At 41.4% G+C, this 133,180-nt stretch overlaps 3 protein-coding genes across 5 annotated transcripts; 2 read left to right on the top strand and 1 right to left on the bottom strand.

The window, feature by feature from the left end:
* Window positions 1-70,210: 70,210 nt before the first annotated feature.
* Window positions 70,211-97,851, bottom strand: URB2 (URB2 ribosome biogenesis homolog). 2 transcript variants are annotated; one of them, XM_026504210.4, is made up of 10 exons: window positions 97,755-97,851; window positions 94,593-94,731; window positions 92,968-93,144; window positions 87,935-91,256; window positions 84,535-84,695; window positions 82,543-82,653; window positions 80,488-80,730; window positions 77,916-78,003; window positions 75,158-75,297; window positions 70,211-71,601 (listed from the first exon to the last, which is right to left on the bottom strand). In XM_026504210.4, exons 2-10 carry the CDS (start codon window positions 94,716-94,718, stop codon window positions 71,404-71,406), a joined length of 4,566 nt encoding a protein of 1,521 aa, XP_026359995.2. In that variant the 5' UTR covers window positions 94,719-94,731; window positions 97,755-97,851; the 3' UTR covers window positions 70,211-71,403. The 2 variants fall into 2 exon arrangements, with proteins under 2 accessions (XP_026359995.2, XP_026359996.2); XM_026504211.4 differs by having other exon boundaries at window positions 97,688-97,847.
* Window positions 97,852-98,401: 550 nt separating this feature from the next.
* Window positions 98,402-123,318, top strand: LOC113259051 (TAF5-like RNA polymerase II p300/CBP-associated factor-associated factor 65 kDa subunit 5L). 2 transcript variants are annotated; one of them, XM_057308334.1, is made up of 5 exons: window positions 98,402-98,552; window positions 108,399-108,543; window positions 111,462-111,566; window positions 118,949-119,673; window positions 122,958-123,318. In XM_057308334.1, the coding sequence occupies exons 2-5, from the start codon at window positions 108,402-108,404 to the stop codon at window positions 123,108-123,110; spliced, it is 1,125 nt and encodes a 374-aa protein (XP_057164317.1). In that variant the 5' UTR covers window positions 98,402-98,552; window positions 108,399-108,401; the 3' UTR covers window positions 123,111-123,318. The 2 variants fall into 2 exon arrangements, with proteins under 2 accessions (XP_057164317.1, XP_026360000.2); XM_026504215.4 differs by having other exon boundaries at window positions 98,404-98,552; window positions 118,949-123,318.
* Window positions 123,319-125,848: 2,530 nt separating this feature from the next.
* Window positions 125,849-127,871, top strand: LOC130541844 (TAF5-like RNA polymerase II p300/CBP-associated factor-associated factor 65 kDa subunit 5L). Its single transcript, XM_057308336.1, has one exon. It carries the CDS (start codon window positions 125,879-125,881, stop codon window positions 126,644-126,646), a length of 768 nt encoding a protein of 255 aa, XP_057164319.1. The 5' UTR covers window positions 125,849-125,878; the 3' UTR covers window positions 126,647-127,871.
* The last annotated feature ends 5,309 nt before the right edge of the window (window positions 127,872-133,180 follow it).

Below are 133,180 nucleotides of genomic sequence, written 5' to 3'. Positions count from 1 at the left end.
TTGTTAAGCATCTGCCTTCAACTCAGGGCGTGATCCCGGAATTCTGGGATCGAGCTCCATATTAGGCTCCTCTTCTGGAAGCCTGCTTCTTCCTCTCCCACTCCCCCTGCTTATGTTCCCTCTCTCGCTGGCTGTCTCTCTCTCTCTGTCAAAAAAAAAAAAAAATCTTTTAAATAAATAAATAAATAAATAAATAAATATGCATATTTTATACCTGAGCCACAATTAAAAATAAAACAGAGACATAATCTAACAAGCAATAGTGGAATAAAATGGAATCCTAGAAATATAACCAATTAATCTAAAGAAAGCAGGAAAAGTGGGAAAAGAACAATATGGGATAAAAAGAAAACAAATAGGAACATAGTATACTTAATTCCAACGATATAAATAATTACATTACATAACCTAAACACCACTATCAACGGGCAGTTACTGCCAGACTAGGTTTTTTAAAATCATAATTTAATTATATGCAGTCTATAAGATACTCATATTAAAATATGAAGACACAAGTAGGTCAGAAGTAAAAGAATGGGAAAATATAAACCATAAAACAATCCCCCCCAAAAAAGCTGGTGAGCTCTAGTAGCTATATTAATATCAGAAAAGTAGATCTCAAAACAATAAATACACCAGGAAGTGGTGTCTGGGCAGCACAATTAAAGCGTCCGACTCTTGATTTCAGCTCAGGTCATGATCTCAGGGTCCTGAGATTGAGCCCACGTTGGGCTTCATGCTCAGCAGGGAGTCTGCTTGTCCCTCTCCCTCTGCTCCTCTCTCTCTCTCTCTTTCTCACTCTCAAAGTTATAAATAAAATCTTTAAATAATACATACATACATATGTACATACACCAGGAATGAAGACGAACATTTTATATTGATAGAGGGGATCAATTCATCAGGGAGAGATAACAATTCACATACATAAGCACCTAAAAACAAAGCTTCAAAAAACAAAAAGCAAAACAGATAGAATTTAAATGAGAAATAGACGAACCCACAATTACAATTGGAGATTCCTTCACTCCTCTCTCAGTAATCGATAGAACAAGTAAACAGAAAATTAGCAGAGATATACGAAATTTGGACAATATATAAAATAGGATGTTCACTTGGACGGTTGCTTTGGAATTGGCACTAGGGTCTATACCTGAAAACAATGGGCTCCAAGTATCTCATGTTCTAAAGAAATCTGCAAAAATTGGAGCTAGTATTGCCTTATTAAAAGACAACCAGATTAGCCCTCCTCCTCCCTACCGTTATTCTAACTACCATCCACATACCTCAACACCAGCCCATATGAGAAAACAGCTGTCAAGGGGGAAAATGAGAGTTGTATGTCTCTGGCTTTGGGAAGAGTCTGAGGTTCACATTTAAGAGACTTCCCATAGAACAAAGCCCAGCTTTTGGAGGGGGCCCCAAGAAAATCGCTTGTAGAGCCTGAAAAAGAAAGACTACCATCTCTCCCCTACCTGGATCCTTGCTGAGCTATAAACCAGCAGGCCTACAAGGATGCAGCCACCAGAATGGAGAATAATGAGAGAATTATTGAGAGAGCCTGATCTGTGGCCCTGGGAGTTGTGTGGTACTTGTGAGTTTGATAAAGGCACTTTCTTCCCTGGAAATTTCTGGAGGCACAAAGCTTTAAGTAGTAGGTAAAGGCAGAGGGAGAAGAAAAATCTTTTGACAGTGGTCAAGACGGGGTTTCTTAGCATCCTGAGGCAACTGAGAGTCAGAAGAGAGAAACCCAGGCAAGGAGCCCAGAGGATAGAGGAGACAAGGATATGGATGCCAAGACGATGTCCATGTGCCAAGAAAGGCCACTCTCAAGTCAGGATCATGAGATCTCTGCCTCTCTTTCTCTTCCTGTCCCAATACCACAGGAACTGGGAATTGAGAACAGGTGGGAGTTGAGAGACTAATGATTCTAAAATCAGACCTCCAAATAAACCTCTCTTCTAAGATGGGGCAGTGAGGACACTGAAGATTCAGCTCACATTCTCACCCTCTTAAGTGAGGCCTCTGGGCTTTGCTGGGGCTGGGGGAAAAAAGAGATTTCAATTTCAGATTGAAATCAGATCTAAGCCTGGAGTTTCAATAACTGAAAGTCACTGGAAACCTATGGGATGGGCCAAAAGTGTTGCTAATGTAAAAAAGCGGGGGGGGGGGGGGACTTGACAGAGCACAGTGATTGGAAAAACATTAAACTATTTCACGTTACTATCCCACTGAGTTCCTAGTGCTGAACAAAACCAGATTGAGTATTACTGTGTATCCAAATAGTGCACATATTTGTCAATTTTAATGGCTTTTCATCATATTGGTATGTATTACATTATATTTATAGGCAATGATGTGCTTAATAATGTACCTATTATTGAACATTTGGATTATTTCCATTTTTTTTCCTTTTAGGAAAATGATTGCTATAAACATCTTGATATAAATTGCTCTAGTTTTCTTCTTAGCTATTTCCTTAGGTATATGCCCCAGGACTCTCTTCCTACGCAATTCCCAGACTCACTTCTTTCCCTGTTACTCTATTGTGACATCCCATCAGTACATCAGATTGTATGAGTTGACTTTCCTTCTGCTGTAGGTGACAGCTTGCAGTTCAGACTGGCTTGTACACAAAAGAGAACTTACTGGCTTACACAACTCAAAATCCAAGGATAGAGCTGGCAACAACAGGCCCTTCAATCCAAAGGCTCAGAGGACAGCCATCCAGCCATTTCTCTAACTGCTTTGCTCTGCCTTTCTCTAGGAGTTGATTTCATTCTCCAGCCGACATGCCCCAGGAAATTGTGATGGTGGCAGCAGCTCTCAACCTCATACCTTCACAATACTGCAGAAGGAATCATATCTTTCTCAGAAGCCCCAGCAAACATCTTTCTTCATCTCATTGGCTCCACATGAGTTATGTGCCATCTCTGAACCAATCACAGTGGGCAGGCAGGCAAAATACAATGATGCGCTTAAAGTAGGTATGGCTGGGTGAGTGGTCAATTCATTCACGTGATAGAAATGAAGAAAAGATGTTTCCTAATGAATATTTGCACTATTGTTATCGGAAGTATGGATTCTGGGTACCAAACAATATATGTCCCCTACACCTATGAATGTGTTTCTTTCTCCCTCTAGAACTGTAAACGCTGAGGGTAGCAATTATATATGGACCTCACCATTATATTCACCACACCCAGAACTGGGTCATTTATCAGAGAAGGTAAATGTTTAGTGATCATTCATTGAGTAAACAAATTCCCCAAAGTAGAATAGCCAAGTTGGAGGAAATAAACTTTTTTTAAAAGATTCTATTTATTTATTTGACAGAGAGAGAGAACACGCGCACAAGCAGGGAGAGTGACAGGCAGAGGGAGAGGGAGAAGCAGGCTCCCCTCTGAGCAGAGAGCCCAACATGGGGCTCGATCCCAGACTCTGGGATCATGACCCGAGCTGAAGGCAGACACTTAATCAACTGAGCCACCGAGGCACCTCAGAAATAAACTTTTTAAAAGATCTTATTACATGTTGCCAGATTTTCTCCAGAAGAAAAAAAGTATCAATGTATAATAAAATCATAATAAAAGAATAGTATAATGGTCATGTACATTAGGATAGCTATTTCCCCCAAATATTGCCAACATTGGGTTTTGTCATTTTGATTCATTCCTGGTAATACAATAAGTTTTCAGCAGTCTAAAGCATTTTTAAGCTGCTTTATTTTAGATGAATTTAGTTGTTAACAAAGTTGATCATTTGCACAGCACTAAAAATAAATCAATTTGGCCTATACGTTTTTAAAGGACATTCAGTAAGATTTTATTTTATTTTTTTAAGATTAATTTATTTAGTTGAGAGAGAGAGAGAGCATGCATGAGTGGAGGGAGGGGAAGACGGAGAGGGAAAGAATCGTCAAACAGACTCCCCGCTGATCATGGAGCCCAACATGGGGCTTGATCCTAGGACCCTGAGATCATGACTTGAGCAAGGATCAAGAGTCAGACATTTAACTGACTGAGCTTCCCAGGAGCCCCTCAGTAAGTTTTTATAAATCCCTTTTCCCATGTTATATCTTCCAGTATATTTTTACAGTGATTGGTCTATGAGAATTTTTTAAATTGTAGTAAAATACATATAATATACAATTTACCATCTTAACTATTTTCAAGTGTAAGTTCAGTAGTGTTAAGTACATTCACATTGTTATGAAGACAATCTCCAGAACTCTTTTCAACTTGCAAAACTAAAATTTTATACCCATGAAACCACTCTCTATTCCTCCTTTCTCCCAGCATCGAGCAACCACTATTCAATTTTCTATCCCTATGAACTTGACTACCCAAAGTACCTCAGATCAGTGGAATCATACTGTATTTGTCTTTTGTGACTGGCTTATTTCACTCTGCATAATGTCCTCAAGGTTCATTCATGTTGTAGCCTGCTTCAGGCTTTCCTTCCCTTTTTAGGCTGAATAATATCCACCGTATGTGTATATCACATTTTGTTTATTTATTCATCTATCAAGGGACACCTGGGTCATTTTCACCTTTTGGCTATTGCAAATGATGCTACTATGAACATGGGTGTACAAATATCTAGTCAAGACCTTGTTTGCCATAGTGGCTACATCATTTCACATTCCCACCAACAGTGCATAAGGGTCCTGATTTGCCATAGTGGCTACATCATTTCACATTCCCACCAACAGTGCATAAGGGTCCTGATTTCTCCATATCCTTGCCTACACTTGTTGTTTTCTGGGTTTGTTTTTACTGTCATCATCCTAATGGGTATGATCTGAGTATTTGATATCCCAAAAGAAGATGTGGAGCACAAGGTGGGTAGCAATGTATTAAAGGTGTTAAGAGGGAATTTCTGCCAAGAAAGCAGACAATGACAGTCTCTCCTTGGCGGCCAATTTGTTCCCTCTCCTACATCTACATGTGAATTTTGAAAAAAGAAATGTTCCAGTTCTTGTTCTCAAGAACTAAAAAATTCTGGAGAAGTATGGATTTGTAATTATATTCCTGGTGTCATTGCCAGGAAGCCAGGCATCTTCTGGAGAGAAGAAAGAATACTACCTCTTAACATATGTGAGAGTAGCAAAGAGAGAATAATGGGAAAAAGAAAATAAACAAGAGGACAAATGATAGGAAATATCATACATTTCAAGGGATTCATTCAGCTTGTAGGAGAAAGGAAGACTAAAAGTAAAGAAACCAAGCTTCCTGTGAACAGCTGACTGCAAGTCCTTTGCAGGCCACGAGCAATAAGGACAACAGAAATATCTTGAGAAAAGAAAACAGAGAATAATGGATTTATTCACTTATTTATTGAGCTTGCCTTAGATGTCAGGCATTGTTCAAGACACTGAAGACTCACCATTGAACAGGAGAGAAACTGATAATTAAGTAAACATACAGCATTACAGATGGTGAGCTCTATGGAGAATGATACAGGGCAAGGATAAAAGGGAGTATGTCATCAGGGGGTGGCGCACATTCCTATTTTATACAGAGATATGAAGAAAGGATCCTCTATTACAGTGACGTTTGAACATAGATCTGAAGGAAGAGAGAGAATAAGAGGAAGTGAGCCATGCAGATATCTGGGGAAGAAATCCAAGCAGAAGAAAGAGAATGTGCAAAAGCCCTGGGGCAGAAACAAGCTTAGGCATGTTGGAGGGATAGTAAGGAGACCAGTGTGGCTTAAAGGGACGGATGAAGGGAAAGTGTTAGGAAGTGGTGTCAGTGAGTAGGAGGGTGCCAAATTGTGTTAGGGACTTGGGCTCTTATTCTGACGGAGCTGGCAAGACATTAGGGAGTTGGAATGGAGAAGAGGTGTGACCTGATTTAGGTTTTTAAAATATCATCTAGTCAGAGTATTTGGGCAAGAAGAGAAGACTGTCTGCAGCTGAATTAGAAGCAGAAAAACCAATTAGGAGGTGACTCCCATAATCCAGGACAGATGGTAGTAGCTGGGACAAGGGTGCAAGTGATGGCAGTGGAAGGAAGCTGTCCGAGCTCAGATATGTTTTGAAGGTCGAACCGTCAACACTGGGTGATGGTTTGGATGCACAATGTGAGAGAAAGAGAGGGTTCAAGGATGAGTCTGGACTTCTGCCTGAGCAACTGTGGGACTGGATTACCATTTACTGAGAAGATGAGCAGAGGAACCGATGTGGTGAGAGAGACCAGGAGCTTGCTAGAGGTGCAGCAGTTGAACAGGCCGCTCAGGGGGAAGGTCAGGGCTAGAAAGGCAGCCAAAGACACAGCCCCAGCCATCTCTGACCTCTGACTGTGAACTGTTGCCAGCAACCTGCATAAGAAAGACTGGAAACATCCCTCACGTTTATATGCTATAAGATATTGCTAACATAGGCTTACATAGGTTCAAAACTCAGACTCGGTAACAATTATATGTATGTTTATATACAATGTAACAACATATTTTCAATATCTTCCTGTAAAGACTAGATCTTCTGTGTGATCCACATCTTGCCTACCTCTCCATCCTCTTCTCCTTGCTCTCCATTCATATTGTCTTCCTGTTGGCTCCTCAAATCTCCCATGCTTCCTCTCACCACAGGGCCTTTGCATATACTTTACCCTTCACTCAGAGCCTCATGCCTTTATTCACTCCCCAGGAAACTCCTCCAGCACATCTTTCAGATCTCAGTTCCTACCTCTTTCCTTGGGAAACCTTACCCACAGCCTCAGCATAAGCCAGGTCCCTGTACTCTAGGCCATCCCAGAAGTGCCAATCCCTCTTTCCAGTGATAGTTTTATATTTATTCTAATAATTACTTGATTAATATCCCTCTCACTCATTAGAATATAAACATAATAGAGTATTTTATTCAGAATAGCTTCTCCAGGAAATTGCCTGTATCTGGCACAGATACTTAATTATTGTTGAATCAATGAATAAATAAGAAGAAATTCAGACATAAGATTTTCCCTTAATTGTTTGAGAAATACAAAGGACAAATGTAGTTGCTAAGGTCTAAGTCCTTTACTTTAACACTAATAATCCCTGAAAAACTATGCTAAGGTAAAAAATACAAAAACTTTTTAATGCATTTATGTGTCATAAGAGGATTATATTTCCAAAGGGATAAAAAATTGTAAAATTGCTCCTTATGCCGGGCCTTTTTGACTTGATATTTGATGACATTTTCAGCATTCTGTACATATTTTTAAATTTTGTCCTTTTTCTTTCACAGTTGAATACATTCTCAGCTAGCCTGACTCTAAAGAACATCCAACTGACTTTTTTCCACCATCGGCATACCTAATGATTTGCGTCGTTGTTTCAAGCAAATTAAGTTTATTAGATCTATACTCCTCTTTGTATTTAAGAGTCTGTTTGAACAAACTGGTGGTTGCTAAAGAGGACGTGGATGAGGGGACGGGCAATATAGACGAAGGGAATTAAGAGGTACAAACTTCCACTTATAAAATAAGTAAGTCCCGGAGATGAAAAGTACAGCATATGGAATACAGTCAGCAATACTGTAATAATGTTGTATGGCGCCAGACAATGACTACGCTTACAGTGAGCACGATATTAAATCACCTGAAGCTAATATAATGTGTGTCAGCTATACTTCAGTAATACATTTTTTTAAAAAGACCTATCCTCTTTATCACTATTATTGAATTTCATTTTCTTTTCATTTTTATAAAATAATAAGGGCAAATGCAATAAAATATTTAAATACCTACACTATACACAAATGTTAATGGTGACAGTGCCCAGGCCTTGCTTTTGGCTTCCAGGCCAGGTCTCACCAAGCTGCAGGTCAAAATGCCCACCTATCATGGAGCATCAATGCAAGAGGAAAAGATAAAACTTACTGTTTTTTTTTTTTTAAAGATTGTACCCTCTAAGGATTGAAAATATTTTCATTATATAGCAGTTCCATAATTTATGTGACTATTTACCTAAAAAAATTTTTTTACTATAGTTGACACACAATATTACATTAATTTCAGGTGTACAATATAGTGATTCAACATCTCTATACACTATGCTGTGCTCACCACAGGTGTAGCTACCATCTGTCACCATACAACGTTATTATAATACCATTAAATATATTCCTTATGCTGTGACTTTTATTCCCATGATTTATTCATTCCATAACTGGAAGTCTGTACCTCCCACTCCCCTTCACCCATTTTTCTCAGCAACCCTCTCCCCTCCGGGAACCATCAGTTTGTTCTCTGTATTTATAGGTCTGACTCCGATTAAAAAACAAATAAACAAACACTAATTGTTAAGAGCAAGAGAATTAAATACATGTAAGTTGGATAAATTTTCATAAGTAATAAAAAAGATACTTATGAATAATCTGGTGGTAGAGAAAGAAGTATAAATTTAAAACAAAGACCACAATAAAGTACTATGGTATGGGACCCCGATAGTGATTTGGGGAAGTGATTCTAAGCTATTGATCATAAAAAACTACTTGGATTATGTGGAATTTAAACAAGGTCATGGAAAAAAGTGGACAAGCAATAGCAGAAAGAGATCAACCCAGGAGCGACATCTTGGAAGAAAAGAAGAATAGGTAACTCCAGAAATCCATCTTTCCACCTATACAACTATTAAACTGGCTGGAACTGTCCGAAATAACTACTCTGGAACTCTGTATCCAGTCAAACACTTGCAGCACTCAGGGAAGACCTTGATGAAGAGGCCAGTGAATTTCAGTGAATTCAGCCTCTTTGCATGGTAGAGATTACCAGCTACTATGGCAAGCCTCTGTGCAGATGGCTGGCCTGCCTTTCTTGGGTGGCTTGTTGGAACTAGGGTGAGTAATAGCACCTTGTCTTCCAAATATCAAGGCTGTGTGTTCTGACTGCTGATTGCTGCCTTTGAGAACTCAGGGGCTGGCAACCATTGTTTTAATCCTCATGGGCTGGAGTGGCTTCCAGGGAACTTAAAGACACTCCTCAATTGATACAGAAAAAGCATTTGACAAACTTCAACACACTTTCATGATAAAATAACACTCAACAAACCAGTAAAAGAAGGAAACTTCCTCAGCATAATAAAGGCCACATATGAAAAACTCTCACCTAACATCATATTCGATTAATTCACATTCTGTCAAAGACTGAAAGCTTCTCCCCTAAGATCAGGAATAAGAGAAGGATGCCCACTTCGCAACTAATATTCAGTGTATTACTGAAAGTTCTAGCCAGAGCAAATAGGCAAGAAAAAGAAATTAAAAGCATCTAAATTGGAAAGGAAGATGTAAAATTATCTTTGTTCACAGAGGACATGATCTCACATGTAGAAAGCCCTAAAGACTCCACACCAAAAAAGAAAGAAAGAAAGAAAGAAAGAAAGAAAGAAAGAAAGAAAGAAAGAAAGAAAGAAAGAAAGAAAGATTATTAGACCCAATAAATGACGCAGCAAATTTTCAGTATGCAAAATCAACACTCAAAAATTACTTGCATTTCTATAACTAGAAATGAACAACACAAAAAGGGAACCAAGAAATAATTCCATTTACAATATCATCAAAAAGAATTAAATACTTAGGAATAAATTTAAGCAAGAAGGCACACTGAAAACCTCCAAACATTGCCAAAAGGAATTTTTAAAGACTTAAACAAATGGAAAGGTGTCCCATGGTCATGTATCAGAAGACTTAATACTGTTAATACAACAATACTAGTGACCTACAGATTCAATACAATCCCCATCAAAATTCCAATGGTGTTTTTGGCAAAATTGAAAAACCCATGCCAAAAGTCATATGTAATCTCAAACAACACTGAATAGCCAAATCAATCTTTAAAAAAAAAGAGCAAAATTAGAGAACTTTAACTTCTCGATTTCAAAACTTAGTACAAAACAACACTAATCAAAACAGAATGGTACCAGTATAAGGGTAGACATATAGACCAACTGACTAGAATAGAGAGCCCAGAAATAAACTCTCACATATATGGTCAATTGATTACCAACAAGATTACCAAGACCACTACTGGGTATTTAACTCAAAGATAATGAAAACACAACTTGAAAAGATATATGCCCCCTATATTTATTGTAGCATTATTTACAAAAGCCAAAATATGGAGGCAACCTAAGTGTCCAGCAATAGACAAATGGATAAAGAAGATGTGGTATATATCTACACAAAGGAATGTTACTTAGCCATAAAAAGGAATGAGATCTTGCCATCTGCAACAACATGGATGGACCTAGGAGGTATTATGCTAAATGAAATAAGTCAGAGAAAGACAAATACCACATAACTTCACTTATATGTGGAATCTAAAAGCCAAAAGAAACAAACAAACAAAGCAGAAACAGACCCCCAAATACAGAGAACAAACTGGTGGTTGCCAGAGGAGAGGGGGGTAGAGGGATGGGCAAAAGGAGTGAAGGGGAGTGGGAGGTACAGGCTTCCAGTTATGGAATGGATAAGTCATGGGGATGAAAGATAAAGCACAGAGAATATAGTCAATGGTGTTGTAATAGTGTCGTATGGTGACAGATGGTAGTTATATTTGTGGTGAGCACAGAGTACATACAGAGTTGTCAAATCACTGTGCTGTACCCCTGAAACTAATGTAACACTGTGTATAAACTATACTTCAATTTGAAAAAAATAGTAAAAATTTTCAATAAAATTTTTTTTTAAAAGATTGCCAAGACCATTCAATGGGGAAAAGATAGTCTTTTCAAAAAATGGAACTGGGAAAACAGGATACCCACATGCAAAACAATGTAGTTGGACTCACACCTCATACTATACAAAAATTAACTCAAAATGAATAAAAGACCTAAATTTAAAAGCTAAATCTATAAAACTCTTAGAAGAACACATGGAATAAAAGCTTCACGACTAGATTTGGTAATGGTTTCTTGGATATGACACCAAAAGTACAGGCAACAAAAGAAAAAATTGATAAATTAGACTTCATCAAAATTTTAAAACTTTGTGAATCAACAGAGTGACAGGACAAAGCACACCATGGAAGAAAATATCTCAAATCATGTATCTAATAAGTGATTAATATGTAGAATATATAAAGATCTCCTAAAACTCAACTACAATAACAACAAACCCAATTCAAAATGGGCAAAGGGATTTGGAAAAACATTTCTCAAAAAAAGTCATACAGACAGCCAATAAGCACATAAAAAGATGTCAACATCCAGGCGCCCAGGTGGCTCAGTCAGTTAAGCATCTGCCTTTGGCACAAGTCATGATCTCAGGGTCCAGGGATTGAGCCCCACATCGGGCTGTCTGCTCAGTGGGGAGTCTGCTTCTCCCTCTTCCTCTCCCTCTGTGCTCTCCTCCTCTTTATCTCTCTCAAATAAATAAATAAAATCTTAAAAAGAAAAAGATGTCAACATCCTTAGTCCTGAGAGAAATGCAAATCCAAACCACAGTAAGATACCATTTCACATCTATTAGGATGGCTATTAAGGAAAATCAGAAAAGAACAAGTGTTGGTGAGGATGTGACAGAGCCAGAACTCTTGTGTCCTGCCGCTGGAAACGTGAAATGCTGCATCTGCTGTGGAACACAGTGTGGAGGTTCCTCAAAAAGTTAAACATAGAAGTACCATGTGATCCAGCAATTCCACTCCTAGGTAGATGCCCAAAAGAACTGAACGCAGGCACTCAAACAGATACTTGTACACCAACATTTATAATAGCATTATTTACAATATCCAAAAGGTGGAAATAATCCAAACGTCCATGAACAGTTGAATGGATAAAGAAAATGTGGCATAGCCATACAATGGAATTATCTAACCATAAAAAGAAATAAAATTCTGATACATGCTACAAATGGATAAACCTTGAAAACGTTATGCTAGACAAAATTAGCCAGACATAAAAGGATAAATACAGTAGGACTCCATTTATATGAGGTACACAGAATAGGAAAATAAACTAAGATGGAAGTAACCCAGGGTTGCCAGGAATGGAAATGGAGAGTTATTGTTTAATGGATACAGAGTTTCTATTTGGGATGATGAAGATTTCTGGAAATGGCTTATGGTGATGGTTACAAAAACATTGTGAGTGTTCTTAATACCATTGCATTGTTCAATTAAAATGGTTAAATGGTAAACATTACACTTTGTATTTCAACGCCATACATAATAACATAACATAATATGACAAAACATGACATAAGGGGATCAACCCAAGCAGGACGATGCTTCTTGCCAGCACTGTGAACAGCATGTAAGTTTGGATGTCACCCCTGAGTGCCAGGAGCAGTGCCCTGCTTGGCAGAGGGAGAGGAGCTGCTGGGGCCTGTGGAGGTAGCCTGCTGGCTGGACCTACAGTCAGGAAGAGGTATCTGAACCTGCCTAGAGCATCGGGATGAGGACAGGGCATCAGGCACATCACCAAAATGTAGGCTCTAGGATGGCAGACACTCTCTCCGCATTCATCATTTGATCACTAGCTTCTGACACAAAATGGACACTCAATAGGTATTTGTTGAATGAATCAATGAATGAATGAATCAATCAATAGTGAAATCGCTCTCAAACAATATCATAATGCATCCACAAGTATCAGAATCCCTTGAGGGCTTGTCAAAACACAGGTTGCTGGGCCCAGAGCTCCTGATTCAATAGACGGGGTATGGGGCCTGAGAATTTGCATTTCTTACAAGTTCCCAGGTTATGTTGACGTTGCTGGTCTGGGACCACACACTGAGAACACTGATTTAGAAGAAACAATTTCCGTAATTAGAAGACCAGCTCCTTGCTCAAATTTCTGTATAAATATGTTAACCCCTAGGTTATTGTAAAAAAAAAAAAAAAAAAAAAAGCCCAGGCTGAGGAGCCCAAAACATGATTGAGTTTGAATTTCTTGCTATCCTGAGTGGGGGATGTTGAAAGCCAAACTTAATTAGACTAAGAAAAAGAAATATGGCTTTTCTTGTGTGTGATTGTTGAAATTTTACTCAATAAAACAGGTGAAGAAACCAATTCATGAAGAAAGGGATCCTCAGTGAGATCCCATATAGGCAAAAAGAGAGGGGGATTGAAATTCTGAGCGTTCTGCTCACTAGCTGTGTGACTTTGGTGAAATATCCAACCTTTCTGGATTTCAAATACTGTACCTATAAAACAGAGATGATGGTAGCAAACTCATGGGGCTTATCATAAAGATTAGGTGAGACAGAGTAAGTAAAATATAGGAGAAACTCCCCTACCCAATTTCTACTTAAACAACTTGCTGGTTTAACCATCTCTCTTCCTATTGGCCAAGGCAGCAGCAGGCTCACAGTCCACATGCCTTTCCCTGTCCTTCCAGTCCTTCTCCGTCCTTCTGCTCCCACCACCAGAGTGAAAGACATTCCACAATCAGGTGCATCTACTATCAAACCTGTTTGCTAGTTGCATTTCATAGTGTAACTACGTAATTTAACTAAATATTACTTACATCTATGAAATATGAGTGCAAAAAGAAAGAACATTATTGTTTCTGTGAAAAATAACTTGAGTGCTTTGGGAAGTCTCCATAAAGGCAAGAGAAAGCCCTCATACCATGCAAATAACGTACAAGGTGCTGCTAAAATAAATTTACTATCAGAGTATATGCACATGAGCCATCTTGTAGAAGAGCAGGTGGGAAGAGTAAAAATCTAGAAAGATTCTTTCAGTGTTTGCTCCACTTTAAAGAATCCTAACCTGGAAACCTTAGATAATGGATCACAGGTGTGGTTTATGCAAGAATAAGGATCTGGAATGCAGTCAAGCATCATCCTCAAAGAAGGGATCTCAGCCACAAATCAATAGTTTGGCAAAGAAATGTACAGATTTATGCTTCAAGTTAAAATAGAAGTTTAAGGTCTAAGTACATCACTTTGCGTGATTCCCTGCTTCCACTGACCTTTTAACAGACCAAAATACCAGTGCTAGTCACATCCGAGAAGAAGTGCTCAAAGTGCTTGGCACTCACGAAATGTTCCCTCTCCCACTACCACCCGCTACCACCTTCAAAGGTCGATCTGGTTTCACACCCAAATGCCATTCCTGTTCTTTAACATTTCATCGGTAAATACCCTACTGAAGTGTCTTCACGTTGCACCAAACCAGTGCTATTTGCAGAGAACATTTGAGGCCCAGGACATTTCAGTTTGACACATTCCAGAAGCCTTATCCCCATCACTCAGCAGAATCCAGGAAGGCCTGGGGAAGGTGCCAGTGCAGAGACCAACTGTGAATAGTCATACAACTTTTAATAAAAATAAAACACCTAGCCTTTACACAGCACTCTAATAAGGATGAGCCCTTTGAAGATGTAGGTTAATCTCCTGGCACCTCTCCGAGCTGGGTCAGTGTTTCTTTCCCACTAGCCGGTTAGGAAGTAGAACGCAGGAAGGTTAATTGACTTGCTGAAGTCAGCACTACAAGTTAATAGCGGAGATGGAGTGAGACTTCAGGCGGCCCAGGTTGTCAGCTGTCCTCCCTGGTCTCGGGTTTTTTGGTTTGCTTCCTTTCCCAAAAGCTTATGTGTGTTTTCTGACCTCGGTAACACATTTATGTAAAATATGTGTCTGTGCACGTGTGCGTAAGCATCTATGTATATGTGTCTTTCCTCCTTCACGAGAAAGCTGGAGAGGAAACAGCGTAGGTGATGTTTCCTCAAGCTTCATTTTCCGCAGTCCCTCAGCTGACGGGAAGGAGCTCAGCCCTCCCCCAGCCTTTCCTCAGTCACTGATAACTTCTCAGAGGAAGAAGCAGATGCCAGGCCCGCGGTAAGCACCTTCCCAGCCCACCCGCAGCAACGAGAAAAGCCTGGAGAAACAGCCCAGTCTGGGAGAAGCATGGTCGCCTAGAGACAAACTCCCCAGAAGGCCTGGCTAGCTTGCCCCTGGCAATTCCCAGAACTTGGGACAGTCAGGCCTACCTATATTTAAAACATCCTATTGTGTGAAAATAGGATTGCCGTGTCTGTGAACATCCTTACCCACAGCTCTGGCTCTCGGAGAGGCCGGTTAAACCGTGACAGCACCTTGTACGTTATCTGCATGGTATGAGGGCTTTCTCTGGAGGAGGTTATGCAAACATCAGCTCAGCCTGAGGAGCAACAACAGGTTGGCCTTCGACAGTATAATCAGCGAAGACTGATAAGATCCTACTGTCTCTTCCAGGGCCAACCCTATGAGCCTCTGGGAACAACATTCATTCACCCACAACCGTCTATCAAGCAACGAGCACCAATGTGGCCTCCGGCACTCGGGAGAAAACCCCACTAACCAGGAGAAATAGGAAGAGGGGGGCAGGAATAGACTGGTAAAATGAAGAAGAGGAGATTGGAGGTGACACACGGACTTGGCACAGTTTCTGTGGCCGCCAGCACTGACTGGCAGTCGCTCAGGCCGGCAAGGCCCTGCGTGCCGTCCCAGGACTCTACCCACGGCCCAGCGCCGCTTCCTCCCAGTCCTGCGTCTCCTGCTCCCAAACTTGAGAGGTCCTCCGAGGGTGACGGCCTTGCCCCACAAGGATGGCAGGGCCCTGTGTCATACAGAGCCAGCAGGAACTTAACAAAATCCCTCACTGTGCTCTTGGTAAAGCAGGAAATTGGGAAGGAACTTCAACTACCTTGTTTCTCAATTAACTCGGATTTCCTAGGCCACATGTGGGATCACCCACACGTCAGATGATCTTCTCTACTCGTAGCCTCAGTTGGATTTCAAGTACGCTACATCACTCTTGGCAAAAAGCAAGAGGAAAGAGACTCCTTGTGCACTGTCGGTAGGGATACAAACGGGTGCAGCCACTGTGGAGGTTCCTCAAAAAATTAAAAATACAACTACCGCATGATCCAGGAATTGGCATTTGTCCAAAGGAAATGATACCTTGAAGAGATACTTTTACCCCCATGCACTGCAGCATTATTCATTACAGGTAAGACATGGAGACGACCCCAATGGATAAAGAAAACAGGATTTTAAAGATTTTATTCATTTATTTATTTGAGAGAGAGAGAGAGAGCTTGTGTGTAGGCAGGGGGAGAGGGGCAGAGGGAGAGGAAACGGGACAAGCAGACTCGGTGCTGAGCGTGGAGCCCCATGCAGGGCTCGATCCCAGGACCCTGAGATCATGATCTGAGCCAAAATCAAGAGTCAGATGCTTAACCAACTGAGCCACCCAGGTGCCCCAAGAAAATATGATTATATATATATGTGTGTGTGTGTATATATATATACATATATATCAATACATATATATGTATATATGTGCACTTTTTATAAAAATATGATTTTATATGTGTGTATGTGTATATATACATACACATAACACATGCATATATGTGTGCACACACAGAGCCATAATAAAGAATGCAATTCCGCCATTTGCAACAGTATGGATAAACCTTGAGGGCATTATGTTAAGTGAAATAAATCAGGCCGAGAAAGGCAAATACTGTCTGATCTCACTCGTATGTGGAATCATAGAAGCAGGGAGTAGATTGGTGGTTGCCAGGGGCTAAGGGCTGAGGAAGTGGGGAGATGCTGGCCGAAGGGTACAAACTTCCAGGTCTAAGATGAATAAGCTCTGGAGACCTAACATATGGCATGCTGACTATCGTTAACAATGCTGTGTTGTATACTTGAAAAGTTGCTAAGAGAGTAGTTCTTAAATGTTCTCCCCCCACATGCACACACAAAAGGTAGTCATGTGAGATGACTAACATTGTGGAAATAATTTCACAATATATACATCTGTCAAATCATCACATTTTACACCTTAAACTTACACAATGTTATATGTCAATTATATCTCAATAAAGCTAGAAAAACAAGTATGCCATACATATCACAGGAATACTAACATTTACAAATGTGTCCTCCCTTAACTCTTTAAAAATACCATATTTTGAAGGCAGCATTGTGAAGTTGAAGAAACACTGACAGCTCTTAGTTTTAAGGAGACCTGGAATCCCAGCTTTGCTCACAAATCAGTTCAGGGCCAGTCGCTTCATGACACATACAGGCCTCAGTTTATTCGTTTTACCCCTGTACTTCAGGTGTGCATTTCCAAAGGTATGTTGAACCCATGGGTTTCTGGGTCCCTGCTTCTCAGGAAAACTAAGAGTAGATCCTTCATTTCCTACCTCTATAGAAACAATAAGCATTAGAATCTCTCTATTTGCTTTAGTATGTTGCCAGACCCGTTTTCTACACTCTGCTCCGGACAGAGTGCTAGCAGTTGGTAAGGTGGCAGATAAACACTCCCATTCATCCTGTCTCATTCATTTAAAAGAGGCAACAGCCCTGTGATGGAAGCCGTGGGGCCCCCCAGGCTCCCCTGCAGCCCCAAGACTTCAGGAGGTCGGCTGTGAGCCTCAGCTGAGCTACTCTTTGAGAACTGCCCTTGCTTGAAGGAACTGCCAAGGCACCCAGGCTACACATCCCCCTTGAGGACAGCCTCATCAGGTCGGAGTACAATGGCCCAGTCCCCTGGCCTCATTTAAGGACAATTCAGAGGACCATCCAAGTTGCAGAGTCTCTGTGAGATGTACCAAAGCCTTTGGTAAAACTGCATCACAGTCCAGCTCCCCCTTCTGCTCCTCTCATCCCCTCGCAGCTGCTGTTCCCCCAGAGCACTCCCCCAGTTGACCCCCTGCACGTCGTGGTCTCCATCTCATTCTGTCTCTCTGCAAAGAACCTAAGACAGCTACCCACCCACACCCACACACAGGCCTGCCTTAAGCAAGGCTTGGTTCAAACGTTTCTGAGTGACAGACAACAGGCACACTTCCACCCACACCTTTCAATGAAAAGGATGACTAACTACTTTCTATGCTCACGTTGGGGTGTGTGTGCGTGTGTGTGTTTTAATCCATTCCGGAAGAACGGCGAACAAACTGGGTGATGTCCTATATGTAACTGACAATGAGATTAGGTCAGGTTGGCTAATTAAGACTCACTCACTGCCATCTCCTGAGATGGAAGCTACTCTGGGGCTGGCAGAGAAAACAATTAGCCCTACTTGAGTTCAAACAGCTTATGTGAGCTGAGAGAGCCCATTTCCCCTTCTGGAGCCATTAATTAATGAGTCTACTGCTTTCCCCCATCCCTCATTCCTGTCATAACTTCTTTCACTGGTGGCATCAATTGTCATTCTGTGCAATTCCCCAACTGACAGCACAAATGCAAACTTGGAGAGAATATCACAGGAAGAGGGCACACTGTGCCCGGGGATGTTAACATCTGTTTCTGTGGAGATGCTCCTTTTGCTTGGAAGCATATCACAGCCTAGCTAATGCGAGGAGCCGTGGTCTCGAAAGATGCCAGCAAGAAACCCAGAGGCACTGAAAATCCTCACTAATATAAATGAGTGTGGCTCACATTTGGCAGGGGCAGGGAAACTGTGTGTTTTTAAATGAGAAGACCTGAAGCATTGTACGTGAAATGAGAGGCCTCCCTTCACAGGTATGCACGTGTACCACTCAGATCCTGGCGATGAATGCTAGGGGCTTGTAATTACCCACATCAACAGCTCTTTTGAATTGACCTGGTTATTTGCAAACAAGGTTACTGACTGTCACTTTCATTTGCACTATTGCCAAAAGAGATGCACTGCTTTCTCCTAATGCCTTTTTTCTTTATGCCCACGGTTGTGATGTTGGGTTTCTCCAAAGCTGTAATACAGAACAAAGAGAGAAGTTGGAAGGCAGTTCAGCTGGAGATTTCTAGAGATTCTGCAGATATCAGATCAGTTGGGGGAATGAAGTTACACCAGCCAAGGCCATGGGGAGACTGAGTTGTAAAGGAGAGCACTGGTGTACAGCTAGGGACTGAGACAGTGAGGTGGGAGGAGGGAGATAAACATTTGTATAGACAAAAGCATTCAGAGGAAGCATGACACTTCCTCACTAAGCAAGTTATCTTAAATAGTAATTGGAAGATTAAGCAGAGAATCAGAGCGAAGGGAATTTTGCAGGTTATTTTATCCAGTCTAGGGAAGACCATGAAGAATGAGCTCAATGCTCCCCTAGAGTTTACTTTGTCGTAACTATATAATCTCTTCTAACTTTAGAGTCCCTTTCTCTCCCCATTAGACAGTGCTAAAAACAAATGCTTTGCTTCCAAACTTTTCTTTTCCTATGCTCCATATAAACTACCACCCCAGAGTTGGCATTTACCATAAAAATGTTGCAATTACTAAAATTACTATTTATCATATACAGTTGACCTTTCAACAACATGGATTTGAACTGTGTAGGTCCACTTATACATGGATTTTTTTTAAATAAATACAGTACAGTACTGTAAATGTATTTTCTCTTCCTTATGATTTTCTTAATAACATTTTCTTTTCTCTACCTTACTTTATAATAAGAATATAGTATATAAAATATATGACATACAAAATACAAGTTAATCAACTCTTCATGTTATCATTAAGTCCTCCAGTCAACAGTAGGCTATCTGCAGTTAAGTTTTTGGGAAGTCAAAAGTTATACATGGATTCGCAACCGCACAGAGGTTGATGCCTCTAACCCCTGCATTGTTCAAGGATCAACTAATACACTGACTTTGAATGGTGACAATATCTGTCCTTTTTCTTCAGTTATAAGGGTTCACCTGTGTGATGTCTCCCCATGTACCAAATATTCCCAAATTCTTTTTCTAAACTGTAACATTGGGACACTTTTGGTAGTCTTTAGAATTAGAAGGTAATATTAGAACTATTAGAACATAGAAAGGGACAGCATAGTTAACAATAAGAAGGGATGGTGGAGGAAGGAAGAATGGACAAATCAGTGGATATATTGTTGAGAAGAAGAGCCAGGATTTACACTTACATATGAAAGGAATTTGGAAGACAGAATGAAGAGTGAAGAAATCCTTGGTACAGGCCAAAGGTTGCCAACCTGGCAGTTGTAATTATTAAGCCCATGGCCCCTAGCCCAGAATGCCACCTATTACCACAGTAGATTCCCAAAAGTTTCTTAGAATACAGTTTAGACCCATGCACATTTTAGCCCCAAATCCCTATCTTACTTCCTATACTAGAAAACTGGACTGTGAAAACTCCTGTAGCCTCTCCAGATTAAGAGTCCATTACTGGCTCCACATTTCCTTTCTCCAGGAAAGAGTCTCCACATGGCTTTCTAAGATGATGAGAATAGAGGAAGCACTTCTGGAGTGGCACAGTAAAGACTTCCAAAATTCTGCCCCTTTATAAAACAACTAGAGCACTAGCAAAAACAAAACAAAACACAAAAATAAAACAGATCAATGCTTTAGAACTCTGAAAAATAATTAAAAACATGAAAAAATCTAGTGAATATTTATTCAAGAAAAACACCTGAATATCAGTAAGAAGAATAAGTTTTGCAGCACTTTAACTTATCCTAATTCCACTACCATCTTCCCAGCTCCACAACAGCCTTGAACACCAACAGCCTAACAATACTGTAGCTGTGGAAAATCAGCAGCCCAACATGCACTTGAGAGGGCAGAATGGGTTTGGTGCACCCTCAAAGGCCTATCCCCAGAGAATTATCACTATGTAAACAGTCTGACAGCTCAAAAGCCCCATTCTCAGGACTTATCTTTATTTGGCCTGACTCAGAGCTCACTCGGTGCAGGCAGTCCAATCCCCAGGGTATTTGTCAGAAACAATCAGCAGCAATTGCTTACTATCTCAGCTGCCTGAGTCGGCATTACCAGTGGAAATGACAAGAGGCTGACCAAAAAACTTGAAAGGAAAAACTGGAGAATGAAATGTTTGTAGGGGGCATTGAAAATTTCTAATATAATACTGGGACTCTAGAAGGCCACACACATGGAAGGGCTAAATGCATGCCCAGGAAGTACTGAGAATGCCCTAATTTCTTCCCTCTGGTTAATTTCAGGCTTAGCACAAGCAAGAAATAAAGACTAAGAAAGAGTTGTAAACTGCCCGCTAGTATCATTGATGGCATACCTCAACACACACACACACACTCACACACACACACACAGAGTCATTGCCAAAGCCTGGGAGTCATACTAGTTTAAAGCATTTAAAGAAATCTGCCAATCATTAGCTGACCACTAAGTTAACCAAACACAAATTTCAATGGCTTCACATAACAAAGAATACAGATTTTATAGATTTAGTCCAGGAAAGTCTCCAAATAAACAGCAATAACTAAAAACAGAAACAAACCCTGGGGAATAGGAGGAATCTTATTTCCAGAGTTACCACATTTTACTATTTAATGTCAAGTTTCAAAGAAAAAAATTACAAGACATGTAGAGAAACAGGAGAGTATGGCCCGTATATGGTTAAAATAAGCAGTCTCTATAAATAGTCACTGAGGAAGCCCAAATATTGGACTTACTAGAAAAAGATCTTAAATGAGATATTATAAATATGTTCAAAGAACAAAAGGAAACCACATCTAAATTTTTTTTAACTCATGAGAATGATGTCTCACCAAATAGAGTTTCTCTATAAATAGATAGAAATTATTTTTTTTAAGGACCAAACAAATTATTGAGTTGGAAAGTACAAAAGTTGACATGAAAATTCACTAGAGAGGTTCAACAGAAGAAGAACTGGCAGAATGAAGAATCAGTGAACTTGAAGTCAGGACAATTGAGATCAGCTAGTGTGTGGAAGAGAAAGATAAAAGAATGAAGAAAAATGAATACAGCCTGTGAGACATCATCAGGCATACTAGCATACACATGAAAGAGAAGAGAGAAAAAGAAGAGAAAGCATTTGAAGAAATGGCCAAATACTCAAATTTGATTAAAACAATCTGTATATCTAAAAAACTCAATAAACTCCAAGTAGGATATATCAAAGAGATTCACACTGAGATACACCATAGTCAAACTGTCAAAAGACAAGATAAAAAGAGAATCTTAAAAGCAGCAAGAGAAACAACTCATCACATACAAGGGATCTCCAGTAAGATTAACATCTGAATTCTCATCAGGAAGCATGGGGGCCACAAGCTAGTAGGATGACATATTCAAAGTGCTGAAATAAAAAGACAATCAAGAATTTCACATCCAGAAAAACTATTTTTTGAAAAACAAAGAAGGAATTAAGATATTTCTAGAAAAACAAAAACAGAGAATTCATCACTAACAGACTGGCCCTATAAGAAATACTAAAGGGAATCCTTTAGGATGAAATGAAAGGACAGTAGAAAATAACCTGAATTCACATGAAAAAATGAAAAGTACCAATAATTATAACTACACAGGTAAATATGACAATATGAATGTATTTTGTTAGTCTTCTATCTAATTTAAAAGGCAGCTGCATAAAGCAAAAATTATAAAACCATGTTGATAGGCTAATAATGTATAAGGATATAATTTGTATTATAATAACAGTACAAAGGAGTGGGGGACACAGACCTATATTGGAACAGTTTTTGTATATTATGAAATTGAGCTAGTTTTAATCTGAACATATCGTTTTAAATTAAAATGTTAATTGTAATCCTCAGGGCCACCACTAAAAAATAATTTAAAAAATAGTAAAAGAAACAACAGGGAAGTAAGAGTAATATATTAGAAAATTTCTAATTAAAAAGAAGGCAGTAATGAAGAAATAGAAGAACAAAAAATACATAAGACATACCAAAAACAAATGACAAAATGGCAGATGTCAATCTACCTCATCAGTAATAACATTAAATGTATATGGACTGAACACTCCAATCAAAAACAGCGATGACTGGCAGCATGGTTTAATAAAAAAACAAAACTATGGTCCAACTATATATGCTGTGTACAAGAGCCACACTTTAGATTCAAGACACTTTAGATTCTAGTTGAAACTAGACAAATGGGAAAAGATATACCATACAAAGAGTACCCAAAAGATAGCTGGAATGACTACACAAACAAAATAGTCTAAGACAAAAGTTGTTACTAGAACTACACTACTACATTTTATAACCATAAGAGGAATAATCCAGCAGGAAAACATAACAATTATAAACCTATAAGCACCCAACAAGGGAGCCCAAAATACATAAAGGAAAACTGACAGAATTGAAAGGAAAACAGAAAATTCAACAATAATAGTTGAAGACTTTAACACATTACATTCAGTAATGGATAGAAGAACAATTTCTAGCAAAAGGTCAATAAAGAAATAGAGGATTACAGCTATTTCTTCCCTAGCTGGAAGACATTCTGAGTATACCTTATCATCCATGTCCCATGAGAGGGAAGATAAAAGAGTGGTCCAAAGCAAAAAGGGGCTCTAGAGCACCAAAAAGGAAATATTCCTAAAAGAGTGCTTCTCTTTGAAGGAACAAAAGCCTTTAATCTTTTTGTTTCTCTTGGAAAAGTCTTCCTCCCCCCAGCAATTTACCAGATGCTGTTCCTTGATCCATATCAACACTTCTCATTACGGGGAAGAGAAAGCTGGGTTAGAAGTGGAGACCTTGACTTTTCCTTAAAAAAGCAGAGAGTACCCTGTCCTCATCTTTCTACATAAGACTGACTACTTATTATTTAGAGAGATCAAGGCACTAGAGAATGACATCAGCCTCCCAGAATGCCTGAAAATGTTATGGCAAAATCATTTACAGACAGTCAGGGAATACCTGGAAGTGATCGTAAGGCTACCACCTTCAATTTAGAATCCGGGTATGATATATATATATTGGGAAAATATATGAATAAAGGAGAGTATGCAAAATTTAATCAGACACCAATAGAAGAAAAAATAATTCATTTAAATTATAATAAATAATTTATTTTTGTTAATTAATACAAATTAAAGAATTTTTCCCTCATTTGAAGGGGCCTATATTTTTTCTACCCATAAATACCTGAACAAAGCTGCTGGTTTTTCTCCCTTCAAAGATTACAAACATTTTGCTATGTCACTGGGCAAGCAATGATGGATTGATAGAAGTTCAACACTCCACTGGGGAAAGCATTGCTGCATAAATTAGAGCTAAGCTTCTCTTACCTTGTAATTTATTTATTTTTTTTTTAAGATTTTATTTATTTATTCGACAGAGATAGAGACAGCCAGCGAGAGAGGGAACACAAGCAGGGGGAGTGGGAGAGGAAGAAGCAGGCTCATAGCAGAAGAGCCTGATGTGGGGCTCGATCCCAGAACGCTGGGATCACGCCCTGAGCCGAAGGCAGATGCTTAACCGCTGTGCCACCCAGGCGCCCCTTACCTTGTAATTTATTGACTATTTCCTTCAATCAAGTCCATTTAAAGGCTTTAATTGGTTTCCAATGTAGTGTAATGACTTTCTGTGCTGCCCTCCTAGAATAGTACTTTTTAGCATTCTTTAAACACCTTTATAATCTTCAATTAACTAATTGTTAATTGTCAATTAACTAATTATTAATCTTCACAACACCCAACGAGGTTATATGGGAATTATTCCATTTTTACAGAAGATTCAATGGAGTGCTTCTTGTACAACAGTGCACATCAAAATCATCAAGATTACTTGTTAAAAGAGAAGATTCATGGCTTCCATCTCCCAAAAAAACTTTGATTCAATAGGTCTGAGACTTACTACCCTTTATTTTAAAAAACCAGTCCTGATGAGTATAGCAGAGAACCACATTTTGAAAAACACTATCTTTATCCACAAATGTCTAGATTGTTTTAAAAAATATAGCAGACTACCTTGACTCCTACCCTACAAGATTACTTTCGTGTTACATTGTAAAGTATCTTCAGTGCTGGATAATACATAAGACAACTTTTAAACACCATAAACCTGGGGAGAAATTAAGGAATGACTAAATGACAACACCTCAGGAAAGTAAGAACTGAAGAAGGAGGTGAGGAATTGAAGCCAGCTCTCACCTTGAAAGCATTTGCTAGATCAGTGAATTTTAGTGTCAGTTTTTATACCCTCAAAAGACCACAAGACACAGAGAAAAAGACGAGGGCCTGCCCAAGGTGGTAAATTTATTAGGAGACATCCCTATTATGCTAGGATCCCAAAAAGCTATAATCTCAATGCAAGGGTGAATCAGAAGTAAATCTGTCCTCATCCACGGCAGGCCATAAGCAAAACTGCTGACTCACATTGGCCCTTGATGGACAAGGGGGAAAAAGCTACCCTAAGATTTATGCCCTCATGATACTTCTCACATAGATGCAGCCTAAATTCATACCACCTGTACAGTTTGAAAAACCTCACACTAAACCTTTTTAAAAACCAGGTCCTGGGGTCAATCCAACAAGAGGATATAACACTTCTAAGTATTTATGCAACCAATATACAAAGCAAGTATTAACAGACCTAAAGAAAGAAATAGACAGTAATACAATAATAGTAGGGGACTTTAATACTTCACTTCCAACAATGGATAAATCTGACAGAAAATCAATAAGAAAACATAGGCCTTAACACATTTGACTTAACATATGACTTAACAGACATATACAGAACATTCGATCCAAGATCAACAGAATATACATTTTTCTTAAGCACACATGGAACATTCTCTAGGACAGATCATATGTTAGGCCACAAAATATGTCTTAATAAATTTAAGAAGATTTAAATCATATCAAGTCTCTTTTCAAATTACAATGGTATGACATTAGAAATCAACTACAAGAAAAAAACTGGAAAATTTGCAAACATGTGGATATTAGACAACATGCTACTAAACAAACAATGGATCAAAGAAAAAATCAAAAGAGAGATCAAAAATACCCTGAGACAAGTGAAAATGGAAACATAACAACTAAAACTTATCAGATACAAGTCCAGGACAAGATGAATTCACAGGGGAATTCTACCAAACATTTAAAGAGTTAATATCTATTCTTCTCAAACTATTCCGAAAAATAGAAGAGAAAGGAAAGCTTCCAAATACATTCTATGAGGCCAGTATTACCCTGATACCAAAACCAAGGACACCACAAAACAAGAAAACTATAGGCCAGAATCCCCAATGAGCACAGATGCAAATATCCTCAACAAATAATAGCAAACCACATTCAACAATACATTAAAAGGATCATTCACTCAATCAAGAGGATTTATTCTGGATCCCTCAATATTCACCAATTAATCAAGGAATAACACCACATTAACAAAACAAAGGATAAAAATCATATGATTATCTCAGTAAATGCAGAAAAATCATTTGACAAAATTCAACATCTGTTCATGATAAAAACATTCAGTGAAGTGGGTTTAGAGGGAATATACCTCAACATAATAAAGGCCACATATAAAAAAAACCCAAGCTAATACCATACTCAATGGTAAAAAAAAAAAAAAAACTGAAAGCTTTTCCTCCAAGATCAGGAACAAGACAAGGATGTCCACTCTCACCGCTTTTATTCAACATAGTACTAGAAGTCCTAGCCACAGCACTCAGTCAAAGAAAGAAAGAAAGAAAGAAAGAAAGAAAGAAAGAAAGAAGAAAGAAAGAACATCTAAATTGGTAAGGAAGAAGTTAAACTTTCACTATTTGCAGACGACATGATATTCTATACAGAAAACCCTAAAGATTCCACCAAAAAACTATTAGAACTGATCAATAAATTCAGTAAAGTTGCAGGATACAAAATTAATATACAGAAATCAATTGCATTTCTATACATTGATAATGAAGTAGCAGAAAAAGAAATTCAAAAAACAATTCCATTCACAATTGTACTAAAAAGAATACAATACCTAGGAATAAACTTAACCAGGGAGGTGAAAGCCCTGTACTCTGAAAACTATAAAACATTGATAGAAATTGAAGACAACACAAACAAATTAAAAGCCATTCCATGCTCATGGACTGGAAAAACCAATACTGTTAAAATGCCCATATTACTCAAAGCAATCTACAGATTCATTGCAACCCTTATCAAAATGCCAACAGCATTTTCACACTACTAGAACAAATAATCCTAAAATTTGTATGGAACCACAAAAGACCCCAAACAGCCAAAGTAATCTTAAGAAAGAAGAACTAAGCTGGATGTATCATAATTCCAGATTTCAAGACATACTACAAAGCCAAAATAACCAAAACACTATAGTACTACCACAAAAACAGACACACAGATCAATGGAACAGAATAGAGAGCCCAGAAATAAATCCACACTTATATGATCAGTTAATCTATGACAAAGCAGGCAAGAATATACAATGGGGAAAAGGTAGGGTATTCAATAAATGGTGCTAAGAAAACTGAACTGCTACACGCAAAAAAAAAGAAGAAGAAGAAGAAAAAAAAGAAACTAGACCACTTCTTATACCATACACAAAAATAAACTCAAATGAATTAAACATTTAAATGTGAGACCTGAAGCCATAAAACTCCTAGAAGAAAATATAGACAGTAATTTCTTTGATATCAACCATAGAAATATTTTTCTAGATATGTCTCCTCTAGCAAAGGAAATGAAAGCAAAATTAAACTATTGGGACAATCCTAAAATAAAAAGCTTTTACACAGTGAAGGAAACCATCAACAAAACGAAAAGGCAACCTACTGAATGGATGAAGATATTTATAAATGATATGCCAATAAGGGGTTAATATCAAAAATATATAAAGAACTTATACAACTTAACCCCAAAAAACACAAATAATCTCATTAAAAATGGGCAAAGGATCTGAACAGACGTTTTTACAAAGAAGACATACAGATGGCAAATGCACAAAGATGCTCAACATCACTCCTCATCAGGGAAACGCAAATTAAAACCACCATGAAGGATCACTTTCCACTTACCAGAATAGCTAGACTCAAAAAGACTAGAAATAACAAATGTTGGTGACGATATGGAAAAAGGGAACCCTTGTACACTTCTGGTAAGAATGTAAATTGAGGCAGCCACCACAGAACATAGTATGGAGTTTCCTCAAAAAAATTAAAAATAGAAATACCATATGACGGTACTATAGATGGAATTACTATTCCACTACTGGGGTATTTACCCAAAGAAAACAAAAGCTAACTCAAAAAGATAATATGCAGCCCTATGTTTATCGCAGCATTCTTTACAATAGCCAAGACATGGACGCAACCCAAGTGTCCAGACGAATGGATAAAGATGTGGTATGATATGCAATGGAGTATTACTCACCCATCAAAAGGATGAGATATTATCATCTGCAACAACATGGATGAACCTAAAGTGTATTATGCTAAGTGAAATAAGTCAGAGAAAGACAAATACCATAGGATTTCACTTATATGTGGAATCCACAAAACCAAAATAAGTAAATAAACAAATAAACAAAAAGTAGAAGCAGACCCACAAAAAGGAGAATAAACTGATGGTGGCCAGAGAGTAGGGGGATTGGCAAAATGGGTAAAGGGGAGCGGGAGATATAGGCTTCCAGTTATGGGATGAGTTAATCATGCAAATAAAAGGTACAGCATAGGGAATATAGTCAATGGTATTGTAATAGCTTGGATAGTGACAGACAGTAGATACACTTGTGAACACAGCATAATATAGTTTTTAAATCACTATGTTGTACACCTGAAACTAATGTAACTTTGTATATCAACTATACTTCAATTAAAAAAACACTTATGGGAGACAGCAAAAGCAGTTTTAAGGGGAAAATTCAAGGCGCCAGGGTGGCTCAATTAGTTAAGCATCCAACTTTTAATTTTGACTCAAGTCACGATCTCAGGGTTGTGAGATCAAGCCCTACACCCACGGCGGAGCCTGTTTAAGATTCTCTCTCTCCCTCCCTCTCCGCCTCTCCTCCCTCTTCCTCTCAAAAAAGGAGGAGGGAAGTTCATAGAAATAAATGCCTACACCAAGAACAATCTCAAATAAAGAACCTAACTTTACACCTCAAAAAACTAGGAAAATAAGCCCAACGTTAGCAGAAGGAAGGAAATAACAATGATCCAAGTAAAAATAAATAAAGACTTAAAGACAATAGAAAAGATCAATGAAACTAGGAGCTGGTTTTTTTAAAAGATAGACAAAACTGACAACTTTTAGCTTGACTCACCAAGAGAAAAAAGAGAGAGGACTCAAATAAATAAAATAAAAAATGAAAGAGGAGATATTATAACTGATGCCACAGAAATACAACACTACTATGAAAAAGTGTACACCCACAAATTGGACAACCTAAAAGAAGTGGATAGATTTCTGAAACACACAACCAACCAAGACTGAATCATGAAGAATCTGAACAGACCAATTACTTAATAAAGAGACTGAATCAATAATCAAAAACCTCCCAACAAAAAAGGTCCAGGATCAAAAGGCTTCCCTCATGAATTCTACCAAACATTTAAAGAATTAATACCAATCCTTCTCAAACTCTTCCAAAAAATAAAACAAGAAGGAATACCTCCAAAGTCTTATATGAGGCCACAGTTACCATGATACCAAAACCAGACAAGGATGCCACAAAAAAAGAAAATTACAGGGCAATATCCTTGATAAACACAGATGCAAAAACTTCAACAAAGGCAAAGTATATTCAACAATACACTGAAAGGACCATACACTTTGATTAACTGGGATTTATTCCAGGGATGCAAGAATGGTTCAACACCCACAAATCAATTAATATGATACACCACATTAACAAAAGAAAGGATAAAATCATATGGTTATATCAACAGACAGATAAAGCATTTGACAAAATTCAACATCCATTTATGGTTGGAAAAAAAAAAACCTCTCAACAAAACAACAGCCAATATCATATTCAGTGGTGAAAAGCTGAAAGCTTTACCTCTAAGATCAGGAACAAAACAATGATGCCCATTCTCACCGCTTTTATTCAGCACAGTGTTAGAAATCCTAGCCAGAGCGATTAGGCAAAAGAAAAGAAAAGAGAAGGGAAGGGAAAGAAAGAAGGAAGGAAAGAAGGAAAGAAAAAAGAAAAGAAAAGAAAGAATGGACCAAATCAGGAAGAAAGAAGTAAAATTGTGTCTATTTGCAGATGATGTGATTTTATATAACAACTTCACCAAAAAAGCTATTAGACCTCATCAGCAAGTTCAGTAAAGTTACAGGACAAAAAAACCAATACACAAAATCTGTTTCATTTCTATGTACTAATAACAAATTACTAGAAAGAGAAATTAAGAAAATAATTCCATTTAAAATTGCATCCAGGGGCGCCTGGGTGGCTCAGTCGTTAAGCGTCTGCCTTCGGCTCAGGGCGTGATCCCGGCGTTCCGGGATCGAGCCCCACGTCAGGCTTCTCCACTGGGAGCCTGCTTCTTCCTCTCCCACTTCCCCTGCTTGTGTTCCCTCTCTCGCTGGCTGTCTCTCTCTGTCTAATAAATAAATAAATAAATAAATAAATAAATAAATAAATCTTCAAAAAAAATAATAAATAAATAAAAATAAAATATAATTGCATCCAAAAAAATAAATTACCCAGGAATAAATTTAACCAAGGAGGTGAAAGACCTGTACACTTAAAACTATCAGGTATTAGTAAAGAAACTGAAGAAGAAATAAATAAAAAGAAAGATATTCCATGCTCAAAGATTGGAAGAATTAATATTATTAAAACGTCCATACTACCCAAAGCAATCTATAGATTCAGTGCAATCTCTATGAAAATTCCAATGGTATTTATCACCAGAACTAGAAGAAATAATACTAAATTTGCATGGAACCACAAAAGACCCTGAATAGCCAAAGCAATCTAGAGAAAGAAGAACAAAGCTGGAGGCATTATGCTCCCTGATTTCAAACTATTACAAAGTTATAGTAATCAAAATAATATGGTATTTACATTTAAAACACAGAAATAGGCCAAAGAAACAGAATAGAGAACCCATTCGGATACAGCCAGTTCATTTATATGCCAAGAATATACAAGGGAGAAATCATGGTCTCTCCGGTCAATTGTCCTGGGAAAACTGGACAGCCACATGCCAAAGAATGAAGCTAGAACACTATCTTACACCCATACACAAAAATCAACCCCAAATGGATTAAACACTCAATGTAAGACCTGAAACCATAAAACTCCTAGAAGAAAACATAGGCAAAAATCTCCCTGACATTGGTCTTAGCAAAAATTATTTGATATGACACCAAAAGCACAAGCAACAAAAGCAAAAATAAAAAAAGTGGGACTATATCAAACCAAAAATCTTCTACACAGCAAAAGAAACAACAAAATGAAATGGCAACATACAGAATGAGAGGAAATATTTGCAAACCATATATCTTTTAAGGGTTTAATATCCAAAATATAAGGAACTCATACAACCCAATAGTAAAACAACAACAAACCAAAAAATCCAATTAATAAATGGGCAGAGGATGTGAATAGACATTTTTCCAAAGAAGACACACAGATGGCCAATAGGTACATGAAAAGGTGCTCAACATCACTGATCATCAGGGAAATGCAAACCAAAACTACAAAGAGATATCACCTCAGACATTTTATTTTTTTTTTATTTTTTTTAAAGATTTTTTTTTATTTATTTATTCGACAGAGATAGAGACAGCCAGCGAGAGAGGGAACACAAGCAGGGGCAGTGGGAGAGGAAGAAGCAGGCTCACAGCGGAGGAGCCTGATGTGGGGCTCGATCCCATAACGCCGGGATCACGCCCTGAGCCGAAGGCAGACGCTTAACCGCTGTGCCACCCAGGCACCCCAGACATTTTATTTTTTTAATTTAAATTCAAATAATTAACATATAGTATATTATTCGTTTCAGAGGTAGAGTTCAGTGATTCATCAGTTGTATATAACACTCAGTCCTCATTACATCACATGCCCTCCTTAATGCCTATCACCCAGTTACCCAATTCCCCCCCTCCCCTCCCCTCCAGCAATCCGCAGTTTGTTTCCTATGATTAAGAGTCTCTTATGATTTGTCTCCCTCTCTGATTTTGTCTTGTTTTATTTTTCCCTCCCTTCCCCTATGCTCCTCTGTTTTGTTTGTTAAATTCCACATATGAGTGAAATCATATAATTGTCTTTCTCCGGTTGACTTATTTTGCTTAGCATAATACCCTCTAGTTCCATCCTTGTTGCTGCAAATGGCAAGATTTCATTTTTTGATGGCTGAGTAATATTCCATTGTATGTATATATACCACATCTTCTTTATCCGTTCATCTGTCGATGGACATCTGGGCTCTTTGCACAGTTTGGTTGTTGTGAACATTGCTGTTATAAACACTGGGGTGCAGGTGACCCTTCGGATCACTACATTTGAATGGCTGTTATCAAAAAGGCAATAAATAACAAGTGCTGTTCATGATATAGAGAAAAGGGAACCCTCATGCACCACTGCTGGGAATGTAAATTGGTGCAGCCACTATGGAAAACACTTATAGAGATTCCTCAAAAAAATAAAAATTAAAAATAGAACTACCAAAAGATTTAGCAATCCTTTTTCTGGGTATTTATCTGAAGGAAATGAAAACATCAGCTTGAAAAGATATATGCAGTCTTATGTTCATTGCAGCATGATTTATAATAGCCGAAATATGCAAACAGCCTAAATGTCCATCAATGGATGAATGAATAAAAAAAGATGTGGTGTGTGCCACACCACACAATGGGATATTATTACACACAACGGGATATTATTCATCCATAAAAAGAAGGAAAGCTTGCCTTTTGCAAAATATGGATGGACCTTGAAGGCATTATGATAAGTGAAAGAAGTCAGACAGAGAAAGACAAATACCATATGATCTCCATTACATATGGAATCTAAAAAAACCCCACAAAAACCAAAGCTGAAACAAAACTCTAACTCATAGATTCAGAGAACAGATTGGTGGTTGCCAGAGGTGTGGAGTGGGGTGTGGATGAAATGGGTGAAGGCTGTCAAAAGGCACAAACTTCCAGTTATAAAATAAATAAATCCTGGGCATGTAATGTACAGCGTGGTGACTACAGTTAATAATACTGTGTTTTATATTTGAAAGTTGTTAAGAGAACAGATCTTAAAGTTTCTCATCATAAGAAAAAAAATGTGTAACTGCGTGTGGTGATGGATGTTAACTAAACTAGACTTACTAAAATAAAATAAAATAAAATAAAATAAAATAAAATAAAATAAAATAAAACTAGACTTACTGTTGTGATGATTTTGAAACACAAATACCAAATTATTATGTTGTATAGCTGATTCAAGTAATATAATGACAATGTCAAAAAGTAATAATGTAATAATAAGTAATATAATGTTATATGTCAATTATATCTCAAAAAAAATATGTTCTGAGTTAATAGTGCCCCAGGCAACTGACACGTACAAACCTTTCCTGGAGAAAACCACTTTCAGTGGAGAACTCAAAGAATTTCCACAGATAAAATCCCAACAATCATGAGCTCACAAATAAAAATATCATTTAATACCAAGGAAACAAGTTTCCATGAGTTAGAGCCAGAACAACAACAAAAAAAAACACAACAGAATCAGATCCACAAAGAATTCTAAAATTGGAATTATTAGACACATATAAAAGCAGGTATATAAAATGTTTAAAGAACAAAAATTTTATATGACCGAGGTTTGAAAATTTAAAAATACAATAACTGAAATTTAAAGATCTGTGTTGGGTTTAACAGCAGATGAGGTGCATGAAAAGAGAATTATAGAATGAAAAATAAATGTGAAAAAATTATGTAGAATGAGGTGTAAAAAACAAGAAAAAGAAAATTTGAAAGTTAAAAGAAAAAATAGTAAGGTCTAACAAATGTCTAATTGGGATTTCAAAAGAAGAAACAGAAATAGAGTCAGAGGCAATATTTAAAGTGATAGTAAATAAAAATTTTCTAAAAATTGTAAGATAAAAATCCTCAGATTCAAGGAAGCCAAAGATTCCCAAGCACAATAAACAAAAACACACATCATAGTAATATTGCAAAATACCATTGACCAAGGGTAAACAAACTTTTCCTGAATAGGGTTAGTTAGTAAAAATGTTCATTTTTGCAGGCCATCCTCTTGGTGTTACTGCTAATGAATTCTGCTGTTGCGGGGTGAAAAGAGTTACAATGTGTGAATAAATGATCAAGGCTGTATTCTAATACAATTGTATTTACTAAAATCATGGTGGGTCAGATTTGGTATGTGAGCTAGTTTGTTTACTCCTGACATAGGCAAAAAGAAATTAAAAGCAACTACAGAGGAAAGACAGATCACCTACAAAGAAATGACATTTAAATTGGTATTTGACTTCTCAGTAGCAACAATTAAGACAGCGGAATCATGTCCTCAATGTGCTGACAGGAAAAAAAAAAAAAAAAAAACAACCTAAAGTTCTATCAGTCAAAATAACTTTCACAGGTGGAAAGAAGAAAAAAAGTAATTTTTTAAAAACAAAAACTGAAGTTAGCCACAAACACATCTTTACTTCAGAAACAAATTCTGAAGGATATATTTCAAGCACCAGGAAAGTGATCCCAGATGAAAGGTCTTAAAAAAAAGAAAAAGAAAAAGAAATGATGAGAATTAAGTATAAGTAAATGATTAGAAATATGACAAGATTTGTTTTATGGCCCAGAATATAATCTATCTTAATGAAACTTCTTTGGGCAATTGAAAAGAATATGTACTGTGCTCCTCTTGGATGGAGTATTCTACAAATGTCAATTAGGTCAAATCTTTGGGCTTTGTATTAGCTATTGCTGCATGACAAATTACCCCCTAATAATAAACGTTTATTATTTCACAAAGTTTCTGAAGGAATCTGTGGCTTAGCTAGGTGGTTCTGGCTCAGTGTCTCTTATGGGGTTGTCTCTCAAGCTATAGCCCAGAGCTGCAGTCTCTAAAGACTTGACTGGAGCTAAAGGATTCATTTCCAAGCTCTGTCACATGACTACTGGCCGGAGGCCTTAGTTCTTTAGTTCCAGGCCTCTCCATAGGGTGATTCACATGATGGCTTCCCCCACAGTGAGTAATCCAAGAGAGAGAACATGAGCATGCAGGATAGAAAACACAGTCCTTAACAACCTAAACTTAAAAGTGACCTACGATCACCTCTGCTATACGATATAGGGCTCTCAGATCAACGCTGGTATGATATGACTACACATAAGCAGGAATACCAGAAGGTGGGACCAGATCCCACAATTGTGTTGTTCCAGTTTCTATATCATTACTGATTTTGTTTGGTCTGCTTGTTCTGCCAATCACTGAAAAAGGAATGTTGACATTTCCTATTATAATTGTGATTATGTCTGTTTCTCCTTTCAGTTCTATCATTTTTTTGCTTTATGTATCTTGGAACTGTGTTTTTAGATGCATACATATTTAGGACTGTTACATCATCTTAAGCTACTCAACCCTTTATCATTACAGGAAGTCCTTCCTTATCCCTGGTTTGGAAATTGACTTTGTCTGATACTAATATAACCACCCCTGACTTCTTTTCTTTACTGTTTTCATCCAATTACTTTGATCCTATATATGTCTTGATATTTACAGTGGGGTCTCCCACATTCTTTGGCTTTTGATCCCCCTCCTCCATTTTCAAAGCCAGCAATGGTGATGCTCTCTTGTGCTGCGATTTTTCCAGTTCTCTGCAGCCAGAAAATGTTCTCCACTTTTAAGGACTCATGTGACTACATTAGGCCCACCTGGATAATCCAGAATAAATCTCCCCATCTCAAGGCCCCTTAACCTTGAGGACCTTCATCTCTTCAAAGAGTTTTTTGCGTGACTGCTACTGCCACCTTTTGATCTCTCTGGGGTATTAGCAAACGTTGTACAGCCACACCCTCAGTTTACGTCAGAATTCAACGACTTCAGCTTTATGAAGGCCTTTAAAAAGTTATATTGTTGCAGATTATCTGGATTTTTCTCATCAAGGTAAGAGCAGCATGCTCTTACAGCTTTCTACATCCTAACCAACAGTGGAGACTCTACTTAATATTTAATAACATTTTTTTATGGGGCGCCTGGGTGGCACAGCGGTTAAGCGTCTGCCTTCGGCTCAGGGCGTGATCCCGGCGTTCTGGGATCGAGCCCCACATCAGGCTCCTCCACTATGAGCCTGCTTCTTCCTCTCCCACTCCCCCTGCTTGTGTTCTCTCTCTCGCTGGCTGTCTCTATATCTGTCAAATATATAAATAAAAATCTTTTAAAATATATATATATTTAGGGGCGCCTGGGTGGCACAGCGGTTAAGCGTCTGCCTTCGGCTCAGGGCGTGATCCTGGCGTTACGGGATCGAGCCCCACATCAGGCTCTTCCGCTATGAGCCTGCTTCTTCCTCTCCCACTCCCCCTGCTTGTGTTCCCTCTCTCGCTGGCTGTCTCTATCTCTGTCGAATAAATAAATAAAATCTTTAAAAAAAATATATATATATATATATATATATTTAATAACATTTTTTAAAGAAACAGGAAAAAAAAAAAAAAAGGAAATGACACTGTTGATTGTGAGGTAAGCCAGGGCAGGTGTTAATCACATAACTGAGAAGTTGGTTACAAGACATCCAAATACATTAAAACAAACAAACAAACCTGTGGTAGACAATTTACTTTTGATTAATTTTTTAAAAAGCTAAATACGAAGGTATGATTCTGGTTAAGCCATCACTATGCCCTCACAGACTGCCGTATTTGACTCCATCTGGTAAGCAAGATAAATGGTCTCTGGAGTACCCTTAGCTCCGCTGAACTTCATTACCAGAATTAGCACAATATGATCATGGATTAACATACAACACATCCTTCTCCCTCCCCCCTTATGAACACCATCCCCACCCCAAGGCTGGGGACAAGGTGACTCCAGCATTTACAGTAAAGGACAATATATGTTGACAGCTAGCAAAATCTATCCTAAAGTCTGGGGACCAAGGACGATATCTTCCCTGGATCCTAATTTTTGCCCTTAAAAGGAGACAAAACACAACATTCTAATCTAGTACTCTAAAGGGCAGGTATTTGTTTCTGTCACAGAAACAGAGTTAGAAGGAACCCCAAATGTACTTTCTTGCCCCAAGCAAAGCCAATATAAATTGGTTTCTGGAGTATCTATCAAGACTGGGAATAGCACTTTCTATACATATATAAATAGCAAATTTGTTCCTCCTTTGGGCTGAGTCTATGTGCAAGAAGAACTATTCATTTTTATGGCATCTTTTTCTGTTATTTTTTCCACATATTTAATGGAAATAACTAAAATTTATGTAAACTATAATCAGTTACTATGTGACCTCAAGTCATTGCTACATGGAGGGGACTTTTTTCCTCTTAAAACTTCTGAGACACTGTTGGGGTCAAGGCAAGGAACAAAGAAACAACATAAAAAATTAAAGAAGGAGTTTAATCTCTGCCAAGCATACTCCTACAAGCCACAACCAGGGGTCCCAGCTGGCCTGAAATCAATGAGTGGTTCTCTCTCATTGGTATGGAAATTTCTTGTTTCCTCAGCATTTATGCTCCTGGGGAAGCTATCTAACACAGTTCTCTCAGAAGTCCCAGGGGATACACGGTCTTGTGCAGTGTGTGTTTATGAAATTGAGGCCAGCCAAGGATGAGGATATTTGAGGTCACTTGGGTCTGTGCACAGCAATAATTTGGAAGATGTGTCTTTGGTTCCATAGTCATGCCTGTTTAAGTCTGGCCTTGGGTGGAGTCCCAAAGGAGAAAAAATTTTTAAAAGGATGAAGAAGAAGATACAAAAAAGAACATCTCATCCCTGTGCCACCATGACAGGTTTGCCAGCTACTGCCCAGAGTATGCTGGTTTAGTTGTTCAACTCCCTATGACAAATGTGTGGTCCCATTCTGTGAAAAGGATATATCCCATGTAGATGAGTAAAAGTGGGGTGCCAGCATTGGCTGCTCTATGCCAGGCACTGTGCCAATGTCTAGATGTATATGAACTCTGTATCTAACACTATCAGACTGTATCCCCATAACACTATCACATTGTATCCCTGCTGGTCCAAAGCAGACACCAGCTCAGATAGGCTAGGTCGCTTATACAGGTAATTCAGCTGGTAAGTGGCAAAACAAGGATTCAACCCAAAGCAAGCCCTGCTTCGTTTCAGGGCACCAACTGCCTCTGTCCTAAAAAAGTACATTTCCACTCTCACCCCCAGGAAGCAGCTCTACCTGACAGGGAGAAAAGCAGCATATAATTCTGTATCAATACACAAGTAATGAATCATGGAACTTTACATCAAAAGCTGGGGATGTACTGTATGGTGACTAACATAATATAATAAAAAATATTATTATTAAAAAAAATTCCTGTATCAGCCTCACTGGGCAGGTCAGATTTTGCGTGGGGTATTTCTGGGATCTCCAGTTATGTGGTCTTCATCTGTCCTGTTTGAGACACTCTGTCGAAGTTGATGTTTCTTCAGAACACATAAAATGCTAGCTTTGTCCAAACCCTCAATTAAGAAATGAAGCTTTAACACTTTGTTGCTAAAAGCAGGGTGACCTCGGGCACCCTGCTTTTAGTGAGAGAGCCCCTCCTGAGACCCAAGGCTCCCAAACTCTCCAATGTAGCTCTTTCAGTATGTACTCAGCCTGGTCTGAGGAAGCCTCACACAGTCAGAAGCCTCAAGCTTTGGGCTAACTTCTGCGGGATGTCAGATGTCAACACCAGACTGAGTAAGAAAAAACTTTCCCTTCCAAGTGGAAACATTGCATGAAGTCCCAGCTTGGGAGGTCTTTGCTATAGTAGAGCTACTTAAGAGCCTTGAAGAGAGGGGTGCCTGAGTGGCTCAGCTGTTAAGCGTCTGCCTTTGGCTCAGGTCATGATCCCGGGGTCCTGGGATCAAGCCCCGCTTTGGGCTCCCTGCTCCGGCTCCATGCTTGGCGGGAAGCCTGCTTCTTCCTCTCACGCTCCCTTTGCTTGTGTTCTCTCTCTCGCTGTCTCTCTCTGTCAAATAAATAAATAAAATCTTAAAAAAAAAAAAAAAAAAGACCCTTGAAGAGAGCCAGTGCCTGCTAAAACAGAATCCTGTGTTCCTCCTTTGGTATGAGGCTAGCAGGCACCCACCTTCACAGCGTGGACAAAAATCAGTGGTGACTTGAGGAATGCCCCTCCCAGCTTCGCCTACCTGAATCCTACCCCTTCTTTGAGACCTAAGTCAAGCTTTGCCCCTTGCTGATGTCCTTCTTGACTGGCTAGGCCTTTCCGGTGACCTCCATCCTCTGAAATGGACACACCCTTATTGTAGCTGTATCACCCCTCTGGCAATGCATCAGGCCGCTCCACTATTATGATGGTTCTTTTCTTGTTGCCCAAAGCTCTTATTTGGTTATACGCATTATTCTCGGAGTGCAGGTCATGTCTTACACACATCTGGTCTCCACAGTTCCTAACACACAGCTCCCACTGATAGAAGCTTGTTTGTTAGGTCCTCACTATTTTGTTTGGGCAGCTAATCCAATTTGGTGACTCACAAGCGTTGAGTGTAAGAAGAGGGGCAAACAGGCTAGCGAGGCTTTGGTGTGGCTATCCATGGAGTCTGTTACCTCCTTAGCATTGTGGCTGGGGAAGGGTCTGGCAGCTCTGCAGCATGCGGAAGGGTACAGGTGAAGACATTCCTCAGCTGTTCGGGGGTTCATACCAGCTCTACCTCCCTCTGGCTACACAGCTTTGGGCAAGGCAAAAGCTTTTTGCTTTTTGTTTCCTCATGTCGAGACTGTCAATACCAATAACACCCACTTAAGTGGCCATCTGGGAGGGCTAAAGACATAATGCATGGAAGTGATCTGCAAAGAGCAGAGCTCAATAAATGTTAGCTGTTTTGATTCTCCTTTCTTGCACTTATCATCCTTTGCTGTTGCATATTCATTTGTGTGGTTATTTGACTAACAACTGTCTTTTCCACTAAAAGACATGCTTGGTGAAGCCAGAAGCTCTGTTTTGCTCATCTCTGTACTTGAATGACTCCCAGCATACTCTCCAGCACACAGTAGATAATTGGTAAATATTTGGTGAATATATGAATGTATGAGTGAACTGAAGGCACTTAATAAATGTTTGCTAGATGATTCTGGAAGTGTTGCTAATGTTGTCTCTCAACCTAGGTGCTGGTTACATCCAGAAGGCAATACCCATATGTTTCAAAATGTACATATTATTATTCAGGGGTGGCAAGTCCAGCAGATCAGGAGATAACTTCTATCAAAAAGTAGTTGGTTAGGGGCGCCTGGGTGGCTCAGTTGTTAAGCGTCTGTCTTTGGCTCAGGGCGTGATCCCAGAGTCCTGGGATCGAGCCCCACATCAGGCTCCTCCGTTGGGAGCCTGCTTCTTCCTCTCCCACTCCCCCTGCCTGTGTTCCCTCTCTCACTGTCAAATAAATAAATAAAATCTTAAAAAAAAAAAAAAAGAAAAGAAAGAAAGAAAGAAAGAAAGAAAGAAAGAAAGAAAGAAAGGTAGTTGGTTACAGTCCCCAAGAAGAGGGGACTTACCCTAGGGCAGGGGAGCACATGGCTGACCTTTGAGCACACTGTGCACAGGGCTTTCTTTGATGGAAATCAACTCAATGAACTTTACCAGATGGGGGAGGAAAGTACCTATAAGGTTTCCAGAAATTATGACTCCTGACCTGAGTTTCGAAGGAGACATAGGAGTTGTCTGGGCAAGGGGCTATTGATCTGTGCAAAGAAAAAAACGTGCACAGAGTGGAAATGCAGGGCAGGCATGCACCTGAAAGACCTCCAACATGTCTATGAAATGTTAGAGATGGTGCTGAAGAGGTGGAAGGGGCCAGGGCATTCTCTAACAGACTCTAAAAAGAGTCCAAAATTCATTCTCAGTGGTCAAATTCTGTTATTCGATATACCCTAGCCATTTGAAAGAGCCAAATTCTAACCACAAACACATGAGATAACTTCCCATCACCTGTATTTTCAGGTGCCAGGGGTAAATCTTGAAACTAAAAAGCTTGCCTTTGGCTTTGATGGAAAAACCCGGAGTGTTCTGTCTCTGTAAGACGAGATGTTCATCAAATCCAACTGTCTCTCACAGCTACACTGCTCACCAAGAGGCAGGGCTCTGCTGCAGACAAAGGGAGGCGGAGGGTGAAGTCTGCTCTGACCCTTTCTTACTGCCAGTTAACCCTGGCATAGCCACACCAACTCGCCATCTGGCAATAGCCACTCCAACAGCTGTAGGTCGTTCGTCCTGATGACATCATCTCTCCTCCTGGTTCCCATCAGTGTGACTGGCAAAGGGGAGATGAGCATGTTTCTGTGCTTAGCCCACACTCTGCTCTTGCTGCCTCTTCATTCAGCTCTGACTTCTCCATCTACCTGGAGCTGATGGAAGCCTGCCTGCCAGAGTTCTGCCCCCAACAGAGACAGGACCCCAGAACAGGTTCTCAGCCCCAGCCTCCCACCATTGCCCAAGAAGCTTCTGATTCCAACAGACTGGGTAAGCACACCCGCTCTGGGTCCTCGAAGCATCACGGTGAGTTGAAGCACTGCCAGAACTAAGATCTGCAGCTTCATCGATGTCTGTATTCTCTTCCAGCTGTCCTGCCAGTTGGTCTTTGACAGGAAAAATGGGAAAGAAGTTAGCCCTTTCCCGCTCCCACTAGCCAAATACAGTTCTTCAGATAGCTCAGGATAATACACTCTACATTTTTTCAAAGAGCTTTCATATACTGGTCTCATTTCACCCTGTACATCAAAGCCCCACACTATGCTTAAAGCCACTGGTGCCTCAAATCAGTAACCAATTAAAGGTAGATTTGGAACTGGGCACCTTGTCTCCCTGGCTCCTGGTCTGGTACATTTCCTACCCTATCACATAGCTATGTGTCAATTCTATTAGCATGCTGTGCTTTCAATTAGTGACTATCTCTGTGGAGAAAGCAATCCAATGGCTAATCCACAGCTTATGTGGGACTGCCCATAAATGGCGCTCATCAACTGCAGAGGCTTCTCTATCTCCACAGCAAAATCGGGGTCACTGCCTCCAAGCCCTGGTCAATGTAAAATGCCTTCACAACAGCCAGGAAAGGTAATTCACTGAGGCTAACAGAATCTCCAGCACTCGGAGGGAAAACATCACTGAAGGGCCTGAGGAGAAATGATGTGACACTGATGGAATCAGGAGCAGATTTTGTTGAGGGATCCGAAGCCCACACAAGCTAATGCAATATGTTTACGATACAGAGCAATCTAACAGAGCCCAACTTGACCCAAGAAGTACCGCTGGGCCTCAAGGAAAACAAGAGAAAAAATGTCAACCCTTCTCTCTCTCTCTCTCTCTCTCTCTCTCTCTCTCTCTCTCTCTCTCTCCCCTCCTCCATGTCATCTCTCATCTTGGTCTCTCTCTGTATGTCTGGTCCCTCTCTTCCCTGTATCATGGTTGCTCTGATTGCTCAGGGCTTCTCCTCCCTTATCCTTTCAGCCTATTTATTGCTTTGTCTCACATGCCTCAGCATGAGCCTTGGCTCCATCTGTACCTGGACCCTACAGCTACCAAATAAGTCCCTGGAATGGGACATGCCCCGATTCCAGATGCTGAGACAGCAGATCTAGTGGTTCAGCTAGGCTGGCAAGGCCCATCCCTAATCCACTCATCTGACTCTGGGGGACTGGGACACATGGGATGCCACCTAGATCCACCCTTCAGTAGAGACCAGTTCCTTAGAACTGAGCCTAGACAAGCACTCCATGAGTCTATTCAGAAAGAAAGGCAAGGCCTCACTTCTAGAGGCCACTAAATAAACAGTCTGTCAAGCAGTGTTGGAACGTGGGTTAGAACAATGGATAGTGGGGCTCCTGGGTGGTTCAGTTGGTTAAGCAGCCTACTCTTGAGTTTGGCTCAGGTCATGATCTCAGGGTTGTGAGATCGAGCCCCCCAGTCAAGATCCTGGCTCAGCAGGGAATCTGCATGAGATACTCTCTCTCCCTCTCCCTCTCCCTCTGTCCCTCCCCCTCATGTGCTTCCCCCAAATAAATAAATAAAGCCTTAAAAAAAGAACAATGGATAGTAATATGGAAAACACTAGGACATAGAATCTAGTAGATTACATCCTTACTGAGGAAGTGGTTGTCTAGACCAGTGATTACAAATCACTTTTAGGAAAAAAGACAGTCTCTTCAATAAATGGTGCTGGAAAAATTGGACAGCTATATGCAAAAAAAAAAAAATGAAATTTGACCACTCTCTCACACCATACACAAAGATACAAATCACTTTTAGATGAAATTATTCAAGTAGAGCAAAATGCCTCATTTCTCAACAAACCTTACTAGAAAAAAAGCCCCACCAGATTCAATAAGAAGATGGGCCTACTTTAGATGAGACTCTAAAACTTGGGTAAGCACGAAAAATCCTGTACTGGGACTTAGGGGACCTGGGTTTTAATTCAGGATATGTGATGAACTTTCCATCTGGCAGTCCCTCCTTCTTCATCTTGCTAACTCCCAACCAATTTTATTTCCAGGACTCAACTCCAAGAAGTTTTGGCTCTGCACTCCCAGGGGACCCTCTACATAATCCCATCATGGCCACTTCACATTGTTCTGAAATGGTTTGCTTACCACCTATCTCTCTCACTAGAAGAAGTTCCTTTAGCATGGAGCTTCTATTTTTATCCCCAGTTGTATCCCAGTGCTTTCCATGTACTTGACATACAGCAGGCACTCAATAAATGTTTTCCAGCTGAACTGATTTTACATGCTTATCTGTGCCACAAATAAAGGCACACATGCTGCTGTCTGTATGAAAACATTGAGACTTCTTGTGATAGGAAGAGGGTCACCACTGGATGGACATTGCAGAGGCCAGAGACAGCCAGTGCTCTAGGGCACAGTCAGCCCTTCCTGGGACAATGATTTCTCCACCTGTAATATTAGGAAGAAATTGCATATTCCTAAACTGGAAATCTATATATCCATACCACCACGGGTTCTTCCCAAGGTACATTTTATTACCAAAGGAGAGTCTGCGTGTAAAAACAAATAGCAGAGTGATGTCAGAAAAATGACAGAATAGGGAGCCCTAAGCTCTCATCTCTCTCACAGAAACATTAAAAAACAAGCAGAAACTGTCAGAACAAATTTTGTAAGAACTCTGGAAAACAGTCAAAAGTGTACAACAACCAAGTGAAAGCTGGATCAAGAAAAAGGCACTTCAGGGGCGCCTGGGTGGCACAGCGTTAAGCGTCTGCCTTCGGCTCAGGGCGTGATCCCGGCATTATGGGATCGAGCCCCACATCAGGCTCCTCCGCTATGAGCCTGCTTCTTCCTCTCCCACTCCCCCTGCCTGTGTTCCCTCTCTCGCTGGCTGTCTCTATCTCTGTCAAATAAATAAATAAAATCTTAAAAAAAAAAAAAAGAAAAGAAAAGAAAAAGGCACTTCAAAACTCTACAAGGCTTTTCTAGCTATGTTGTATGCCCTTCCCCCACCCCTTTGCCTGTGTGACAGCAGTCTTCAAGTGGCAACAGTCTTAAAGTGGCCCCAGTCTTAAAGCAGCAATGGTCTTAGTGACAAAAAGCTTAAAGAGGCAACAGCCTAAGTGCCCAGTATGGGACAATTTCTCTGGTTCTAGACGGAGCAGAGCACACTTTATTTGCGAATTGTTGCATGTATCACATATATCCGAGTCACATGTCTCTTCTAACCTGTCTGGAGACGACCTGAAGGGCCGATACAAAGTGCTTCTCTCTGTTTCACCTAACTCAGAACTCAGACCAAAAAAGCTCAAAAACACTGGAAGCTGAATTAACAGCCTTCAGACGCCTGGAAAAAAGAATCCAGTCCAACATAAAATAGACAACCTAAGGCAAAGCTGTAGAGAGTTCCTCTAGGAAATTAGGACATTCAAAAGCAACCAGGGAATCTAGACAGACATGAGGATTCCTAAGGCAAGATGCATTCTCAGAAAAGACCTGAGAAGGGGCTCCTGGGTGGCACAGCGGTTAAGCGTCTGCCTTCGGCTCAGGGCGTGATCCCGGCGTTGTGGGATTGAGCCCCACATCAGGCTCCTCCGCTATGAGCCTGCTTCTTCCTCTCCCACTCCCCCTGCTTGTGTTCCCTCTCTCGCTGGCTGTCTCTCTCTCTGTCAAATAAATAAATAAAATCTTTAAAAAAAAAAAAAAAGAAAGAAAGAAAGAAAAGAAAAGACCTGAGAAGAACCTAAGCTTTCCCCTTGAACTGATCCTTAGGCACAGTGCAGGCCTGGCTAAAAGTTAAAGGAGAACCCAGGCACAGAACCAATTTGCAAAGAGTCAGAGAGCTCCTGGCTTTTAAAGAATTCCCTGTCAAACCATCAGCTGAATAAAGGCTAAGGAACAGAGACTTTGGTGACCACATTAGCATGAACACCGTCTTTGAAATAATGCTTTGGGAACATTATTAAACAAATAGACTACTACAGCCTTTGACAACTAAAAAAGCCAGCAAATCCTTGGGAAAGGGAAGAATTTGACTTACAAAGTTACCACATAATAATTGTCAAGTGTACAATTTTCAGTGAAAAATCTTCAGGCATACAAAGAAACATGAAAGTATGGCTCAGCCAAGGTAATAAAATTAACTGAAACTATCCCTGAGGAAGGCCAGAAATCAGACTTACTAGACAAAGATTTTTTAAATTTTCTAAAATATGATCAAACCTCCAAGGGAAAACACGGACAAAGAATGAAAGAAAATCAGGAAAACAATGTATGAACAGAATGACAATATCAATAAAGAGATATAAATTATTTTTTTAAAAACTGAAATTCTAGAGCTAGAAAATACAGTAACTGAAATGGAAAATTCACCAGAGGGCTCAAAAGCAGATTTGAGCAAGCAGAAGAATCAGCAAACTTGAAAATAGGACAATTGAAATTGTTGAGTATGAGAAGAATGAAAGAATGAAGAAAACGAATAAAGAAAAAAGAATGAAGAAAAGTGAATAAAGCCTAAAAGACCTTTGGGACATTATCCAGTAGAGCAACATACATATTATGGGAGTCACAGGAGGAGAAGAGGGAGAAAGAAGAAACAATCTTTGAAGAAACAATTGTTAAAAAGTCCCAAATTTCATCAAAGACATGCATGTACAAATCCAAGAAACTCAAACACTAGTAGGATAAGCACCAAGAGACCCACACATAGACATATTATAAGCAAACTGACGAAAGACAAAGCGAATATTAAAAGCAAAAGAGAGAAGTGGCTCTCTCTCAGTTTAGTCCATAATCGCACTAGAGAATAACTCAAAGCCATAAGAAAAAATAAAGAACAGTGGTAAAGGTAATGGCAGAGGTAAATATAAAAGATCAGTAAATATAAAAAGCCAGTGTTAATTTTAACTTTGGTATGGTTTATAAATTCTTTTTCCTATATGATTTAATAAGCAAATATACTAAGCTATAGTTATAATTCTATGTTAATGGACATAAAAATGCAAAAATATATAATATGTGACTATAGCTATATAAAATGGAAAGACAGATGTATAGGAGCAGGTATTGTACATTATTGGAAATAAGTTGGCATTATTAAAATTACATTGTTGTAAGTTTAAGGTGTTAGTAATAATCCCCATTAATTTGGCAATATCCTGATAGCAAAGCCAGATAAAGACATCACAAGAGAAAACTACAGACCAATAACCTTTATGAACAGTATGCAAAATCCTCAACAAAATACTAGCAAACCAAATTCAGCAGCATATTAAAAGGAAATACACCATGGCCAAGTAGGATTTGTTCCTGAAATATAAGGATGGTGCAGCATACAAAAATCAACCAATACATCACATTACCAGAATGAAGGGGGGGGGACCCACGATTATCTCAATGCAGAAAAAAAATCTGAATAAATTCAACACCCTTTTATGACAAAAACATTCCATAAACTATAAGTAGAAGGAAACTTCTTCAATATGACAAGCACCAGAGATGAAAAAGGCACAGCTAACATACTTAATGGTGAAAGACTGAAAGCTTTTCCTCTCAGATGAGAACAAGATGTCTACTTTTGCTACTTCTATTCAACATAATACTAGACATTCTAGCCAGAGAAATTAGCCATGAAAAATCAATTAAAGGCATCAAATAGAAAAGAAGAAGTAAAATTATCTCTGTTCACAGAAGACAGGTTCTTATGGGTAGAACATCTTTAAAGATTCCACTCGAAAAAAACCCTGTTAAAGCTAACAAATGAATTCAGCAAAGGTGCAGGATACAAAATCAACACTCGAAAATCAGTTGTGTTTCTATACATGGGCAGCGAACAACCCAAAAAGGAAATTAAGAAAACAATTACACTTATAATAGCATGAAAAAGAATAAAATAGGAATAACTTTAGCAAGGGAGATGAAAGACTTTACACTGAAAATTGCAAAACATTCTGAAGAGAATGAAACATAAACCAGAGAGATGTCTCATGTTCATAGATTAAAAGAAATTATATTGTTTAGATTACAATAATACTCAAAGCAATCTATAGATTCGCTACAATCCCTATAAGATCCCAACAGCATTTTAAAATAGAAAAAATATTAGAAAAATAGAAAAAAACATAGAATCTCAAAGGACCCTGAATATCCAAAACAATCTTAAGAAAGAAAAACGGAGCTGGAAGCCTCATACTTCCTGAATCAAACATTTACAAAGTTATAGTAATAAAGTGGTATGGTACTTGCATAAAGACAGACATATGGAGTAATGAATAGACAGCTCAGAAATAAACCCTCACATATATGGTCAAATGATGTTTGACAAGGGTGCCAAGGATATGCGATAGGGAAAAGACAGTCTCTTTAACAAATGATGTTGGAGGAACTGAATATCCACATGGAAAAGAATGAGTTGGACTTGTACCTTACATTATATTCAAAAATTAACCCAAAATGTATCAAAGACCTAAATTCAACAGCTCAAACTATAAAACAGGAGAAAGCATATAGGGAAAGCCTTGTGACATTGGATTTGGCACTGGTTTCTTGGATATGACACCAAAAGCATAGGCAACAAAGAAAAAAATATATAAATTGGACTTTATCAGAATTAAAAACTTTCATGCATCAAAGAATACCATCAAGAGAGTGAAAAGAAATGCACAAAATGGGAGAAAATATTTGCAAATCATATATCTGATAAAGGCTTAATAAGAATATATATAAAGGACTCTTATAACTCAACAACAATAATAAAGACTCAATTCAAAAATGGGCAAAACCTGTGAGCAGGCATTCCTCCAAAGAAGATATACAAATGGATGATAAGTACATAAAAGATGTTCAACATCACATTCATTAGAAAAATGCAATTCAAAACCACAATGAAACACAACTTCAAACCCATTACAATGTCCATTATTTAAAAAAAATAAAAGAGAATGCAATTACTGCTGACAAAGATGTGGAGAAAGCAGAACCCTCTTGCATTTCTGATGGGAATGTAAAACGATGCAGCTGCTGTGGAAAGAAGTTTGGCAGTTCCTCAAATAGTTAAACACAGACTTACCATGTGGTCCAGCATTCAGCTCATAGGTATATACTCAAAGAATTGAAAGCAGGTATTCAAAAGATGCTTCTCCTCCAATATTCACAGCAGCATTATTCACAACAGCCAAAAGGTGGAGACAACCTCGGTGCCCATCAATAGATAAATGGATAGACAAAATGTGATACACACATACAACGGAATATTATTCAGCCTTAAAAAAAGAAGAAAGTTCTTACCCATGCTACATCATGGATGTACCTTGCAGACATTATGCTGAATGAAAGAAATCAGATACAAAGGGACAAATATGATATGATTCACCTATAGGAGGTAACTAGAGAGGTCAAATTCATAGAAAGTATAATAGTGGTTACTAGGAGCTGAGAGGAGGGAATAATAAGGAGTTCTTGTCTGATGGGTATCGAATTTCAATTTGGGATGCTGAAAAGGTTTTGGAAGTAGATAGTGGTGATAATTGTACAACATAGTGAATGTACTTAATGATAATTGTACAACATAGTGAATGTACTTAATGCCACTGAATTATACAACTAAAAATGGTTAAAATGGTAAATTTAATATATGATATGTATTTTGCCACAATATTTAAAAATTACAATAAAATTAAGAGATCATTCCAGGTGGAGGGTGCAAGCAGGTTCCTCTTCTCAGGACAGTATAAGGCACAAAAATTTGGATGTTCCCTGGGTGCCTGGGTGGCTCAGTCAGTTAAGCAATCAACTCTCGATTTCAGCTCAGGTCATGATCTCAGGGTTCTGAGATCAAGCCCTGTGTCGGGCTCTGCACTTGGAGCAGAGTCTGCTTGAGAGTCTCTCTCTCCCTCTCCCTCTGCCCCTCCCCCTGCTTACTCTCTAGAATAAATAAATAAATAAAATCTTTTTAAAAATGTGGATGTCCCATGAACAACAGGAGCAGTGCCCTGCTTAGCCGAAGGTGATGAACGGCAGACGTCTGCGAGAGCAGGCTGCTGACTCAGTCTGCACCCAGGGAGCTCTGAGCTTACCTTGTACCCCACCTTTCAGCTATTGTGAATAATGTTGCTATGAACATTGGTATAAAAATATTTGAGTCCCTGTTTTCAATTCTCTTGGGGATATACTTAGAAGTGGAATTTCTGGCTCACTTAGTAATTCTATATTTAGCTTTTTGAGGAACCATCAAACCATTTCTCACATCCCCATCAAATTTCTCCACATCTCCACTAGCACTTGTTATTTTCCTCTGTTTTGATTACATCCATGCTAATGAGTGTAACATGGTGTCTCATTGTGGTTTTGATTTGCATTTCCCTAATGACCAGTGATACTGAGTATCTTTTCATGTGCATATTGGCCATTCATATGTCTTCTGTGGAAAAAAAAAGTCTATTCAAGTCTTTTGACCATTTTTAAATTGGGTTATTTGTTTTATTGTTGTTGAGTTTTAGGTATTCTTTATATATTCTGAATATTAAGCCCTTATCAGATATAGGCTTTGCAAATATTTCCTCCCATTCTGTAGGCTGCCTTTTGAACATCTTGATAATGTCCTTTGACACACAGAAATCTTTAATTAAGATGAAATCCACTTTCTCTATTTTTTCTTTTGTTGTTCATACTTTTGGTATCATATCTAATAATCTGTTACCTAATCTGAGGTCATTAAGGTGTACTCATTAACAGTTTTATGGGTTTAGTTCTTATATTTAGGTCATTGATCCACTTTTAGTTAATTTTGTATACTGTGTGATGTAGGGGTCCAATTTCATTCTTTTGCAAGTGGAAATCCAGTTTTCCCAGCACCATTTATTGAAGAGATTGTACTTCAAAAAATCCATATAATGGATTTGGCACCCTTGTTCAAAACCATTTGGCCATAGATGTATGGGTTTATTTCTGGACTCTCAATTCTATTCAGTTGTCTATGTGTCTGTCCTTATGCAAGTACCACACCATTTTGATTACTGTGGCTTTGTAGTAAATTTTGAAATCAAGAGGTGTCTTTCACTTTTGTTCTTCTTAATTATTGTTTTGGTCATTTGGAGACCCTTGAGATTCCATAGGAATCTTGAGATGGTTTTTCTATTTCTATTTCTATTTTCTATTTCTGCAAAACAAAAACAAAAACACCGCAATGGGATTTTACAGGGATTGCACTGAATGTAAATTGCTTGAGTAGTATTGTCATCTTAAGGATATTAAGTCTTCTGTGACATAAACATGTGATTGACCCAATCATCAAAGCACCCAAATCACCATCTACTGGGGACCAGTAATATACCCTGCCAACCATGCTGTGCTGGGAATCAGAGAGAGCAAATAGAAGCAGGACCAAAGATTAAAAAAACACTTTATCAACATTCTTTCATTCCACAGCATTTACTGGGCACCCACAATTCGCCACATTATGTGCTAGGCACTAAGGTTCAAAGACAAGATATACCTCATGCTCTTGTGAACCTCAAAGTCAAGTGGGGTATGTGTTAGGATCTTTCGGATTACAGCAGACACTCACTAAAACTAACCTGAGAAACAAGGAGGAGTTTACTGTAAGAATGGCAGCCAGGCCTCAGAAAAAGCAAGGAACCAGGAACTAGAAGGCTTTAAGGTACTCAGAATGCCCTCCACCACCATCTCTCATATCTATGTCTTTCCAAACATCTGTTTCATTCTTTTCTTCCTTACATATTGGCTTCCACCACTCTTCCCATCTGTATGGTAGCAAATGTGGCCAAAGATATTAACCATATTTGCTCATTACTGGTCTAGACATGTCTCTCTGTTGTCCCAAATCCAAATTCCTAGGAAGAGACATTGAGGAGTCTGCATCCATAAATTCCTCAACTATGGCCTAAGTAAGGGATAATAATTGGCCTGCATTAGCTGCATTCTCCTGGTCCAATTAACTGTAACCAGGGAGATAGGATCATATAGCACAGATAGCTACAAAGAGCCCACCATGGCTACAATGTGGATTTGAGGGGCAAAACAGACAAACCAAGAGGTAGCCACAATGGCGGGTGGGAATCATCAGAATATAATTAATAGTACAGTGTGCTAAAGGTTGGTAGTAAGCACAGAATGGTATAGGACCATATCAGAGGGGCCCTCGAATCTACATAGTAGGGACAGAGAGGGAGATGCCATATTGAATACAGCAGCTACACACAAGGTTGAGCTATGTTTTTGCTTTTTTCTTTAATTTATTTTTTAAAATATTTTTTAAAGATTTTTAATTTACTTGATAGAGAGCACAAGCCGGGGAGTGGCAGAGAGGGAGAAGTAGGCTCCCCACTGAGCAAGGAGCCCAACATGGGACTCGATCCCAGGACCCTGGGATCATGATCTCAGCCAAAGGCAGATGCTTAACCTACTGAGCCACCCAGGCATCCCTGTTTTGTTTTGTTTTGTTTTTTCTAAAGCCAAAACCAAGAAAGACATTTCTAGCAAGGTGAAGATGGGAGACATAAGACCTGAGGTGGGTCAGAGGGAGCCAGAAGGACTCGCAATTCCAGTTCACAGAGCTACTTGCAGATTGAGCACTAAGACCAGGTCTATCAGATTTAAAAGCCCAGGCTCTTTCCTCTACTCATCACTGCAACTCTTTGGGTAGAAAAATATTTTGCTAGTCTGAGCAAGTATGAAAAAGAAAAGCTCCATAAAGTTATGAATTTGTTTGTTTACCAATATAATGCCTTGTTTTTATAAAGTTTCTGAGAGGCATATAAAAGTACATTATTTTCAAAAATGATTAATCAAACATTTACCATACGGCAGGAACATGCTAAAGCTTTTCCCTACACTATTGTATTTTACCTGCAATAATCCTTTACGGTAGGTAGTATTATCACCTCCATTTTTTAAAGAAGATTTTATTTATTTGAGAGAGAGAGCAAGAGAGAGAGAGAGAGAGCAAGAGAGAGAGCACAAGCAGTGGGAGTGGCACAGGGAGAGGCAGAAGGCTTCTCCACCGAGCAGGGAGCTGGAAGCTGGGCTGGATCCCAGGACACTGAGATTATGATCTGAGCTGAAGGCAGACGCTTAACTGACTGAGCCACCCAGGCACACCCGACCTCCATTTTTTGGATGAAAAAACTGGGATTTGGAGAGTCTTTTAAGTAATTGCACAATGTGATACAGCTAATAAGTGGCAAGCTAGAATTCAAGTCAAGTCCGAGTCCTCAAGATCTTAACTGTTAGGCTAAATAGTTGAGAAGTTAAGGTAAAGGAAAAACATGATTAAGAAATTAAATCCTGGTTATCCCCTAGAATTATATTCCATATTGTACTAATTGGACGCCAGGAATAAGCCAAAAATACTAAGGATTCCTAGTAGACAAATCACGAAAGGAAGAACACTAGTTGTAAGAGTCACAATATCCTTATCTTAAGGATAAGTACAAATTTAGCATAGCCCCAATTTTTCTGAAACTGGGAGAATTTTACCCTTGAATCTTCATAAAGAGAGTAATACTGTGTGATGTCATGGATAATGTCCTGACAACATTTTTTTTCTTTTTTAGATTTTATTTATTTGAGAGACAGAGAGAGAGAGCACAAGCAGGGTGAAGAGCAGAGGGAGAAGCAGAGTCCCTGCTCAGTGGGGAGCCTGATGCGGGACTTGATCCCAGGATCCCGGGATCATGACCTGAGCCGAAGCCAGACACTTAACCAGCTGAGCCACCCAGGTGCCCTGACAACATCTTTATAGTTAATACTATGATGAGTTTTATAACTCATACTCTTGTAATTCACACACATAATTGCAGTCAGCACAAAGCCAAAGAACGTGTGAATTTAGGAAGTTCCGTGTGAGGCCAAACTAATGCAGTCCAATTCACAGCTCCCTGAAGAACTGGTTAGAGCCAAGATGTGTGTGAGTACAAGATGGGTGTGTGTGTGTGTGTGTGTGTGTGTGTGTGTGTGTGTGTATGCACACGGATTGCCCTTCCTTCAGGGAATCCTCCACAGATATTTGAACAAGAATTGTAAGGGAGTCCTAGTTGGGATTTCTGAGATAAACCTGCAGTGTGGATAGTCTATGTAGCTGATATAAAGCAGAGCCCCAGAGAGAGACGTGGGTTAAAATTATGGCACTAAGAAACATTTACCTGCATGGATGGTCACCCTACCTACATGGAATAACTTGGGTTTGATCAATATTATCTCATAAAATGTTAAAAAGCAATATTGTATGAAAATTATTTTAAGAACAATATGTGAAATACAAATTTATATGCCAATGCTATTTTGGGTTCCCTCAATTGTTTTGAAAATAAAGATGGTGATTCTTACTATTTAATTGCAAAGAGAAAAAAACACTTTAGTAATCTAATAAACAACGACAAGTGTCTACAATCAGAATAGAGATAGAAGCTAGTAAGGCAGCTCCCTATTGGCATAACTTTGATGATTCGATACAAAACTGTTCTTTGAAAGATTTTCATTTTTTCTTTATAATGGAAATAAAGTGCCTTATAAATGAAGTTTTTATTAGGTATTGAAAGAATGCAATGAAGATAAAAAACTCAGAATGAGGTGAAATTGTTGAGGAAGAAGTATTAGTAGAACATATATCAAAATATATGAAGACATCAAATAAAATATTATTTGGAATGTCAGCCAGGTAGTAGTCTGTTTGCAGCTTAAAACAGAGAACAAAATATTCAGATGTCTCTATTTAAGTTAGGAATAAGATGAAAAATTAATATGCCTACTGCTATAAAGTGAAGAATTCATGATTTGGCTCATCAAAAAGTATTCCTGGATTTCAACATAAAAGCAAAACTATTAAGCCCACTTGAGAATCATCTATGATAGTTTTTGCTCATGAAATGGTTTTCAGAATACAGACTGAAAATAATGGTGGTTAAATCCAAGGACTCTGCAAAAATGGGATGTATTGAGTGTAAATCTTAATGAGAAAAAAATGGGATGATAATTAGTGAAAATGGGGCTGACGTCTTTATAGAACTAATTACAGAAACCAGAAAAAGTTCCCCAAAGAAAACTGGGGACCTATACCAGCTTTTTAAAAACCATTTTGACTGCTATGATATAAGATACAGAAATTATAATGGTGATGTTTAAGTTATGATGCTGATTTTAGGAAAATTCTTGAATTTCAGGATTACAAGAATTTTACAAATTTCGTCAAAATACTCTTTCTTATAGCCTCATTCACATATTCCTCTGCAATCACAGCTGAGTGGGAGGTTAATCCCCACTGCATCACTGCAGTGTGAACTCCATGAGGTTGGACTTGTTCGTTTGCTTCACCATCGTACTCCCAGCACCTACGACAGTATGGCACATAATTGCTGCTCGAGAAGTATCTGTTAAAATAATGAATGCTTTTGAGTGAGTGAGTGAATGTCATTTAGATGCAGAAGTAAATATCTGCCAAAACTTGGTATAAGGTTAACCTCTGGGAATGAAACTAAGATATACGAGAAGACCATAGCTATCTGTAAAAAATAATCCAAAAGAATGTCTATACATGTGAGAAAGGCAGGATTTGGGACTCCTGAGTATAATTAAGATATGGGAGATAGTATCAAGGAGTCATGATATAAACATGATTGCAACCAAAAAATAGAAGACTAATTTTTTATATACTGCTAGGAGAAACAAACAAACAAACAAACAAACAACTATGTAACCGAATAGGATCTGGAAAATAAGGGATCAGAGATGAAAAAATTTTAATTTGTCAGGGTTGCCTGAGTGGCTGAGTTGTTTGGGCATATTATTCTTTATTTCGGCTCAGGTCATAGTCTCAGGGTTGTGAGATCAAGCCCTGCATCAGGCTCTGCACTGGGCATGGAGCCTGACTAAGATTGTCTCTCTCCCTCTCTTTCTGCCCCTCCAACCCTCCGTACGCATGCATGTTCTTTCTAAAAAATTTTTTTTAATTTTTTAAAATTTTTCTGAATTACTATACTGTACACTTGAAACTAATATAACACTGTATGTTAACTATACTGGAATTAAATAAAATAAGGAATAATAAATAGATAACCAGGTTTTTTAAGTATATACTTGATGAAAAAATATTCACCATCTAATGGTAAATAAAAATTGAGATTACAGATGGTATTTTCCTTAAATTAAAACTATACATATCTGGAAGGAAAAATCTCAAATTATAAAAGAAATAATTTCTAAATACTAAAAAAAAATAAAGAATTTTTAATATTTCTGATTCCCTTACTAATAAGAAAGTAAGCTCCACGAAGGAAGAGATTTTTTTTCTGTTTGGATAGATGGATGGATGGATGGATGGATGGATGGATGGATGGATGGATGGATAGATGAAGGACAGACAATTCTTTCATTCATTTATTCATGCATGGAAGAATTTGTCCATGTTAATCCAGCATGATCCAGGAGAAAGAATCATTGAATCTGTTAAACAGAGGGCTTCTGGTCACCAGAATGACATCTGCTATTTTGGGACAGAGATGGTTTACCCAGCTTTACCATGGCTCAATTCAGTTAATAAACATTGATTGACTATCTACTATTGAATAGTTCTCAAATGAGATGTCAAGACTCATGGGTGTTCATTATGATACAGATCAGCTGGCTGTGGTTAAACCAAAAATAAGTGTCCTCATCAGCACAGGACTGTGTTCTCTCACACACATACATCCAGACCGCATTGGGGCTCTCTCCACAAAGTTACTCCAGGAACAGTCTGCGTGCTAGTCAGGTTAGATTAAGTTATGCTGCAGGAACACCACCCTGAAATCTCAATGGCTTAATTATTAAACATTTTTCTGGTTCTTTCCCCCTGCTCACGGAGCAGCTGCTACGGGCCTGACTGTTCTCTGGAAAGCTACTTCAGGCAGTGGTGCAAGGATCTAGATTGAATCAATGTTTTTGTCAAACACAAGGCCAAGGCAAGGCCCACGGCTGATAAAGCAAGAGCTCTTTTTCTGATTTAGACAGTTTACTACTTAAATGGACAGTGAGGAAGTAGGGCCAAAGGTGCCCCCTTCCTGAGGTCCTCGCCACAGAGCCTGAAAGGATGAACCCTCAAACTGGAGGCCAGGTGACTGCAACACAATGTTGTGGGACAACACCAACTCCCAGTGGTGGAGCCACCAACTGCAAATGCCAACCAAGTGCTTTTACAGTCTGCAGCTTCATTCCAAGGGGCTGCGGCAGGAAGCACCACCACTCAGAACCCCAGAAGCAATGGGAAACTGCCTCACAATCTAGGAAGGGAGAGAGGGAGGCTTGGGCATGGGTCTGGGAGGGCTCCACACAAGCCCCCCATCCTTTTGTATTCCAGAAGGATCCAAGACGTGCCAGCAGGACAGATTCACTGCATGCCAAGCCTCATGTGGAGCTGTTCCCTACACCTGCAACCCCACCATCTCCACCTGTACCAGAGAAGAACACCGACTGGAAAGTTGTGTGTGCTTTCAGCCCAGAAGTGAGTCTATGTCACAACTGAACATGGCTCTGCTGAACTGCCTAGGAAAGTGGGGGGCATGAGGCTATCCAGTGAGCTGTGACAAACGTCTGCTGTAGCAGGTGTGGCACTCAAGGTACAGGATCCAGGCTCTTCCCCCAGTCATCGACCATCCCCAGGGCATCGGTCTTGTCTACATGGCCAGGTTGGCTGCACTGTAGGCAGCAGGAAAAAGAATCTATTTCCCTTCCTTTTAAGGGAATGACCCTGAAGATGCACAACTATTTTGGCTCATGGCCCACCAGCCACATGGCCACACAAGGTAGCCTAGGAAGTGTAGCCTTTCTCTTCAGAGATCACATACCTGGTGAAACTGTCAGTGTGGAAGGGAGGACAGATATGGGGGCAGAGAGCAGAACCATTCACAGCTGTGTTGGGATCGTTTGTAAGGTATTTTCTGGGTACTCTGGCTCCAGTAAAAGTTAAAACACTGATGTTTATGAAGGATTTTTTTTTTCACAATTTTCAAATTGTATATCCCTCTCGTTGTCTTTCATTTTGACACGATTCTGAGTGAAGAACAAGGCACAGAGCTGCCATATTGGGATAAATGAGCAGAGCTTTGGTGGACCCATGAACTTCACCAGGGAAGTTTGCCACAGCAGGTGAAGGAGGTCGGAGAAATGCACAGAAACACTCTACAGTTAGGTGGACAGAGGGTACACCAGCCTGGGTACAGGCTCAGAGTCATGGATTAAAAAGCCATGTGTGAGACCTGCAAGCAGATTGGCATTGGCAGCATTTAAAGCACAGAGGAATGGCATGGAAAGAGCTATGTGAAATAATCCTTTATGGCCATGCAGCCTTTTTTATACAAATAATATCCTTATCCAGCAAACCCCAGATGATAGCCAGCTTTCCAAGGACTCTGAAACTGGGTAAGAGCTCAGTGTCTTCCTTAATAGATCAAATCTAGTAGTCACTGTCAATGGATCCTGCCCATTGTAAATCTCTTTCAAGTTTGGTAGTCATGACATTATGAGTTAGATCTGAGAACCTAGTTAATGCTGGGTCCACTGATACAGTGAAGTTTCTGAAACTGCTAAGTGAAGGCACATCACCAGAACATAGGAATCCTGTTATGGGCCTGCCCAGTACAGGTAGCCAGCCAGCACCACCTTAGCATTTCTGTCAAGGGCGTGCATGTTTCATGACAACAGAAGGTTAGCCTGACAATGTGTGGTCTCGTGGCTTGAATGTGCATGTTTACACCCGAATGACTACCTGCCAACTAAAAGGTGCAGCATGATAGCAGGCATGTCCATACAGCTATGTATTTGAGACAGGAGGTGCTACTGAAGTCACCAAGAATCACAGAAACTCTTAGGGCCATTAAGCACAGAAATCCCCAAATGCCTTTTCCCTAGCACTCAAAAATAAGACCACCAGTATTTCTGATTTCACATCTCTGGTTTGAGATTCACATATAAGGGAAGGAAGGGGGGGCGAATCTCCTGCCAACATCTACAATGGAAATAAAATAATAAAACTTCGCAAAAAACCTAAATCAGAAATACATTTTAAATATAATCAAAGGTACATAGTGCCCTGCCTATCAATTTTCTTAAGTGATCTTTTCGTGTTCAGTGGAAATTACAGACGTAGCTATTCTCGATAAATGTGTAATTTGGATGGAGAAAAGCCCAGAGCTGGCATAAAATTCATCTCTATCAGTTGGTGTTTAGATGTTTCTAAAAAGAAATAGAGCAGAAACAATTTCGAAGCTCCCAGAAAGTGAGCTGTTTCAAAAAGGTAGCAAATAAAAATGAAACACCTGCAAAACCCACAGAGAAGCATCTGTAGCATCAAAAGCTCCCAGACACCTGGGGTGGGGGCGGGGGACATTTTGATCCCAGTAGGATTGTGTCCACTTTAGGGAACCAAAGAGTCTTTCTTTTTTCTGTGTTAAAATATCCTTCATTGCTTAGAGCTAGGGATAGAAACTCAAGCTGAATGACCCAAGGGCAAGGACCACAAAGAGAACAAGGGTTAAGAGGGTCAAGACTTTCTTCAATTTCATTACATATGTTATTATTGTTGGTGCTCTTATAAACCCCAACATCTATTCTTTTAAGAGTGGCTTCAGTGTCTGCAGTGAAAACCCACCAAACACCTTCCCCATGCAATGTGACCTCTCAAAATAAGTGTCCTTCTCCTTTTGTCACTCTGTCCCAAGAGAATGGGATGATCTTGTCTGATCACCTAGAGTTTCTCAAACCTTGACATCTTAAAACATCAGCATCCCCACTTCCCATGAAATATCCATAGGAACTATATCTAATAATAAACCCCTCTTAGATATCTGCATGGTCCTCAACAAATACAGAACTTGTCCCCCCACCATCTAGTTCTTGTTTGTCTTTAATAGTAACAGCTTTGAAGAATGCCTCTTAGGACTTTTTGTTTCCTTCATGGCACTGACTTTTTGAAGAGTTTTACAGAGTGCCTCAAAGATAGATGTCTCTCCATTCCTTAACTTTCTGAAAGTTCAGTCTAGAGCAATGCTGTCCAAAAGAAATATAATGTGTGCCAAATATGTAATTTAAAAATTTTAGTAGCCACATTTTTAAAACTTTAAAACAGGTGAAGTTAGTTTTAATAACATAGTTTATTTAACTCACTATATCTAAAAACTTATCATTTTCACACTTAATCAGTATTTTAAAAGTTATCGATGAAACATTTTACATTCTTTCTTCATAGTAAATCTTTTAAATGTGGAACACGTTTTAAACGTAGAACATGTGTCAGTAGGGACTAGTCCCATTTCAAGTGCTCATAGGGCTAGCTAATGGCTACCATGTTGGATAGCACAGGTCTAGATGCTTGATGAGATTACAGGTAAAAATTTTGGTGGTAATTATCTGAGCGATGGTGTGTGAGCAGACCACTACTTAATGATATTACGTTTATTGTTAACATGGCCAGATCTCTCTCTGATACAGATACCTTCCTCCCTCTTTGTCCTCAGTAAGTAATCCATGAGGTCATACTTTGACATCATACAAATTTCCTTCTTGGGACAACTGCAAATTTCAATGTAGACTGGACATTAGATGACTTTACGGAATTATTTTGATTTTTCTTAGGTATGATAAGGACATTGCAACAATGTAGGATAATGTCCTTATTACTAGGAAGAGGAATGAAACATGTTGTTTGCAAATTATTTTCACACTGTATTAGCAAAATGTTATATATATGTATATATGTGCAGATATAGATAAATGAATATGTTCAAAAAGATAATGCAAAAATGTCAAATATTTACAATTTTTAAAAATCTAGGTACAAAGTATATGGGTATCTATCATGCTATATTTTCACTCTTCCTATAATTTTGAATTTTTTTTACAATAAAAAGCTGAGGGCAAAATTTTTAAACTAATAAATAATAGCACTTATTTTCTTCCAGGGACTGTACAAAAAAGTGTTAAAAGTCTTTCATACATTATCACATTTAATCCCTGAAACAACCATAGGAGTTAGGTGCTATATCATCCAACTTTTCCTGACAGAGAAAACAAGGAACAGAGAGGTTAGCGGATTTGCACAAAGTTACACAGAGTTTAATGAATAACAAGACTGAATTGAGTATGTGTGACTTGGAATCCAAGTTTTGAATCACAAAAGTATATTGCCCCCTCAGCATTCAAAAGAAAGAATCATAGTTCAGGAAAGTCCTTTTTCTAGGTCTTTCCAACCTCCATCTTTATTCTATTTTCTTAAGAGATTTTATTCATTTATTTGAGAGAAAGAGTGAGCAAGAGAGAGAGAGGGAGAGCTAGCACGGACAGGGGGAGAGGAGGCCCCAGGGATGACCTGAGCCGAAGGCAGACGCTTAACTGACTGAGCCCCTCCATCTTTATTCTAAAGACCCACAAGCAGTGGGATGTGAACCCAAAGAAACTATAATCTTGACTCAGGACCCTGCTGACGAGGTCACTCACCATGACTGCAGCAAGGGCGCTGACCTACTCCCAGGATCAGACCCACTGCATCTTCTCACTTATGCAATAAGCCTTTGGTCAGTTTAATGTCTCCAGTAACTATGATGATTTTCTCCAACCACCCACAGGCAAAGGGCCAAAAACAATCACTTCAAATACTACTGGCAAGGCTGGATTTCCACTCACTCCTCCCTAATGGGTTACAGAATAGCGATGATGGGAACTATAAGTTACTATGTATTGAACACTCCCTGTGTGCCAGACACTGTTCTGAGTGCTCTTCCCAAAGACCTAATTCTCCTAACAACTCTGTGAGGTACGTTCTGGAAGGAAAATGAGGCACAGCAGTCGTAGGTACTAAGTACAGCCTGGATAACGTAATTCCAGAGCACATACTTCTCACCACTGCAGGGCAAGATGGTAGGTGGCCTCCCCAGAGTTTGTTACACTGGAACAGGGAGGAGAGCAGGACTGGCCCTGAGCACCTTGGCGGCAGCCACTGCACCACACTGCCCTCTGGGAAAGGGACAGGAGGGTTGGCAGAGAGAGCATTCCCACCTGCTGAATTCCTTCTATGTGCTATATTGGGTGAAGCCTTTCAAAATTCATTACCTTATTCAAAGTACACGACCACTCTAGGGGTAATTAATAATTATCTCCATTTCGCAGATGAGAAAACAGAAGTCAGTAAATTAAGTCACTGCCCCAGAGTCTCATAGTTAAGAAGTGGTTCCTGCCATATAGTAAAAGTTAACAAATGTTTGCTAAATGAAAGCACAAATAGTTTCATGAGTTAAAAAATAAAAATACAATATAATAAAAAATCATTAAAAAAATAAAAATAATAAAAATAAAAATACAGACTGTCATACATGCCATAAGCTAAATGTAGCTGCTTGTCAAAAGGAAGACTATGGCTTAGTGCCTGAGGGTCCCATGTCATAACAGAGGCAGCCCTGACACTGGGGCATGCTGGGAGTAAGCTAAGGGAAGCAATGGGAAAGAAAGGGAAAGAAGCTAGGGCCAAATCCTCACATCCAAGAACAAGAGTCTGGAACAAAACCTCGGGGCAGGTGGGGAGGAAACGGGCCCCAGGAGCAGTGACTGCTCATGAGATATCTGAGCCGTACTTCAAGGTGCCCAGGCTGGGGCACAGGGTCAAGTAGCATGGGAGACCCATGGTCACTGTGGAAAAGCAGGTGAGCAGAACTCCCCTGGAGCTGAGAAAAAAAGGTGCCTGCTCTGGGTGGACACAGGATCCTGGGTACAGGCTCTGCGAACAGAAGTCAGGTCAGATTCCAGCCCTGACTCGTTCCTTCAGCCAGGAACTTTTGGGCATTGTGCAAACTGTACACACAAGCCAGGAAATTAACGAGGTTAGTCAAAGAATCTGTATCAGACACCTCTTTGTCCCACCACAGAGCTCTGTGTAGATTTCCAACTCTGGGAATTTTGAACTCTTGCAGACACAGCCTAGCCTCCTACGTCACTGCTTCCCTTGATGGAGGCCTCCTCCTCACCCCCTACCTGATGCCCACGCAATGCAGAGGCAGGCCAGAGGCCAAGACAGGAACATGCCCTCCTATTAGCTCTCTCTCCTCTGCTTCATGGCTTGTGTCCTCACTCCTCCTCCCTGAGACTGGACTCCGTAAGAAAATGAGATCACACACATCCTCTGTCTCACAGTCTGCCTTCTGGGGAGCCCAGGCTAAGACAGAGTAAGTGGAAGCCACAGACCCTCTCCTCAGAAAACTTCACATATGAACTAAGGCATGAGGGCTCAGTGGCTTTGGGCACCCCTGAAGGTCAGCTTAAGAATGTGACCTTAAGGGGTGCCTGGGTGGCTTAGTCAGTTAAGCATCTGCCTTTGGCTCAGGTCATGATCTCCTTGGTCATAGGATGGAGCCCTGTACTGAGCCCCGCATCGGGCCCCGAGCTCAGCAGGGAGTCTTCTTCTCCCTCTCCCTCCGCCCTGCTCATGCATGCTCTCTCTCTAATAAATAAAATCTTTAAAAAAAAAAAAAGAATGTGACCTTAAGGAGAAAAGGTAGAGGTTATGGTTTCTAAATTAAAGCACATTTTCTCTTTCTTATCCTTGGACACATGCCAGGACTTCTGACTCCGGGAAAACTCAGGAGTTGGTCATGGAGACGGGAGCTCAACATAGCACTCAGCAGCCTCAAAACATTCACCAGAAGCTAAAACCAAGCAGCGGTGAAGCAGCTGTCAAAAATTACCAAACAACTGGATGAGGGTTTAAAATGGATTTTGAGGTTGGACAGCATGTTTCTCCCCCACTGCTCCAGCTCTCAACCAGTATCCCAATCTCAGCATACATAGTCTTTTTCCCAAAATACCCTGTATGTTTTAGCAAGAAGCATCAAAATTGTTCAGTAAGATAAAAAGTTCATTACAAAACCTTCCATAGTCCAGAATCCCACAGGCAGAAAGAGCCATTCACCCAGATCAGTTCCTGCAGCCCTGCATGAAGCAACCTGAATCACCACACATGCTCCCCCAACTCCTGTACAGGGAAGGAAAATGCCATGGGGTTTTGAAGGGATTTCTGTAAGTCACCTCCAACCCAGGTATCCTGAAACGAGAAACACTTGCCCTTCTGGAGACTTTGAAAGGAAATTTTACAGTTCTTCCTCCTCTTCTCTAAGGAGGGAAGGGGAAGCCCCCTGGCCACATGCCTACATCTGCGATGACTATGCATTTTAGGGGCTAGAGGAAACCATTAGCAACCTCTGAATGCACAGCTAATGCAACAGTCTTGGACATGCATGCTAATCATTTTGACAACCTGTCAGCTGAAAACCAACAGGGGCATCTAAATGCCACCTAGAGAATCCTGAGAGACCAGTAGGCCTTTAGGTCCGTCCTGTGCCCCTGCTCCATGCAAGGGCACGGCGGACAGAGGGGATGGCTGCTTTAAAGGCACTCCAGGTCCTCTGAATATTTCCGCCTCTCTTCAGGGCTCCTCTTGCAGAGGGAGCCACCAGTTCCTGCATTTCCAGGACCCCAACGCCAGAGCCAGCTGCAGGACATGTTGCCAGGAGCCTCATCAGACCATCAAATCTGGCGGAACTGTCTTCCGCCTGCTCTCAAATCTGACTGATGACCAAAACGAGGTGTCTAGCAAACAGCTTCCAAAAACCTCAGCCTCTGGGACTTAAAGCAGCCCTCCTGACATGTGCTGGATTAGGGATGATGCATCTGGAAATTGTGACATCCAGGAAACTAAAAACAAAGCAAAATGAAACATGCTGCTAATGCCACATTTCCCCACTTATTGCAATGGAAGCTGTGGGCGTTAAGTGGAATGACGACACAATTCAGTGTCAAGCTTCAGTAACACCCCCTGCAGTAAACAGCGGCCTCTGCAGATTCCGGCCATGAGGCTGCACACAGGGGATGCAAAACCTCACTGGCCCCTTCACTTGTTCTTTCAAATATTTATTCTACAAAGAGGCATCCGTTGACATTTATAGAGGCGGGAGGGTGGAGCCCGGTTTCAAACTGCTCAGCTGAGAACCCAGAGTTCCCAGGGGGTCTTCATTTAACAAATATGAACTGAACACCTACTATGTGCCAGGCACTGTTCTGGTGGGTGCTAAGATATGGCAATGAACAGCACAAACAACCCAGGTTCATGTGGATCTTAACTTCTAATGGGAGCGAGGACACCAGACAAGTTTAATAAGTAAAATACGTAGTAAATTGGGAAGTAATAGTCATAATAATTAGCAGTAGTAGTAATAATAGGAAAAAGTAATAAAGCAGGGAAAGGGGATAGGATGGTCAAAGCAGGGAGGGTGGGACTTTAGACTGGGTTTCTAGGGAAGGCTTCACAGAGAGACTTTTGAGTGAAGCTCTGAAAGAAAAGGAGACCCTGGTAGCCCAGCAGAGCCAGGGAGGGAGGGGAAGGCAGGACAGGGGAGAAAGGGAAGGCAGAGCCAGGGAAGTGGGGGGCAGGGGGTGGGTAGGAGGTGGTAAGGGAGGGGAGAGAAGGCAGATCAGAGAGGGAGAACAAGGGAGGGAGGACACAGCAGGCTGTGCCAGGTGACCCAGTTTTTCAACTATGGTAGTCCTTTCATCTGTTCAAAATACTGATGTTCTGCACTGGTTTTTGTTTTGGAAAATCATTCACTGCTAAAAAGAGTAGGGGTGGGGGAAGCTTGAAAACCCACATACAGTACAAAGGCTTTGGAATAAGACAGTGCTGGGTTCGATTCTCAGGTTGGTCACTTGTGGCCTGAGTTTCCTAGAGCTCTCACTTCTCACTCTCTGTGCGACCAGCATGGGAAGACTTGGAGAAGGAGCAATTGGCCTAGGGTTTGGAACTTACCAGAGCACAGTGGATGGTTTCCCAGTTCCTACTATGGTTTAGGCTGCACTTGAGGGAAGCTTGGACATGGGACCTGCCTTTGAGGAACTCACCAGCCAGTAAGCAAGGTGAGATGATGAGTACAAAGGCAGCATCAGGCCGAGGTGAGCTGGAGTGTTTATCTCCAGAAGCCATTATTTTCAGCTACAGGGACCAGGAGAAGGCAACCCCAGAATGAGGCCTGCAAGCAAGGGCAGCTTTTTGACACAGGATATGAATCAGGGAGGACACTGCGGGTGGAGGGGACAGCACATACAAGGTGCTGGTTTAACAAGCAGCGGCGCCTGGGTGGCACAGTGGTTAAGCATCTGCCTTCGGCTGCGGGCGTGATCCCGGCGTTGTGGGACCTCCTACCCACCCCCTGCCCCCCACTTCCTCCTCCGCTATGAGCCTGCTTCTTCCTCTCCCACTCCCCCTGCTTGTGTTCCCTCTCTCGCTGGCTGTCTCTATCTCTGTCGAATAAATGAATAAAATCTTTTTTTAAAAAAACAAAAAAACAAGCAGGATGTGTTTGAGAGATGACAGAGAGACCACCTTGGTCAAGGTTCCTCCTCGACAGCTGGGAAGATCATACATGGAGTGTAGTCTGATCAGAGAGAGCTTCTAGTGCTGGGATAAAGGGTCTGTTTTTAGAAGACAAAGGGTCCTTGAAGATTTTCAAGCAAGGCGGAGCTACAATCATTAAGGCAATTTAGAACAATACATGGGATGACTGGAGGCAGCAAGAGAAAGGAGGAAAGATGGGCGCTGGTGCAGCAACACAGATGCTGGTAATGAGAGCTCAAACCAAAGGAGTTAGACAAGAGTCTGGAGGACCCAGTGTGAGAAATCCACTCTGTCCTCTCAGACTGTCAACTCCAGAAACAAAGCAGGGTCGTTCAGTGTAGAAACTGGGCAATTTGAGAGAATCTTGCACAGAGGCAAATGGCGATATCAGAGGAATGGAAGGGGGTGGGGGTGGGGGTGGGGAGAAGGTCAAGAGAGAACTGCCAAGGACTGATCCTGAGGGACGCGAGCATTTCAGGGTGGGAGAGAAAAAGGAGGCAGTGGAGGTAAGAAAGCATCAGAGATATGGGAGTCCCTAGAAATAGAAGAGTCAGAGAAGCCAGTGGTGGGTCCAACAAACCAGAGGTGCCTCAAGACAAACAAGATCAAGGAACAACCAAACAGCCATGATGTTGGGTGGTTAAAATTGATCCAATTACCTTTCAGAGGGCAGTTTCAATGGGGAGGATTACAAGAGAAAAGGGTGGCAAGGTACGAACAACAAACGTAAGCTACCCCTTCAATCAGGTTGGCAGTCAAGACTGATTTGGGAGGATCACAGGAATAATATTCAAGCTTTTTAGATGAAGGTATTCTGTGTCTATAAACAGAGAGGAAACGGACAGAGATTCAAGAGACAGAAGAGATATGGTGAGAAGACTAGAAGAAAACTGGCTCATGTCATCTGTGATAAAAGCTCAAAGAGGGCTTAGAAGGAATGCCAGCACACGCTGCATGGCCAATATTGGACATTGAACGCTGTAGGCATCCACACCCATGCACACGAGAGCAATCACCTCAGTCTTTAAACGTGGCCAGTTGGTAAAAATGAGTGTGGCCATGTCCTCCACCGTGAGGTTGGCACGTCCCTGCGCTTTTCTGTGGCTTCCCTCAGGACTCTTCCCGAGGGCTTAGTGCCAATGTGGCATCTGGCCGGGCATTCCTGTAGGATCTTCCGTGGTCCCATTTTTCTGAGTGTGTCTCTCATCCCACACACCATGTGAGCCTGGTCCCACTGCGTGTGGCATGGTCGGCGCTGAGTCACCTCCCTCAGTCCTTCTAGGTGATGAAAACCCTTTCCCGCTCATGTCAGTTGTGTCCATTAGGGAGCATCTTACGGACCTCTTTCTCCTGTCCATAAATTTATGTTCTACACTCAACCAGAACTTCGTACTAAAACCACTACAATAAACTAATCACCACTAACTCATAATGTCTCAAAGCTATTTTGCCTCATGGATGCTTCTTTCCCTGATTAAAAAAAAAGTATTCTCCTCCAAACAAGTGGACCCAGCTGAGGAAATAGCAGGATTTTGTGCAGAATCATCACGAGGATCCTATTACCCTCTCTAGCAAGAGAGAGCTTATCCCTCTGGAGTAGGGGTGGGGGTGACACACAGGATAACCAGGGGCATCTCCAGAGCGTGACAAAGTGACAACAAAGGAGGGAGATGCTAGATGCCGGGAAGGGAATAAGGGCACGATGGGCACAGTGGCCACAGGGAATAAGGGAGTGACAACAGGGCAGACTGAGACAAGGGGGTACAGAGGGGGAGGGGTCACTGGCTCCTCAGAGAGACTGATGGGTGAAGGAGAGCACAGGTGGAGACCTGGAAATAAGAGGCCTGAGTGTCAGAAGGGTCTTCACTGTGGATACTGAGGCTACAAAGGACACCAGGAGGAAACAACAGGGGAGAGTGGGGACAGAGGAGAGAGCTGGGAGCTGCAGGCATAGGCGCAACGGGCCGGCCAGAGAGCCCGGCGCAGAAGCTGCTGATGCGGACGGCAGCACAGTGTCCCGCACACCACCACGGGGATGAAAGATCCCTCGGGCCCCTGGCCCAGGCGACAGAAGTCACACCCATGAGACAACAGTCACCCACAGGCTGAGAGGAAAGGAAGAAGTGGAAAAGTAAAAGAGAGCGAGACTTGAGCACCTCGGAAAGGAGAGGGGAATGAAGAAGAGAAAGGGAGAATGTCGAGAAGACACAACAGGGAACGAAGAATCAAACCCAGAGGACTGCTGCCTCTGCAGTGGATTTTATGAGACTCAAAGCATGAAGATGGGAGCTTCTTAGACAAGAGACAGGGCTGTAGCCTGGCACATGAGCAATCAATCAGAATAATCTCTGTGAGCTCTTTGGAATGTTCCACCTGAACCCTTCCAGGTCCATACCTGCCCTCCTTGACGTCTTGTGTTCTTAAGCCTTTCAATCCTTCCACAGCATCGGGCAGTTTCCACAAAGAAGCAGCGAGGGTGTAACAAGAAAGGAAGGGAGATCAGGTGGAAGGTCCACATTTTAAGAAGCTGAAGAGGAAGACAGGCTCTGAAGACCTACCCACTGCGGTCCATGGGTGGTGGTCAAGGTCAAGGCTGGGAAGGGGGCAAGTCTGCAGGCTGTGTCTCCTCTGGGGCCACTTGAGGTGCTACCATCCAGCACCTCCACGGTGGCTCCTGCAAAGTCCCATCCCAGGTACAGCCACCCCACCCCAACCTAGCCTTCTCCCTCCCAACTTACCCCACATCTGCCCCTCCCTTCGGGTGCCTTATCTCTGCCCAAACCAGTCTGACAAGTGAATTCAGAGCAGGCCTCCTTAAAAGCCCCTGCCCTTTCATCAGCAGGTCTCAGCTCAAATGTCACCTCCCCAGGATGGCCTCCTCTAGGCCAGCCCCTGCGCTTGTTTGCTTTGCTTTGTAACCCTGTGACCACGCCCCAGGATGATCATGCTCATTTGACTGCTGGCTCCTTGTCCATGAAAACTGCCAGAAGGCAGGCTCTATGAAGGCAAGGAGTATGGCCCTAGCACTTGGCAGAATACAGAAGAAAGTGATGCCCACTTGTCAAATGAATGTACAGCCAGGCCTTCCAGTGCAGGGGCGTTTGGTGCCACGCAGATCTGATGGGGTCCTGCTCAAGCCATCTTTCACCGTCACCCCAAAAGCCTCCTGCTCTGCCATGCAGAGAGCTAGCCTGGGCTGACTTGCTTTGCCCATGATATCTACTCTAATCAAATAAAAAGACACAGCATGGCTGCCCTTACTACCACTAAAAGAAATGTCTCCTCTTCCCCATTAATCAGCAAAATAGAGTCGAAATTATTCTTTCCTGAGGGAGATTTAGAGTTCCCCGAGCAATGATGGTGAGGACAGGGGCCAGCGTTTCTCAGGAACAGGCATACTGCAGAGGCAGCACGTCTGAACTGTGCAGCAAGGCCACAGGGTTGGCAGCCTCCTTTTCCTCGTTCCCCTTCTTCCAGGCAGGGGGCAATTTATATACAGGTGTCTCTGCACTTGCTTCAAAGCAGCGCAGGCAAGGCCTTCAGTTGCGGCCCACAGTGCCACCATGAGGACGCCCGAGGAACCGCTCCGTTGGTCTGCGTTCCACGAACATTCCCAATGCAGCTGAAAACCAGTTACTGCTAATCTCTGGCCTCGGTGAACTCCTGGCAGAAAAAAATAGTTACAACTTCATGAGGGAATTCTGAGATGAGAGACCATCCTGTCTGGGCACTTGACCAAAACGGTAAAACCAAGAACATGGTTTTAATTCCAGCTTTGTTTACAGCCTGTGTCCTTGAAAGGTCACCTGCTTGCTCCAACACACCATCGCCAGGTGTGAACAAGAAATAATGTCATCAACCGCTCTTAGAGTTAAGAGGATTCTTCAGGGAATTGGGCACAGAAACAAAACTTCATCAATACAGCACATTAAGCAAAAAGATGCCAGACCACCTGAATCCACTTTGGGTTACTGGAGCTTAGAAGCCTCTACACACATACCGTCTAGACAGAGGGAAGGAAACGGATCAAGCATGTAGCATGCAAAGTAGAACCATCTCCTCAACTCAGCTGATGCAAGAAACAGAAGCAAATCTTGGGCGTGAAAAATGAGCTATTTCTCTTAGATAGCCAAAAAAATCCATTTTCTATTGTCTGTTCCAATCATATGTGCTTGAAAAAGTAGGGTAAAAACAAGCCTTTTGCTTAGGTATGATCCTTCAAATAATTTAAGTCTGTATTTCAGAATTCCAACATAAATTCCACAAACATAGTGCGTAAGAAAAAAAGCAAATATCCCAATTGAGAAACAGGCTAATATTACATAAGAAACCTAATTACATAAACGTAATTTATACAAGAAATAAAAATATGAAATGAATATGAAAAATGTATAATCTCCAGATAACTAAAGAAATTCAAGACAAAATAACATTTCTCCATCAAGGAAACATAAAATCAAGAAAATCAATTATACTAAAGTTGACTCACTGGTGAGAAAATAAATTAGTACACTTTCTGGAAGATAATTTGGCAGTATTTATATAAATCCTTCAAACTGCATAGGATTTTTTTACAAACTATACAATTATGGGAGTTCATCTTATGGAAGTAAAGACAGAAGGAACGAGTCAGCTGCAAGCACCATGTGCAAAAAGAAGTTTGGAAAGATCCCGATGTCTAACCATGGGACAGTTATTAAATTAAACAGCTGTATCTAATTAATGAACTACTACGCAGCCATTAAAAAGTATGGCAAATGTCTTTAGGGACCCAAATATGTTACTGCAATATTACATAGGAAAAAGCTAGGTAACTAAAACAAAAATGCATTTAAGATCCAATTTGGCAACTATGTATTTACTTACATGTGTATCTAGATAGATAGACAAATGCACAGCAGAGATGGAAACGACGTACTCAACATGACAGAGGCTGTCTGTGTAGCTGACACTAGGGGTGTTTTGTTAAATTTTTTCCCTTTTATTTTTATTTTCTGAGGTTACTACAATAAAATATACTGCATAAGCAATTAAAAAAAAGGAGTATTTCTTAGACTGAAAAAAAAAAAAATTCCAAAATAAACTTCAGAGAGCTGAAGCAGGAAGAGCAGAGCAGGCAGGATCACGGAGCACTGAAGAGGTGGACCCACCTCACACAGGCCCCCCACCCCCGCCCTGGAGCAGACACCTCAGCTAACACTGAGTTTCAAAGCTCTAACCATCCCTCACCCCCATCAGAAGGTATACTCTGGGGGAAGGCAGAGCAAGTGACATTTCAAGAACACTGCCCATGTTACTTGGAGAATATAAAAGGCAAAGATATTTAAATGGAATTTAATTATATAGCCATGTACCTAGATAGCAGGGGAGAAGAGACACCAAACCATTGGATGATAGAGACAAGAACTACATTTGGAATGGCCACAAGAGAGATTCAGCAATTTTGTATTAAATTCACCTTATTCTGAGGTCAATTACCAGGATTCTAATTTGCAACACATACTGCTTAAAAAGATACGTTAAAAAATATTCAGTGTGAAAAATACGGCTACAAAATACAATATATATTACATAAACCTAAAAGTGTATTCCACATATCTCAACATCACAAATTAGAACACCTGAAGTCTCTCCTTCACCAGCTCTTTCAGACCAAGAGCCAAAGCCACTCCGCAGAAACGCCAGCAGCACGTCCAGAACACAGCCTCAGACCGTGTATCTTCTCTCTCCTTCGTGTTTCCCCTTGTGGTATCTCACATAATCATTGTACAGCTCCTTAAAGATGTCTCTCACCCCTGGCTGCAGGGAGACCCGCAGGAATTGGACGTCCGGCTCAATGCAGAGGTCCAGGATGAGGTAAATGCCCTCCTGCAGAAGGCCCTTCACCGCCGGATACAAGGTGACCTGTGAAAGGAGGACACGCCCTCTGTGAGAGCAAACACACAGACCAAGCCCTTGGAAGTCCTGACAAGGAGGTTCGAGTTCAGCCTCCAACTTGAGAAAAGACATCCCTTCTAAATTATCATTTTGCACAGAAATAAATATTCATATCTTAAAAGTTTGTATTTTAGGGAAATAAAAGCCAACTCGCACGACAAAAGCTTGGAACAAAACCTCAAAAATCACAGGGTTTGGTAAATATTTGGTAAATGATGCCTACCAGGGGAATTTAAAAACTGGAATCTTTAAACTTACAAATCTTATGAGAGTCACCTGCACATTGTGCCAAATTCTTCACCATAACCAAGCGCACTGGAAGCTGCACTAACATGGGATAACGACATTAGTGTTCACTATATGACTGGCCACCCCCACGCCCAGGAAGGCAGGCGGCCAGGCACGCTCCGACGCTCCACAAACGGATCATTGATAGGCCCATATGAGTAATTAGATCACATCATCTCCAAACAAATCAAATGTGATTTATGATTACACTTAATACATCTTTTTTTTCTATCAATAATAGCTCAATGGGACCTGAATTTCTAACTGCCCCAGAATGGCAGAATCAGTTCTTGAGCCTAGAGATGCCTTTCTTCCCTGAACTTCTGGGTTAACTAAAATCTGGGGCACAGCAGAAGAGCGGGCAGTCTGGCTCAACTTGGCTGTATTGGGTATCGCGCACAAACTTTCAGATCAGAGATTCAGACTACTGTCTAGACAAAAAGGCCGACAGAGCAGGCTCTACTCGCATCTGCCACAACCACTCACACTGCAGCTGAACGTGGCACTGAACCGTCTGAATACCCCAGCACCTGAAACCGAAAGGCAACTGGAAGGTTCTGGCAGACAGGCCTGGGATTCGGCAGATTCTTTATTAATGTCTTAATGGCCTAAAAGAGTTAAAGCCCTCTGCAAACACGCAGCTTCTGGGGAGGATACTCGGTACTCCCTCGGAGAAGTCTGATTCACCAAAGCAACCTCTGCGAGGTCTGGGCCTAAAGAGGCAGTTTGTTCCTGTCACTAAAATGGGGATGTTTTTCAAAGTCACAGTCATTTTCACATGACAGCTCAAAAAATTTCTGACAATCATCTTAAGTTTTACTGTTTAGAGATTAGAACACTCAAGGACTGAAGGTGGAACTGTGATTTCAATGGAAGGCATTAGAGAAAGAAGGAAAAAAAACAAAAACAAAACAAAAGTCCTGAATCTTACCAGCTGGGTGAGGACACTGTTAAGTTGACTGCTCATTTATTCATCTAATCAGCACTCACTAAACAGATAATTCCACCTCCAAAAGCAAAGAAGGTGAAGTAACTGTCCCAATGACAGAAATGAGAGCTGAAGCCCGCCAGTCGGAGGCCAGGGCCCACGTGCTACACCATTCCCTTATACGAGGGCTCCTTAGTCAAAGGAGGGCGCCGAGCACACAGCCCTGGTGGGTCACAGGAAGGCCAGCAGCATCTGGCCTACACAACCACTGCACATCTTTGTGTTTCAGCCCACTTATTTATAAAAGAAAGGGAAGAAACTCAGTTTCTATGACACTAAAGATCACTGACCTATGAATGAAAAGATCTCTAAGTAGCATAAAGGACCTTACGCAGGATAGGCAGTACAAACTATTCACTCCAGGCTGTCAACACAGACAGATGCAAGTTTGATCTATGGATGAAAGAGACCAGTGACCATGATTTCCCCTGACACATCCCCACTGTGACACATGACTGCACAAGGTCTGTAGAAGTCACTGTGTGTCCTGCCTGACACAGTCTCACCAGGTCACTGCCAGACCGTCACCCATACCCACTCCACAGGACTACCAGGGGAATGCAAAGGAGATTCATTTAGCTGTACTCTCTATCCAGCATTTAACTGTCTTTCTGGTCTGGAAAGATTTCCAGGTCTTAGTAGAAGCCTCTAATACATATGGAGTATTTTCTTCATTACTAAGTTAAAAAACAAATGAAAGATTAAAACATGGACTCTTGCCAATGAATTCTGGGATGCTACAGCCTTAGATAATTCCCAAGGCCTTTGGATTTCAAGATTAAAAATTAAAAAATAACCAAGAAGCATAAATTAGACATGAATAATGAAGCCAGGAAACCAGAGACTTTTCATAAAATCAATCTCAGAATAATAATTAGTGACTTAAGGGTTCAAATTATCACCTCCCTTCTTGCCCCTTAGTTAAGTGATATTACTCTCATTTTATTTTTCACTGAAACACAAAATAATGCCAGCTTTTCTTTCATCAAAGGCTTACATATCAATGGCTTGAGTGCCTGTGAAATATCAAGATTCTATAAAAATGCTAAGAAATTCCAAGGAAACCAAACATGAAGCCCATCTCTCATTCAAAGGCTGACTTGAAGGGGGTCCTCACATGTTGCCCCCTCTCCTCCACACACCGTGCCTGGTGAGGACCCTGTGCACACCCGTAGGGTGGGCTGCATTCTACAGGGTTCCCCCACCCCCCCCCCCAGCCCCATCTCAAACCCGGCCAAGTGCCCACCCACATGACAGGCATCTCCACTGGCTGAGGAGAGCAGGGCCAGCGTGTTTGAAAATTATTTAATAGTTATAGATTCATCCTAAAACAGGGTCAGAATGAAAATGGATGCAACACCAGATTTTCTGAGGAAGCTCATTCAGCCCAATCTCCCTTGAGAAATCTCTTAACATAACAAGTTTACCGGTGTCTTTAACATTATTCTTACAAGATTTACAAAGGTGGGGGGGGGGGCTATTCTACGGAGAGCAATATAAACAACACAGATGTATATATCTACACCTGTAAAGTAGATACAAACAGAAACACACTGTACTCTAAGTCTCTGACACTCAATTTAAACCAAATAAGATATGAAGTCCTCATTTCACGGGTCACACAGGGTCTTGTGGAATTTTGGAAATAACATGCTAACATTCCAAAGTGAGACCACTGCTGATAATTACCCAGAATATTAAGTGAAAAAGTCCAATAACATAAAAGTACTTTTGTTTAATGGAGCTGAACGAATCTGCCGGTATCTCTACCACGTCATCTACTTTAAGTGTCTGGGAGCAGCTGACTCACATGATGCACTCCAAAAGGATAAACCCAGGAACTCCTGCTGTTGGGGGTCCCAAGACCCTTCTTCCTGGTCACCATTAAGCCTGGCCCTAGGAGAGCTCCTCTTCTTGAACCTGGCAAGCATTTCAGCTCACTCATTACTCAAGAAAGTGACCAAAACAGGCCCTGCAGCTTGTGCTGTAGCAAGAAGGGAGAGCTAGCAGTCATGGAGTGCCTTCTAGGTACCAGGCACCGCCAGCCCTTTGAATGTCGCCTCACTCAGTTGTCCCAGTAACCCTGCAGGGCTGCTGCGGAACTCTGCAGATGGGCAGGACAGCCTGCTACAACGCATGGTTTGGGACCATCAGGCCCAAGACATCACTTGCCACTATGGTTGAGAAGCCGTGCTACAACGGACTACAAACGAAAGCACTTGGTGAGGGGGAGTGAGCTCGGTTTACCTTCTGCACCTCCGTGACATACTGGGCCACCATAAAGGGGGAAAACACCGTGAACTCTTCGGCCCGAGCTGCAATGTGGCTGTACATCCTTTCCACCAGGCGGGCACACTCGATGACCACCGACAGATCATCTGTGCTTCCTATGGAAGTAAAGTGTTTCCAAACTGATTAGTCCAAAACCCATGCATTTTAACCCTTCTAACTTTATAGCTTTAATACAGCTGAAAATTATTCAAGTCTTCCCTTTTTTCCAGACTCAATAACGGGCTTATTTCACAGACAGAACGAGCGAGAGATAATATGTCCAAATATTTATCTGTATTACAAAGGAAAGAACACTTAAAATACTCGAGTACATGTGTTTTTTTAGGAGTCTAAAAAAATCAAAATTTTTAAGATGAAATCTATGACTGCTATTATATTTTTTAAAAAGGTAGAGATCTGTAAGAAAGGTTTAAATTGGAAAATTATCTTTAAAAAAACATGGTTTTTGACATCATATGACTTTAAAGATAAGATGGCCGAATTATGCCTTTGCCTCCTCATGTTTTCAGAAATCACATAGGCAGAGAGATATAAGACTCAGCTATCATTACTAGATACCTTCCTGTCTTCCCAGATTTACTTCCAATTTCCTAGTTCTCTCCACCTTAGGGTCCACCACTCAGGCCCTTCTTAACAAACTCCTCTCAAGGATTCTAACAGCCTAGGATGTCCCTGAGGCCCTCGTCACACACCCACTCCCCTAGGCATCACAACAGAGCCAGGTGGGGAACCCCAGCACAGACCAGAGCATCTTCCCTGGCTTTCATGCAGCACAGAAACAGACCCATTTTTATAAAATTCTAGAAACTGCAAACAAATTTACAGTGACAAAAAGCAGATCAGTGGTTGGCTGCGGCTAGGGCCAGAATGGGAATAGGCTACAAGAAGACTCTTGGGGATGATGCGAATGTTCTGTATTTTGATTGTGGAGATGGTTTCCTGCATGAATTTACCAATCTAAACTCATTCAATTGTATAAACAGATCCAGTTTGTTACACATATTTTATGACTCAATAAACTTCAGTCTTAGAATGCACAATGTCTTTTCTTGAAACCTTGAATATACAAATGTTACATATACGCAATTTCTCCACATACAATATAATTTTATGAAATTATCTAAATTCCTAACATTCACGGGACATTTCAACAGTCGAGCACTTAAATATCTACTATGTATCATTTCTTCTCTCTTTTGAGAGTGTTCAGCACACACGTGCAGTCTAGTGAACACCTGGCAGTTATTATTTCAGCCACACAGTTAATGTGTGGTTACTAAGAGCACATTAGATACCAACAAGAGAAGAGTAAACAGTTAAAACTCTACTCAGTTAAGCTATGAACACATCAGAGAACCGACTCTTGGCAGATGGGAGGTAACTAAGCTCCACCAACATGGACACAGCAGAGCCACACTTGTGAAACATGCCCCCGCACTCCCTCAGAACACATAACAAAGGACACACTTACAACTACATGTGGGACATGCCTGTGGCAGTGTATGACAAGGGTTCTGCTCTCCCACTGCTCAGCAAGGGCTGGACCAGGGCCTTCCCTACACTGCCATTTCCCATCTCTAGTCCAGGCAGACATCACTAGTAAAAACAGGGATTCTTTTTGCTGAGCTCAAACAGGACCATGACCTTAGGGGCCTCGACACAACACTACAGCTAGCCATCACCAACCCAACCAAGGCTAGCTTGGGAGATGGAACCTGTTTCCCCACCCTGTCTCTAAACATAGTCACAATTTCACACTGACACCAACATTACATCACTCTGCACCAGGCCTGGGAGAAAGCAAAAGACCTCACTGTGGCCACTGACTGATCTCAAAACCAGGCAGAATAATTTGGGAATTATAGCCCAGTGTTAACTATACCTTTTCTCTTTTCTCAATAGTTACTTGGTTTAAGTAGCATAAATCTGCAAGTCTGAACCCATCAAAGTGGTTCACCCAGGGAGGCAGGGGGGACTGAGTACTACTCATATGTTTCTAGTTAGTCCAGAACTGCTGCCACAGGGTCTTCCTGGACACCCTCCAAGTTGAGTTATAAAGCCCTCCTTGTTGATCCCAGAGCATTCCATCAGGTACCACACTATGCAAATTTGAAATAATGCAATATAGACCGCCTCAATTTATATGCAAATTTTTAAATAATAAGACTCTCCCCCAAATTAGAAATTTAGCAAGAATCAACAACCTTCAAGGCTGAAAACAAGCTGTACACATAATTTATGCTATCACCATATGGCAGTTCACTTCACTGGTAAACAAACACAACCTTGCCAAGATAAGGCTGAAATGATGATTTGCCAGACCTCGTCCCTTTTATAAATGAAATAGCTCTGTAACTGCCTGTTCTTAACTTCCCCACCAAACTAGGAACTCCTTTAGGGCAAGAATAGAATTCTAGTCACTTTATATCCCCTCTACATGAGAATAAACATTTCCTGAATCTAGATACTTTTCCCCCCCAGGAAAAGAACTATTTCAATTAGGAGATCACAAATGCGCTCATTCTTTCGAATATAGCAAAAAAAAAAAAAAAAGATTGAAATTTTTTAGAAAATTGTTTTGGGTGTTCATTTAATGATCTGAACATTTCTTACTTAAACTGGGTGGTTTTATTTTCTGTAACATATGAGGTCAGAGACATCACAAAATAAACACATTTGAAATCATGTATCTGATACTGTTACTTTGAATTACCTTTGTCTTTCTGTCTCCCTTCATGCATAACTGAAAACACCAATCTATTAAAACAGTTCAAGAAAGAAGGAATGGCTTTCAGCATTACCTGTAATAATAATAGGCAAAAGAATACAAAAACATGTAATTATTTATTTGGTTCTACTTTATTTTTTTAAACATTTTTTATTTAAATTTAATTAATTAACACAGATTTGTCTCAGAGGTACAGGACTGTGACAATCTTATATAATACCCAGCGCTCATTACATTACATGCCCTCCTTAATGTCCATCACCCATCATCCGTACCCCTCCCCCAGCAACCTTCAGTTTGTTTCTTATGATTAAGAAGTCTCTTACAGTTTGTCTTTACTTTAAAGGAGCGCATGTTTATTTCCTTAACCATACCTATCAGGATGCTCAAAACAGCATGGCAATGTCTTTTTGCCTGAACTTTCTAGGGAAATAGTTCACCCACCTTACTTGACTCCTTAACATTTGTTTTGATGGTTTGGGATAGGGCTTCTAAGTTTAGGAATCTATGGAGTGATCCCAGTTCAGAATTTGCTTATTAATCTGCTACTGTAAGCTGTTACCAGTGCATTCTGGAAATGGGTAGAAATAAATAACAGAAGCAACAATAGCAACATATTCAAGTGTAACTGGCATTAGAAAGAGGTTACAGAAAGCAAATACATTTAAAAGAAGAACCCAAACTTCTCATTTTTTAGTGATGAAAGAGGTCTGGCTGGGACTTTATATTTAAGAATGATAATGAAAAATTTAAAACATGCTTTTTTTATATGCAACCTTTTAGATCGTGATCAAAACAACACACTACCCGATAAAGCAGCCATGACCTACATAAGGCTACTTAAACTTAACTAAAATTCAGTTCCTAGTCATACAGCTCCTAGACCACATTTCAAATGGTTAAGACACATGTGGCCTGTGATTACTGTGCTGGACAATACAGACATAGAACACATCCAACAGCGCTTTGAAGATCTACTGGCCAGTCCTGCTCCTTCCCAGAATTCTTAGAATGAACAAAAATTAAATCAAGACCTGAGATTTTTTTCCTTTGGTATAATTTATCCAACCAAATTCTTGATAGTGTAACATCCCGTTCTTTACATCGAATTACCAACATCCACAGCATGCTCTGAAAGAAGTCATTTTTGCAAAAATATTCCAGAGCTTCATCAAACTTCCCAAGGCCCACTCGTAAGCCTCTGCTATCACACTGATTAAAAGCACACAAATCCAGAGCCAGACTATTTGAGTTCACACCCTGGCTTAATATGGCACCAGCTGCTGATCGTTCTGCTGGGTACGCTGGCTGAGCTGACCTCATGCTATCCCCTTTAGATCTACCGAAGCAGATTCTAGCCTGGTGCTTTTATCAACCCAACTATGCACAGGGCCAACAGTGTGATCACACACCACATGGTGGCCCCGTCCCCCACTCTAATCCACAGGCAGTGAGTGGGAGTGTGATTATTAGTCACATCATTTTTTATTGCAATACCATGTCATTATCCCTGTCAATTTTCTCCTTTCATTAAATGGTCTAATTCTGCTAAATGGTCATTTGTCAATGGTTCTGCAGGAGAGTCCCACAGCTTTCTAGTATTACTTTTCATCAACTGCATGGAATCCTGCATCTTTTACAAGATGGACAATTTCAGCTTGTAATTGATATGTATTGCATTTATATTGCACGGTCACATAAAAATCTAACAATCGGCAGAGAGATTTAAAACAAAGATGCTCACAAGATAGGCAGAGCCAAAGGCCCTAGAGTGAGGCCCGATGTCATGAGTGCTCAGTTTACCAGACAACACACTTTCTTAAAAACGGCACTGCTGTCAGGTCTCTCACTTGAGAACATTAAAACACCTAAAAATATTTGAACGTGCCTGTGTATATGTGCATGTATCTTATTTATGACTTCCCATGCGTCACATGTACAGCAGTGGTACAGTGGACAGAACACAGGCCTGAAGCTAAGATTTAGACTCAGCTGGGTGACATTAGTCAAATCACTTAGCAGCTCTAAGCCTCAGTTTCTTTATCAATAAAATGGACTACCATCCACTTTACAGACTTCCTGTAGGGGTGAAATGAGACACATAGCAAATGTTCAACAGATGGTGGCTGAACTAGACTCTTTTCTGTGGGACAATTATTCCTACTCAGTTTCATTTCAAAGGCAGCACGCTACAAAACTGGAACTAGGGAACCCTCACTCCCTACACCCATCTGAGTCATACACCCATGAAGACATCTAAGCAAGTGAGATTTAAATGTGTGGTCTGCAAAAACAATTTCTAATAAGCTTCCTTAAATAGCTAGGATATAAACACTGTCTAAGTGTCACACCCAACAAAGATGAAACTCACTCAAACAGCCTGACGTAGAGATCAAATATTTTCATGCTTGGGAAACCAGCGACCCTGGAAATTACTGCAACCAAAAAGTCTGCTTAACAAAATCACGATTTTTATTACCCTCCAACAGTAAAGCTCTACTGCTGCTGTTCTGCAGGCTGAAATTACCCTGCCTCGTGCCCTGCTCCTCCTCCTCACCTTCGGATGGCACTGCAGGATGGAGAAGAGCACACTGTGCACTTGCAGAAAGATGCTCCCATACTCAGAGGGTTTCAGGTGGTCCAAAGGGACTGTCAGCAGGATGCTGAAGGCCAGGCTGACATGGTGTGGGTTGCTGATGGTCTCCTCCCCCTGTCGCAGCAGTGCTGCTAGGACGTCCAAAATAGGCCCCACCACTGCCAGGGACACAGGCTGCTCCTGACAAGCCTCTCGGTTTTGCAGCTACAGGAAAAGAAGGAATAAGGGAAAGAAAATGAAGGCAATTCTCTAAAGAAAGAATATAAAAACTAAAGTAGACAGAGGTAAGAACTGAAGTGACAGAGGTTAAGAATGTCCAAAATGTACTGATGTGGTCAGAAGGTACTTTGAAGAGACAAGGAAACCAGTGCTCAATCTCCCAAGGCAAACTACTGTGGACTTGGCCATTTTGGTCCACACTTTTTGTTGGACTCATCAACCACAAAGAGAAATAACTTCTCATGAGAGTTGATTCACCCAATTTCTCAGAACAGGAAAACTTCACATCAGACATACATAACAATATTTTCCCAAAACGATCATTAGTTGTATCTATAATTAAAGTTCATTTGTTACATTCCTTAAAAATCAGCTCTAGGGGCGCCTGGGTGGCTCAGTAATTAGCGTTTGCCTTCGGCTCAGGTCATGATCCCAGGGTCCTGGGATCAAGCCCCACATCAGGCTCCCTGTTTGTTAGGAAGCCTGCTTCTCCCTCTCCCTCTGCCTGCTGCTCTCCCTACTTGTGCTCACTATCTATCAAATAACTAAATAAAACCTTAAAAAAAAAATCAGCTCAGTTAAGATGTTCAATTCTGTTCTAGAGAATAAAGAGAACAGGCTCCAGATGAAGGCTAGCTCAAAGTTCTACCCACCTAACCTGGGAAAGCTCACCTGTGACCCTTGTCCTCAGGCTGCAGGTGTAAATAACAGCCCTGGTGCGGCCTGCTGGGGCCTCACACAGCACTTCCGTGGCCTGGGGACTCCAACTGTGCTGACTTCATGCTATTAAATCTACTTTTAGATTTACCTACGTGGTTTCTAGCCTAGTGTCTCTATTGACACAGCCCTACTGTGCACACCACCAATGCTGATCACTCACTACGTAAGTCCCTCTCCCCCCGCCCCATTCCCTGCACTCTTCCTCCTGACACCTACTATACACACCAGGGAAAGATGAGATTCATCCACTAATGCAGATTTCCAGGAAAACAACAAAGCAACAAAACAGAATAGGAGGGAAAATTATGTCTACTCTCTAAATCCTTCTGCCCTGAGAAGATGCTAATCCAGGGCAATTCTCACAGGTGGAACAAGAGAATTACAGTTATAATGATGGTAAAATAGATATTGATCTTTCAAACCCAACCGTAAGAATACTGACTGGAGACTCTCCAGACGGCAAAAACACTGTGACAGTCCCGAAAACTACGTTTTTGTGCTAGTGAAATAAAGTCATGTGACTGCCATGTATATTCACCAGGTGCCAAAATTTAACAATTGGGTGGGATTATAACAATAATCTATCTGCAACATTACTGTCCCATTCTATAAGGCCATTTTCTCACTATATCATAGATTTTAAATGTACACAACCCCCCCACATATGAATAAATAGACTAAACTGACGACAGAATTTTGTGGGGACAAAAGAAAGCCCCAGAATTCCTTCTCATCTCACCTACTTTCAACAGGCTTCCACAGGAGCCCCATCTCATCACTGCACACCTCCTATTACTGCCTGCCTAATGTTTCCCGGGGCTCCTCGACACCACTTCACACCACCTCTTCACCACACCTGGAGCTGACACCAGTGTTTGCAGAGACACCAAAGCACATACATTACACACACACTGACAGAAAAGCATCCTGCCGGCAGCCATCTTCAGGACACAGCGCCCAGAAACATACGCTGCATTAAAACCAGAAATGGTAGAAGCCAAAATGCGGCCTTTTGTCTCTAGAGGAACGGGGTGATGAGATGAAGTGAGATGAAGGGCACAGCCCAGGGGTACTCACGGTGAGAGCCGTGACTATCTGGGGGCACACACACCAGAACAGGCTCGCTTTCTCTCCGTCAAGTGGGCAGTTCAGGAGCAACTTGGTCAATGTAACAGCTGACAAAATGGCCTGAGAGAAAAGGGACAAAAACTTAGCAGAAATAGCCAGCTTTCTCTTAAGTCCATCTTGGGAAGAAACCCAGTCACTGGTCCTGAAGAGATAGAGCAGAACCCATTAGACTCTGGCATCAGGGCAGGGACAAGACCTGGTCTGGGCTCGATCCTGAGGGTGAGGCCCCTTCCATCACCAGGCAGCCAGAAAATAAATGCATAAGACGAGCAGAACTGTGGCCAAGGGGAGGCCTTTTCAGTAGCATCTCACTAAACCAACCATGCACATGTGCCAGGATAGTGAAATAAAAGAAGGCCGCAAACGGACACAGCAACCCAATTAGAGATCCCATCTTGTCAAGATAGTGTGGAAAGAGGCGACAAGCTATAACTTACCTAATGCGAGAACGGCATATGTTCATGGGTAATAGGAGGAGCCAGGGGAAAACATGGACAAAGTGAAACAGATTAGGTGCTATGATTGTAGGTGATGGTTTTAAACCATGAGAAAGGAACTATGTGGGAAGGGAACTCACTTTATTGAGTACCTATATCAATAAACGTCCAACCCTGTGCTGGCATTTTAAACACCATCAATTTCAGCCCCATGCCAGCCCTTCCTCCCCTAACACTGCATCCCCACAACCCATACAATTCTGGCCTCAGCCCTTTGCTCTCAGCTTCTTTCCCATCTTTCTCTCCCTGACTACCATACCCCTATGTATACTCCCTCCCCAACCCCCAGGCAGCCCCACCCTCTCCTGAGCTGGGGGCTCACTTTCCTGCCCACCTGTAGGACGTGTGTACCCACGTAGGTCCTGCACACTGGTGCCTCCCCTGCTGTCTACCTCTCACACCCACAAAACCTCTGCCCTGCTGTGCAAAGAACGCCCTCCTCCCCATTTCTATAGCAACATCCCCCCATCCAAATCCTCTCCAGCTCTGAATGCTCAGGCTCTAACCTCACCTCCTCCTACGGACTGGTTTAAACAGAAATCTACAGTGAGGCCTTCTCAAAGCTGGGGCCCAATCGTGCTGCAAATGCACACAATGAAAACTTCCAGAGAGAGGGGCACATGCCACAGGCAATGAGGAGGGGGCTGGTGCAGAGCAGTGGCTCTGGCCCAGTGCAGGCTTCTTGCTCACATACAGGAGATGTGAATTCTCCCTGCTGCCTCTCTGTAGCCTCAATTACCCTCTCCAGCTCTCCTCCAATCCAAATCAAAACCAAAGCGTGAGTGCTGATTATAACCACAAGTCAAGAGGCCACTCATGAGGCAGAGAAAGCTCAGAACCAGAAGAAGTGGGCTGCACCGCTGGCTCCGAGATACTTAGCTCTGTGACATTCTTCCTCCTGTGCAAGCAGGGACATCTGACCAGCCCAGTGCACAGGGCTATTTAGCAGACCAAATTCCAGCATGTAAGCTCCATAGAGAGGCTCACCAAAATATGTAATGCCACATGCAAATGCAGCGCTTTATTAGTAACTAGCAAATACACTAAGGTGCAAAGGACTGCAGGGCAGCTCGCTAATTGGGAGTGATTCTCAAATGGGATCAGGGCTACGTGACCAAGTCAATTAAAATTTTAAAAAAGTATGATGGGAGATGTCTTACACATAGGATGAGCAAAGTTTAGCTTTTTTTATATGTCAATATTATAAATATACAATACTTAGTATTTCGTATAATAAGCACACATAGTTGTAATCTTTAAAAAATAAGGCCCCCTTACACTAAAGCGCCAGGCCTCTCCACAGGCTAGGGCTACCTCCATAAACCCGCCTTGGGGTTTGATCTTGTGGGTTTAATTTTAGGGGTGACATCGCATCTCAAATAAGTTTCACCATTTGAGCTACCATTTATTTGCCTGCCATACAAGACAGAAAAAGAATACCCACCTGTCGATCGGTTTTCCACATGTTACTGATGTCTAATCCTTGGAGAATATACCGCATCACCATCCTGAAGTCCTCTGTTGTCCCAACTTCTAACATCTCGGTAAACAAGGCTCCCAAATGAGGTTCAATATCCTGAATTACCTCAACCGGAACTGCAGGATCTACGTGGGGGGAAAAAAAAACAAAACTGCTAAGATATGATAGAATAGGGGCAGGTAAAATATACTAGAATAACCACATGATGAATGGGGCCCCGGCCCTTAAAGTCATGATCTGAGAGGCATGGAAATACTTGTGGAGCAAGCCAAGGAAGCGGGGCACATGCCACAGAGCAATAGTGCTCTCTTGCACACAGCTGACCTGTGCAGAGTACACACACAGCACAGGGAAGGGGAAAGTCTGAGAGACTGATGACAATGGTCAGCAGTGCTGAACGCTGGATTGTGGGACGCAGGTGATTGCTACTTTCTCCATACTTTTTTCTACTTTCCTTGTACAGGCATACCTTGGAGTCAGGACAGGTTGGGTTCCACACTACCGCAATGAAGCAAATGTTGCAATAAAATGAATCAAATGAATTTTTGGGTTACCCAGAGCGGATAAAAGTTAATGTTTACACTATACTGTATTATTGAGTGTACAACAGCATTATGTCCAAAAAACTGTGGCATGGAACCTTAATTTAAACATACTTTCTTGCTAAAAAATGCTAACCACCATCTAGCTTTCTGTGAATCTTAATCATTGATCACAGATCATAACAAATGTAATAATGAAAATGTTTGAGATATCGCAAGATTTCCCAAAATGTGATAGACACAGAGTAAGCAAATGCTGCTTGAAAAATGGTGCCAACACACCTACTCGAGCAAGGTTGCCCCAAGCCTTCCAACTGTAAAACACAGAGTATCTGTGACGCTCAATAAAGAAAAGCACAATAAAATGAGGTATGCCCATTTTCTTTTGTAAAATCAGTAGGGACACAGGCGTGGCGTGGTACATTGAGAGAGATGGGAATGTTGAAGACCTTAAAAGAGCTCCAAACTCCCAGGGCCTACCTGCCGCAGTTATCCAGGTGTTTCCCACTTGATGTGGGAAAGCCTTCTAATGGCCCCGGGGTTTCATATTACAGCATTTAAGGCCCTTTATTGTCTGATGCCAGCTTACCTTCCCAGCCACATTTCAGCCCATGCTGTTCCACATTGCCAGAATACCTTCCCACGTCCCAGTCTTTGCTCACTACCTAAGCACTGGGGGTGGAGGGGGCAACAGGCTTTGAGAGATAAACACCTCAGCCCGAAAGTGTCCTACAAGCTGTAAGATCCTGGACTCATGAGCTCTCTGAGCGTCTATTCCCTCATTAGTAAAATAAGAGCGCTAACTCCTGTGGTTGGCAAATAAAAGAAGGAGCACTGCAGAGTGCCTGCCGCATGGAAGGCTCAACATTAGCACTCCCCTAGTTAGCCTCTGCCAATTACGGCTCTACCTACACACACTCTCAACCCACAGTTCCCTAGTTCTGGTGCACTTAACAGCACTTCACTGTTCTGCAATTTGTGTAATTTGTGTGAATGTCTGTTTACTTGATTAGATAGGTCAAAATCAACATTGCATTCATCTCCAGAGTAAGATGTGGTTCCACATATATATAAAACGTTTGTAAAAGTAATCATTTTTTGTGATTGAATTGAGGTAGTCTATTCTAGTGTCAGAAAGCATTCCTCACAAATGCTTACTCTTATGAACTGCAACCTACCTGAAACACCCCTGAGGACACAGAGGGCCACACCACTCTGATTATTCATAGCCACCTTAACTCTCTCCACTCAAAGCTTTGGGCCCTCCTCAGTAGGCATTTCTTCCAGACCTCGCACTCCGGTCCCTTTTCTAGACAAAGTCTAGCAGTTCAAAGGTATGAGGCCTGGACCCAACAGAAACACCTGAGCCCGTGGCCTGAGCGGCAGCAGGGCAGGTGGCCTCAGTTCCCTGACTGCACAACTGAGGCTCTGTCCCTGGGGCCAGAGGCACCCCAAGTCCACAGACAGACAGTTAGGACCTAGAGGCCACCACAAGCCAAAGGGATTGGAGGAAAAAAGAAAGACACAGTATCTTGTTTAACAAAGGGGAAGAGAGATCAGAGTTTCAGACCACCAGCTGCCATTTCTTAGATCATTCATTTAGGACACTGTACTAATGTTAATGAAAGACTAAGTTCTAGCCTCCACTAAGGTGAACACCATTCCCTAAAAGAGTCACTGACAGAATAAGACAGAACATGTGACACCAAAGCCTTTTCAGTATATCCACAATCAATGCAGGGATAGAAAAGCTACTGAAGGGAGACAACAGTGGTGTTATTCTGGCCTCAACACTTCAGTTCTGGCGCTGGCCCGGGCAGCCTGGGCAGCCGGGCAGCTTTGCTTCCTACAAGGCCCTGTTTTACACTCTGGTATCTGAGCACGCCTGCAGCCCCATCTGCGGCTCCCTCTCGCCTGTCACAGCTTCTCCACTGAGAAACAAAAGTCGGCATCGTTCTGAGAGCTAGGGACTCCCCAGCCTCGTCTCTAAGGACTGTCCTAACTAACCCCAACCTTTCAGGAACAACCAAAACAAAAAGAAAACAAACCTAAACCGACTTGAAACAGGGCTATCTTGAAAGAGAAACAAATCTGGCCCACTGGCCTTTGACCTAGGGGACAGTAGATATTGAAAGCTTCTGCACAAAGACACGGGCTAGGTTTGCAGTCCTGATTGGCTGGACCAGGAGGATGACATCAGACTAAAAGACCAAGATGATAGCTAAGCTTCTGCCCTATTTGTACCCACAGCCCGATGATGGCCAGGAACCACACTGAGACCTAGGAGTGGGAGTATGGACCTCAAGGAATTTTATGACATTCCCTACAAATTAAGTCAGTTGCATTTTTTAAGTTGGCAAGTTTTAGATCTTTCTTAAGTCACTGAAGATGGAACTGAAGATCGGATACAAAAAAGCCTACTAAGAAGGATGAAATTATGTATGTTGACAATCCAGAGCCAGAACAGATAAAGGCTAAAAAAGATAAAAGTAATAGCCTTCAAAACTATAACCTAGAACAATCTCCAAAATAAATGAAAAACTAAAGTGCCAAACAATATACCTAGAAGGTTACTATTTGTGTACAAAGCAGAACTGTGAGGGTCACTGCTTCTCTCTGCAGAGAATGCAGATACTAGAAATGAGTTTCTGGAAGCAGATTGGGGGGGGGGGTGTTCTCCTGGCTCACAGGCCTGTACCTTCTGAAATGAACACCTGATCCAAAAGGGTGTGGGGGACAGGGGGCACTCACCTTGCCGGTGGCTTATTAGCTTTTACCAAAAGCTCTACAGCATAGAATTAGCCCAAGAGAAAATACCTTACCTGTAAGAACTTTTCTCACAGAATGAAACATGGAGGTAAAAACAGAATCCTTCTTGGGATGTAGTTCTGGCGCCCAAAAGAACAGTGTTAAAAACCGCAAGGCCGCCTGGAAACACTGACTGTCTCCTGCAAGAGCCGGCAACTCTGACAGTAGTTGAGAGTAAACATTCTGGTAGAAGGCAGTATGGGAGAGCGGCACCTTGTCTGTCATTCGGGAAATCTCTGTCCTGTGCCTGGAGTGCTGGCCCACATCCGCCTCCAAGAGCGTGCTGACCGACGCGATGAAGACGGAGGGAAGGCGCGGGCCCTGGGCCCCCTGGGCCCAGCAGAGCTGCAGCAGAGCTCCTGTGTGGAGAATGGCCTTCTGCAGAAGCTCAGACAGTGATCCCGGGGCCTCATGCTGCTGCTTCCGCTCTCTGACAAAAGGCCCCAGGACTTGGCACAACTTGGTTAAAGACACCAGAAGGAGCTGCTGGCCCCGAGGATTCTGATTTTCCACCTGTTTGCCTGCAGCTGCTTCTGTGTACAGTTTGTGGAGGAATCCAATGATTTTCCTGAAATTGAGCACCAAGCTGAGCTTCACCTGGACAAGCATCTGCATTAGCTGTTCTAAGAACGCCCCTATCACTTGGAGGAATTCCAACCAAGAGGGGTCATCCGTATTAACAGAAAATCTACTATTGGCTTTGAACAACGAGGTCAATATGATCTCAAAAATATCACTAACATACATAATCTTGAGCACTGAGCGAGCACTTTTCCCTCTCTGCAGGTAACCAAGAAGCCGGTAGCAAGTCATCAAAAACTTGAGGGTAAGTGAGGAGGAGCAAGAGCTCCCCAGCTTGGTGATGGCCATGGACAATAATAGAAGAAAATAATGCACATGATAGGGAGTCAAGAGGCTGTCCAGTTGCAGAGTAGAAATAACTTCCAAAAGTCCCAGAATGCTCTCTAATTGTTCTCCCTCCAGCTGAATGGGGAAGTCACTCTTGACCAAGGACAGTAAGTTTTTGGCAATTTCTCCTTTTGGTTCTACAGCTTCGGGTCCAACTTTTGCAAATCTGTTTTCCCAAAGAGCCACCACCATGTGGTCCTTTTCAAAAAGCCAGGGCAGTTGTTGATTGAGAAGACTCAGGTCACTCTGGGTCCCAGAACACAGGATGCTACTACATCCTTCGGTTAGGCACATTAAGAAAGCAGAATGAAGGGACTGCATTTCTGGAAAGAGAGGGCTATGAAGGATAGCACTGGATATTTTTTCAAGTGTGATGCTTGGCTCTTCATCTGCTGAGCCTTCCTGAGCTTTGCTCACTGGTAAAGTTCTTAGCAGCACACTGGCCAGGGATCTCACATCATCTGGACAAAGATAGGATATCAAAATTGTGAGATTTGACACAATCAAGTGCCAGTGAGCTACAGGGTATGTGAGTGCACTCACTGTTCCAACCTGGCCATCCCAGGAAGCTGTTGTCCCTCGATTCAAGCTTTCTCTGCCAGAACCAAGAATGTAGGCAGCATCACACTTCAAACTGTGGAGGGCTTCTTCAGACTGGAAACTAGTGTGCATTAAAGTTCTTTTCATTTTCTGTAGGTAGAGCTGTTCTAAGCAATACCTGCCAAGAGAGTCAGACTGAGCTGTAAACTTTTCTATCTTCTTCCAATGGCATGTTTCAACACCTGGGAGCAACAAGGGGAAGTTTGAGATCTCTACAGCAACATCGCCAAGAGCCCCAGACACAGAGTGATACTGGCTACAGTTTATACTAAGCATGGCGTCAACCTGGGCCCAAGTGTAAGAGAGCAAAAGTGCAGAGTCACTGACCTTCTGTAGCCAGAGCTCAAGCTCTGGGCCCTGGGGGTCCAGGAGAAGGTCCAACAGGGGCCTCACAAGCTCTCGGAGCATCCTCTCCATTGTGCACTGCATCCGTCTGATGACAGGCAAAGGGGTGCTGCTGTCCAGGCTCCTCATATTGAACATGATGCAGTGCAGCAGTGAGCTCAGGGACAGCGACTTCAAGGCCATGTCGGCATCACCCCGCAAATAAGGTAAGACCAAAGACTGGAACTTCTCCAATACGAGGGACCATGTGTCCAAGATCTGACTCGGAGGCAACTCCAAGAGGCACTCACAGAGCACCCTTGAGGGGCCCGAGGTCAGCACAGGCTGCCTCAGCGCCTCAGCAGCTGGACAACAGATCACCCCCAAAATCTCCTCAAACAACCGCGGCACTTGTCGGAGTTTGACATACGTCTGGAAGAGAGTGTGAAGAAGCGCCTCCTGTGCTTTTTTGGTTCGAAAGTCTGTCACTTCTGCATCGATCCAAGCTGAAGCCAGCAGGTCATCTAGGTCTGGCTCCAAAATCAAATGATTCAGAGACATCAAAGCCTTGAGGCAGCGGAACCAGGCCGGCACAGATGCTTGTGAATGGTTTATCAGCAGCTCAGCCAAACGGCGGTAAAAGTGGAACTGAGTCTCTCCGTGCCGGATCCTATCAGCGGCAATGTTGTAGATACTGTTGTTGGCCACTGAGCTGAGCAGCTGTTCTACAACCAGGAGCTCTGTGGTCCAATCTGATGTGGTCAGGGCTTTTAGCTGCTCCTCCTGCAGGTGTGAAATCCTCAAGCAGCCAAACAGCCTGGGGAGTACCTGGAAGCAGAGAAGGTCGTTCCCCTCCTTGAAGTAAGAGTCTAAAAAGAGCTTATAGAGCAAGGCCACTGAGTTGGCTGTAACGGCAGCATGAAGGCACGGTTCACAGTAGCCAGAATCTACCAGCCTGGCAATCACAGTGTCCATAGGAGCTAGAAGATTCTTCATGGCCCCTATCTTCGTGTCACCTTGCTGCTGGTCCAAGAGCTCCTCTTTGTAGGACGAGAGCAACTCGGGCTGAAAAGTTCCACCTCGAAGCATGGCCTCAATCTGACTCCTTATATCCCGGCTCAGCACCTGCCGCAGCTGGCCCTGGCCAGCCTGTGTCCATGTGCCCCCTGAGAGTAAGTGCCTCAGGACCAGACAGGGCTGGAGCAAGTGCCCAGTCACCTCCCCAAAGGTACGTCTTGGGTTGACTTGCTGTTGCTGGATCGAGAGGTAGTGGCCAAGCGCCAGGTGAATGACCTCGAATAACTGGGCTACCATGGCTCCTTCTGGCCGCCTGCAGGCCAACCAGCACAGCTGGCTCAGCAACGCCACTATCAGCTCCTGTCTAGCCGTGTAGATGACAGCAAGGGCAGGCGTCGAGAGGATGCCCTGGCAGCAGCTCAGCACAACACACATATTTCTTTGGGATTCCAAAAGAGAGAATTCAGCTATTCTCTCATTTATGATCTGAGCATTAAGAAAGAAAACTCATTACTGACTCTACACATATACAAGAAAAATACAAGAGAATCAATGAACTCACTCTTTGCCCTTATCTTGATGAGAAAGAAATCCCCAGATTATCACATCTAAATAAGCTTGACATTTGCTTAATGCACCGAGAGAAGGCAGAGTACCTGTTTTAAGTCCTTCATACATCCATCTCCTACCAACATGAATTCAGAAAAGGGATCAGCGCCTTTGTAATTCTGCTTTCCCTGTTTAAAGAGCTGGGTTTTTATAAAACTGCAAAGATTACTTTTGCTTACATCCTAAACCTGCAATTCAGCTTAGATGCTACAGATGGATGGACGGTAGCCTTGGGCTACGATCCTGTGGTCCAAAATACATTTTCATGGTCAATTACACTGTTTTTCTATTTAAAAAAACAAAGCAAAAGGTTCTCTTGAAAGAGGAAAGCAAACATTGGCAGTTGCTACATATTATATGGCAAACCCAGTCTTCTGCTTCCAAAATTCTGAAATTCAAAAGCAGAAGAAATTATGAGGCACAGGAAGATTCCAAAGTTCACTCATAGGCTAAGTGGCCTGCTCCCCACCTTACAGTATCTGAGAACCAAATTTGTCCTAAGTGCTATATTATCAGTAGCCCAATGACACGGTGTGCTCATCTCCATTCAAGTAACTGCTGGCTCCGGAAAAACTGAAATAAGAATGTCAAATACTTAAAAGCCAATGCACTGCTACAGTAACTGTCAATATTTCTGATTATGCACAGCTCATCTACCAAACTTTTTTCATGTGTGCACCCAATAAGAGTAGTTCATTTATAAATCATATGCACAGACTACAGTACTAATACCTCATGTAAATATAAAATGTACATAAAATTAAAATACGACATTTAAAAACACAAGATTTTCTTTCCATACTCCCAAAGGACAAATCAGAATAACCCACTTTTGTGGCCAGTCTATTACTTTAAAAATTAACATACAACTTAAAACACAATTTTAAGAATCACTAAAGTCTATGAACCATCACGCAGCTCAACTATTTAATTTTCTTATTATCAGCCTTTACTAATTTTCTCTTTCTGCCTACACACTCCTGTGGGTAAGGCAGAATGATGGTTAAGAGCGCAGGCTTTGCAATCAGGCAGATCTACGTTCAAATACGACCTGTGCCACTTATTAGCTGTGTGACTTTTAACAAGTTACTGAACCTCTCTGTGCCTGGGACACACTAAGTGCTCATTATTAGTGCTTTCTATTGTCAACTATTCTCACTATTCTCAAAACACTCAACTTTGACAATGAAGTTCATAATTCTAATTTAAGACTTCAAAATTGCTTTGACTCAAAAAACTTTGAGGAAATTCCCATCTAAATTCCTTTAGGCCAATGGAAAAGGGGGGAAGGAAGGGTAAGGAGCAAAAATAGTATTATTTGCTGGTGACGTTTTCCAATTAAAAGGTAATTAACAACCACTCTATGAAATAGTTCTAAGCTTTCCTTGAACATTAAACAACAGAAAGTGTTTCACACAGCATAGAGCATACCACATGCATTCAATAAATATCAGTCATCATTATATTTCTAGTATTATTTCCTTCTCTTTCTCTACCTTGACACTTCCTGCATCTTCAATAATTAACAGGAAACCAACAGAGATGCATGTCACACATACAGGACAACATAGGAAACAGATACAATTACCTTGACTAGGGAAATCTGAAGGTTAATTGTCTTTCCATTCTTGAGGAGATCCTGCAGTTTTTTGCTGTGTAGAATGTTATCTATATAGATCCAAAGCCTTTCGACAATGTCTTCCTTCAGTTCAAGTTTTTTCTTATAAAACGCAATCAATGACTGTCGTGCCCAATCAAGTAGAACCTGAATTTCGAAGAAATATGCTCTAAAAATAAATGAATTTTTTTACCAAGAAAAATGCTGGAGGACATTTAAAGAGACATTCCATGAATAACCAAATCCAATTGCCAGGGGAAAAGCTGTCTTTTAAAACTTACCTTTGGTAATATTACATTATAAACATCTTAGTATCTTAAAATGCTTATTATTAAAAAATCAGTAAAAAGAAAGAAAAACTAATTTTGTCTTCATGTAGGGCCAATAAAAAGCTTCAAATGAAACTCTAACAGTTTTTTCTAACTTTTCTGAAGTTATACTAATTTTCAAAAGTCAGAAGCACAACAATTACTCAGAATGGCCACAAAATGAATCACGCACAAAAGCAAAATGCACAGTCAAAAGACAGAGCTTGTGCCCTGGCTTCCCATGTTACCCATAAAACCTCTCAGTCTATTTACTTCCTCAGAAGACAGACACAGTCTTCTGCGAAATAATGCACAAGCGCTTTATGAAAAGGAGGGTCAGTCATACATAGTTTTTATTAGTGTGACATATTCACTTATTCATGAACACAAAGAAAGGCTGTGAGGCCTGCTCGTGATACCAGAACTGTCAATAACAGTATGAAAGTGTCAGATGCTAAAAGGGAAAAAAGTTCTCAGCAAGAGACTGGGTGAGACCTTAATCAAACTGCCACCACCACTTCCCCTTTCATCTCACCCCGGGTAGCACTTGCCAGTTGACTATCAAGCTGCCAAGACGATTCTCAGGTGCAGCCAGGTTTAGAAACCACTGGGTGGAAGAGTGCTCTGCATACTGTACCTCATCATCATTTTAATAGATGTAATCCATCTTTGACACATTCTGCGCGGTCTTCTTTAATACTAGCATACGGGTGTGTGTTACTTCAATTTCATGAGCTCAACATCCTGGGGTTCTCTAGTGCTTTATAATTTGTCCGTTTGTTTGTTTTTGCCAGATAAGCTTGAAAAATGTTAACAAAGATAAAAGCCTTTCTTGGTTCCTAATCTATTTCTCGGATGGCTTACTACAAATACTAAAGTTTCTCTATTTCCCTCCCTATCAATTTACCAAATTCCAAAGATGTTTAACGAAGCACCAACAAGCCGTTGCTTATGGAGCATCACCTTGGATCTATCAACAAATGAAGTTACCCACAGACTCAGACTCTAATTTCTGTAACTTGATTCGCAATTTGATGCATATACTTAATTCAAAATATAAGAGATGTTTCCAAACATAAAAGAAATGCTGAGACTTTGTAACAGAAACTCTGTCAATGAAATATTTAACTCATGCATTTTCACTGACATTACTTTTAACCTCCAAACATGTTTCCTTCCCCAACCTTTTCTTTAATCTTTTTAAATTTTAACTAAATGTCGATATACAATTCATATAAGTGACCATTCTTTTCAGTTGCAAAAATGTAAATTTCACATCACACTTACTTGCTCTTTATTTGGAAGAACGCACTGGTGGGAAATCCAAGCAAAGTGAGCTAGTTTTAGTTTATCTTCCCAAGAAGTCGTCTTGCTTTTAAGCTTAAAAGAAATGCCAGAGTAAACAGCAGCCATTGCTACACTTTATCTATAATTTAAAATGGAAAAAATATATTAAGGTCAAACTCAATAGGCACCAAAAAATGAACATCACATACATTATTGTGTACATAACATATATTCCTTTTTAAAAAAATTTTCTTAGTGAATTAAAATACCCGAACAAAATGGTTGGGTATAAATCTATACACAAAATGCTGTAGCCCATGATCACGGAAATACAAATCAAAACCACAATGAGATACCACTTTGCACTGGTCAGAATGGCTAAAATGAACAACTCAGGAAACAACAGATGTTGGTGAGGATGCAGAGGAAGGGGACCCCTCTTACACTGTTGGTGGGAATGCAAACTCTAGAGAAGAGTATGGAGATTCCTCAAAAAATTAAAAATAGAGTTACCCTACAGCCCAGTAATTATACTACTAGGTATTTATCCAAAGTATACAAACATAGTGATTCAAAGGGGCTCGTGCACCTCAATGTTTATAGCAGCAATGTCCACAACAACCAAACTATGGAAAGAGCCCAGATGTCCACTGACAGATGAATGGATAAAGAAGATGTGGTGTGTATACATACAATGGAATATTACACAGCCATCAAAAAGAATGAACTCTTGCCATTTGCAACGACGTGGATGGAACTAGAGGGTATTATGATAAGCGAAATAAGTCAATCAACAAAAGACAACTGCCATATGATTTCACTCATATGTGGAATTTAAGAAACAAAACAGACGAACACAGGGAAAGGGAAAAAAAAATAAGACAAAAACAGAGGGAAGCAAACCATAAAAGACTCTTAACCATAGGAAACAAATGGAGAGTTGCTGGAGGGGAGGAAGGGGGGGGGGAATGGGGTAACTGGGTGATAGACATGAAGGAGGGCATTTGAAGTAATGAGCACTGGATGTTGAATGCAACTGACAAATCATGAAATTCTACCTCTGAAACAAATAATGCAGTATATGTTAATTAAATGGAATTTAAATTTTAAAAAATTTTAAATGCTTTAGCCCATGAATTTTCTGCGGGAAATTCAGACAAAAGAAGGCAGAAGGATTACTCAGACATATGTAGGAGTATTCGTGCTGTGAGGTGATTGTGCGGGAATACAACTGGGAAAAAGTACTCAGAGGTGACTGTGAAGGAATACAACTGGGCAAAACCCAAAGTGTTCAAATTATTTGTGAAAGGAGATTCACACATGGTTTTAGACTGAAAGTTTCTACACAAATCATCTGAAATATACCATGTATTAAGAAAAGCTCCATTAAATAGTTGAGAAAGAGAGGGGTGCCTGGGTGACTCTGTGGGTTAAAAGGCTGCCTTCGGCTCAGGTGATGAGGAATGGAGCCCGGCGTCCGGCTCCCTGCTCCCTGGGCTCCCTGCTCGGTGAGGAGCCTGCTTCTCCCTCTCCACCCTCACTCCGCTGCTCCTGAGCTCGCTCACGCTCTCTTTCGCACTCGTGTGTACGCGCTCTCCCTCAAATAAATAAATAATCTTATAAAAAATTAGTTGGGGGGGCGCCTGGGTGGCGCAGCGGTTAAGCGTCTGCCTTCGGCTCAGGGCGTGATCCCGGCGTTATGGGAACGAGCCCCACATCAGGCTCCTCCGCTGTGAGCCTGCTTCTTCCTCTCCCACTCCCCCTGCTTGTGTTCCCTCTCTCGCTGGCTGTCTCTATCCTGTCAAATAAATAAAACCTTAAAAAAAATTAGTTGAGAAAGAGAAATAAGCAGTATTTGGAGACAGTAATATTTCACCAAGTAAAAAAGAAATAAAGTATAAACCCAGTCCCAACAGAAATACTGTTATTTCAGCTGCAACAGTAACTTCCCACTATAACTTTATTCATTTACATATGAGCTTAGGGACATACACTGTTTCCAAAAAGACTCTATAAAATACAGTTACCCAACTGAAACTGTAAAAATAGAATACAATGATGTCATGAATAAAGGAAAGCAAGCATACCAACCAGCTATAATTCTACAAACCTGAAGTAAACATAGCTTTGAGTTTCCTAAAAATCATAATAAAAAGGGGAAACGTATCACATTGTCATTTTCATTAGATAAAATAAGTCAGTTTCTCAAAAGTGAAAATTTTTCAAAATACTGAAATAAAAATATCGTACATAAAAACAAAAAAGGACAATACCAAAAAAGATCGCAGTCCCATAATTCTAATATACTATGAAACCAAAAGAATTTGCCAAGGGCTGGATCACTTTCATTTCTTCAATCTACGGGGCCTGAAATCCTACAGACCGACCGACCTTCAGAACTTATGCTCAATAGGTAATTACATGAGGAACGAGCAAACACCTCATGAAGGACTTTAACATTCAGTAGGGCATCCTTCACTCTATTACAGAGAACAGTAACACTCAAGTGCTGTCGGTTTTCCCATTTTGTCAAAACGTTTAAGACGTATCCGTTCAACAACTTCTAAATTCACTGTCGGAAAACCACCGTACCAGCTACAAAGTACTTAAAAAGTGTTTGCAGAATTGGTTACAAAGACGCCCCAGACACCCTGCCGGAAGCTACAAACATTCTGCTCTCGGCGCCCTCCAGAGGTCTCTGTGAGGGGACGTAAAAAGCAAGGGCCCAATGCAAAACCCTGCTAGTGCCCACGCAAAGGAGGCTGAAGCGCGGCCAAACTCGGAATCCCGCGGAGCAGAATGAAACCAAGTAACAAGAATCGTAAGACAGCAAAGAGGAGAGACGTGAGAGGTCGCCGAAGGAGCGAGCGAGCCCAGTGGGCTCTCCCCGCGCTCGCTGCCCGCTGGAGGACCCGGGGTCGGACTCGGGGCGGAGGGTCCTCCTCGGTTAAGGAGCTCACCTCGAGGCCAACCCTGAATAGGGACCGCGGGCGGGGGCGTAGCGCCTGCCCCGGGGAGCTGGGGAGTATGCTCAGCTCAGGGCCGGCCCCCGGGAAGGGACTCACTTGGAGACCATCCTCAGGTAAGGAGCTCACCTCAGGCCCCGCCCCGAGTAGGACCGGCGGGCGCGACGGAAGGCAGTCCCCAGGTTAAGGAGCTCACCTAGCAGCCAGTCCCGCGTGGGGACCGCGGTCGGACGCGGAGGACTGGCTCCCGGGATGCCCCACCACGTGGGACCGGCCCCCGCACTCCTTCCGCCCGACGCCGGCGGCGCGGTGGGGCGGGGCGGCGCGCACGCCAGGCATCGCCAGCAGAGCGCCGAGGCGCCTCGCCTATTGGTGGAGACGGTTGCGCGTTGGAGGCCCGAGCGGCCCAGCCCGCGGCCCGCTCCGTGTCAGTCAGTCATGGAGCGGCCGCCCAGAGCTGCCGCCGCGGGGGCGGCAGGGCGCGGGGCGCGGGGGCCCGGCTGACCCGGCCGTCGGAGCGAGACCCTGCGGCAGAGACGACGGAGGCGGAAGCAACCCGATCCCGAAGGCGGCGGCGGCGGGAGGAGCCGGAGCCGCCTGGGATGTTCAGTGAGTGCGGGGCGCGCGGGCGGGGAGGGCCGGAGGAGGGGGTCGCGAGCCGAGCGCGCGCGGGCGGGCGGGGGCCGGGAGGGAGGGAGCGCGGGCGGGGGCGCGGCGGCGCGCGGCGAGGCCTAGGCGGGGCGCGCGCCCGCAGCTCCCGCCGGCGGGGCGGTGGGGGCGGGGCGGGCGGGCGGGGCCGGCTGTGCGCGGGCGCGGCGGCCGCGCCTCCGCCCTCGGCCTCGGAGTCCCAGGCGGCCGCGGGCGGCGTGGCCTGCAGTCCGCAGCTACACCTGGAGGGCTCCGCGTTCCTGCTCGGGGTGGGTCCTGCCGGGGCGGCTGCCGGGCACCCACCGGGAAGGGGTCCTGAGCGCTGGACAGCCGGGCAGAAGCACAGGTCCGAATCTCCTTTTCATTTAAGGAAAAAGGAAATGCCTTTTGGCCGAACTCAAGATTAAACTTCGCACATGGTGATTGCGGGTGGCTGGGTGTGAAATCGACCTCTGCATGTGACAGGGGAGATCTCGAGTTAGACTAGTTGTTGCTGGAGGATACCGACCTGCAAGGTTGCCTTTGGGATTAACTCATGACAGCAAGAGATTTGTGCGCCTAGGCGGTACTCGCGAAGCTCCGGGGCTTTTGAAAATGTATTAGGTAAGGCGTTGGTCCGAAGTCAGTTGATGGTTAGAAATAGTGGTGTCATTTTAGACTTAGCGGAAGTGGAGCACTTGAAAGCTTCATGCAGTTCTCCCATCAGTTGTGAAAGTGGCGTTATACTGCGGATCTCGCAGCTTGTATGGTTCTGGGATCAGAAGGTAAGTCTGCCAATCCCATGCGGCGTTCGTCTTAAATTACCTAAACTCTGACCTTGCAGATTGAGATCTTGGAATGGTGACTCCCGCGAACAAGCAGTTGGGTGCTGTGTCGGGAGAAACAGGGCGGAGTTTGTCTTAGGTGATACAAGTGTGGGACATACCTGAGTTGTGCGGTGGGAGGAGGACAAGGCGGCGGTTCCCCAGCCTTGCTCAAAGCCCTGCTTGAAAGTGAGAGTTGGAAGGGGAGTTTGTGCCAAATCTTTAAACTCTGGGAAACTTAATGTAGTGCATGGGGCTTGATGACTATGTAGAGCTAAGGTTGAAACCATGTAACTATCAGTGTAACTCTCTGTGAGCCTTAGTTTCCTCTTCTGTAAAACGAGGTGATGATTGATAAAAGTGGATCGTTTAAAGAGTATCACAAAAAGGAATAATGAACGTGAAAATGCCTGACATATAGAAAACACTCTAAATATTAGCTGTTGTAATTTCCTTTTTGGGAAAAAACCTTTTGGATTCCTTGTAGGCCTAAATATTTTGTGTTAAATGGGAAGCCTATACTAACATTGATTTGCTTTATAAATTATAAATTCTTGCTTTGAAAATCAGTGTTAAACTAGGAAACCAAAGGGTGGGCTTGCCTTGAGTTGGTTTTTTTTTTTTTTTTCCTTTGTCATCAAACAATAAATCAGGTTATTGTGTTTTGGAATAGTTTTGTTGCTTCTGCCTGTAAATGTGAGGTTTATGTGTGGTTCTGTCACTGTGAAGCTAGGTAAAAGCCTCACTTAACTTCTCAGCAACTAGTTTGGAGGGTTTTCTTTTTGCAAACAGATGTCCTTCGTAACACCTGTGAAGGACATCATTAGAGAAAGGGACAGGGTTTTGGTTTTGATTGATTTTCGCTGGAAGGGAGCCTTAGGGATCCTCTGTTAAACCAGCATTACTCAGTGGACGGTACTAGAAGTCATTTCCAGCCTCCCTTCATCTTCTCAGGTAATAATTGTTCTACCTGTAAATGTTCTGATCATTGTCTCAACAAGCAACTGGTAAGCCTTCACTATTGTCAAGAAGCCTCCGATTTAATGCAGAACCCTTTGGGCAGTAGGACGTTGTAAAGGGTAAGAGTTCAGACCCTGAAGCCAGATGACCTGACTTGTACACCTGTTGAGGTGTACAGGAGATAAGCTATATTGCAGCCCTTAAAATAGTGTCTAACCAGTGGCATACACTGAATAAGTATTAGGTAGTAGTAGTGGTAATGTAGGAAACAAATATTATGGTAAGCAATGAGACAGAAGTTGTTCCTGGATTCAGTGGTAGAGGAAGCTGAGCTGAGCTGTGAAAAAAAGAGTAGAATTTAACCAGGTTGGAGTGCCAGTGTAGGGGCCTCCAGTTAATGGAGAGGTCTTCACCAAAGCCCCTGAGATGAGAAAATGGGGTAGTACCTACCAGTTAAGTTAATAAAGGTGGATCAGAGTAACCTCAAAATGACACAAGGGAGATTGAATTTTGTATCCTCCACACTGGTGGAGGTAGTAGAAAGTTTTTAAGCTGAGCAGATGCCATCAGATTAGTTTTTTGGAAAGATTGTGCCAATTGTGCCTGCAGTAGTGTGGAATTGGATTAAAAGTAAGGAAGGCCCGTCCCTCCACTTGTCCTGGCAGCTTTGTATCTGCCTGTGACTCGAAAAGGAAAATGACTGCTTAGCAGAGACAGGCATTTCATTCCAAATCTGGAAGCTTAGAGAGCATTTACAGAAGGCATGAAGAAATCCTTAGATCATCCCAGGCAGCCTTCCCTCTTAAAAGCTGACTTCAAGTATATACTGTATATATATGACTATAAGGCAAAGATCCCCCCAGATGTATCCCTTTGTAAAGAGAGTGTCACCACGTGTTCAAGTCTCTCCTATTACAGGGCACTCTCAGTCACTCTATTTTTTTTTAAGATTTATTTATTTATTTATTTATTTGTCAGAGAGAGAGAGAGAGAGAGGTAGACAGAGGAAGAAGCAGGCTCCCTGCTGAGCAAGGAGCCCAATGCGGGACTCGATCCCACGACCCTGGGGTTATGACCTGAGCCGAAGGGTCTGCTTAATGGGCTGAGCCACCCAGGTGTCCCTCAGTCACTCTATTTTGAACAACAGGATGCTGTTTGGGAAATACGTATTAGGCTAAAATAACTTCAGCTGATGCTAGTTTAATATAGCTATTCAATCAATCAGTATAGTCAGTGGTGACTGAAAAAATGTTCTGCCCTCCTGAATAGGTGTCGATGGCCTTGGTTGGTTGAGATTTCCAATGAGAGCATCATGTATGGATTCAAGAAGTACTCTATCATAGCTGATCTGGTAATCGTGATGGTGATGTGCTCTAGAAAATGGAATTTGATAATTCCCAGTGGCTTAAGTGACCACAGAGACACTGATAAGTGGAAGATGAAAGTGAATAGAGTAAAATTGTTTCATAAAGTAATATATTGCACTGTATAATGTATTTTTAAATATATGTAAGTTAATAAATTAAAGATTTAAGCAGACATTTGACTGTTTCCTGTATAGTCCTCAAAGGTTTTTTTTATTTAAATTAACCCCCAAAATTTCTTCTTAATTTTCTCATTGCAAGGGTATCATTGTCTTAGGTTTGAACTTAACCTTTTATTTGGATATTTCATAGAAATTGACTGCTGATCTTTTTCTCTACTGAAACAAATTCCCTTTTCTCATTTTTTAATTTTTAGAAGGTTTAAAGAACATTGTGTACTGGCAAGGTTTAGAAAACATTGTGGAGAACTTCCATTCATAATTCTCTGTTCTGCAGTCAAATAAGATACTCTTCTGATAAAATGTATTGAAATGTATCTTAGTCTCCTTACAGTGATTGGCTGTCGTAAAGGGTATCTCTGTTTTATTAGCAAAATACAGCTGACCCTTGAACAACACAGGATCCACTTAGACAAAGATTTTTTTTTTCCATACAGACAGAACAGTACTGTAAATATTTTCTTTATATTTTCTTAACATTTTCTTTTCTCTAGCTTTATTGTAAGAATACAGTATATAACTCTTAAATGAAATGTGTTAATCCACTGTTTATGTTATCAGTAAGGCTTTCAGTGAACAGTAGGCTATTAGTAATGAAGTTTTTGGAGAGTCCGAAGTTATATGCAAATTTTTGATGGGGGGCAGGGGCAGATCACTTATGTTGTTCAGGGGTCAATGGTACTCACATTCGGATATTTGGTAATTTAGTAATGAGACATGTTATGCAAAACTTTGTCAATCAACATCTTTAGGCTAAGATGCTAGTACATTAGTTTCACAAAGTAATACCATGCTCTAGAACTGTGTTGTCCAGTGCAGTAACTGTTGGCACATGTGTTTAAATTAAAATAAAAATTCAGCACTAGCCACAGTTTAATTGCTCAATAGCTCTGTGTGGCTGGTGGCTACCATACTGAACAGTGCAGACTTAGAACATTTTTATTACTGAGGAAAGTCTTATAGGATGGTACTGCTCTAAAGTGAAAAATTAATATTCTACTTTGAGACATATACATAAATGTTTTAATGTCTTTAAACTGTTTCCAAAACCTGGCTGCATTTGATTCAGTTTCATGGAGAAAGATTAACATAGGAAAACATATTTTTCCTAATTCTCTAAGAACAAAACCTCTGTTTTTTCCATCTACCATGGTGTTTGCAAATAAAGCATGTATGAAAGTTTTCTCTCTGAAGTCATAGTAAATAACGTATATATCCATTCTTGTGCTGTACTCTTCTGTGTTAATGAGGTTTTGTGTAGGAATATTTTTTTTTCTCTGCTGTGAAATAATATTAAAGCAGGAATCAAATATTTGTGGCTCATAAAAATTCAGAAAGATCATGAGCCTAGAGTAAACTGTCAAGAATTCCAGACAGAAGCTAGGCAACCCTCACTATATTTTTTTTAAGATTTTATTTATTTATTTATCTATCTATTTATTATTTATTTAATTTATTTTATTTATTTATCTATCTTTATTATTTATTTAATTTATTTTATTTAATTAACTTATTTATCTATTTATTATTTATTTTATTTAATTTATCTATTTATTATTTATTTTATTTGTTTATTTATTTATCTATCTGTCTATCTATTTATTTATTTATTTGACAGAGCGGACAGGCAGGGTTAGTGGGAGAGGAGAAGCAGGCTCTCTGCTTAGGGACTTGGGACTCGATCCCAGGACCCTGGGATCACGACCTGAGCCGAAGGCAGATGCTTAACTGACTGATCCATCCAGGCACCCCAACCTTCACTTTATTTTTAATGTGAGTTTCAAAGATAAGAAAAAAACTGTTCTCCAGGAATTCTCCATCTGTCTGGGCAGCTAAGGAGCAGTGATGGCAGGATTGGACAGCCTGCATTGGGGCAGGCTTGGGAAGCAATTTTAAGCTTGGGAGTAGTATAATCAGATTTGTCTTCTACGCTGGCTGCATTCTAGAGGGTGGCTTGACATAGGGCTAGAGGTGGGAGGATATTAGAATATTCCAGTTGAGAAGTGATTTATGCTGTCACATAGGAGCAGTGAAGATGGGGTAGCAGCAAAGGCTGCAAGAAAGAATTCTACGTGGACTGGAAGGAGTTGGCGGCCTCTTAGAAATGAGAGGGAAAGAAGAAAAAGTTTAAGATGATGACTGGGCCTTTTGTTTTAGTGGTAGATCATAGCACCATGAAGCTGGCTATGAATAGTAGGAGAAGGAGGAGGTTTTGAAGGAAGATAATAAATTTGAGCATGTTGAATTTCAGATCTAGGTAGAGATATCCCTCAGACTTGAGCTCAGGAAGGTGGTCTGACTAGATAGAGACCGTGTAAGTCTCGTGTAAGTAGTGTGATGATACAGGGAATGTGAAGAATGAGAAGCGGACCAAGAATGGGAGAGGGGAAGCAACCAAAGGAGAGGGAGTTTCAGGGGAGGAGGCATGTTCAGCAGCCAAGAGACCTTGTGGGATAGTGTGGAAAAGTGACTGTTTGGTTTGGCAAGAGTTGAGGAATCTCAGGTCTTAGTAAATAGCCCCCTGAGGTAGGGAGCAGGGTCAGCTGGCTGGATAAGAAGACTGGTGTTGCTTTGGAATAGCTGGGTGGGAAACTATCAGGAAAGAAATGAGTTAGTGAGAAAAGACTTCTGGAACATCATAGAGGTCCCAGGTGATGTTAGAGAAAATCAGTTTTAGTGGCATCTGTCTGCCTAGTGTGTGAGTTCTGCCTGCCCCCGCCCCCGCCAAAAAACCGAACCAAAACAAAACAAAAAAAAACCTCCAGGTGCTAGGTTGCATCCTGAGCCCCTACTTCTGAGCATTATTCTCCTGCCATTTATTTCTTGGGACGACATAAGAAAGAACACAGCTTCTAGTTCAGGTATATTCATGTCAGTCTGTGAGCAGAAATCAAATATGAAAGGCCATCGTAATGTTAAAATTATATGACATTACTAGAACTGAGAGTATACTATGGCTCATTTGTCACCTGTGATTTATATTTTTCACAAAGATAATTGAATACACTTTACCGTGATGATTAATGCAAAAGTTAGCTTTTTAAGTCCTCCTTCGAATGACCTTTTAATAGATATTACATTTAGACTTCTGCAAGTAAAGAGAAGAGAACTAATGTATTAGAGTACCTAGTATGCACTTTACATAGCATCTTATTTAACAGAAAAATACACAAGCATTTTTATTTGTTTCTAAGCATAAATTTGTAATTGGAATACATTTGCTTCAAAGTACACACACCCCTAGCCACCTATCAGTAGACTCATTTGGGGAGCTGATTTGAGAATGGTGGTGGTGAATTTGCCTGGATTTGTTCTGAATTTACCTGTGCTCAAAGCTGCCACCTTACCCAGGGGGGTATTGTCTATACAGTATTGTGTTAGCATTTAATGGAATTGTGTCGTATCTTGCCTGCTTAGCCCTTCACGTGGTGGCCCAGGGATATCTCTCCCAGCACCCTCCACCAACACACACATTTGAACATAAGTGGGCGGGTTAGGATGCAGTCTGTAACCAGTAAGAAATTCACTTGGCTGCAGTCCCATATTATCATCATCATCTTAGGAGTGTGCCTGGGTTCCATGTGTCTTTGCCTCCCCATATTTCTGTAATTAAATATCAAGAGTGTGGCTGTGGTTTTTCCTGCACAGTTGTTACTTTGAGACAGGAAGATGATCATGTCTTGACTTTATATAGCAACTTTGTTAAAGTATTAGTTAAACAGTAGGCAGCTATTGATATATGAGAAATAGATACATATTGTGTCAGAATCCTCTTTTTAATTTCCAGAAATACTACTAATATGACATGAAGAGAAAGGTATGTGATTATCTATTTTTATTTCAAAGTTAAGATATTATGTAAATTGAAAACCATGGGAAATCTGAAATTTTAACAAGGATATAATTATATCCAAACTTAATTTAAATTTAAAAGATTTTATAATTATGGGAAAAAGCAAGTAACTTGAAATTGCAGTGTTAGTGTCATGTCTGAGTCTCTCGAAAGACAGGTCTATTTTAAGGAGGTTTGTTTTCTCTCTCATGCGTCCATTTATGGATATTAGTATTACAGAAATCAGTAGGGGGAGAGGAACTGGTTTCTCCACAGAACTCTTCATTATTTATTTCATTTGAAATATGTGTGCATTGGAATCAAATCCACTTAAGTCTATTGGGTCATGTCTCTGGTATTTCAGTTGAGTGTGGTTGTAAAAGAGTTAGTTAATGCCAGCATTCCTGCTCTTAAGGTCCTTGGCCCTACATGGCTCGCCACCCACCCTCAGGGAAGGTCCCTTATCATAAATAGTGGTTTGGGTTCTGAGAAACTGCCATTTGGGGCAGCTAATTTGGACAAATTCATCAGAATCAGTATTTATAAACTAATTTCTAGCAATCCCAAATATGGCCAGTTTTTGCTGCTGTTCATTCTCACTCCTGTTTACTCTTCCATACCTTTCATATCTTTTCCCGTCTTCCTCTGATGTGCATAAACTTTGCCCTACTGTGAGGGCCATGTGTCATTGCAGGGTCTATTCTGTCTGTGTCTTTCACATGCATGGTTTCTTCCTGTTAGAGAGGTGGTCTCTTATTCCCATCTTATTTGGAGCACTGAGGGACACACATTGATACAAGCATGTATTCCCATAGCAACAAGAGATTGGCAGGAGGAAATCTGAAAAAGTGTTAGTCTCAGCTAAAAGACGAGGAATCGGGCTGCTTTGGAAGAGTTCAGAGACTGGGTGCTCTTGAAATTAGATTTAAAGCAGCTTTAGCAAGCATCGTGTGGGAAAGGCGGGGAGGCACAGGATGGGGCAGTGGGAACTGGTTGGATTTGACTAGTCCTGACTTGGGGTGACACTGGCAAAGGGCAATATTGTCACAGTCTCTGTGTGCATTTCATTGTTTTTCTCTGCATATAACATTGAATCAGAATCTCCAGGGCTGAAATTATTTATAGACACAGTTACAGGAGGTTCTTAGGTGTAGCCAGGTTAGAGAACCATAGAGAATCACTGATACAGTCAAAATGATACAGTAATGCTTATTAGTAACCACCAAAAACAATTATCTGCTTTCATTGATGGACAGATGAATGCTTGGAGCAGGGATTCCCAACGTATCAAAATCCTTGTGTTGGCAATAAAAAAAAAAAACTTAATTAAAATAATCTAAGTTAGCAATATAGTGAAAGACTAATACACCAAAACTGAGTGAGGCGAATTCCACAGTAAAAAGGTGGTTCAGTTTTGGGAAATTTATTAGTAATTTTCATTGTATCACAGTCAACTGTATCACACCCAGTGCCCCTCCTTTTTAGCAAATGATTTTGTACTTTCTTTCTTAATCCAAAACTGAAATACATAGAGAATACAATTTTTCTAAATACATAATTTAAAGTAACATGATATCCTAATATTTATATTTTTATATAGATATATATGTTTTAGTGTGTATGTCTCCAACCTTCACTGTTTGCTCTGTTGTAGGACTTTTAGGGAATTGAAAAGTAGATATTCAGAGTATATTTTAAAAGGGCTACCACAGACCAGTTTGGAAAGAAAGGATTATTTGCAGATAATTGTAGAATAATTTGTTGCTTCAGTATCTGTATAAAACATTTGGCTATTTGCCACACTTATGCCCTAAAAGAAATGGCAGGTGGATAAAAATCAGATACAAATAAAATGTTTTGAAACGTTTAAAGAAGAAAAAGGCAGATTCCTGGAATGGGGGAATTTCAAATCTTTAAAGGTAATAGAGGGAAATCACAAAGGAGAAGGTGTGTGCATGTCGTTGAAGCAGAAAACTCAGACACACCAAATAAATTACCAAAAGCAGATTTCCCACACACAAAACAGTGGGAGCCATTGATTTAGGGAAGGTTACTTTGATGGGGACAATAGCATGTGCATGGATAATGTTGCAAGCATGCCATTTTTACATGACAGAAGTGAACGTAGAAAACTCATCCAGCTGTCGTGGGTCACCCAGACTGCAGTATCCTTTACTTCTGGCAAAGCAGTGTTTGAGACCTGTGGCACCTTCAGGAGTTCCTATTATTCTTGATAATTAATTTAGCCATCAAGGAAAATAGTCCTTTTTGAGGGAAACCCTCAAATTAGCTTGAATTATCAAAAGCAATTTAGCCCTGTTTGGTGCACTTCCTACCATTTTCTTTTCCTTTCTTGTAAGAATTTGCGAGACATATTCTAATGAGTATACATGCTCTCTTACCATTTTGATGCTTTCCTGTGCCTGAGGTTACAAATAAAGACTAAAAGAGGTAAATGATGGGATTACAATGGAAACACATTGCTCAAATCTTTGACGTAGTGCTGCCTGCCTTTTCCTGACTCTTAGGAAAAACAGAGCATTCCTTTCCTCATTATTAACTGCTCACTTTCTCAACATCCATTTATCCAGTTTCGGGGTTTCTCAGATCTTTGATTTTTGTATGGCCTCCTGCCTGCTTTATTTGGCCAGTTCACTGCCAATTAACACCTCTCTCCCAGAGGAGGCCGGAGAAATCAAAGGCTCTGGAATTGACCTGGTCCTGTTTGCTCGATGTTAGCAGCTCTAATGAAAAGTTCCACCAGAAAGATTGAAATCATGGTATTAACTGAAGTTTGGGGGTGGTCTGTGGGGTTTTATTCTCCACAATAGTCCTGTTTTCCACAATTGAAGTTGACTGTATCGCTCTCGAGAAAGTAGACACATGGGAGAGTGCTCCAGGTTAGTCACTAAGGCACTTTGCTTTGCGGCTTAAGTAGGTCACCTGACTAGCCACAGGGCCAGTCCTCGTCTGCTCCTTATTTTACCCCTGCCGTGCCCTTGCTGGGGCGGGTGGTCGCCCACATGGCTTGGTGTTCTGTGGTCCCGCCCGCAGGTCATGAAACGAGTGCGCACCGAGCAGATTCAGATGGCAGTGTCCTGCTACCTCAAACGCCGGCAGTACGTGGACTCCGACGGTCCCCTGAAGCAAGGACTGAGGCTGTCACAGACCGCTGAGGAGATGGCGGCCAACCTCACAGGTAACCCGGGGGCCACTCCGGGGGGCAGGTTGGAACAGAACTGGCGCAGAGGTCCGTGAGAAGTCCCTTCCCCTCCTCTTCTGGAGAGACTGCGGCAGCCTCCGCGGGCAGGCCACATGATGATGCCGGCCTTCAGAGATGCTATCTGTCCTTCAGAGCCACTTCTAGAAGCCTCCTGCGGTAACCCATCCTGCCTCAGGATTCTCTGCTTTTCTCTCTATCTGATGTTATGTGCAACTTTTTCCCTCTGTGAACTATTATGCTACAAGAGCCGGAGGGCCAGGGTTTCTGTCCCCCTCTTGAACATGTCCCTCCCTGTAGCCTGGAGCCTTGCCCATGGAAGTCAGATTTGCTGGGTGAACGAGTACTTTGGGATCAGTGGTGGGAAAGATTGGCATCCTAGATATGTTCCTGAGGTTTTTAAGATTTGTTTTTGGTTTCTGTTTTGAAATCAAATTCTTTTCTAGAAAAAGAAAAATGTGTCTTAAATCTATTTAGAACAGCAAATAATGATTACTTAGCTATGTTGTGAGTTCTGTTTTTATGTGATATAATTTTTTCTATTGGATCTGGGTACTGAAGACTTTGCCAAAAAAGAGATGGCCACAGTGCTTTTCGGGTGACTGTGTGCTGCTTTAATGGCTGTATGTGGAGTTCAACATTGCAGTGCTTTCTTCTACTCGGCCCTGGTTCCTCTTACCTGCTCCAACTGGACTCTTCTGTCTTTTTTATCCTTGTACTTCCTTCTGCTCTTCTCAGTACCTGTCACCACCTACTTCATCCCTTAGTGGTTTCAACCCCCACACTGCTAACAGCAGCTCTGTCTGCTGCCTCTTATTATCTTCAGAGTCATGCACCCAGACCCTTCACACTCTAAGGGTGTATTGCCATTGCCATAGGCAAGAATGATGGGACCCGAGGATGTCCTCAGGAGGTGCTTCGTGACTCCCGCTGAGACAGTAGAAGTAGCCCAGTCAGGCATCTGCCTTTTTATTCTTTAGCATCAGGTCCACCCCCATTGTTCCTTTCTTTCAGACTGGGTTACCCCTGACAGGAACAGAGCCAGATAAGGGACTTGGAATAGATTACTAAATGCCTTATTGTTTTGAGTAGGATGGCCAGTTTATAGAGCCAGAGTAATTCCTTCTCAGCTTGCCAGCACAGCCTTTAATGTCCATGAATAATCTGCTGCCCCATGTTCATTAGAACCTGGGAGCAATAATTCTGTGCAGTTGTTGATAGGAAATAGAAGCAAACCCTGTTACACAGAACATGACTCTTCTTGGTCGTCTTCATTCAGATATAATGGCTTGTTAGGAAGGTCACTATTGTTCCTGGAAAACCACCAGAAAATGTGAGTATTATAAAATTTTGTCCTAGGTCTTTCTGTCAGTTGAGTAATCTGAATGATTTTGTCCTCGTTCAGCAGACCACCTATTGAACATCTGCTATAGGTCAGGTGCTCAAAAGCCCTAGAGATGGCTAAGGTTTGATCCTAGCTCCTGAGCTTAACATTATAGCCAGCAAATGAGGCGGATAAATCAGTGATGACAGGAGGGTACGACGTAGTAACTTCTATGAAGGGAGAATGTTTCAGGTTCTGTCGGAACAAAGAAGATGGTCATCTAAATTAGCTTGGCAGGTCAAGGATTGCTTCCCCAAAGGTTTCGTGGTTCCCAGCATACAGTCAGGGGTTAGTAAATAGAAGGAGTGAGCTGAGTCTCAAAAGAACCATTAGGAGCTTACCAGGGGACAAGTTGGAGCAGGGTATCCAGGTTCTCAAGTGTGAATTATGGAAAGATCACTCTGTGGCGGCATTGATTGGGGAAGGCCCAGAATAGAACCAGGGAAGCTAGTTAGAAGGCCAGAGAATGATCCAGTGAGAAGTGAGGAACACTAGCAGCCAGTCACACATCCCTCAGGAAGGGGATTACAGATTCTTCCCTGGTGAATCTGACCTGCCCAAGAGAGGAGACCTATAAAGACACTGACATTGGGAAATCGCCCACCCAGCTCATGCTGGGTGATGAACACAAGGAGTTTCCATCACCTGTCGTACCTCACCTTCAGCCATGAAAGAACGTAACGTACTCACTGTGAAGAGGAGAGGTGGAAAGAATCAGTGAGAAGCAACTTGAGTGAAGCAAACAGCTGAGAGAAGAAAGCTTCAAATATACCGCCACTGATAGCCTGGAGACAAGAAGAAGATGCTATTTTTAAAAAACAACATTGGGAGAACAGCAAGAAATGTGGTAAATTTAAGTAAATGGTAGTGAAGATGAGAAATCAGTAGAAAGGTTGAAAGTTGAGGAAGCAGATCAGTTCAGGGGATCTAACCTTGAAATAGTAGGAGTCCCAGGGGCACATTGCTGGTTCAGTGGGTAGAGCATGTGACTCTTGATCTCAGGCTTGTGAGTTTGAGCCCCACATTGGGCTTAGAGGTTTCTTTAAAAAACGAAGAGGAAAGAGAAATAGTAGGGTCCCTGAAGAAGAAAACAGAATCAACACATTTCTCAGAACCAAGGGGCATGAATTTTTACTGAAAGGGCCCACTAAGTGTCCATCATGATGGTTGAAAATAGACCCACACCGAGGCCCATTATTGTAGGATGTCAGAACATAGGGTCAAATGCTTTCAGATATGTCCCCCATGAACTTATGTACCTATCCTCTCTCATTCAACTTAATCCTGTTTTTCATTCCTCCACTGTCATTTTATTTTGGATATCAGGAAGGAGAGGAGATGAGTGTCATCGCTCAGCCATATTTAACCAGATGCCCAACCATACTTTGAAAATCTACTGAAATATCCATTGCTACTGCTGCATATACTTAATATCCTCTTGCATCCATCTTCCCACATACTGGATTAATAATTGTGTTTCCCATCCCCACCTTATGTATCTTTTCCTCCTTAGTCCAATCAGAATCCGGTTGTGCCAACATAGTGTCTGCAGCCCCTTGCCAGGCAGAGCCCCAGCAATATGAAGTACAGTTTGGACGACTACGGAATTTTCTCACTGGTAAGTGCTCAGCACTAAGAACTTCCTCTTACTAAGAAAGAATCATGCAAGTTTCCCTCAGAACCTACTATATTCCAGGGATGGTGTACTTGGTACAAATTCGAAGGTAGTTAGCACAGTCCTTGCATTCAATCTTAACGATCTATTGGAACTCCTAGGAGCGTCAAATCACAAGTTAAAGTTTGCAAGGGCTAGGGCTCTCAGTGTTTTGGTCACTGTTTTGTCCATGGCTGTAAGCAGAGTGACTAGAACTTGAGTTGAAACAGTGAAAGTTAAATTAGCCATGTAGAGAAGCATCCTGAAATGCAGAGAATTTGAAGTGTGCATTGAAATCACTATTAATAATATAGTACATCTCAAAATGACCTTTTCCCTTTATTTCCCAAAGCGCAAGACACTAGTCCTCATGAATCAGCAAGACCAAAAAAATTAGAGGTAGTTTAGTCCAGTTTGTGGGTGGTGTAATGACCCCTAAAACACAAAATCAGTAGATATGAGTTCCAATCAGTTCTTTTAACTCACTGTATGACTTTTTAAATGAATCACTTTAAAAAATGGAGTTGTTCAGCATCTCTGGTGCCCTAGTTTTTTCATCTGTGAAATAAGGCGATTCAAATGTATAACCAAGTGATTTGATCCCGTCCTAAGATAACTGATTATGATTTTAATGTTGGAAAGATTATTGCAGTGAGGGAGACCTTGTTGATTCAGGTTATTAATCAAAGTCTTTTGTTGAGTACTTTATACAAAACACCTTGAGGTGTAAGAAATAAAAAACTTTGCCCTCAAAGGGTTGAGAGTAATTAGCAGGTATTGGTAAGTGGAAATTGTAGTTAAAACACTTTAAGGATATTTCATTTTTCTTTACTTATTTGAAAAAATTCTCAGGATAATAAGTTTTAATGGTAAAGATGTATATAAGGTGCACACACACACACACACACACACACACGAGATGCATGTAAGGTGATCAGTGTACAGACCACAATAACATACCTCGTTTTACATCGCTTATGGTCGTCCTGATTTTACTTGACCCTCACGATGATCTGTATTTTTTAAAGGAAAGAGTCCACATTTTCTGTATTCTAGGGAAAATGGCCAAAATGTTACAAGAAATAAAGGTTACAAAATAAAACCTTAGGGTTATCTTATCAGCCTCAGAGTTACTGGAGTGATGGAATTCATAAGTATCATCTGTTAAATTGTTACAAAAATGAAAACATCATGAAGCTTAACGGTTTAGTAAAAAGTCTGTTATGTTTAAACTGAAAAGAAAGTTCCATTAAGATCCTCATATCATATGAATGTTAAATATCTCAGAACAATGATCAGCTGCTTTCCGTCTCCAGTAAGGATAATAAAAGAAAAATTGAATTTATAAGAAGGCTTTCATTCAGAGGTAAGCAAGAACTTGGAGATAATGCGTTATGTAATCACTGGCATTGGTTTATGAGGCTTTAAGCAAAATTTTTTTTAAATTTTAAGTCTTTAGAAAGACATTTTACTCTGTTTTTAAAATGTAACTGTATTTCTTTCCCCATGATCACTTTCTCTCTCCATGCTACTGGTGGGGAAGGTGGTTTAAGAAGGAATGCCTGGCTTCTCTCAGCCTTTCTCTTTCATTCACTCAGCTGATATTTATGAGGCACTGACTGCTTGCTGGGCTAGATGTTGCAATAGGACATACTGATGTGGAGCCTACTGCCTAATGAGGGAAACAGACAAAAGCATAAAGCCCCAGTGTATCATTATAATAGTGATGCCCTCCCTGTACTCATGCCATGAGATGGCTCTTGTCATAGACGTGACTTATTTCCATTATGAATGACACTCGTGACTGTAGTGACATATCGGTTTTTGTTTATATTTTTTAATCACTGAAGCACAGTTGTAATAAAATGGACTCATTGAAATAATTTTATTACAGAACTATGATTATTTTTCACAATGAAGAATACGTCTAATTGATCACTAATGTGACTTATCCTCATGCAAAGTTTTCTGCTTAGATTTATTTCTTTGAGGGGTGCTTGGGTGGCTCAGTGGGTTAAGCGTCTGCCTTTGGCTCAGGTCATGAGCCCGGGTCCTGGGATGGAGCCCTGTGTTGGGCTTCCTACTCAGCAGGGAGTATGCTTCTCCCTTTCTCTCTGCCCCTGCCTCTGCTCATGCTCTCTCTCTAAAATAAATTTTTTTTAAAAATCTTTAAAAAGTTTATTTTGGGGGGGCTCTTGTTGTTTTTCTTGAATATTTACTTAAACTCAATGTAGAATAGCTGTTGACTCCTTGTGTGTGATGATGCTGGTTTTTTCCTAATATGTGGTACCTTTTTATTCTCCTCTCCTAATTTCCTTCCCCCCCGAACTTTAAATTTCAATAAATAGTAATCTCTTAACCCTCTCCTTTGTCTTGTTTCAAAACTGAGGAAGTTGTCTGTTATTTTACCTATAAGGCTTTAATCCTCTGGGCACAGGTTATTTGGAGGGGGTAAATATTTTTTGTGGGGTTTTTTGTTTTTGTTTTATTTTTTGTTTTCTTTTTTTTTTAAGCAAGGTTTATTGAGCAATAGCCAAGCGATAGCACAAAGCTTCCGAGGAGGGAGGGAACCCAAAAGTGTTGCCCTGTTTTTGTGTTTTTACAGACTGCTTTTCCTGGAATGGTTTTCCCTACCCTCAGTTCTCTGAAGAGCAGTCAGCCAAGTGAAATGAACACATGTTTTCTGAGCACCAGGATAAAGTATAAGATACAGTTGTCAATCTAAATAGGGAGCAGTCCTAACATGAGAAAGCTAAAAGTAAAAGTTTTTAAATGAAGTTCAAATACGGTGGAAGAGTTTTCCCAGGCCAGGATGAAATCAGTGCTGACGTTTGCACGTAGAGGAACTATGGAATGAAAGGAGAAGATGGTTTGGACGGAGTAGTCAGAGAAGGCCTTACTGAGTATCAGGAGGTGGAATTTAAGTTAGCGTTTGGAAGATGGGTTGGATTTCAGTAAGCTGTGGAAGAAGAGAAGTAGGAGGATTCGGGGTATGTGCAAAGACGTGAGCAAAAGGGCAGAGATGGCGATTCTTTGGGCAGGAACAGTGAAGGAAGTGGCTTTGTTGAGAATGGGGTGTTCAGATTGGAGATAAGGCCAGCCACATTGAAGCCAGTCTGAAGAGAGACCTGACCATCAGGACTAGGAGACAAAAGTCTGAAAGCAGTTGTTGAAAGGGTCTGCAAGTGTGATGACCAGGAGGCCAGCCTAAGGTCCACACTGCAGTACTGGAGAAGTGAGCTGGAAAAGGACCACAGCTCAACAGTGCTGTGCAAGAGGAGAGCAAGGTCCTGATTTCCTAGTTAAAAGTCCCAAGATAGACTCTCCAAGGCTCAGGATTAAAGGAGGAAGAGTTGAGGATGACTCGGGCTCTGTGACAAATGGGGGCTTACGCTCTATTGAGCAGAAATAAGTCAGGTTTTTTACATCATTATGAGGGTGGCCTCCTACTGGATAGCTTGCAGTAGGAAATTGGAGGGTAGTATTTAAGAGAAAGATACAGACTTGTGATAAAGAACTCAGTATCAGTTTCATGGAGGTACAAATGCCAGTTTTATGAGATGATAAATGTCAAAGGAAGATACAAGGGAAATAAGAGCATCTCGGGCTATAGTACCCTAAGTGTATTTTTCCTCCATAAGTTTATCTGTGGGGGAGAGATTCTGTGAGCTCACCTGGTGCTCTGGGCCCTTTTCTCCAGGAGGCATAGTAGGAAGAGCATAGACTTTGGAATCGAGCAGTCTGCGTGTGAACATGGGGCCAGCTGTGACCCTTAGACATGACGATAGATGTCAAGTGCCTAGGCCACAGGACGCACACACTCAGTGTTCATCCTTGACACAAAATGAGTATGTGAGGAATGAGAGGAGAAGAGGAGCCCTAAAGGGAGGGAGGTGAAGAATCGAGCTGGGCAGTGTGGCGTTGCAGAACAAAAGACGGGTGTGAGGTCAGTGGGGTCGGACCCCACAGAGACAGGCAGGAGAATGAGGGCTAACAAGCTTGGTGTTCGTTTAACTTAGTGTCCTTTTCACGACGAATTTCCGCAAGCTCTGTGAAAAACGTCCTCTTACTTCAGCACCAGCAGAGTGTGGTACCAAGTAGGAGTCGGCTACCTAGCCAACGGAGAGATGGACAGAAGGAAGGACGAGCGCACTTGTCAGAGGATGTGTTACTTTTGAAATTCGAAAAAATGTATTTCAAGCAAGTACACTTTCAGTAAAATATAAAGTGTATGTTATGATTTCAAGGAAACAAGATTAAAAATGAGAGTTAAGACTTATGTGAGTCTTACTTTGTTCCACATAATGAATGTTGATCAAAATTTTATTTTATACCTGACATACTGTTCTCTTCAGACGAGAGAGAACCATTAAACAATTTTGAAACTGAGCTGAAACAACAGTGAATTTCAGTAAGTTTTAAAGTAGTGCAGTCCTGTCTCTTGGTGGCTAGGTTTTGGGTTTTTTTCCTGAACTTATTAAACTAAAATGCCTCTCATTCTGAAAAATAAGCCTAAAACTAAGACTTTAAAGAGTTGCAAACAATCCTTCATCCCAGTAGAATATACTGGAAGTCTAATTGATAAGGGTTGAGTTTGTTTGTTTGTTTTTTAATTAGTATTTTGGGGGGAAATTTTTCCAGAGGTCTTCCAAAGAATTACAGCATTTAAAGAAATACCAAAATGTGAATTAGTCAGGATCCTCCATAGAAACAGAACCAGTAGAATGTATATAGAGAAAGATACATTTTAAGGAATTGGCTCATGCAGTTATGGAAGCTAGTGAGTCCAAAATCTGTAAGACAGGAAGGCAGGCTGGAGACCCAGGAAAGAGTTGCAGTGCAAACCCAGAGTCAATCTGCTGGCAGAATTCCCTCTTCTGGGGAGGTCAGTTTTTGTTCTCATAAGGTCTTCAACTGATTGGATGAGACTCACCCACATTATGGAAGGTAATCTGCTTTACTCAAAGTCTACTCACTTAACTGTTAATTTCATCTAAAAAATACCTTCACAGAAACATCTAGATAATGTTTAAGTATCTGGGCACTGTGGCACAGCCGGGTTGACACAGAATTAACCACCCCAAGTCTATCCCCTGTCAGTTTGGTACCCATATCTCCCTTAAACTCCAAATAACGATGATTAACAAGGTTTTTAATCCACCTAACATGATACAGCTCTCCTGGGTACAACCAAAAATGTACTAATCCCTTCCCCAGAAGAGAAAGCAAAGTCCTTAGGCGATTTACTCTTCTCCTTGTTATCTTGTAAGTTAAATACTATGGTGTGGAGTTAACCACACTTAACTACTCTGACAAAAAGTAAGGGTAACTTATGTACATAATAAGGGAACAAGAGAGGGAAGAAAACAAAGATATTTGCTTATGTGTAGATATATACATACATATTCATAACAAAATGAGGAGGATAACTTAAATAATTAGTCTTCATTTCTGTAACTGGTCACATACTTCATAGCTGGTATTTAACTACTTTCTTCCACTACCCATTCTGCATTTTCTTTGTCTTCAGCAAACGCGTCAGCTGGTTCTGGTTCTTTATTGGATAGGGTGACCCACATCTCATTTCTAAAGAGTCTTGGGCCTTTACTGGTCCTACCTGGATTAGATTTTTATAGTTTTCCATTAACCTTAACCACAGGGCGGAATGATACTAAGAGATGCCTTAAGGGATCTCCTGTATTGCAGACATGCTCTGCCTTACCTCCACTGTGGACTAGCAGTCCAATGTCCCTTTCGTAGTCAGGATCAGTCGCTCCAGCCAGCACCGTAACTCCCTTCTTGGCCTATTGAAGACATGAGGAGCCCAAAGTGGCCAGGTAACAGTCTTAAGTTTATTGGAATCATGTTGTAATTTAAGTTCATTTTCTAACTATGTCTTTGAGTAGGGATGCATTTATTCTAAAATGCACATATTATGCAATTAATTTACCTGTGATAAAGTGAAATAGGGTATTAAGCAGAGATAGCATGCTGGTATCATTTATCATCAAATTAGGGAGGTGATATTCCCTAATGTAATGTTCCTGATTTTGAGCCATGTATGGATTCTTTTTCATGAAGGAAAAAAAAATGCTAGTAGAAGTATTAAATGCTGACTTAAAGCGTTTCAATATTAATTTACTTAAATATATACAAACGTTACACAAGATATAAAACGTTTATGGTTACTGTATTTCTGTATGAAACCAAAACTCATTTACGAATACAGTACAAGCAAAACCACAAAACAGCAAAGTTCAAATTAGCAGCAAGTGAATATAATAGATAGATTTTGCCAGAACTAATCTGCTGCTCCACGTGGGCCAGAAGCTGGTCCCGATGGCTGTGACACAGACTAGTCTGCATTCAGCTTCCCGAGGTGCTTGCGCCCTGCGTGGGTCCTGCTTCCCCGCTCACCTGCGGCTGAATGGCTGCGGAACCCCTGCGCCATCCCAGCTCACTCCGCCCTCACATATGTGGGTGTCGGGTCCACCTCTGTGCTTTCCTCATTTGCCTGTGGCAGTTAAAGCCGGACACTTGAACATCCTCTGTCACGTAGTCACATGGTGTTAAAGTCTCAAATAAGTAAATGTAAAGTTTAGTCTTAATGACATGAAAATGTCTCATTTGTAAATTATCACTGCAAAAGAGTAGTTTTGCTTTTTAGCCAATGTGATCAAAACGATGACACTGGCAAATATGGGACAGTTTGGGGTGAGTGTCGTCATCTTGGCGTTAGGGTGTGCCAGCCTGCGTAGCGAGGCATGTTAACGAACTCACTAAAATAAGTACTCTGATAATACTGTTGGATGATGGAGGCCAAAAGTAATCACAAAACAAAATAGAGCACTAAAATCATATGTCAGTACTTGCTTAATGGCCAGCCAGATAATTATGAATATGCCTGTGTTTATCGTTTTTAAAAATTATCAAACTAAAAAGGTTCTCTGAAGAACTCACATTCTCCCAAGAATATATCTAAGGACCCTCAGAGGTCTGTGCTCTCCAATTTGAGGAACACTAATGTATTGAGGAAAAACAGTAAACCTCGAATACCTGGGTACAAGCTCCTGAAGTGCTGTGAGAACTTAGGCAAGTCACTGACCCTCTCTGGGCAGCCAGTTCCTGATTTGGGGCCGACTTCAGGCCCAGATTGGCTGGACTTCAGAGTCCCTGCTCTTCTTTCTTCAATCGAAAACTGTGAGTTTCCATAATTTTATGTTGGGCTTATATTTCAGTCACCAGTCCTGACCAGAATGTGTTGTGTGATGGTGGGCTCCCCAGGAGGGCCACATTATTCTTTGAAATTATACTGATTATAAAGCCCTCACTTTTTTCCATTATAGATTCTGATTCCCAGCATAGCCACGAAGTGATGCCTCTCCTCTATCCTCTCTTTGTCTACCTCCATCTCAACCTGGTCCAGAATAGTCCGAAGAGCACAGTGGAAAGTTTTTACAGCCGCTTCCATGGAATGTTTCTGCAGAACGCTAGCCAGAAGGATGTCATTGAGCAGCTACAGACCACTCAAACCATCCAGGACATCCTGTCTAACTTCAAGCTTCGAGCATTCCTAGATAACAAGTACGTGGTCCGTCTCCAGGAAGACAGCTACAACTACCTTATCCGCTACCTCCAAAGTGACAACAACACCGCCCTGTGCAAAGTCCTCACCTTGCATATCCATCTTGACGTGCAGCCTGCCAAGAGAACAGATTACCAGCTCTATGCCAGCGGCAGCTCCTCTCGAAGCGAGGGCAACGGCTTGGAGCCCACTGACATGCCCGCCCCTATTCTGCAGAACGAGGCTGCCCTGGAGGTCTTGCAGGAGAGCATTAAGCGCGTCAAGGACGGCCCCCCCTCCCTCACTACCATCTGCTTCTATGCCTTCTATAACACAGAGCAGCTGCTGAACACCGCAGAAATCTCCCCGGACAGCAAGCTGCTCGCTGCTGGGTTTGACAACTCCTGTATAAAACTGTGGAGTTTACGATCCAAGAAGTTAAAATCAGAACCCCATCAAGTAGACGTGTCCCGCATCCACTTGGCTTGTGACATTCTGGAGGAGGAGGTATGAATATCATTTTTCTTCCCTACACCTGCCTTACTAATTTGCTTAGAATTCTTACCAAACATGACAGCTCTTATGGAGAATGGACTTCATTATTTCCTCCACCGTATAGCTAAAGCCAGACTAATACCCATGTAACCTGTAGCCGCTGAATTCCTGCTCATGCCTAACCTTGGAAGACATGAAAACTATGTTTAACAACATTAACTGAACATTATTAATGATTGGTCAGTGTTTATTACTGTCTGAATATGGACAATATTGCTAAGCCTAATTAAAGACCCTTAGCTAATACTGAGATTTACAGTGTGTGTGTGTGTGTGTGTGTGTGTGTGTGTGTGTGTGTGTGTGTGGTGTAAGTGTCTGTACGTTTATGCAAATATAAACAATTAGAAATAGGATTACTGGGTCAAAGGGTCTACATTTTAAACTGTGATGAATATTGTCATTTTCCAGTCTCATCAACAGTAAGCGAGAACACTGTTTGCTCTTCCCTCACCAACACTGGGTGTTGTGGCCTCTCTGAGGCCAGTGCACGTCCTCTGGCTTTAGTATGCTCCAGGGTGTTCCCAAACCCCAGCTTGAAAAGTGCACGGGAAGTATGGTTGTTATTTTATCCATCAGTCAGTATAATGATTTGGGATGGTTACTGAAAAGGGCAGGCCGAGTGGCCTGAGTTTTGGGTCACTGAGAATCACTGCCTTAGAAAACATGTACACAAAGAGATAAAATTGAACTTCACAGAGTTAACTTTCCCTGCGAGTGGCCCCACAAAAGCTGGGAGCTAGAATATTCTTGTCATCTCACCACTGAAATTCAAGTAGCTCTACCTCAGGTTACTTTCAATGGAAAATTCTTTGCATGGGGTTGAAAAATTAAGGAATAAAAAAAAACCAACATTCAAGTTAATTTCCACAGATGATAAGGATACCAAGAATATTGGATGCACAAAATAAGTCCTTTTTTCCTATTCTTGTTTTCTTAGTCAACTTCCAGTTAGCGTGGTCTTTGAATTTTTGTTTCTTGTGACTGAGATTATAATTAGAGGAGTTTGTTGAGTAAAAGGTCTACATTCCAATGTACACACTTTGATTTCTAGGATTTTATGGTACCCTCCAAAATTTTTTTATTGCACATGTATTTGAGTTTTAAAATTTCTTTTCCTAAGAGGCAATTCTAGCCTGTTGAGCATTCTTCACATACAACTGAAGGGTGCTGCCATAATTGATTCACAACTTTCTGTAAATACAAGGAAAATTATTCTTCCACCGACCTTATTAGCTTGATGACATTGTGTTTGGAGATTATTCTCAGCATTACAAATTAAAGGAAGATAGCAAAGATAGGTAGATACAAAGAAGGAAAGAATATTAGACCAAAAAAATGTATAAGATTCTACCCTGGCTACCACTGAAAATTAGTCTGTGACTTATTCTGTGACAATTCCGAGGCTTTGGAAGGTATGCATTTGAAGACCCAGAAGTGAAGAATAACATGAGGAATTCCAAGAAGTGAAAGAAAGTCAGTCTGGCTGGAGTTGGGGGGGCTAAGACAGGTAGCAGCCTGGCACCACAGGCTGTGCTGGGATTATGGTGACCTGTGCTGGGGGAGTGGCGGCAGGAAGGGAGCACAGGGACTGGTGAGACAAGAGCTCTCTTACTGGATTCAGTGGAGGGGCTGGAGGGAAAGGAGGAGTTGAGGATGACATCTGTATCTCAGACTGGACCACCTGGGTGGATGGTGGGAGGTGCTGTTCCTACCAAGAGAAGATACTTTGTTTAAGTATCTTCCTGATGTGTTCCCTATTATCCACACTGAAAGTACTGTAGATTCTGCTACAGTAGAAAGGTACTGCTTTCCTTGCGAACAAACTTCTGTTTCATTTTAGAACTAAAGTTGAGATCTTCTTATCATGTCACAGGGTTTCCTGTTTGGGATTTCTACATCCCCCACTCATTTTGTTATAGCAGTTTATGGAGATTTTTGTTGTTATGGGGTGGTGGTTTTTGTGGGGGGCGGGGGGACTTGTTTTGGGGTTTTTTGGGTTTTGAGGGGTTTTTTTGGTTGTTCCTGACAAGGAACATTTTGGGGAGAAGCAAGGTATAAATCAGTTCTGGTAGTTAGTTTTTAATATGTCTTCAGTGAGAACTTGACTTTTTTTTCCTTATAGAATTCACAATTAAAATAGAAATTCTTAATGCAAAGGTCACAAATTCACATGCCTGTAGAAGCCAAGTAGGTAAATATAAGTGGTAAAGCTACCTGGATCAAAGAGATGGTAGGAAGTACGAAAGCACGTGAAAACCCAATTAAAAAGCCAGTTTGCAACCTCTGCCTTAATCTTTGTGAAGTTAGTGAATAAAATGTTTTCATAGTGGGTATTTAAAATATTGACCAGACCCACCAATTCCATTTTTAGGGATATACCCAAGAAAATTGAAAACATGTGTCCGCACAAAAACTTGTACACGAATGTTCGTAACATCCCGAAAAGTGGGTACAGCCCAAATGTCAGTCAGCTGATTAATAGATAAACAAAATGTGATATATCCATGTAATAGAATATTATCCTGCCATAGAAAGGAATGAAGCTACGTAGACATGAGACATGCTGTGTTGTGGATGAACCTTGGAAACATGCTAATAAAAGAAGCCAGTCACAAAGGACCACATGCTATATGATTCCATTTCTAGGAAATATCCGGAATAGGTATATCCATAGAAACAGAAAGTAGATTGATGACAGCCGGGGGCTGGGGACAGGGAAATAGGCAGTGACTGCTAATGGGTAAAAGGGTTCCTTTTTGAGGTGATAAAAATGTTCTGTAGTAGATAATGGTGATAGTTGCACAACTCTGTGAATATACTAAAAGTCATTGAATTATACTTTTAAAAGAGTGAATTTTATAGTGTGGGAATTATATCTTAGTTTTAAAAAGTCAAAAACAGTAATCAAAAGCTCCTATGAGGGCATAAAATTTTCTCTATTAAGCCAAATAAAACTGGACTTACAGCACTGGCCTATAGCTTCTGATTATCTGCAATTTAAAGATATTCTAGGTTAACCTTTGAAAAGCTATTCATTGGCATTGCAGTGCTCCTCTTCCCACCAGGACCAGTAGCCCCCATCCTGTCTGAGATCCTCCATCCCGTGTTCCATACTAAATGGAGTTGGAAATGAGGTCCACCTTTCACTCTTGTTGATTAGTAACTCTGTGTTTTTAATATTTGAGCAACATGGCAGAACCACAGATACCGTATCAAGGATTTGCTCTTCGTTTCAGGTATGTGTACACGATCACCCTCGTCACTGCCAGCCTCCCGCCCTCCTAGCCCAGCACTACAGCACCAGTATTCGGTTCATGTACTGGCTAGCGAGCCTTCCCCCAATCCAGCAGTCTTTAAGTTTGAAAAGTAAAGAAGTCAGTGTTGTATAATATTCAGTTCTGTGATTTGTATATAAAACGATCGTGTAGGTCTATGCTGGCCTAGAGGAATATAATGTGAGCCGTGTTTGTAACTTTGATTTTTCTAGTAGCCACATTAAAAAAGTAAAAAACAATAGTCAATTAATTTTAATAATGTATTTTATTCAATCCAGTATGACCAAAGTATTATCATTTCAACATGTAAGCAATATTAAAAGATTATTAATGAAATCTGTTACATTCTCCTTTTTTGTCCTAAGTCTTGGAAATCTGGTGTGTTTTACACTTACAGCACATGTTCAGCTCAACTAGCCAATAGCCGCCTTTTCTATTCTAGTTCGGGCCACCGTCATCTCTCCCAGAGAGAGCAGCCCCCCACTTGCTTCCAAATCTTAACCCACTCCCAAGCCCAGCCAGATTTAATTTCTTTCATTTCCATTGGCAGCTAACGTTGGGAGAAGAGCCCAAGGCTTAATTTCAGACCCCCCCAAAAGTACCCTCAAGCTAGGAAAGATGAGTGTGAGCTGAGGCACTCTGACCCTCCTAGTCCACGAGCAGACATCCATAACAAGTCTGAGATTTTTAGGGCCTCCATGGTCTAAAGCAGGGCTTAGCAAACTATGGCACAGGGGTACATAAGATAATGTTTGAAAGTCTTTTTATACTTACTTTTCCTATTATTTTTAGATTTCTTATTTTATGCATGTTTTATAACACACGTAGTATGATTCATTATTACACAAATGTACTTAACAAATTAAAAATTCCTATTTGGGATGCATGCCCATTTACTATAGGGTGTTCAGTCAATTGTAGGGAGTTTGGGGTTTTGTCCTGTGAGCATGAAAGGTAGGAAAGGGAGAATCTGGGGTTGGGCATGTGTGAATCAGCTGCTTGTTCAGAGTTTTAGCTTGACTGTGCTGAGGCCCTTGTGGGACTGGGTTGAGCCACAGAAGAAAATGTGGCTGGGTTATTTTAAGCTGTGGTCCTGGCAAAGAGCTGATAGTGATAGTCAGCAGGAATGCTCTGGTTTCCCCATCTCTTGGTCTATAGAGTCAACCAAGCGCTTTTCCACATGCTCGGGACAATCATCAAGACCCCCGGGGAGTGCCAGCTTGACTCCTGGCGCACCCTCCTCTTCCCATGTCTGAGCACGCTGTTTAGGTCCCCCTAAGGAGCTGGAAGACCCGCTTCCCTAACTTCCTGCTCCGAACAAAGACCACTTAAGCCTCAGAGATGGTAACATGCCCTTTAATCCACCACTCACTTTCAGAGGGTCTCTGTAATTCATCTGGGGTCGTTTTTTGCTCCCACAGTTTTTATATAAACTTTCTGGTGTACAGCAATGAGTCATCCTTGAAATTTTAAAGTGTTGTCGTAACCTCTTTTGAAAGGAAAATTACTAATATTCTTGGTAACACTTGGTAGAACGTTAAGCTCCCAAATGCTTATGTATTTTTAACGTTGAGTGTCTGGAATAGCCATTTTGAATATTCATGGACATCAGTGTTTATTTTCTCTCAACTTTTTCTGAAATCTGTACACATTGAAGGCGTTTGTTTTATTTTGAATTTAATAGTTTTCAAATGGAAGTTAAAAAGATGCCATTTTCCTGTACAAGAACTTAAGGCCCACAGACATATCTAAGCTAACAAAGCCGATTGGTTCAAAACTCTTCTTACTCCTCCTCCTTCTGGTGCTTAATTAAAACCCACTCTAATTTGTGAATTCTTGGATAGAGACAGCTATAGTGTTAAGGAGCTTGTCTGTGAGGGAATGAAGGGAAAATGGCTTCCGAACAGAAATACTGTCCTTGTGGGGAAGAGGGTGGGGAAGGGGCTTTCTCCCTTGGTACCATGAGCGGCTGTCTTCTTTTCTGTCCCCACACACAGGAATTTAGTTCCAAGAGTCCCATGAGTCACTCGGCTTTGTTTAAAGCCATTCTGAACCCATGACTGGCTTGAGAAAATATTTGAGACCCTCCAGAAAGTCAGAGTTTTAAAACGTCATCTTTATTTCTTTTTGGACACTAGCAGTTTAAGCGTGGTCACAAAGTGTGAGTGTCATTCATTGATAACTGCACCTTTCTGGTTTACTATTTGTTCTGATATGTCCAGGCTTTATTTTGGCTAACCTCCTACAATGGTTTTATGTTAATTTTGAAGTGAAACCATGTCTGCCTTCATCCTTGACCCCACTCATGGGAGTAAGAAACGTGCCAGGAATTTTCTTAGTGGAGTAGAAACAGGGAGTAATGTGGCTTATAAAGCAGCTAAAACTGACGGATGAAGACAGGCCCACAGAATAAAAGAAACTGAGAACTTAATGTAAATTCAGAATTAAATCTTTCCAAATGATGTCTAGCAGGATTAAGAGTGGAAGTTACCATGGGCGATCTTTTAAGCAGCCTTTGGAATCTGTTGTGCTCAGCCTAACACTAAGGTCCACAGTTATTACTACGTAATAATAGCTTTGCATTTGTGTACTTTTAATTTGACATAGTCTTAGCTGCAAGATGAATTTGAGGAAGACAATTTGTAAGTTGCAGGAGACTTCTTACTCAGTTGTGCAATTATGAGTTGTTTTCCCGGGGTCACCCTTAAGGGCAAGACTGCTGTCATTTACTGGGCAGATGCCATTTCCCAAGTAGTGGCTTTTTTTTTTTTCCTGGACTATTCGGCAGACCACTAAACATTTTTCCCTTGTGTGTCTCTCTGCCACCCGCCCCTCCCCCCTACTGTCCCCAGGATGATGAGGATGACAATGCGGGCACAGAGATGAAGATACTACGGGGACACTGTGGACCAGTGTACAGCACAAGGTTCCTCGCAGACAGCTCAGGGTTGCTCTCTTGTTCTGAAGATATGTCCATTAGGTACTGGGACCTCGGGAGTTTCACCAACACTGTGTTGTACCAAGGACATGCCTACCCTGTGTGGGATCTGGACATTAGCCCATACAGCCTGTACTTTGCCAGCGGGTCCCATGACCGCACCGCGAGGCTGTGGTCATTTGATCGGACGTACCCGCTGAGAATATATGCCGGACACCTGGCAGATGTGGACTGTGTCAAATTCCACCCTAATTCAAACTACTTAGCCACAGGCTCGACCGACAAGACTGTCCGGCTGTGGAGTGCTCAACAGGGCAACTCGGTGAGGCTCTTCACGGGCCACCGTGGCCCTGTGCTCTCTCTTGCCTTTTCTCCCAACGGTAAGTACTTGGCCTCAGCTGGCGAGGACCAGCGGCTGAAGCTATGGGACTTGGCCTCTGGGACTCTTTATAAAGAACTGAGAGGTCACACGGACAACATCACCAGCCTCACCTTCAGTCCGGACAGCAGTCTGATCGCGTCTGCGTCCATGGACAACTCGGTGCGCGTCTGGGACATCAGGAACACTTACTGCAGCGCGCCTGCCGACGGCTCGTCTGGTGAACTCGTGGGCGTGTACACCGGGCAGATGAGCAATGTACTGAGTGTGCAGTTCATGGCCTGCAACCTTCTTCTAGTGACTGGAATCACACAAGAGAATCAGGAACATTAATTTTTTTTAAATCTTTGTTGTAACGGACTGGGGCAGTAGTGGAAAGCCTCCAGGTTGCAAGTCTTAGGACAAATTGATATTGAATCACTGACTGACTGTGAAAGACTCCCTGCTTCTCCCCCTTCTCCCGTGCAGACATCCTGAGCTCATCACCCTTTCACTCGGTCCCCCCAATGTCGAAGGACTGGAAGGGGACAGTGCTCTGATTGGACATGAGATGGAGAATGAGGAGGCTCTGGAGGTCAGCTTGCAAGTTCTTACAGAGATCCCACCCGTGTCCTCATGCGAGCACCTTCGTGTCTCTGTCTCATTTTCCCGCGTGGCACCCCGAGATGCTGCTTACCTCGCTGCCGGGTGCTGCGTTTGGTCCGAGGATGGTTGCGGGGCACTGTCACGAGGAGCGGTGCCACAGGGTCACCGCTGCTCGGTCGGCGGCTGCGGTGCGAGGGATCTTGACTGGTGTAGGAATGCGGGGGTGGGAACTAGGAACGGGGGCGGGGATCATCCTGGCAAAAAGTCTTTCCTTTTCCGTAATTACAGAGAACCAGGATTTTTTATTATTATAATTATAATTATTATTATTATTGAGAAGAGGAAACCTAGCACTGGCAGAGGGGCCTTCTCTGCTCTCATCTTTCAGGTTTTACTCCTGGCACTGGCTGTGATACTTGGAATCTTGAGGTTCAGGGAATTCAGAGAATTTGGTAGCACAGTGTTTTGGGAGAAAGGGAAAATTTCTGGGTGACGGTTGGATCACTCCGGCTGACATGTGTCTAGAAGTGGGTGGGTGGGTTGGTTTGAGAAAGTCCTGGGCTCTTGCAGTGATGGTGGGAGAGGAAGAGTCTCCTCATGGCTGCACTTCTGTGAACAGTTCTCTCCCCTGCAAGGACACATTGTGGTAAAGAAATGACAAGAATTTGAAGCGATAAGTCAAAAGATAGAATTGCAAGATGTGAAATTTCCAAATGCGCATTTATTCGGAGGTGTGGCTCTCTCAGCGTCTTTTCTCCTGCCATCATTTGCTCCCACCTCCTGCATTGCAATAGCGGTTTAACGAACACTTTGTGAAACAAATCGTAAGTACACATGTACGCATCTAAAACTGTGCTTTGAGGATGAAGCAAGTTCGATTTCGTGGAAAAAGGATTAAATATTTCTGTTTTCTGAAAAGAGTTATTTTGTATTTTGTTTTCTATTAAAATGTATTTAGTTTCAAAAAAAAAAAGTGTTGTCATCTCATTTAAACTGTGAGGGCAGGCGGGTGTGTGGCCTGTCCTGGGGTGATGTGCAGCCCACCTCTCTTTGGGATGATAGCCACTCATGTCAGCCAGACTGGCCCCAGCGCAGGTACACTCCCACCTGTTCCTGTGTTCTGTTCAGCTTACTTTGAATCGTGCTTCCTCTTGGTAACATTTAATACTGTTTATACATCCAAGATCGCCGGTTGCTAACAGGAGACAACATGTATTTTACCATCTAGAGTAATTTGGGAAGATCCCACTTCCAGTTTTCTTTAATGACCCCATTATTAAATTTCTAAGGGGCATACGAACTGTGCTATTTAACTAACTTAAACTATTTCTCGAACAATTCCAGATAAAGGACTCGTTCAAAAATTTAAATGATGCCAGAATTTTTTTAATGTACTGTGAAACACAATTTTCTGGCAAGAACACCAAGAATTATCAGGAAACTAAAGACTCTAGAATTCCATGCCAAAAGAATTTTTTTTACTTGAGCCTAAGATGCTAATAGGAAATGTTTCTTCTTCATAAAAACCTATATATTTGTAACAATGTAAGAAGGATCCGTTAGCGCCTCCACCACTTCCACGTAGTGTGTGGTGAAGAAGCCCAGATAGGATTCAAATGTGTTCTGATCTGTAATAAGTGAACTCTTAAGTTAAATTGTATGGTATGTTGCTAGAAACAATGAAGTCCCTAAATTGGGCCAAATCATTCTCAGAAGTGAAAATAGCAGTGATTAGGGATGATTGGAAAGTCTTTGTGTTTGTTTTTGAATGCAAAATGTTTTTGATTAAACACAAAAATGCATTAGGTTGCTCAGTCTTCAAATTACCGATCATGTATATACTTTGTAACTGGAATTCAGGCTCTTAATGATCTGCATGTTTGGCCTCTTTTTTTTGAACTAATTTTAATTTGGGAGAATTTAACTTTATAGAATGCCCCTCACAACTTCCCCCAGAATCTTAGAAATATCCTAAGGGGTATGTACGTATGTTTATGGCCACAAGGGTGCATAAGAACATAGTTAGACTCTTGAGGGTGTGCTCTCTTGCGTTTTATTTTCTCTTCAGAGCAATTTTGTTAGGCAGACAGGACTGATGATATTACCATTTTGTAGATGAAACCTAAAGCCCCGAGAAGCTCTATTATCTATACCCAACATGGAATGGTCACATATCTTGGATGTGTTACATAGAGGATCTATATTCAGTATCCTCAAGTTCTAGCTGGAGGATATAGCCCTGATGATAGAAAAACCTTAAAAAAAAAAAAACTCCAAAAAGGAAATATGAATATTTAACAAACATATATATAGTGCTTACTATCTACCAGAAATCATTCCATGAGCTTTATGAAAATTAACTTTTTTTATTTAATCTCCATAACAACCCTGTGAGATAAACACCATTTTTATCCGCATTTTACAAATGAGGATTCTGAGGCCTTGTTGGTTTAAGTCACTTTGCCAGAGGGTCACACAGCTAGTAACTGAAAAAGCCAAGATTTGCACCTGGGAAGTCTGGCTCCAGGGTTCATGCTCTTCCCCAGGCTCTTGTCTCCCTTCATTCCCGTAGTACCAGGTAAAGAGTGACCTGAGGTTACTAGTAACTAAATGTTCCTGGCAATAGTTATAAGACTCATGCTTTGCCAAATAAGTCAGCAGCAGAATCTAGCAGAATCAGGAACTGGCAGTCAGAACAAACTTAATATATTGCTAAAAGAAATTTGAAAATATTCAGTTATTTTGAGCCACAACGATAAATCTCTGCAATGTGTATAAGGTGCAGAAGAAAAACAACAAAAAAAAAAACAGCTGAAATTTCTTAGGCTGATAGACTCAGAAAAATCTGACTATAATTTCAATTTAGCAGTACACTGGCCAAAAGAAAGAGAAAGTTGAGATAAAGGAAAGTAAGAAATAGAGATGAAACGGGAAACAATTTGAAGTTTTTATATCCAAGATCCAGCTTCTAAGGATAGCTGTGATTACTAGTTTTTCATTTGTTTTATTCATATATTAAAAATGTCTTGGTTGTATAAAAACATTCATTGAATATGTAGGCTTCTAATTTTGCTATTGCCCAGATTGGTATTTAAATGTATGCATTAAAAGATTAGTCTGCACTTCAACTTGTCTTTTAGTTGCATGTTTGAGAAAAGCGTCCATTATATCTATGCCGAGCTCACAACAAGGATTCAGATTATTGGCCCCTACATAGCAACCAAATGAGTCTGAAACTGCTTTATGGTAACCAGAAAATCTTTATTATAGAATTTGAGGAATGCAAATGTTCCTTGCCAGTTTGACCCATTGAAGGACAACTTATATACTGTCCCATGATTCTGAAATTCTTAAAAGAAATATTTTTATATTAAATATGTGAGTATCTATTATGATCAGGCATTATGTTAATGGGCAGAAATGCAACAGTAAGAGAAACTGTTACAGGCCCTGGCTTGAGTTTATAAAGAGGCAGACAGACATTGATCAACTAATACCATAAATAAATATATGATTTCAAACAGTTGGGAGTGCTGTCCTGGGTGCAATGAAAGAATATGCCCAGGGATCTAATTTAGATTAAGCATTCAAGGAAGGCCTCCTGGTAGAAGTAATAATGAAACTGGGACCTGAAGGGTAAGCAGGAGTTAGCCAGGCAGAGTTCAGGGAACTATGGTCCAGACCCCCAACTGGAAAAAACCTGGTACACTCAAAGAAGTCCACCGGGGCTGAGGCAATGTGAGTAAGGAACAGAAGAACAGCACAACATGAGTTTGGATAATTGGCAGGGCTTTGGGCACTGTCAGGAGTTTGGCTTTTATCCCAGGTGGGGTGGAAGCCATTGAAGGGTGTACAACAGGGAAGTGATCAAGTCCAAGTTCCACCTTAATATCACTGGCAGCAAGAGGACATAGACACATTTGCAGTGGACTTGCACTTCAGCATCAGGATAACAAGGCAACATGAACTGAACTCGTCTGTGCCAAGCACTACAGGGCACAGCTAATTGATGGAAGCCAGCTACCATATAGGGTACTACCATGGAGTGGCCCCTCAGGAAATGAACTGAAAGCAGCCTCTAACCAACAGCCTGTGAGAACCTGAACCCTGCCAACCACTACACGAGTGAGCTTGGATGAAGATCCTGCCCCAGCTGAGCCTTCAGATAAGACTGTAGCCTCCTGATCAACCTTGAGACAGAGGTAGCCAGCTAAGTCTACCTGGATTCCTAAAAGAAACCGTAAGTTACCAAATGTCATTTTGAACCTGAGGTTTGGGGTAACTTCTTGTGTCAAATAGATAACTAGCATATCAGTCCTACTCCACAGTCCATTCTTTTGACTGCTATGGTATAGAAAATGAAATAATTACTCATTTAAAAAAAAAATCACTGGCAGCTGTAAGGAATATGGATCGAGGGTATGAGCGTGAACAGGGAGGCCAGTTAAGATCATTGCAGTTGTCCAGGAGAGAGAGAAGGATGGTGTGGACTAGAGTGGCCACAGTGGAAATGGAGAAAAGTGGACAAATCCAATGAGTATTTTAGAGGTGGGTTGTCTAGACTTTATTGGGTTGTATTGGGAGAAAAGACAGGAATTGTGGATGGACCCACATGTTTCTGGCATGAACAGTTTGGTGGATAGGGTTGCCATTTATTGTGATGAAAATCCTGGAGGAAAAGGAGGTTTGGGGGCAAAGATCAAGAATTCAGTTTTGGGCCTCTGAAGTTTGAGGTGCATATAAGAGAACCAAGTGACAATACCAGACAGGCATTTAGATGGACACACCTGGAGCTCAGAGCAGAGGTCTGCCTTGGCATGCTAGTTTGGGACTTAGATTGGTTAGAGTGCTTTCTGCCACTAAGGACAGAAATCTCACTCTAAGTGGTTTAAAAATAAGGAATTTTATTGGTTCACATAACAGGAAGTGTAGCGGTCAAGTGGGTTTCACGCGCAACTCGCTAAAGGCCCCTCCTGTGTTCTGTAACTCTGTTGCGTTCTCTTCTGCAGTTGACTTGATCACAGCCTGACTTTTCCTGTTGGGAGAGGGCTACCAACAGCAATGAAGGCCAGACTCCCCCTCATTCATGTCTAGTGGGGATGTGAGCTTACTTTTCATTCCTTGCTGTTTAGAGCAAGGAAAAAATATCTAGAAGCTCCAGCAAACCTCTCCAATTTGCGTTAGGCCTGCCAATCATTGAACCTGTCCCTAACAAAGGCAAGAGTCATTAGCATGTAGTTGGAATTCGAAGCCTTCCAAATAGATGTGATTACCAAGGATAAGAGCATAGGGTAAAAAGAGATGAGGGCTCACAACTAAGCCTTGATGTTCTCTAGCATGTACAGGTCAGAAAGGAGGAGCAGCCAACAAAGGAAGAAAAACAGGAGAGGGAACTGCCCCAGGAGCTGAGAGAGGAAAGTACTCTAAAATAGGAGTGGTAGGGGGAAGGCTTTGGCAAGCTAAGTTGGTGGAGCATGCGACTCTTGATCTCAGGGTTGTAAGCTGGGGTCCCATGTTGGGAGTAGAGATTACTTAAAAATGAAATCTTTAAAAAAAAAAAAAAAAAAGGAGTCATCAGCTCTCTTGATGCTACCGAGCATTCACATAAGAATTGGAGAATATCCGTTAGACTTAGTGGGCAGATGGCTGCAATCTGAGCCCTAGTAGTTATGATTGAGTAACAGAAATGGAAAGGACATTGAAATGGATTGAAAAGTGGAAAGGTAGTAACACAAATACAGACACTTCGTTTGTGACAGGTGACAAGCATACCGCAATGGAGGAACAGGCTGTTTCCATAGGGCAAGACAACTGGCAATCCACAGGGGAACCGGTTCCAAATGCATTAAAGAACAGCCTCACGACCTTGGGATAGGAAGAAATTTCTAAAGAAACAAAAAGCCCTAACCAAAAAGGGACACGATTGATTAAATTCAAAACATTCATTCATCAGAAGAACTAATGGACAGGCCATGAATGTGGGGAGATATTTGTAACACATGGGCAACAGAGACAAGTGTCGAGAGCAACACCGTGCGGTGGAATCAGTTGCACAATGGAATGTTCTCTAGTTCTGTCCTGTCCTATAGAATGTTGTGTGAGGACAGGAATGTTCTGTAGTCTCTCTCCTGTCCTATAGAAAGTGCTGTGATGTGGGGGACATTCTGTAGTTCTCTGCTGTCCCATAAAGTAGCTCCTTGCCACAGATAGCTATCAAGCATTTGAAATATGGATAGTGTAACTGAGGAACTGAATTTTTCTTAATTTATATTTAAATGACCA

This window comes from Ursus arctos, unplaced genomic scaffold (assembly GCF_023065955.2).
Source record: "Ursus arctos isolate Adak ecotype North America unplaced genomic scaffold, UrsArc2.0 scaffold_7, whole genome shotgun sequence".
NCBI lineage: Eukaryota > Metazoa > Chordata > Mammalia > Carnivora > Ursidae > Ursus > Ursus arctos.
This window is presented reverse-complemented; position numbering and strand designations above follow the sequence as displayed.

Bases quoted from the DNA above. Each gene is read 5' to 3' on its own strand.
- LOC130541844 (XM_057308336.1), top strand. From the start codon at position 125,879: ATGAAGATACTACGGGGACACTGTGGACCAGTGTACAGCACAAGGTTC.
- URB2 (XM_026504210.4), bottom strand. From the start codon at position 94,718: ATGGCTGCTGTTTACTCTGGCATTTCTTTTAAGCTTAAAAGCAAGACG. The intron at 93,145-94,592 runs GTAAGTGTGATG...TTCGAAATTCAG, and splicing joins TTCTTCCAAATAAAGAGCAA to GTTCTACTTGATTGGGCACG. The intron at 78,004-80,487 runs GTGAGGAGGAGG...TTATTATTACAG, and splicing joins TCCTGCAGTGCCATCCGAAG to GTAATGCTGAAAGCCATTCC.
- LOC113259051 (XM_057308334.1), top strand. From the start codon at position 108,402: ATGAAACGAGTGCGCACCGAGCAGATTCAGATGGCAGTGTCCTGCTAC. The intron at 108,544-111,461 runs GTAACCCGGGGG...TTTCCTCCTTAG, and splicing joins GATGGCGGCCAACCTCACAG to TCCAATCAGAATCCGGTTGT. The intron at 119,674-122,957 runs GTATGAATATCA...TCTTCGTTTCAG, and splicing joins GTGACATTCTGGAGGAGGAG to GTATGTGTACACGATCACCC.